The sequence below is a fragment of the Apostichopus japonicus genome, chromosome 9 (assembly GCF_037975245.1).
Source record: "Apostichopus japonicus isolate 1M-3 chromosome 9, ASM3797524v1, whole genome shotgun sequence".
Taxonomy (NCBI): Eukaryota; Metazoa; Echinodermata; class Holothuroidea; order Aspidochirotida; family Stichopodidae; genus Apostichopus; species Apostichopus japonicus.
This window is the reverse complement of record NC_092569.1, coordinates 29,300,651-29,428,324: the sequence shown is the minus strand read 5'-3', so window position 1 is coordinate 29,428,324 and position 127,674 is coordinate 29,300,651. Positions and strand designations below refer to the sequence as shown.

The 127,674-nt window shown below is 36.2% G+C and overlaps 6 protein-coding genes and 1 long non-coding RNA gene across 8 annotated transcripts; 5 read left to right on the top strand and 2 right to left on the bottom strand.

The window, feature by feature from the left end:
* Positions 1–7,065: 7,065 nt before the first annotated feature.
* Positions 7,066–19,817, top strand: LOC139974288 (uncharacterized). The gene is made up of 8 exons (XM_071981315.1): positions 7,066–7,223; positions 14,065–14,095; positions 14,507–14,679; positions 15,117–15,381; positions 15,869–16,080; positions 16,527–16,838; positions 16,941–17,202; positions 19,157–19,817. Exons 1-8 carry the CDS (start codon positions 7,143–7,145, stop codon positions 19,486–19,488), a joined length of 1,668 nt encoding a protein of 555 aa, XP_071837416.1. The 5' UTR covers positions 7,066–7,142; the 3' UTR covers positions 19,489–19,817.
* A 2,825-nt stretch (positions 19,818–22,642) lies between these two features.
* Positions 22,643–35,388, bottom strand: LOC139974293 (uncharacterized). The gene is made up of 4 exons (XR_011795432.1): positions 34,770–35,388; positions 24,330–24,441; positions 23,787–23,860; positions 22,643–22,733 (listed from the first exon to the last, which is right to left on the bottom strand). It is a non-coding gene; the product is annotated as an uncharacterized lncRNA (long non-coding RNA).
* LOC139974286 (uncharacterized) lies at positions 27,602–45,082 on the top strand. The gene is made up of 11 exons (XM_071981313.1): positions 27,602–27,707; positions 35,362–35,392; positions 36,007–36,179; positions 36,540–36,804; positions 37,443–37,654; positions 38,307–38,516; positions 39,883–40,092; positions 40,660–40,869; positions 41,453–41,761; positions 41,895–42,154; positions 43,662–45,082. The coding sequence occupies exons 1-10, from the start codon at positions 27,642–27,644 to the stop codon at positions 41,943–41,945; spliced, it is 1,737 nt and encodes a 578-aa protein (XP_071837414.1). The 5' UTR covers positions 27,602–27,641; the 3' UTR covers positions 41,946–42,154; positions 43,662–45,082.
* Positions 45,083–48,472: 3,390 nt separating this feature from the next.
* On the top strand, positions 48,473–70,400 carry LOC139972935 (uncharacterized). The gene is made up of 19 exons (XM_071979253.1): positions 48,473–48,572; positions 55,233–55,263; positions 55,898–56,070; positions 56,432–56,696; positions 57,279–57,490; positions 57,742–57,951; positions 58,541–58,750; positions 59,315–59,524; positions 60,100–60,309; positions 60,881–61,090; positions 62,436–62,645; positions 63,199–63,408; positions 63,997–64,206; positions 64,778–64,987; positions 65,567–65,776; positions 66,368–66,577; positions 67,154–67,462; positions 67,597–67,858; positions 70,072–70,400. Exons 1-19 carry the CDS (start codon positions 48,507–48,509, stop codon positions 70,398–70,400), a joined length of 3,957 nt encoding a protein of 1,318 aa, XP_071835354.1. The 5' UTR covers positions 48,473–48,506.
* Positions 70,401–74,284: 3,884 nt separating this feature from the next.
* LOC139973064 (1-acyl-sn-glycerol-3-phosphate acyltransferase epsilon-like) lies at positions 74,285–84,764 on the top strand. 2 transcript variants are annotated; one of them, XM_071979431.1, is made up of 8 exons: positions 74,285–74,428; positions 76,578–76,816; positions 77,774–77,965; positions 78,299–78,397; positions 79,278–79,368; positions 80,241–80,414; positions 81,320–81,443; positions 82,918–84,764. In XM_071979431.1, exons 2-8 carry the CDS (start codon positions 76,598–76,600, stop codon positions 83,141–83,143), a joined length of 1,125 nt encoding a protein of 374 aa, XP_071835532.1. In that variant the 5' UTR covers positions 74,285–74,428; positions 76,578–76,597; the 3' UTR covers positions 83,144–84,764. The 2 variants fall into 2 exon arrangements, with proteins under 2 accessions (XP_071835532.1, XP_071835531.1); XM_071979430.1 differs by lacking the exon at positions 74,285–74,428 and adding an exon at positions 74,459–74,616.
* On the bottom strand, positions 84,442–105,044 carry LOC139973063 (trifunctional enzyme subunit alpha, mitochondrial-like). The gene is made up of 21 exons (XM_071979429.1): positions 104,915–105,044; positions 103,353–103,397; positions 102,277–102,353; positions 101,578–101,711; positions 100,848–100,878; positions 99,990–100,097; positions 99,399–99,518; positions 98,560–98,662; positions 97,854–97,923; positions 97,406–97,458; positions 95,974–96,092; positions 95,307–95,426; positions 94,535–94,716; positions 93,221–93,256; positions 92,050–92,185; positions 91,629–91,715; positions 90,300–90,509; positions 89,728–89,923; positions 88,549–88,748; positions 87,983–88,037; positions 84,442–86,053 (listed from the first exon to the last, which is right to left on the bottom strand). The coding sequence occupies exons 1-21, from the start codon at positions 104,994–104,996 to the stop codon at positions 85,905–85,907; spliced, it is 2,313 nt and encodes a 770-aa protein (XP_071835530.1). The 5' UTR covers positions 104,997–105,044; the 3' UTR covers positions 84,442–85,904.
* Positions 105,045–105,906: 862 nt separating this feature from the next.
* Positions 105,907–117,839, top strand: LOC139973061 (trifunctional enzyme subunit beta, mitochondrial-like). Its single transcript, XM_071979428.1, has 13 exons — positions 105,907–106,067; positions 107,770–107,908; positions 108,358–108,402; positions 109,309–109,340; positions 110,099–110,166; positions 111,012–111,099; positions 111,968–112,158; positions 112,796–112,888; positions 113,027–113,239; positions 113,890–114,017; positions 115,250–115,412; positions 115,683–115,847; positions 116,493–117,839. Exons 1-13 carry the CDS (start codon positions 105,992–105,994, stop codon positions 116,526–116,528), a joined length of 1,437 nt encoding a protein of 478 aa, XP_071835529.1. The 5' UTR covers positions 105,907–105,991; the 3' UTR covers positions 116,529–117,839.
* Positions 117,840–127,674: the final 9,835 nt, after the last annotated feature.

Below are 127,674 nucleotides of genomic sequence, written 5' to 3'. Positions count from 1 at the left end.
GAAAGGTACTGGGATATCTTGATGCCGTATTTATGCTTCTTCAGGAGATGTCTCGAACGGAAGAAAACAATGACTTCACAGAAAAACAATTTGACAAGATCGGATTTGATTAGTGATTCGGTATAATTTCTTCTCTGTCGATTCTCTTTACAAATAAAACTAAATTACAATGATTTGACTTGACTTGACTCCGTCAATTACGCAATTAGAGGGAGTGATGAACTTTCGGCGGAGTGATAAATTTGCTGACCAAGTGACGAACTGATCACGGAGCGCTGACGGAGTGATAAAACTTTCGGCCCCCTTTTACTTTTATACCTTACTTCTACAAAATCCCTCTGCGCATAATTAGTAGGCAGCCAATGACCTGACCATCCTGTATTAACTTAACGATATAAAAATAAGTGCGCTGGCACTGATCTGCCCTGATTGGTTGGGAGTTTGGAAGTCCATCCCCTTTCTATGGAAACTTCCATACCACGTGAGAGAACCTTCTCGAATGTTCCACAGACATAATGGAATCTATTTTGGGAAAAGGCCCTGTACCAAGATTCAATAAGATAGTTAAAACTTCTCGTGGGAAAACTGAATCCATGACCTAGATAAATACATAAGAGGCCTGTAAGGTGTCTCGATGGAGTGTTTCGGTAACATCAAAGAGATGGTATTACTATTTCATAACAAAAGCTTAAGTCATTTACATACCATTTTCTTTTTTCCTTTTGTGAGCAAGAATGCGCGTTTACGAGAAAAAGTTTCAGACAAAGTTGGCGCTGCAGGTCAAAGGTCACATTCAGCCTCTTTCAAAGTTATAAAAGATACGAACTTTTAATAAATTCTTAAATATTCGTTCGTAACTTAAGAAGATTAATCGTTCGTAAGATAAGAACTATTTCTTGTTAAAACTTCTTAAGTGACTTACGAAGAATTACTTAAGAAGATTCGTAAGTAATCTTTATGAAATAGGGCCCAGGAATACAATGTAAACTGAGCAAATTACCTGGGCAAATAATTAAGTAACTTTTGAAAGCTGAGAATCAACTGTGTTAAATCCTAATATGGACAGACTTCCTCTTCATTTAAATAATGCATGAAGAAAAGTAAACATCGTATTTAATTTATTAACCCTGGAATCATTCTTGAATCAGCTATTGGAATCATTCCAAAAGGAATATCACAAACATTTATCATTAAGCCCTACAGGAAAGACGTGTCAGGCAAAAACAGTTGATGCTTTTTTTATGGGATATTATTGCTACCTTCCTCTCTTCTCATACATGCTTATAAGTGGAGAAAAACAGCAACACCCAAGTAAGGTAATATTTTTTTTCAAGTTTACCCTTATTATTTGGTTCCCTCTTGATACTAATCAACACGAAAACAACTTTTTCACAACTAAGTGGGCGAAAACCTAGCATTAACCTTATTTGATATAGATTATAGTAAATTAAAAGTAAAATAAAGAGGGAGCCATGATATTTAGTCTATTGGTTATACTGCTAAAGTGTAAAATGTATAGCAAACAGTATGATCAATATAATACGACACGAATAAAACAGCGAAAGATACCACCCGATTCTAAAAATAAATTCAACAAACGCACTAAATACTCTTTACATGGATTTCCACTACATGCTGAACAGTAACGAGGGTATAAGACAACACTTAATCTTATAAACTTATTGGATTTACAGATTAAGCGAAACGACATTTAATTCTTACTACACACCACCGAATTTTAAGCAGTATGAATTTGGGTACGACGTCAGTGTAACACTATTATTATTATTATTATTAGTAGTAGTAGTAGTAGTAGTATTAGTAGTAGTATCATGGTTACTTATATAGCGCACATACTATAATATATATATATATATATATATATATATATATATATATATATATATATATATATATATATTCATTTGCGCTTTACAAAGAAAAAATCAAGTTAAATTAAGTTAATAAAAATAGTGGATACAAAAATATAAGAATAACATGATAAACAGTAAAACAAATATATCGCAAGAAAGCAATTTACGAAATAATAATACATAAAATGAATTCAGATATTATAAGCTTTGCAGCATAAATGAGTCTTAAGTTTGGATTTAAAAAGAGTAAAACTTTCAATTTTTCTTAAAATTTCAGGGAGAGCATTCCATAAAACTGGCAAAGCATAGCTAAAAGATCTCGGTCCAAATTTTGCAGTTCTTATGATAGGGACAGTTAAAAGCAGACGGGATGAGGAACGCAACGGTCTAAAGGGAGTGTCAAGAGAAAAATCACAAGGTACTGCGGTGCAATATTGTAATTAGGGGATAAATACGAGGGGAACCGGTCTTAAATTTGATTTGAGACCGATGATGACGTCATCGAGGAGGCTGAGCGGACCGAGGCGAGGCCCTTCTCGATGACGTCACCAGAGGTCTCAAATCAAATTTAAGACCGGGTACCCTCGTTTTTATCCCCATTCATAAATTACCCTCACAAATGTTAGAAAACGGCATTTTTTCGCTAATTTTTGCTGATCTGTATTTAATTCTCCTTATGCCTCCCTTGATCTTTTTCCTGAATGACGTAATAGTCACCTCATGTAAAACAGCATTTCTTCCGACGAACATTAAGAGTGAAAAATTACGAATGAAGCAGTATCGTTTGGTCTTAAATTTTGGGACTTTAATCAATTCAAGCACTAAAAAATGGAGGGAAATGACAATTAAAAAAGAACAAATGAACAAATTTCTAAAGATAACATTTTAAAACTTTTTTTTGATCTACTGTACCAGGTCAAATTGCGCAATGAACAGATATTGGGTTGTGTGTGTTCTGGAAAGTCCGTAAACGCTACAACAGTTAGGCTAGCAACGTTGCCTGTTGCTAACATTCTTTTTAGTAGAACTCGTCTATCCCTGGTCGGTAGATGAACCGTTCAAATAAACGTTTACTGGGCCTGAGAATGAGCAGTTTTTGAAGAGGTTCCGAGCCCCATTGTATGGTTGTTCGACAGGTTTGGACTTGTAGTAACCGCAGTGTTATTGCGAGTCTGAAAGATCGCTAGGCCTAGTCCCTGGTCAGTCATGTCGTTACTGCTACAACTAGAAGTAGTAGTAGGCCTAGTGCTTACGTTATTGCTAGGCTTAGCGACAAGGTTTCTTCTGTTATAGTGTCAACATTGGACGCTTTACGCTTCGGTTCTTCGTTGAAGCACCTCGATAAGGTTGCTGACATTGACTCTAGCTCAAAATTAAGCTCAAAATTAATCCCTAAGTCATTCATGTTACTCGAAGTATTTAGCTGGATGATTAAAGAAGTACGTACAGTGTGTATTGAGACACGGTGTGTGTGAAAACATATACAGTACTACTGCTGTAACTAATTGCAAGTAGGCTATATATACTGTACAGTATTCTTTTGCAATTTGAAACATTACTTTGCCCATAAACATATTTGCATATACTCATGGCATGTCTTCATTTCTTTTCATTATGACTTCATGATTGCCACGGCATTGTTTGTTCTCTAACTGGAAGCCAATGCAAGCTATGTAGGACGGGTTTGATATCATCATATTTGGAAGTACCCGTTACAAGTTTGGCAGCAGCATTTTTGATTTTCTGAAGTTTATCTATGAGATGTGAAGGTAAGTTACAGTATAATGAATTGCAGTCATCTATGTGTGACGTAACAAATGCATGAACAAGTGATTTACATGAGGTATCATCCAAGTAACTACGAATATGCCAAAGCTTATGAATACTTAAATTTGCTTTTCTACACACATTTGCAACATGTAAGTCAAGTGAAAGATTTTTATTAAAAATAATACCCAAATTACGAACCTTATCAACTGTATGAATTGTTGCCGCCCCCACTTGATAAGAAAAATCAGGAAGTTTAGCCAATTGTTGATTTGAACCTTTGACAATCAAATCAGTTTTTGTATCACTTAGTTTAAGATTATTCTTTAAAAACCAGCGACGTGCTTCAGCCACACAATTTTCCACGCCTATTACATAAATAACTTTGAAACAACTGAAACACCAGGCCTTTGGTATTTATACGATTACCCAGGGAATTGAAAAGAGTATCATAATGAACGGTATCAAAGGCTGCTGACAAATCAAGCATAATGTGAAGAGTTACCATTCCAGTGTCCATGTTTTTCATAATATCAGAATGTACCCTAAGCAAAGTGGTCTCAGTACTGTGATGCTTCCGATAGGCAGAAATGTTTACTGGCAGGAGGTTATTTTTTTAATAAATGACACTCAAATTGATCCATAACAGCGCTTTCCACCAGTTTGAACAGGTAAGCCAAATTACCCACGGGTCGATAATTCCTAAATTCAAGTGAAAGTCCTTGTTTCTCTAAAATGGGAATGACAACAGCACACCTCCAACACTCGGGAAAAACTCCATTCTCCATAGACAAATTGATGATTTTTGTTATCACAGGTAGTAAAATATCAATACAATCTTTAACAATTTTAGATGGAACAGGATCAAGTATGCAATGTTTATTTGTAGACTTATTGATCAGCTTAAGAACCTCCTCAGATGATAACTTGGTAAAGTGTGAATCTGGGATGACTTCACGTGAGTCAACTCTGACTAAACCAGGCGGCAACAAAATTTCCTTTGTACAAGTGTCGCGAATATCTGAAGTAATTCGGTCAACTTTTTGCTGGAAATAATCGCCGAAACTATCAGCCAGACTCTTGTTGTCAATGCTTGGAGGAAACAGACTGGAATCATTTTTAGCAATTAATTTGTTGATGCGTTAAAATAGTTTTCTTTGGTCACCACCACAATCCTGTATTTTACGGGTGTAATACTCCTTCTTCACACCCTCACATGCATTGATGAATTGATTTCTCGCTTTTTTGAAAGAAATGTAATCATCATGACTATTTCAGACTATTTAAATAAACGTATGTAGAGTCATTAAATATATAGTTTTTTTAACTAGTTAAAACGGAGTGTTAGAGAAATCAATCGAGGTATAATGAATTAACTGAGACAAATTTAGCTGCTAAAGCCGGTTAGTAACTACTAGGATGGAAGGCTACAACACACAGAGTAACTTGTTTAATTATTGTATTATTTTGAAATGGCAAAAATAATCTTTGCATTTTTTATTATTTCAAAATCAATAAGTTTGACAAATAGGCATCTGCATAGTGCCCAGAGTTCAAATTTCCCTTTCTCATTACATGTACATGGTATGGATATATGCTTCGGTGAAATGCTGTTTTGCATGTTTATTTTATTTGCGATATATATGAAAACCTCTCAAATTTTCTTTCAAAATGAAACTCGTAACGTTTAGTATAGTTTATATTGTCGGATTGCTGTCATTGGTATTATTTGGTATTATTTCGAATAATGTAGACAAAACCTGCCTTTCACTGTACCACAGCACTCCATCAAGAACCCTGCTTTAATGTGATTTTTGTGATCCAAGATCACATGTTACATGAATTGGTTAAGAATTCACTATTTCCAGTTTAACAAATGGAATGTAATATAGAGGAAACGGAAAAGACAGGACTTTACCTTGTGTGTCCGGAAGACTTGAAATAAAGAAACAGGGTGGATCATTTTTATTTATACCTCAACACGAAATAGTTTAGGTAAATTCATTCTTATAAGACCTGACATACGTAGACAATGTAGAATGAAAAACTGGTTAGCGCAACTGTTAGGAGCTGAAAATGGACAACTCGGATCGACACTATAGACGCTATTGGACAGTATTGTCCAATATGAACACTAACTGGACACTATTCATGTGTTAAATCCTAAACTGGACAGCATCAACTTTCCCTAAATAATGAAGAATAGGAAACATCGTAATCAATTTTCATACCATGGAATCATCCTGGAATCAATCTTTGGAATTATTCTAACAAAAATATTACAATTATTAATCATCAAGCTCAACAGGAAAGACGTAAACAAAAAAGGGCTGATGTTTATGAGATCTCATACTATCGTGTATGAGTTAATAATAAATATTACCCTATATGGGGCTACTAGCTTCCTCTATTCTGCAACACGCCTATTAGCGCACGAGCAATGTTGTATTAATATAGAATTTGAAATCCTGAAGTATATTGAACTTGTTCTCAAGTTGACCCCTACTATAGTGTTTCTCATAGTTCACCCGATACACACAGAGAACACAGAAACTACTACAAATCTTAAAGTTTTGTACCACAGTAAAAACTGGATCGTGATAGAAATCGGTAGCATGTGCTATTAGGATTACAGTAAGAACTGAGGATATGTATCATCCCAACAAATCCAGTTTAATTCATGTTGTGGTATTACACATATCCTCATATCTTACTGTAATCCTAATAGCACATGCTACCGATGTATCAGATTTATCAGCGCGATCCAGTTGTTACTGTGGTACAAAACTGTAAATTTACAATAGTTACTGTAATCTCTGTGTGAATCGGCTCCTTAGTTACCGATAAGCAGAAAAACAGCACCTGAGCGTTAATGATTACCTGATACTAACCTTATTTTATATAGATTGATAGGGATATGTCATTGCATTTGTACCAAACCCAAATTGACCTGTTCATCATAGTTTAGCGCAAGGCTAGGTTGGAAAATATATGGTGACTGAAAGTATATTGGTGTTAGATTACAATTTAGTTCCAAACTTAGTTTATAAAGTCAAATGAAGTAACTGCGAGAAGGGGTAATTAAACTTTTCATATTGACTATACTGCTAAGGTGTGAATAGCAAATAGAATATAACACAATAAAACAGCGACAGAAAACAACCGATTCTAAACTTGGATTGAACAAACGCACTAAATACCCTTTACAGGAATTTTCCACTACTTGTTGAACAGCAACTTGAACGTTATACTTCTTTTCCATTGTCACTTGACACGCCTCGTTAACGGACGCCTACAATGGTCTTATCGACTTTTCCGATTAGATCATGCGCAGTAACAAAGTTCATATTTTTCCTACGATGGTATGGATGAGCATCCGTAGCATTCCTGTCATTTCAGTCGTTTGATGGTCACCCCAAGCTCCTATATCATTACCATCTTACGCTTCAGAGACGATCATTCTCCTAAACTTTTCTTCTTTAGAATTGATTTGCTACAATCATGGCGAAATTTCTTGGGAGACAAGTTTGTCAAAGTTTCTTGACAGTGTTGACGTTATGGAATTCACTTGGATCAGAAATGGTAAGTCTTAAAACTTTGCTTTTCATCTCATATATTTCAACTATTTTTGTCTCTAAATTTTGACGTGTACAGCTATCAAGTTGCTTTCATGTACGACTAATTTATTATGTCCTTCGTAAAGGGAAACGCTTTCAACTTGTGGTCGTATCAAATACTGCTGCAACTACCTCACTGTTTTAGACAAAGCACCTGTTGTGGATCTTCCACAAACTGTATACATGAATTCTCTGATATAGAATTAAATAACAACCTCTATAAAAACGAATACATGTTACTCGTTACAAACTTTGTTATTAGTTATTAAAATAAGGTTAATACACTGCATTTAAGCTGCATTTTAAATTCAAATGTAATTATAGTCTATCTTTCTTTCTTAAGAATCTCTAGTAACCCCCGAATTCCACATGGATGGTTAGCCCATCGGCGAGAGTTAATGTAATTTAACACTTTCTTTTCAAATGTCCATGTCTTCAAAAAATACTGGCAAAGTTTCATTCGTGTTACGGTAATTACCTGATATATGAAATGTGCACGGTATGTCTGAAATAGAACCGATTAACAATTTCTATAAAAAAAAGTACATTTTACTTGTTATAATAATTTGATATTACGCATTAAAATAAGGAACATACAATGTTAGTGTCTTAAACTTCAATTTAATTTCAAAGGCAATTTTGAAGCATTTAACTTGCTGTTATTAGAATCTATCATTCTTTCTTAAGAATCTCTCGTAACACTAAAATTTCACATGTATTTGTATCCCCTCGGCAAGAAATAAGTTATATTAACGGTTCTTGTCCAAATGTGCACGTCCTACAGAAATTTTCGCCTTTTCCCTTCTGTTTTGTGCTAACGGATGGAAACAATTTAGAAATAAACGTGAATTATTTGAAAAGTAATACTCTCTTATTCCAAATATTAAAAATTAAAAAAATTAGGTCGAAACTATTAAACCCAACAAATGTAAACATGAAAGTCTCAATTTAAATCAAACTAACTTAGAGTCCTCAATCTATATTCAATCACCATATTTTTCAAAACTTAAATAAGAATAAAGTTGAAATATTAAATTTGTTCTTATATTTGAAAAGAGTGAACAAATTTAAAATAAGTCTAAAAACGTCACTGCTTGGAACAGTATATGGCCTCGAATAGCTTTTTCAATTTTTTTATCAATGCTTATATTACCTACATCATATTTTGTAAATGCAATGACTTCACAGCTCATATCCTAGTAAATATAATAGTTTATTCATGAAACTCAATAATTTAAATCACTGATCCTATTGATACCTGAAATATTTGAATCACTTTCTCACACAAACGGGTCCTTTAAGAAAATTAAATATCAGGATTTAAAATAGTAAGTTAACGTTTGCAATGCATAAATGCGCATTTCCTGATTAATTTAACCTCCAATCACTATAGATACCTCAGTTATTTTCCATGAATTGTGTATCTCAAATATGTACTAAGATTTCATTCAACAAAGGACGTCTTACCATTTTGCATTAATAAATTTTGAATTCAATAGCAGACTAGTTTGACAAATATTTTACTTGTCTATGACAATTCCTAGCGATTTAAAAGTTTAATTTAGGCAAGTTTAATTGTGTAGCTACAACTTGTAGAGAACTTGACAACTTTCAATGTGACTGGTTGAACCCATAATTCTGGAGCAACTATAGAATTAGTTTTTGTAACTAGGAGAGGACAAAAAGTTAACTTTAGTTTACTTCGCAATATCACAGTACACTTGTTACTGCCTGTGAATAATTGATTGACGCAGTCTTGCTAAGGCAAACTTTATTTCATCGTAGAAAGTATTGTATTTTTTTTTTCTGTATATTTGTTTAGTTGATGTTACATCGTAATGTGACTCTTATCTGTACAAAAGCAATTTTATTTCCCTTTCTGTCCCCTTTAGTTCCCTTTCGGCTGCTTCTCCCGACACAATTTCCAAATTATAAAACAAATATACAACGCTTGCCAAGTTTATGATTTCATATTTATATAGATATTCTCAATACACAGAACGCACAGTGTGTCTCAGATTTTGAATTAATTTTGCTTCGGAGAAAACATCTGTACGGTTCATGTGACATAAATCTGCCAAAAATCCAAACAATTGACCAAGGTACATAAGGAAGTAGTATTCACTTGATATGATATTAAGACGTTTAGAATGGCTTTGTCGACTGTGTTTACACTGTCGACTTTGTTTACATGTAGCTACTCTAATTGAAGAAGTCTCGGAAAAATCACTTATTTGAAAATGTCTTGCAAAAGTAAATCGGCCAAAAGAAATATTTCATAGTTGTTGACAGTTTTGATAATTGTCCCTATTTTTCTTTTTCGTTTCACTCGAAGAGAATATTTCTTATTAAATTACACAAGGAGAATGTTTCATATAATGTTAATTATTTTGAGTAAAAGCACATTTTTGATATTTTGAACACTATTACTATATCTCAGCCAAGTTAAATGGTATGCCTCTTACACCTTTAAATAGATCATGTCAATCCGACATAAACCGATTGTACAGACATATAATCAATTTCGAATTCAAACTCACATCGTTTATATAAATGATGGTGGGATGTAAAGGCTTCAGTGAAATTTTAATCATTTGAAGGACATGCTAAATATATAACTTAGCCGAGCGTAAATTACTTAGTTCTAGATTACAAACGATTCATTTATTGATCATGCTTTGTGTGAATATAAACTTTGAAATGTTCACTATCCACATTTTAAAATTCACCCTACAATCTGTAACGATAATCATAAGAATTCACTGTTTCTCTCTGACTTATGTGAAACAGTTTGCTCGCTTTATTGAGTTAGTATACGAAATGACGTGTTCCTTATTCAGACACTGACATTTATTTTTTAACAGAACACCTAAACAAACCAACTTCAAAGCGTATTTCTATATCAATTCTTAACGTCACGCGAACCCTTCCAAATTGAACGTCATTTCACCATTTCCTTCACTGCGACTTCCCAATAACATATACATATATATACATAGTTTTGCCACGTTTTTGTTTGTACATTTTTCACAAAGCACAGGTTACAAATAACAGAAAAATTATGAAATTTTAGGAAACGATTGTCGGTGTTTTATTTCCCACTGGATGAGAAGGAAAAACTAAATTTATTATTTCTTCTATTTTTCCTGTTTTCATAACCTCATTTCATCATATTTTTTGGGTCAGTTTCTTTTAACAAATACGTATAATGTTCATTTATTTATATTCAAACATATGTTATATGTTCAATTGTCCCAGCCTTTTAATTAAAAATCTTTTTTGTTTCATTTTATATATGTTATATGTTCAATTGTCCAAGCCATTTAATTAAAAATCTTTTTGTTGCATTCTGCTGTTACACTACGCTAGAAATGTAAATGCCACACCATATTTAAATTTATAATCGCTGCCACGCAGAACTATGCCATTAGAAACAGATTTAAAATCCATTTAAAAAAAATAATAACGTATCAAGAGTTTTAACACAAACTGGAGATGTTGTGGGTAAGACTTGTTATGCCTCAACATTGAGATTACGTCTGACAAATTGAAAAAGAACAGATATTTCCTCTCATCTGCTTCGAGAAATCTTCATTATTATAGTTTAAATACTAGAACGTTATTTCCTTGGTCAGGTTATCACACGATTACTGTCAAAACTAAAATTATTTGTTAATGTGTGTCAAGTTACCAGCAAATTTGGCTTGTCCTAGACAACTTTGAAGTCGTTCGAGATTATTCGGAACTAAGGAGGAAATGCATCGACTTCTTCTATTTTCTTTTCATAGAAGAAACGAAAACATTGTCAAGAAACAAAGTTTAGCCAAACTATTAATTTTGTTTCTCAAAATTAATCAAGTACTCAATCTTATTTGAAAATATCTTGCAAAAGTAAATCGGCCAAAAAAATATTTCACAGTTGTTGACAGTTTTGATAATTGTCCCTATTTTTCTTTTTCGTTTCACTCGAAGAGAATATTTCTTATAAAATTACACAAGGAGAATGTTTTATATAATGTTAATTATTTTGAGTAAAAGAACATTTTTGATATTTTGAACACTATTACTATATCTCAGCCAAGTTAAATGGTATGGCTCTTACACCTTAAAATAGATCATGTCAATCCGACAGAAACCGATCGTACAGACAGATAATCAATTTCGAATTCAAACTCACATCGTTTATATAAATGATGGTGGGATGTAAAGGCATATTTTTTGGGTCAGTTTCTTTTAACAAATACGTATAATGTTCATATATTTATACTCAAACATATGTTATATGTTCAATTGTCCCAGCCTTTTAATTATAAATCTTTTTTGTTTGATTTTGAAATCTACTTGTTCAAATACTCTTTTAGCAAAAGTTACCTAATGCAAAAGTATTTCGTCAAAATAAAATAAACATAATGCATTCTGCTGTTACACTACGCTAGAAATGTAAATGCCATACCATATTTAAATTTATAATCACTGCCACGCAGTACTATGCCATTAGAAACAGATTTGAAATCCATTTAAAAAAACAAAACAAATAGCGTCATCAAGAGTTTTAACACAAACTGAAGATGTTGTGGGTAAGACTTATTATGCCTCAACATTGAGATTACGTCTGACAAATTGTAAAAGAACCAAACAGATATTTCCTCTCATCTGCTTCGAGAAATTTTCATTATTATAGTTTAAATACTAGAACGTTATTTCCTTGATCAGATTATCACACGATTACTGTTAAAACAAAAATTATTTGTTAATGTGTGTCAAGTTACCAGCAAATTTGGCTTGTCCTAGACAACTCTGAATGCTATTAGTCGTTCGAGATTATTCGGAACTAAGGAGGAAATGTTTCGACTTCTTCTATTTTCTTTTCATAGTGAAAAACGAAAACATTGTCATGAAACAAAGTTTAGCCAAACTATTAATTTTGTTTCTCAAACTTAATCAAGTAGAGAAAATTATTATATTATTATCTTTTTTTTTTTACCAAAGCGTCATATCTTTAGCAAGGTTATCCCACAAATATGTTAAGTTTACTGTTAACATATAAGCCAGAGAAAAATTAAATGTTGTCTGAAGTTACCAGCAAATTTGGCTTGTCGCAGACGACTGTAAAAGCAATGTATAAATCGAGATCATTTGGAACAAATGAGGAAATCTTTCAAATTCTCCGTAATAACAATAGTTTTATTTTCCCATCGCAAAAGCAGCACATTTTTAAGATACAATATTTTGCCAAGGAATGAGTTTTGTTCATTAAATCAACCTGTTGGAGGCAGGGTCTCCAGCTATATTTTTTCCAGTATAGTATAATGACCAATCTATTTAATTCACTCTCAAATATATACCGAGAAAAATGTTTTGCACTTTGCTAACAAATATAGTATTAAATACACAGTATGGAATATGTTTCCAACCATATGTACGTTATTTTCGTATTCAAGTAATACCTAGTACTTGTGTAACCTCGTTTGCATATTGTACGTTGAATGAATTAAGTTTTTTTAAAGTGTACTCAAATGTGCTGGTTGCCCAATTTATTATTTTCGAAGAATTGTTCTCAGATGACAGCTTCGTAGATTCACTTTTATGATTTTTTTTGGTGAAAAGGTGACCCGCTGTCAGCTAAATAATAATACTAGCTCAATGAAATAACTGTTCCTTACTGGTAACATTATTCATGATTGTCTTCGTAGATTAGTTTGGGGAAAGATCGTTTTATTTTTCAATTGACTTTTTTAGCGTCAAGCAATATACTCAATTGTCAGTAAATAATTACCAAGCAACTTTACTGATTATAGCTTTATAAACAATCCGTTTAACTGAAATCACAAAACCGAGTACAAAATTCATTTCCATTTGCCGAATTTTCACTTTAAAGAAAGTTTCATCTTTGTTTTAATGTTCTTTGAAATCCACCCTACATGAATATTCATTAAAAGAAACAGAAATTGACGCATAAATGTCAATTCACCATCATTTTCATTTCTATAGCAGACCGTTGCTACTTAATAGCTAAGACCACGTACGATACTAACAATGTATTTTATATTTGATATTTTGCTAAACTAATATATTATATATGAAGCTGATTGAAAACAAAGTATACAGCAGAGCGCCGTATTACACTGATCTATCTTAAAATGTTAAACATTCTAAATGTTTGTAATATCTTACCTTAAGTGTAAAATTGCAACAGCTGATCATTTCCGTTCATATTCTTTGAAAACTCTCACACAATCGGAATAAATCCAAAGAAGATTCGATTATAGTTACATACTGTCACCTGTGATACTTCGAACATCTTCTCCATAACAAACGTAACACATACATCCTATACTGTGAGGAGATATATGTCCAACACGTATGACTCGAACAAAGAAAAGGAAATTGTTTACGTTTTGTCTGGTCTTTGTTCTGGTAGTTAGTTGCCAATCATGCATCAAAGTGATTCAGTCTTCCTTGTAAAGGTTTGCAGGTCAAAGTTTGTATCTTAACTTTAGCTGATTAAAAGTCACTCATGTTTTATCTATTTAAATGTAAGGAAGAGGAAATGAAGGGGCTGAACTGCAGTAAAGCTTAAGTCCATTAGATTAGACCTATTCCGTGACTTATGGAAGTAAGCTTGAATTGAAGTTCTAATATGAACATAAGGATCGAGCGGAAGTATATTGCCCCAGCAGACCAAGTTTGCGACATTCTGTAACTCATTTGATATAATTTATAAATCCAATTTCACTAATGTCAATAGATACAGGTAGATAATTGTCCTTTTAATTCGAGTAACATTTATTTTATTTAAAATACAGGTCGTCGCAAGCGTCGGGAAACAATCATCAGGTAGGTCAAATTAATGAAAGTCTTATTTTGAGAATCGGTTACCCTTAACTATTAGTACTGACAAATGGCTGCCGGTCACATTTGTGTTGCTTATTTAATTCAATACACTTTTTTATTTCAAGTGTCCATTGTCATCGCTTGGAATTTAACTGTGTTCTTCATGTTTGCTATTCTTTAAACTTTCTTCTTTTTAAGTTTTCATATCACTCATGATTGCCTTTGTGTATTTTATTTTTCAACTTTGTTATCATCATGAGACTTTTTTAACAAAAAAGCCGAATAAACAGGTTTTGCTTGTTAGATATCGATATGCTTATACTGAAATATTCACACTCTACGAATAACGTGGAACGCGATTTATTAATTTTTTTGTAATTTCATGATATCAAATGATCTTCGTTCTTCACACAGATTCGTCATACTTTGTTTTTCAACAACCTGAATACCCAAGAGATTGCAAGGAAGTATTGAATACCTGCTCCTCTACCCAAAATACATCTGGCGTGTACCTCATCAAACCAGATGGATACCCAGAACCGTTTGAAGCTTACTGTGATAATGAATCCAATAACGGTGGATGGACGGTAAGCCTTACTGTGTTTTATTTCACATTACATGGAATGTTATCGCATTATCTGTTTTGTAGTTTATGATCAATCATATTATTGTTCTAAACACGTTAAATAATGTTGACTTTAGGTAAGCGTAACAGAAACATGTATGGAACAGCAATAGTTGATTTGGCATTTTCAGTACATTCATATAATACACCGATCAGAAACTTACGCGTGCACTTTTGTTGGATTCTTAGGTTACAGAACTAAGGGGTATGACGTTACAGTCAATTTAAAGAGATGCAAATGGTACAATGAAAGTTGTCACAAAATAAAATAAAGCTATAAATTTATACATAGTACTTGTTTTAATAAGCGATCATATTCATAAAAACATTTTTGCTGTTGATTATACCGATACAAATTCGAGATAGTAACTTTCTACTCCGATACGATATCTACTGCAGGTGTTACAGCGGCGACGACTGGATTCTGTAAATTTTAATAGGAATTGGCAAGACTTCAAAAACGGCTTTGGTTTTCTTGGCAGTGAGTTTTGGATTGGAAATGAGAAATTAGCTTTTCTAACGAACCAAAAAGTATACCAACTGAGATTGGAGTTTGAGAATGCTGCGGGACAGTCTTATTACGTAACATATGACCAATTTCGTATCTCAGATGAATGGGGACAATATCAACTCTCAAGCGTAGGAACTCACGGAGGAACAGCAGGTGAGTCAATTTTAAAATTAGCCATGGTGTGACTCAGTAATATAGATAATAACAATCAACTAACCAATATGCAAATATACTTCCCTATCATAAAATATTAGTTACTCACCGTTGTTGGGCTGGGTGGGGGTGCTGAATTGTGTTTTGTGTTTCGGGAGTCATTATGCTTGACGACATCAGAAATCGTCTTTGTGATACAAAAGCTATCCACCCGGATTTTCCTATTCACATTTGTTTTCTGTCAAAGTGATCCCAAACTACATGTCTACTCTGTGGCATCCATATTGTTAAATATAGAAGTGCGTGATCTACCAAGTCATACCAGAACATAGCAATCAGTGCAGTTTGAACTTTCGATACTTTTCCTCAACGCAGTCTCGGGTAAAGGGCAATAGCTTCAAGAACTGTAATTTAACACATTAGTTTAGTACAACGATCACTTCACTAGTGGATCCTCTACTGCATGATTTACAATCTTCCTTCTTAGAATCTCAATTGGAATGGTGTCCAACGAATAAGACATTTTCCAATGAGACATGTGAGAGGACGTGCGATGACCCTGACACATGCATCTCTTCAACCTCTCGCACAGAACTAGAGAAATGTGTTTGTGTTGGTGATTACATGATTCAGGGTGAAGATTGCATTCCTCAGAACCAATGCAGCTGTTTCGCCGCTGACAAGGGGACTGTATTAATGGTCAGTATTGTCACTAGTTATTTTCCCTTTCAATCTTTACATTAAGGATAAAAAATTGAAGTTTTGTGAATAATTTTCGAAAAAAAAGAAATGAAAACGACTTTCATAATTAAAAGCAGAAATTACAACTGCCCAATGTTTGATTGACAGTTTCAAAAAGAAAGAAATGTATGGTAATACTAAATTTTATTGCAAGTTTCTATATTTTCAAATAATTTACGATAACCAATTTACTTGTGGTTTAATTTTTCTTCAGTTTCTATTGCCGGAAACAGAATTAAAATTCTTGTGTCCTTCTTATTCATACTTTAACATATTGTAATTTTTTTTTTCTAAATTAGAATGGTGAATTTGTCCGGTAGTCTGGTGAGTCACAATGGTAAATTCAGAATAACTGATTTAATTTTTCATGACATTCTTTTTTAAATATTTCCCATTAAATTTAGAACGGCGAGTCTTACGTCAATTCAGGATGTACAAGAAGATCAATTTGTAGCAAAAACCAACTAACGATAGAAGAGAGTTACCACTGTAGTGATGACGCGACTTGTGATGTCAGAGATGGTGTTCGTAGATGTTACTGTATAGATGGCTACGAAGGAGACGGTGTTACGTGTACCCGCGAGGTTGTCCCAAAGGATTGCCAAGAGCTTTACGTTGATGGTAGTAGTGATGGAGTTTACACCATTTACCCTGATGGTTGGCCAAGCGGCATTCAGGTTTACTGTGAGATGGAAAGTAACGGGGGAGGATGGACGGTGAGTTTTGCAAGAACATTTGGTACAGTTTAGTGTCTTGTCTCTGAATTCATTTGTTCTCACTTACTCCTGTTACATGTTAATTTATATTTATATTCATAGGTAATTCAGCGACGATCAAGCGCCCCTGTTGATTTCTATCGTACCTGGGCTGAATACAAGACCGGATTTGAACATCCTAGAGGTGATCATTGGCTTGGTAATGATTACATACACGCAATTACCAACCAAAAAACATACAGTCTTCGGATAGACCTCACAGATTCAAGGAGTTCATCGTATTACGCCCTCTATTCCTCCTTCAGCATTAGTGATGATGCGGACAAATATCGACTATCAATTGGATCATATAGTGGAAATACAGGTTAGCATTTCTGTAATTTTAGTATTAATATTTGCAATTTGCTAGTTACAAGCATTCTAAAATATAAAAATGACGTTCTCTACGTTCATCATTGTTTTAAAATGAATGCATATCTGCCTGCTTTTAAATCTGATCTAACAGATGTTTAAAGACACAGGATTGTTTAAAATATTGGAAGGAATATTCACGATAATAGTTTAATAGTTATTAAAAGATTAATACAAATAACTCACGAAACATGGTAATTAAAAGTAAAAGGCCTATAGTTAGCTAAGTACATCCACTAATGAGAGAGCACTTTACTTGTCTCCTTGGCATCTAGTCACTTTTCCATGGAACTTTATATTGAACCTGAAATATATTTAAAATCCTTTTATTCATATGTACACATCCTATCCAATTTCCGTTTCTCTTGTAACGTAGTTTGTATCGTCGGGATACCTACAAATCCGGAATGGCTAGTAAATACGCTATACTGGGCATTTATTTCTTAACTTTTTTTTCACATTGAACATCAATCTTATAGAAAGTAACAAATAATAAAATGAATAACAAATATCATATGTTTATATATGTTTATATATGTATAAATATATATATATATATATATTAATATATATTCATTTGCCTTTGTCGTTTACCTCCATTGCATTAACATAAAGTATGTTCAAAGTATATCTTTCGAGATCCGGCTTTAGAAATCACAACTGCTTTCGAGTTGGTTAGCATCATGTTTGATCTCTAGAGTAAGGCAAAATATGTCACCAAAAACAGAACTAGTATTGTTCAATACAGGTGACAAACGCCTACAGTTGAATTACGACCTTCCTTACCGGTTTCGAACCTCTGGACATGCAATCAATGTCCATAGCTTAGTGGTTAGGGTGTCTGCGAATAGAGCGGGAGGCCCGGGCTCGAGTCCTGGTGGAGGCTGGAAGTAATTTCACTGTTCTTGATTTCCCAACTCATTACGATCTCCATTTATACATACACACACACACACACACACAAATTTCTTGTAAAACATATTGGTTATTCATTTTGGACAAAATAAGTGAGAAAGTGCCTTAATGCAGCCACGTAGTGACGTATTCGAATCATTCAAAACAGTCCTCTGTATTCAGTCAACAATTCCAACAAAAGAGGTCCGTTGCCTCTCTAATCTTGAACTGTTTGGTTTGTGTGGAAAAATACACAATTTGTTGATGATGACACCATTACCAAACACGCATAATACAAGTATATTTTTAGAAACCACATTAGTAAGCATAATATAACAAAACCTAAATATCCCATTACATAACAGGAATATCATGAACCATAACTCGTTGTATGATGGGAGGTTCATAGCTTTCCAAAATATTGATGGACTGTAGCTTTCAAACGTTCTAGGTAGATTCATCGCTTTTGTATGAATAACTTGCTTAACTATTGGCCCCCAAATGTATGAAAGTTTATTAGTAAATGAAAAAATCATAAATAAAAATTATTTTAAGAAACTGGCAATAAACGCTGAATGATGAAATTACTATCTAATTAATGAGCATATGAAAACAATAAGCAAAACAGACAAATCCCAACATGCTGTTTCCATTTCTGAATAAAGGTTTAGAAATTTAGAACAATATTGTGTTTGCTTATGAGTGTCAAATACATCATATGAATTACACCTTACTGCTAGTTATCGGTAATATTCGTTGTAAACAAATGTTTGCAGGGGACAAACTTGAGTAATTCATCAAATACACGTAGAAAAACCTGTTATTAAAAGCCTTACAGAGACTTTGGCAACGTTCACGGTGATTTTTGTCCAGTCTGTGAAATCGTATATAAAAATCTGAAGTAGTATCACCACAGGTTACGAGAATAGTGCTAATATCAAAAATTAATCATATAAATTACGGCGAGGTAAAGTGCACGTATCATTTGAAGTTTTTCTTTCTCGAATCCGTAGGTTATGATGCTATGTCTTGGCACAACAACAAACCATTCAGCACACGTGACCAGGATAATGATGAGTGGAGTTCATATAACTGCGCTGAGAAGCATCAAGGAGCCTGGTGGTTCGGTTACTATTATTATTATAGTCATTCTTACTGCCATTCTCATGAATATTATTGCGATTATTTCCCTCGCGGAAGCAGCAGCAGCTGTGCTAATTGCGCTCATTCTCACCTCAACGGAGACTACGACGGCTCAACTCGAGGAACGAACATTTTCTGGACTAATCTTAGTGGATACGACTGCGGCCTACAATATACGGAGATGAAAATACGGCCGGTGTAGAGATAAGCAATTCTGATTGGTGGAATGATCTTTAGTAACGGTGTGTAGGAAACCAACATTGAGGCATTGCTGCATGTGTCCTAATGTAACATTCTATTATCGAGGTTATTTGGCTCTCATATCTGTCTGGAAGCAACAGAACGTAACGAGGTCAACAGACCTAGGTATACGTGAGATATACGTCAACTTTATTATCTAATTTATGTGACAACGCCATTTAAGATACCATGTCATTAAAATTTACTAAAATGTTGAGAAATTGCGATAATGTGCAACTAATTTCCGAATAAATTATACAAAGTGTACAACCAAATCTCGGTAAAGTTTACGTCTTCTTTTACTTCGTCTTTTTTTTTAAATTACTTTTTATACACATATGGCTATGTTAGCATCTATATGTTTATAGTAAAACTCTGTAAAAGAGGTTTTGTTCCAAAAAGTCTTGATTGATTAATATATTAGAAAAACACTTTTTAAAGTGTATGGCTCCCTCTAACCTTTATAGCTCATTTGAGTACCTTTATATAATATGGGGTGGGGGAGGGGCACGAATCAGAACCCTTACCCGTGTGTATCTTTCAACCTCACACAAAAATTTGAGAGTATTTATTTTACGATTATACCGAATTTGGGACCTGTTATTTGATTTGCAACAGTTTCAACATCTATCTTTGTTGAGGAAGGGGAGTTCTTAGACCCCATAACCCATGGCTTGGAAGTGGCTTTCAATCACCCCCGAGCCACACCTTCTCACCTGCATTCACCACAATGACTTTCCATAAAGGTTTATGCTCCTATCTAACTCAGTCTGAGATTAAGTTGAGGTACTTTTTACAGTGAGTTGGGGTACTTTTATATTCAGTGAGGCTTTGGAGGGTAGGGGAAGAATTAGACCCCTCATCCGTGTGTGTCTTTTCAACCTCTCACAAAAATTCTAGAGCATTCATTACATAACACGATTCTACGGTTAGATCGAATCTGACGGTGTTATTTAAACATTAAATTTACCTGGAGAATGTCAACATCTAATTTTGTTGGGAGGAGGATTTGGTAGACCCTATAACCTCCGACTTAGAAGTAGCTCTCAATCACCCCTGAGCCTCACCTCCTCCTCCTCTTTAACATCTTTCATTCACCGCAATGATCTTCATATCTAACTCAAAGGGAGAAACGTATAGAACCTCCTCCCCGATACCCGACACCTTTAACATATTGTGCACGTCACTGATGCAAATGTTGCTCTACCTTTACGTATAGCACGAACCTCACCTAAGGGAACCTAGGAAGTGGGTGGAATATTTGAAAATCTGTTTTAAAGAAAGGAAAAGTTAAATTCCGTCTTATTGTAATTGGTCCATATATGTGAAAGTTTTTCCACCACCAAAATCTGCAGCTACCATCGGCACGAGTATGGTTTCATCTTGACTTAAGTTTAATGATACGAGCTTATTAGATCATGTTTCAAGAAAAGGTTTTGCACATACGTTAGCAATACATGTTCGAGATTACCAATTTTCACATAATTTTATGATCAGTAAAATATTCGGCGCTAGAAATCCGAGCGAACGTTACTTTTGTGATTATCGACACATATTCCGAAAAAAGTTCACGTTTTAAACATGTGTTCTGACGTGTAAGAAAAGAGGTAAACACTAAACAGCACTAGAGAGCTGTCATAATTTTAAGGACTTATTTTGCTGTGATAACCCGAGGGTGAAGGGCCACTTTGGTCTGTAACAATGCATTTACAAATTGTTTTTCAGTTTTTGAGAAATGACATCGGCAGGTAGTTGTCACATTTGATATCAAGAATCAAGCAGAATATACTTTGCATCCTAAAGTTAGAAAACACTTGAAGCTCTTCTTTCAGTTATTAACATATATTTGCATTTGAAAGACATTTATCTAAATGGATTAGTTACCATCAATACTGTTGCCTGCAAACACAGTATAAGAATATTTGTCAATTCTCCAGATCATTCGATGGGTTTAGTTTCAATAGGTTCATTTTGTGAAGTAATCTGTATCTTCTTCTGTTTTATTTCTTTTCTCTACCCATTACCCCCTCTCTCCTAAAAAATAGCAAACTAAAATACCTTGAGCATCCGCTAATTTTACTTGATTTATCAGCAAACTTGGCAACTTTATTCTAAGCTTCCTTTAATAAACACTCTTTAATAAATCTAGTACTGGACATTCGTGTTGCCATTTTAAGCTGCGAGGTTCTAAAAACAATATACTACACAAATGAATGAAATTATTGATATTGTTACTTATATAATACAAAATCAGTGACTCAACCAAACTAAATATTAAATGAGATTTTAAATATAATATAATATAAATATAATATCTGGTTATCTGGTTATAGTTATCACTATTTAATCACTTAAACCTCTAAATATTAGTAAAATACAGTATTTATTTAGGAAATATGTTCCGATCAAGGTGGATGCTAGGTAATAGCAAACAGTACTAAGATGAGAATAGTACGAATAATAGGGTCGTTATAAGTAGATAAATCATACAAGTTACACACTTATAAAATGGGGAAATTTATTTAACTTGTTTTCTTAGTCAGTAATTTGGTCAATTTGGTCAAAATTGCAAGACTTTTCTCAATATGAAATTTTTGTGATGCATGTGATCAATAACAAATGGGCGCTACAGTCGCAAACAAAATAAACAGAGGGCGTTTTTCGGTTCTATCAAGAAAACTAGATTAACTATTGCTATGAGTTTTAGTACCGTCACCATGGAATCACCAGAAGTAGCATAGCTGTACCACGGGTTGAACGCCATATGTTTTTACGTGATTATTGAAAAATCATCGTTTGAAACATTTCTAGGAATTTGAAAGGCTAAGAAACTGTTTTAAGTTAAGCACCTTAACTTGTTTTTTCTTAAACATGCTTTTCATCATGTGAAACTGCACTTTGAGGCAATCACTCATCCAGCTCCGCCTTCAGACAAATCAACATGACATGTTCGATAGCTTAGTGAGATCCTTTAAGATGGAAAGAAATATCTTTGGATATCAAGGTGACCAATAATGCATACCAGAAGCATTCTGTAGCTAACCAACTTACTAATGTGAGCTGATTTGACTCAGATGGTAATGGTTAGAGATCCAGAAGTCATTTCTGTCTTAATTTTTTTTTATGTCCTCCTTTTAACTCAGTTGGAGTGATTCTTTCTGCCCTTTGCCTCTCACGCTCCAGGACATCTTCTTCCGTTGCTGACGACTGTTTTATGATAAAATGGAATATTTATATGATTACTATCTGAAATATATATCAGAATTTTAAGGAACTTTACATGAATAGCAAACTGCAAAAAGTCGATTTACCTTTCACCTTAATGAGTTTGTTCATTAGACTGATGATGCATCTCTCTTCTTGAATTACGTTTACAGTCACCCCCATTTATAACATAAAGTCATGTCAGCCTCAAACTCGACAAAATATCTGCCCAACCCCTCACCCTCACCCCCACACCTCACCATACTACACAAAGTTGCAATCATTTGCCCTTTGACACTGTCTCTAACAATGTGCACCAGTAATGTTTCGTACTGTCAACTGTATTAATATGAATGTTAAACATCTGTAAACTGGAATGTAGAGGTTCTCAAGACTAACATCCTGTAAAATAACGTATATTTTATATCAAAGATCTCTCAAAGAGTTTCTTACATTTTGTTAAACACAAGTTCCAGTTTTGTTGTAGTAGTGTAACAGCAAAGAATACAGTAGCCTCTGAACTGACATCCAACTAAAACCTGGATAGCTCAGTCAGTAAGGCACAGGACTGTACTCCAAAGGTTACAGGTTCAAGCACCCCTTTCCTTTTTAACGTTTGACACTAGGGTAAAACTCGGTTAGGAAAGGTGCTAACCCCCCTCCCCCCCCCCCAGGTCCTTAAAAGTAAAACAAGTTTAAACAAATAGCAAAAACGTAATAAATAAAGAACAAAGAAACTATAAGATGGAGGGAAAAGTAGCAGAAAAATACAACAACAAATTATTAAATAAAACAAAGCTAATGCTTAATAAAAAAGCTTAAGTTGCAGCAAAAAGTAAATTGAAGAGATGTATGAAAAATAAAAATTACACATCTTTAAAAAAAAAAAGTAATATTTAAAGAAACTCTGAGATGACAAACAAGGCTTTGAAGCTTTTGGCTTTTGGTTTTCTTTCTCAATTATCTTTGTTCCCTGATCCCAGGTCAAACATATGAACAAACTATTGCTATCAGAATCAAAATATTACTTTACTATCATGAAAATTAACAACTCACCATCTCTCGTTGGGAACCATTTCAGAAAGGTTTCAGCATTCTTCAGCTAGGTCACCATATTTCATGTTTTTCTTCTGCAATCAATAATGAAAACATGAAAAAACAATTATGAATAATATATCTTCACAAAAATTTCACTTATTATTTGTACAGTCTTCAGGGTCAACTCTCTAACTATGTGACCAATGTTTAGTAGCTATGAAGCACTCCGGTAAGACTTCAAAAACGCTTTGTTCTTTTGACAGAAGGAAAAGGACATATCCTCTTTGCACCTTTAAAATGTATTTCTGTGAAAATATTGTCTGAAGATAACCTCATTTCAGGATACTATATTCATGATTAAAACAAAATCCCATGCTTTGCTTTTCTATGTTATTCCTCGTTTTGTTTTCCGCTTTGAGTGGGGTTTTTTTGTTGTTTTTTGTGTTTTATAGCATATTTTATATATTTTCTACCAAACTTATAAATATAAACTATTTACAAACTACTAAAATGCTAATTAATTCCTCTTCTTTGATTACATTTGGTTTGCTTAAATTGCACCTTGTTCAGCCTCCTCAGCCACTCGTCTCTCTTTCGCATTCTTGGCTTGTTTTATAGCATCTTGAGCCTTCCTTGCTTCCTCTTCCGCTTCTCTTTCCACATCTGCTGCCCTCTATTAGACACAAATTAAAACAAGAAGTAAATAACAAACAAAGAGTTTGACTACTGAAACGTAAAGATGGATAAGGTAAATCTAACTGCACGTCTATACTATGATGGAAATTGCTGTTTATGATATTAAAGAAAACATAGCAGTGTAACATAGATGATATAGTTCATATCAATATAATCATACCAATGCAAATCCCTCGATTTGTAAATTATTCTGCTTTTTACTGGCTGGGATTTAAACAGTTTCTACCCACAAGTTTTACCTCTTTTAACATTTAATACATTTATATGAAGATGATATAAATTTACATCGCTCTCAAATTATGGATAAAAGATGTGATTGAATATTTATCACTGCATGTGATTTAATGTTAGTTTATTCATGAATTATTTTAATAGTCCTAATGCATCACAACGAATATAAACGTGCTATGTAAGTACAGGGGCGTAAATACTCCCTTTTCAATGGGAATGTAGATCCAATTCGGGCCCGAATAGCCCAGCTGAGATCGACACAATTTCTGACAACTCTGCGATTTCCCAAGGTTGTTAAGTTGCCTTTTTTGTTTTACTTGAAGCAATTGGTTTATTATGTGGGCCATGTTCATCCACAGATATTGCCAAATATATATCAGCTTTTAGGTGTCAAATTCTGATATGGTATTCAAAGTCAAGGCCTTCGAAAATTAATTTATCTAAGAGTAAGTTTTCGTGCAACTATAGTCACCCCGGAATGGCAAGGATTACTTCGAAAGTTTGACGTATTGGATCAAGACTTATCTAAAACTTCAAGTACGTTATTTCATAACTTCCACTGTTTACGCTAAAACCTTAAAGTACGACATTTTATTTCAAAATTTCGACGGTTATAAAAGGTTTCATTTCTTAAACCCAACGTATCCCAAAAGTTCCAATTTTCTACTGACATAATATAAAGAGTTAGCTGAAAGGTTTAGTACTGCCGTGGAATACATCTCTATAGTTGAGAAGTGTATGAATTTTGTTTTTGTATTTGCATGTCTGGCATTGGCAATACAAGTTTCGATTTAACTAATACTGTACTATTTCAGACAGTTCACAGATTGTGCGTGTACTACTGCATAACTACAATACTAAGTTAACTTGCCTCGTGTACTGATATTCATTCGCATGGGAATTAAAAGTCTCTACCCTCTGTTACGAAAATCAATTCAAATGTTAGGTGGAGGGGCCAAAAAATGTGCTGACTTCTGTCCTGTGGAGGGATGTTAGGAGTGGGGTGTGGCCTAAGTTGGAGTGTCCCCTCACCTTTGAGATAATATTGTCTCGGTTACAGTGCTTAGAAGAAAATAATGCCATCATTCCCATTATATTAAGAACATTTAAAGTTGTGTTAATGCGTTATAAAATGCTAACCATTTGCAAGAAAATAAAGGTCAGGTTTGTTTTCCCGTGGTCCCAGTGGCTACGGCCTTGCCTATATTAAATCTAATACAGTTACAAATGCCAAATAGTAAATGAGTGAAAGTATACGAATTTATATACTTTCCAGGTGATCCAAATGGACATGTGTGTTTTTTCTTATTTAAGACAATCCAGTGTCATACGACTCACGGAACTTTGACTAGAAGTATCAATTACTGACTCAACTTGATAAGAGAAACCTCTTTCTGTGCTACGTAGGCCCATAGCTAGAGAGGGAAACCTTCTGAGAAGTACTCCAAGCGTTGCTGTAAAATCAAGTAGCCTCTCCAGTATCATATATGAGTATGAGAGCTATTTATTTCTCTTTTGGCTATTTTCTTTGCCGTCTCAGTTATCGTCCCTAAAAATGTTTTGTGTGTGTGTGTGGGAGTAGAAACTATCCTTCCACATCTGGCTACGCCACTGTCAGCGAAATAGCAAAATTTCGTACGTACGCTGGCACTCTTTCAATAATTCATCCAAAAACCCGACTGGCAGATTCAAACGTTGGCTAAAACTGTTGGGAACCAACGCTCAAGACCCTCTGATAACTGTGGGCAACGGTTAAATGAAAACCGCCTATAGTTCAACTATAACGTAGCTCTACGCTTAAAAAGAAGCTCTAGCTACTCCCCTGCTGATTAATATAAATTAATTTCATTAAAAGAGAGGTTTTTATCTAATATCAAAGTACCTATGCAAAAGTGCTTAAAATCTCTTAGATTCAATATCTTATATATATGACGAAAAGCTTTTCTACACAATTTACAGCCAGTATGGATGTTAATCTTGCCGTCAATAATTGAATCAAAGCCCAGCAAAATAGCTGACATGTTTATTCAATCAGATGTGAGGATGCTCGATTCCGCAAACAGGGTGTGACGTAGGCATCATAGACAAGGAAGTATTGTTTATATAGCTTACCGCTTCAAATCATCGACATTTTCCAAAATGTGTAAATTAGATATTTGTACATATATATTGATAGTATAGAATAGATCATACCGTACATTTCACGGCATATAAGATGTATTGTACTAGTTCATGCATGTTATATAGTGCTGATTAGTAGAATCACTTCCTGTCTTTTTTATTCTTCTTTATTTTTGCCTTCCAACGTAAAAGTGTAGTAACTTAGCTAAGTTAATCACTCATAAAGGGTTCTTAACAAGCAAATCATCATTCCTTCTCTTTTCATCGGCTTGGAATCATTGACGTCATTATTTCGACATTCAACTACAAAAGACTTAACTATATGAACCACACTAGATGTAACATTAAATATAAGTGACCACCGTAATTGATATTCGTTTTAAAAACAAAAGACATTTTACTATTATTGAATTACAATATCATTGCTGTCCTTGGAAATAGATGCACGATAGTCAATAAATATACACTAGGTGTTTTGCTGTATTTATCGGATCAAGGACAATTCAACACCATGCAACCTAAGCTTACTGTACTATATACTGAATGTTCAAGATATAAATAGCTCTGAATAATATTAAGTTTGATTGCGCATGTCGAATAGTCATATTTACATACAAGCCTACGGATACTACAGATGTGCAGTACATTTGTATAAGCTGTTCACCAAATTATATTTCAAATAAAATAATGGCATTAATGGACATCCATACTACTGCGGTCATTCCAATAAGGTGTTGGTAACCCCTGAATAGATACGCTGTGTCATTTGGCATCTTGCACTTCATCGAATATATTTTTGCGTAACATTTATACAAACCCGAAAAAATGGAGAAGTTTGTCAAAGTTTGTTTTACTGTTTTGACGATATGGAACTCGTTTGGAACAGAAATGGTAAGTCTTTCTATTATTAAATATATTTTGTATTTTACCATTGAATATCTTCTGACTGTTTCTAAAGTAACATAACTTGCGTTAGTGTGTTGTTGAGCTTACTCTGTTAATATTAAATGATGTGACAAACTGAAGTGTTAGCATCCTGATTTATTCAATAAGAAGGCCTTCAATTAAATATACTCACATTTTTTAACTTCGCGATAGGACAACAATGTTTCGACTTTTAATTTAACCACACATATTGCGTTAACAAAAAAAAGGCTAAAATAGTTATAACTGGTTTTCCTATGCCTAAATACTGTATTCTCTACACTTTGCTAACGTGTAAAATACTTAAGAAAGCTAACTCAAACATCTCAATCGGTTTTCGCTACACACCAATGTTTAAAAGTAAACCACGTTTCGTGATATGGTAGGGAAAAAGCAGTTTCTTTTCAAACTGTGAGTATATCTTTCTCCACATATCCTTTAAATAACCTCCAATAGCCAACCCTACCTTTCACAGATACATATCAATACGTTACAACACTCCTTCATTTCATATTATGAATTACTGAGTTTAAATTCACATGTGTTATATTCTAGCTCATGAATTCATTCTCCATGATTTTTTTTTGGAAAAAACTTAATACTTAAGTATAGTATTCAGTTATTTCTAGATTCATATGTTAAAATTTGTCTCCCTGATAAAATCCAATAATCAGATTCTCTGTCGATACAGAGCAATACTCGGTACTCTTTGTACGGTAAAAACGTTTCCAATGTTTTTATTTATTTAATGCCTTGCTTCTTTTTTAATATTTGACATACATTACATACGAATAACTTGATATCCATTTGTAAAGAGGCAACTTCTTTTGTCAGGTCTGTTATTTTGATATGATTTCCAAAACGGACACTGTATTGCTTGTTGTTGTTCAAATTATTCTTATGAATACATTAAAGCAAAATTTGCGTTGGCTTATCTAAAAGCAAAACATTTCTATGTAATAATCTAACCACAAAGCTGTTTAATTAACTTCCATTTCAAATAGTCAAACAGTTGGATAACTACTGTGAACAAAATTTTTAACGATAAGGAACATCCTTTTCAAAAAGATATGTATAACTTTAAAAGTGTGGCAAGATCGACTCAGGTTTAATCACATTTAAAGCAATGCTCAGTTTTAAGTGTGATAATATTGCTGTAAACTATCATCCAAACCTAACATTTGCATCTTTACAATTTCTTAAGAGCACCTAAATGTTACTTCCTTTACATGCTTACATCATATTACGTTAATAATATCGTTATTAAAGTAGCATTATGTGACAAATAGTCTACAACAAAAAGTAAACATGTTTTGAAATGTATTTTGAAGACATAAATATTACGATTCCTATTTTGTACATGTACATGTTCAATGAAACAAGGTTGAATAACATTAAAACTAACTGGTAAACACGTCAATCTCATTTAAAACTAATTTATGGAAAATAAAAAAAGGGACATTTAGGAAATTAAATGCTGAAAATAATAAACTAAGCAGAACGAAATATCAAAGAAAAATATACTTCAACAAAGCAAGAAAAGTACACATACAATATTTGTGAGTGCAACGGCTGTTTTCAGATGCTACGTTGTGGCTTTTAATTGCCTTTACGCAAAAATTATATGGTACGCGATCATGAAAAATGTCTACAGCGATTGTAGTGGCTAGCTTCCAATTTTCTCTTTCCGTGTTTCTCTTTTTCCTTCAGGCTTTATATTGTTAGTAATTCCCAGGAAATATTATCCCAATATTCCGCTTTCTTATCTTGATAAATACACTTGTGTTAACCGCAATTTTTAAAAGATTATTGACATAAGAGCAAAAAATGTCAGACATGTTCATTTATTTGACTTGAAACGACAAAGTTAAAAAAAAAAACATCTCTATCGCATGCCTTTTAAATTTCAAAATCGTTGAAGTCTAGTAAGCAGTAGCGATTTGGTGATGGTAATGACAAGTAATATTATTGTAAGAGCATTGTTTTCTTATAGTATTGTTATTACACGATCTGTAATTGAATAAAATAGAATTAAAAAAAACCCACAAAGGCACCTTTTAATGTCATAGGCGTTACTTCTGCGTTTAGAGTTTTTATGAGAGCTTTTAAATTGCCATTTTTGTAACATTTGATTTACCTTTTCGAGTCATTTGAATGATGTAAACTAATCATTAGCTTTGTACATAGTTTAGGTTGTGTCGTTCAAATTATTTAAGTTTCAAACCAATCTTTACAGTGCAATGTGAATTTTAAAGGTGGATAATAGTTATATGTTTAAAGTCATAATCTAAATAAAAATCTTTTTCTTTAGTCTTTGTGCCATCAATACCGACATGAGGTTAGAAAAAGAAAGCTATTTAAAAAGTATGTAAATGCATTATCAAATAAATCAATTTCACGGAAGATTTGTATGTTTTCTTCCATTAAATCCCTTTTGTTACATTATAGTATCAAGAATTAGCCATATTCTAAGACATAGTATAACTACAACTTCAGTCTATTATAAGAAACCACTAAAGGCTATATTACTAGGGAAATAATTCAGTGTACAAGCCGAGAACATTTTAACAGTTTAAAAATAACCCGATTCTTATTCTGGCTGCTTGTACTTAAATAATTGCACTCTTTAATTTTAAATGCAAAGTTATGTCGATCAGAAATTCTTTAAAACATGTTTTTTTGTTCTGTCTTTAGTTTTGTTCTTGTTTTTTTTTTTTTTTTACTTCCAATAAGGATTAATCTATAACAGTTAAAGCAACGTAGAGAATAAGTAGTACAACATAATTGGAGCGAGAGCTTTCTCAACAAAATGTAAATTGCATTTGATTTTTATTGAAAAAAAAAACTTTGGAATCATAGTCAAAATAAAATTTGTAGTAGAATGTTTCTTTATTCTTTGTGCCACCAATCCAGACAAAAAGTAAGAAAAAGAAAACTGTTTAAGAACTATGTAAATGCCTCATCAAATGATTCAATTTCAAGGAAGATTTGTATGTTTCCATCCATTAAATCCCCTTTGTTGCATTATAGTATCAAGAATAAGCCATATTTTAGACTTAGTAAAGCTACAACTTCACTCTATCATAAGGAAACCACTAAAGGCCATATTATTAGGAAATTTATTCATTGTACAAGCCGAAAACATTTTAACACTTTAAAAATAACCTGATTCTTATTCTAGCTGCTTGTACCTAAATAAATATACTCTTCAATCTTAAATGCAAAGTTATGTTGATCAGGAATTCTTTAAAACATTGTTTATTGTTCCGGCTTTAGTTTTGTTATTGCTTTGTTTTTTGTTTTTTACTTCCAATAAGGATTAATCTATAACAGTTAAATCAACGTAGAGAATTAGTAATACAACATAATTGGAGCGAGAGCTTTCTCAACAAAATGTAAATTGCATTTGATTTATATTGAAAAAAATCAGTTTTTGAACCATAGTCAAAATAAAATTTGTAGTAGAATGTTTCTTTATTCTTTGTGCCACCAATCCAGACAAATAGTAAGAAAAAGAAAACTGTTTGAAAACTATGTAATGCCTTATCAAATAAATCAAATTTCACGGAAGATTTGTATGTTTTCTTCCATTTAATCCCTTTTGTTACATTAAAGTGTATAAGCCATATTTAGGACAAAGTAAAACTACAATTTCACCCTATCATAAGAAAATCACTAAAGGCCATATTCCTAGAGGAATAACTCAGTGTAGATGCAGAGAACATTTCTAACACCTTAAAGCTAACATGATTCTTATTCTGGTGGCTTGTACTTAAATAATTATACTCTTCAATTTTAATTGCAAAGTTATGTTGATCAGGAATTCTTTAAAACATGGTTTCTTGTTTTGTCTTTAGTTTTTTGTTTAAGTTCAAGTTAGGATAAATCTGTAAGCTGTAAATTATATTTCATTTTTATAGAAAAAAAAATTGACGTAATCAAATTCACCAACATTTTAATGACAATCCAAAGTGATGTTTTAGTCAAATTTTGGAATATTACAGGATTAAAAAATTGATGCATATATTAACTACAACTGTGAGAAATAGTTCATTTAGTGGCAATGTATAATCTGGAAATAAACTGCTACGAGAAAGACAGATATACATACTCTCCTACTGAAAATGTACTCTATCTCCAAAACATGTATGCGATGGGAGTAGTCACCGATCCCCACCCATACTCTCCCTCTTCGCTGTCTTTTATGACTTCCTCCTTCCCACACGACTCACACCTTCCCTTTATTATACCATGTGGCTAAATAACTTAAAGTTTCGTTTGTCGTTTAACAGTAACATGTAAGTTGTAATGTAGTTCAGTATCCAAAAGTGAACTCTCCCAATACTTAAAATGGACATTGATGATAGATTTGTAAAAATTAAACATTAAATATATCACACTGTATTTAAATGTCTCTTTTCTAACATGTTGCAAAAACTGGAAAGTAATGTCGTAACACTTATAACTACTCCATGTATGGTAGTATGTTAAAAGATATCAAATTGAATTCCTCCAAATGATATGTTCTGGCAATAGTTCGCACCAGCATTTTATAAAGGGAAAATACGGCATGTGATATTTAGCATTCTGTGATTATAAATACAATGTAGTGTACAGAGACAGCAGTAACGTCTCAAACAGTGTAAGGCGTTGCTTCCAGAATAACATATTCGACGATAAAAATATATCTCCCGCCCCCTCCCTCCCCGTTACGCTTCAATCTCTTTGTAGAGATTGTATTATATTGTGTACTTTACTCTTTTGGCAACAGCAAAGTATAAAATGTACTCCTAAATAGCTCAAATCAATCCACGTAATGATTTCGATTATGTAGATTTTATAATTTATAACTTTAGGTAAATGTGATACCATAGTCTTGTATCTAATGGCCATATTCTTCTAGAAGGATACTAAATTGTGCCAAAAGTAACCCTTGACCTGTTCGACGTGTTAAAACTATTGACAAGATGACCCATGTGAAAACATTGTTTTCAAGAATTTTCACAAATTTGATGGAGAAGAAAACATCAGAGAACTGTTAAACTTCCAGGAATGTTTTACAGCTTGTTTTTTTTTCTTCTGGTTATTCAGAGAATTGTCTAGATTCACTTCATGTACTGGAAATGCTATACATTATGTTTTTGTCTTGACAGACATCATCGTCATTTCATAAAATTTGAATTGTAATGTGCTTGGCTGTTCTAACCTGTCTATATTAGTATTATTCGGAGTTACCAAACAAGAAAAAATGTATTTGTTTAAGCTGCTTCCGACCCTTCTCTACTGTTACGAGAGCAATGACACACTATGTAATGTTATCATCATGTTGTAGATGACACAATTTTAACGTTAAATCTTTATTTTTCTTCTATACCAAGTGAATATGTTGATTTAGCTTTTAATGTTGTTGTCTTACATTTCGGAGTTACCATTTCAAGTATTACAAATTTCTAACATTGTAAAAAACTAGGCCTATGTCTGCTAAGAAGGAGCATACGGCATAAGGTACTGACATCGTTATTTAACCTATGACTGATACCTTACGAACAAAAATATGGATAAAACTGCTCAAAATATTTCCAATCAAAACTAGTGTTGCGCCAATAATAGTTTGTGATATCGGCGGCATATCGGCATCATGAAACTAAGGCCCAATGCCGATAACGGCAAACCGATTTTGAACTTTTTTTTCCATAACAAAGCCACTTCTTGTTTTTGCAATGTTCTCAACAATTTTAGCCTCAGTTTCGATTTCGATTCATAGCCAGTGGCCAATATGCCGATCAGCTTGTCAAACAAGCAGTTCTGATTTATATTTATAGATATAAACGGACCAGTCAGGCCACTTAACGCTTCTTATAGCCCGTAAAAAGCAGTCTCTGTCGCGCTTTAAAATAAATTTCACTGTTTTGCCCTTGCAAATATTCTTGGCAAGAGTCCAAGAAACATTTTGCACAAGCAAAGTTGTAAATATGGCATATTCAGACCTACGAAAAATGCACCGGGGTGTAACACAATGTAAGAAGTAACTTATGGAACTATATGTATATGACTTGTAGTAGCCTATCACACTAACTTGCACAGTGCTTCTGAGTCTTAGGCTGAGAATAAAAGTTTTATCACATGGAAACCCCCTACTAACTCATTATGTACCTTTCAAAAGCTGCAAAGAGTATCATGTATGCATTCTGTGAAACAGCAATGGGTAAAGAAAAGATTTTAGTTTGAGAATCAAGTTTGCTTATCACAATTTGTTGTCGACTGGTTTACGAAATATTTCAAACACGAAGCACTTGCTAATTTTGGCTAGGCTTAGCTGTTAGTATAGCCGGCTAATGGAAGGACATAATTGTCTACGGTAATTAGAAAATCGTAGAAAAAGTTAAACACAAGGAGTAGTTAAAGTTCTTAGCCGGGAAATGCTCCTGTCTTTTCTACATTAAATGAGCTTATTCGTGACATGATGTCACTTTTGCTAAGAAATTCGTGGCTCCATTTGAAGGCAGTTTGTATAAGACTTGCAGCCTAAGTGTTGCACATAGTTGGTCAAACAGAGTAACGAATAGTGCAACAGAAGAAACAGGAAGTCTAGGCTTGTGTTTTTACACACACAAAATGATAGCACATAATTCCATGCATATCAACTTGGTGGGAAATGTAATCGTTTATTTAGGATAGGAAACATGTTATAGAATATGCCCTTTTTTCAGCAAATGATAGTTAAATAAGCTGTTACTGCGTTTGAGTTGTGAAAAACGACAATAACTTAAGACAGTCGATTATAATTATGATACTGTATGTATTAAAGCAAGACTTAACGTGTAGTTTGACCATCATTATTGCTGTTTAAAATATCGGAATATGGGCCGATATTGGGATTGTAATATCGGATATCGGCCAAAACCAATATTCAGGATATCTGCACAACACTTGAAACAAACTTATCAAATAGAAGCTTAGCTGAGCTTCTACAGTGCTGCTTCACTTGTTTATTTAGTAAGGTATAATGGTATATGTCTATGCACTTACCTTACAAGTAAAATGGCACCTTTAATTCGCAGTGTTTCATGTGCACGGTAAGTATCAAAAAACAGTAATTGTATTCCAGAAAGAATAGCTTATGATCCATACCCGTTATGATGGACTGTCAAACACAAATGCGTTACAACTCATGTCTGAAATGTTCTTATGTCAAAATATAACATGAACAAAGAACATCTGTCTGCATTAAGCAACAAAGCAGTTTATTCAAGCAGCCGGCTATTGCCTTTGTTCTCTCGCGTTAGCTTGCATATCATGTACGAGAGTGGAAAATGCCAATCTAATGCTTCCTGGAAGAAAGTTGCACTCTGTAAGTAATCATTGACCTGTAAATCAGATATGGAATATAGAAAAAACAAGCAAATCATATAAAGTGGTGATCAGGAGAATTTACCATAGTTCAAATCGACATTACTTGTTTTAATATAACATTTTTTGGGACAAGTTCTCGAAATGCTCTTCCTTTCCCTCGAACTGGTTCATTATACATTAACATTAGATTTAATCTGATCCTGCTTAGTGTTGATTGCAATACTCTGTATGTCTTGTAATGTATTCAGAAATGTCTATTATTACACAGGTAATCGTCAGTGCCGAGGGAAGATCTTCAGGTAGGTGTAATTGTAATGTTATATGATTTACGTTATAATAAGAAGCAACCTCTGTAAGTTATATCACCTATGTATTATAAACGTTAACACATCAGTTGGACAAATTGAAAGGCTTGGAATGTTCAAGGTTATTTAATGGTCGCTCTAGACGTTTTGTTTTTCAATCGTGCCACCATTTCCTAACATATATTATAACATTGATTTCCTCTGAGCCGTATATTTTGATCATGTCATGTTCTACGTGCTACATCTATTTTTTTTCCAGGTAAGTTAAATGGAATTTGACTTTTTTCATGAGTCTTTTGATCAAACTTGGATATGATTGATAACTACGGAAACTTGATGCAAAATCAATTTCCATTGCAGACTGAGAACCAATGCTTCAAAACATATATGAATTAAATGACGATTACTGTATTTGATTTAGTCGCTATATCTTCCCTTTATATGGTAGTTGAGTAATAATTGGTATAAAAACTGACCTATTATCTTACTCTCATAGTAACTAATCCATGTCTATAACAATTGACATATAATCAAAGGCGATATATTCATTAATTGAACTGAATTTTCAATTGCAATAACATTTTTACTTTGTTTTCCTTTCCATAAAGGTATATCATACTTTGTTTTTCAACAACCAGCGTATCCGAGGGATTGCAAAGAAGTATCGAATACCTGTTCCTCTACCCACAATACATCTGGAGTGTTCCTTATTAAACCAGATGGCTATCCGGAACCGTTTGAGGCTTACTGTGATAATGATCTTGATAGTGGTGGATGGACGGTATGGGTGTTTACTTGATTTCTCCTTTTCAACTTTAACTAGTTTTGTACAAATGTATTCAATTTTGCATAGACGAATATGTACCGATTTCATACAAAATGGTTATTTCATAATTTTGATATTTTTTTTCGAAACGAAATATGAATCAATTAATTTATTTATTTTGAAATTAAGTACACTGTGGTTCATCTTCTAAGAAAACTGTAAACCTCCAGCCCACACTACGAAGTAAAATTAGAAATTATAAGTTTTTTTTCTCTGTTGTAACTGTTAGCAACTAATCGCATTGCAGGAAGGAAAGAATAATACATTTTTAATAACGTCCTAGTCAAAGCTTGACTTCTTTGATATTCGTTGTAGGTATTACAGCGACGAAGATCGGATTCTGTCAATTTTAATAGAAATTGGAAAGAATTCAGAAATGGCTTTGGCTTTCTAGGAAGTGAGTTTTGGATCGGAAATGAGAAAATTACCGTCTTAACAAATCAAAAGCGGTACCAACTGCGAATGGACTTTGAGAACGTTGCTGGAGATACTTACTATGTTACATACGACAAGTTTCGAATCTCAGATGAATGGGGGAAATATCATATCTCTAGTTTAGGTACATTCGTAAAATCAGATGGTAAGTGTCTTTTACATTCTTATTAAATTTAAAGCCAAAAATTAAAAATAATTGTGATCGTTTATTAAATTTAAAATGTAAACGTGTTTAAACTTAATTGTTTATTCTGGCCAAAGTGTAATTACACACTTACTGTAAGACTGCTTCGTACTTAACTCTTATCTTGGCTCTGAACAAGAAACAGTATCTAACGTTTGGACAACAGAACGTTTACACTTAAAACAGTTACGTCTCCCAGTTTGATCAGAACAACCAACGCAAATGATTCGATGCTGTTATTAATTATCATTGTTTTCAGAAAGCAGTTAACTAACACCGAGAGAAACTGTGAACAGAAATAGGATATGACTATTTGGTTTCAAACCAGTTGTTCAATAAAGGATGGGTTGTTATCTCGTAATGCTGAATTTATATTAACATTAATGTGACTACGGAACGACCACTAGATGATTTAAAATATTCTAGATTAATTCAAAATGCTTCTGAAGGTATGTTTCTTTTCAGTAACGTTCTGATAGCCATTGTATAGTATTGATAGTATTGAAGGAATGACAAAAACTATTCTTTGCCACGTGTCTTATACTTCGTGTCTGATACCGGTTACTATTATTTACATTTTATTCTGTCCTGTTCTCTAGGAATAATCCCTGAACGGTGTCCGGCTAATGAGATATTTAGCAATGAGATATGTGAGAGGACTTGTGATGACCCTGACACTTGCATCTCGGCTACATCTCGTAGAGAAACAGAGCAATGTGTTTGTGTCGGTGATTATCTGAGACAGGAAGAACAATGCATCCCTCTGAACCAATGCAACTGCTTCGTTGCTGACAAAGGAAGTGTATTAACGGTCAGTATGGTTGTTTCAATTTAAATGATTTACTTTTAATTAATGTTCAATATAAGTAAAAGGAAACCATTTACTATTTAAACTTGTTGATCATTGCATTACATTAACATATAACCGAGAAGTATACGAATCGCGGTTGAGAGGATTGGCCACCCACCGTTGAAATTCCGTACATTTCAATGTTAAAACCGCAAATTCATAATTTATTTATTAGTTTTGTTTTGCTGAATATCTTAAATTAGGAGGGCAGTTTTTACATCAATACAAGATGTGTCGAGGGATGTATTAAACTTAAGCGGGAAGCATAAGACCACTCCTATACGGGTGTGCAACCCCTTTATAAACATTTCAAAAAAAAAGTATACATACTTCCTACCACAGTATCCAAGTTAGAACCAATTGCAAGCCTAATGTATCGAAAATATCGAATAAGTTGTTGAATGCAACATTTAACGGCTATTTGTTTTCAATGCGAATCCCTAGGCCAACTTCTTTGGAGTCGGTATCAAGACCTTATCAAAATTTCTTAAAGTTTCATACCTTTACCTAAATCCATCGAGGGGAATTTTGCATTTGTCATGCGGTACATTACACTCTAACACCTGCAATTCATAATTCATTTATTGGTATTTTCACTAAATATTTAACTTAGGAGGACCAGTTTCACGCTAATTCAGGATGTACACGAAAATCAACTTGTATGAACAACCGTCTTATAGAAGAGAGTTACCAGTGTAGTGAACACGCAACCTGTGATACGAGGACCGGTGTCCGTAAATGTTACTGCAATCAAAACTACCATGGGGACGGAGTGACGTGCACCCACAACTGCTTCGTTGCTGACAAAGGAAGTGTATTAAGGGTCAGTACAATCTGTTATGAAATTTTATAAGATTTGCTTTTAATTAATTTTCCATATAATTAGAAAGAATCCTTTTACTATTTAAACTTGTTGAGTATCGCAATACATTAACAAATATCCAAGTAGCGTTCGCATCGCGATTAACCCAGATTATGGACCCACTCCCGACGCCAGTCCAGACAAAACTGTCAGTCGAGGGATGTACTACATTTAGTCGGGAAGCATAACACTTCTCCTTTACGGGTGTGCAACCCCTTCATAAACCTTACACAAAAATTTATAGATACACCTTACCACAGTCTTGCAGTATGAACTAATTGCAGGCCTAATGTATCGAAAATATCGAAATAAGTTGTTGTATGCATCATTTGACGGCTATTTTTGTTAATGACGAATTCCTACACCCCCTTCCCTACTTTGGATTTGGTATCAAGACCTCATGAAACTTTCTTGAAGGATCATACCCATACCTATATCAGTCATTTTGCATTAGTCATACAACGTTAAAATATTGTACATTTCATTGTGACAACTGCAAATGCGTATATTCACTTTGTTTTTTTTACTGAATATCTAACTTAGGAGGGCCAGTTTCACCCTAATTCAAGATGTACACGAAAATCAACTTGTAGGAACAACCGGCTTATAGATGAGAGTTACCAGTGTAGTGAACACGCAATCTGCGATACGAGGACCGGTGTCCGTAAATGTTACTGCGATCAAAACTACCACGGGGACGGAATGACATGCACCCACAACTGCTTCGTTGCTGACAAAGGAAGTGTATTAAGGGTCAGTAAGGTTCTGTAATGGCATTTTAAATACTTTTCTCATATTTCATCGTCCATATAATTAGAAGGATACTTTTTACTACTTAAACTTGTTGGTTATCGCATTACATTTAGATGTAAATGACTAGCGCTTCCATCGCGGTTGAGCTGGGGTCTGGGACCTCACTTCCGACACCAGTCCAGACAAAACTGTCAGTCGAGGGATGTATTAAATTTAGCCGGGAAACATTAGACCACTCCTACACGGATGTGCAACTACTTGATAAACCTTTCACAAACATTCATGGATACTGCTTATCACAGTCTTGCAGTTAGAAATAGTTATCCTGCTCATGTATAGTCGCAATAAACCCTTGAATGCAACATTTAGCAGCTACCTATTTGAAGGCGAATCCCTATCCCCCCTACTTCGGAGTTGGTATCAAGACCTCATAAAACTTCCATCCAAGTTCATACCTTTACATACATCAGTTGAGGGGAATTTTGTTTGGTCATACAACGTGGAAATCCTGTACATTTCATTGTGACAACAGCAAATTCATAATTCATTTATTTTACTGAATATCTTACATTAGGAGGGCCAGTTTTACGCTAATTCAAGATGTACACGAAAATCAACTTGTAGGAACAACCGGCTTGTAGATAGTAGTTACCAGTGTAGTGAACACGCAACCTGTGATACGAGGAACGGTGTCCGTAAATGTTTCTGCGATCCAAACTACCAAGGGGACGGAGTGACGTGCACCCACAACTGCTTCGTTGCTGACAGAGGAAGTGTATTAACGGTCAGTACGGTTCTGTAATTGCATTTTAAATACTTTTTCTCATAGTTCATGGTCCATATAATGCAAAGGAAACCTATATCTACTTAAACTTGTTGGTTATCGCATTACATTTAGAGATAACTGAATAGCGCTTGCATCGCAGTTGGGCAGAGGTGACCTTACTTCCGAAGCCAGTCCAGACAAATCTGTCAGTCGAAGGATATACTACATAGTCGGAAAGCATAAGACTTCTCCCACGGTTGTGCAACGCCTTTTATCAACCTTTCACAAAAATGCATACATACTTCTTACCACAATTTACAGTTAGAACCAATTGCAAGCCTAATGTATCGAAAATATCAAAATAAGTTGTTGAATGCAACATTTAACGGCTATTTATTTTTCAATGCGAATCCCTAGGCCACCTTTTTGGAGTCGGTATCAAGATCTCATAAAACTTTCTTAAAGCTTCATACCTTTACATAAATCAATCGAGGGGAATTTTGCATTTGTCATGCGGTACATTACACTCTCACACCTGCAATTCATAATTCATTTATTAGTATTTTCACTAAATATCTAACTTAGGAGGGCCAGTTTCAGGCTAATCTAGGATGTTCACGAAAATCAACTTGTAGAAACAACCGTCTTATAGATGAGAGTTACCGGTGTAGTGAACACGCAACCTGTGATACGAGGAACGGTGTCCGTAAATGTTACTGCAATCCAAACTACCAAGGGGACGGAGTGACGTGCACCCACAACTGCTTCGTTGCTGACAAAGGAAGTGTGTTAAGGGTCAGTAAGGTTCTGTTATGAAATTTTATATGATTTGCTTTTAATTCATTTTCCATATAATTAGAAAGAATCCTTTTACTATTTAAACTTGTTGAGTATCGTATTACATTTACAAATAACCAAGTAGCGTTCGCATCGCGGTTAAGCGAGACCATGGACCCACTCCCGACGCCAGTCGAGCCAAACTGTCAGTCGAGGGATGTACTACATTTAGTCGGGAAGCATAACACTTCTCTTATACGGGTGTGCAACCCCTTTTTAAACACAACACAAAAATGTATTGATACACCTTACAACAGTTTTGCAGTATGAACTAATTGCAGGCCTAATGTATCGAAAATATCGAAATAATTTGTTGAATGCAACATTTAAACGGATATTATTCTTAATGACGAATAACTAGGCCCCCTTCTTTGAAGTCGTTATCAATACCTCTTACAACTTTCATCAAGGTTCTTACCTTCCACTATATCAGTCAAGGGGAATTTTGCGTTTGTCATTTACCGTTGAAATCCTGTACATTTCATTGTGACAACAGCAAATTCGTAATTCATTTTTTTCCTCACTGAATATCTTAAATTAGGAGGGCCAGTTTTACGCTAATTCAAGATGTACACGAAAATCAACTTGTAGGAACAACCGGCTTATAGATGAGAGTTACCGGTGCAGTGCTCACGCAACCTGTGATACGAGGAACGGTGACCGTAAATGTTACTGTAATGATGGCTACGAAGGAGACGGAGTGACGTGCACCCGCGTGATTGCAAAAGATTGCTACGAGCTGTATGTGTCCAGTACGCGCAGTGATGGAGTTTACACCATTTACCCTGATGGTTTGCCAAGCGGTATTCAGGTTTACTGTGAGATGGAAAGTAACGGAGGAGGATGGACGGTGAGTTGTGCACGAATATTTAAACCAGTTAAGTGTCTTGTTTCTGAATTCATTTGTTCTGCGAGATTGTGGAAGACACATTACATATTTTCACTTACTCCTGTTACATGTAAATTTCTCTTTATGCTCATAGGTCATTCAGCGACGATCAAGCGCCGCTGTTAATTTCTCGTACCTGGGCTGAATACAAGACCGGATTTGAAGATCCTACTCGTGATCATTGGCTCGGTAATGATTACATACACGCAATTACAAACCAAAAAACGTACAGTCTTCGGATAGACCTCACCGATTCAAGAAGTTCATCGTATTACGCCCTCTATTCCTCCTTTAGCATCAGTGACGATGCGGACAAATACCGACTATCAATTGGATCATATAGTGGAAATGCAGGTAAGCAACTCTGTATTTTATTGGTATCATTATTTGCCATTTACTAATTACATGCATTCTAACAAATAACAATGACATTCTCTACGTTCGTCATTGTTTTACAGTAAAAGCATATCTGCATGTTTTAACACATGATCTAACAGATGTTTGTTGGCAAATAATTCATTAAAATATTGGAAGGTATATCCACATAAATATTTAGTTGTTGTGAAATAATTAATGCAAATAACTCACGAAACATGGTAATTAAGCGTAAAAGGCAGGTAGCTAAATATATCCATGAGTGAGAGAGCATTTATCCTGTTTCCTTAGCATTTAGTCACTTATCAATGAAACTTCATATTGAACCTGAAATGTATTTAATAGCCTAATTTACATATTCACACATCCTATCCAACAACCATTGCTCTCGTAGCGTATGTCTAGGTGCGAAATCTACACATTCTGAAAAAATAGTAAATAACCTATACTGGCCATTTTATTTCTTAACCTTTTCACATTGAACATCAATCATATACAAATTAAAATATGTAACATATTAAATATATATATATATATATATATATATAACATGTCACTGCTTATGTGTATGTATGTATATATATATATATATATATATACACATAAGCAGTGACATATTTAATTTTTCAAATAGTCCTCTGTGATCAGTCTCACTGACAGTGCCAACGAAAGAAGGTCATTGCCTCTCTTAAATTGAACTTCGTGATTTGTGTGGACATTGACATAAATGATGATGCACCGATGACACCATTAACAAATACACATGAAACAATTATGTTATTTTTACACACATTAGTAAGCATGATTTTAGCAAAACAACAAAAACAAAAATAACCGATAACGTAACAGGAGAGTTATAAACCACAACTTAGCCTACTGCGTGATAGTCACATGATCAGTGCAAAAACAGCCACGTAGACAGGAAGAAGTTTCATAGCTTGCACAAATATTGATGGAATGTAGCTTTGAAACAGTCTAGGTAGATTCATCGTTTTGTATGAATAAATTGTTTTAACTTTGCACCCCGAAAGTATCTAATTTTTGAGACATTGGAAAATAATTTTGTAAGAAAGTTTACTATTACTGGCACTAATCGCTGAACAATAAACTTACTATCTAATTAATGAGCAGATGAAAATAATAAGCTAAAAAACAAACAAACAATATGCCGTGTCTATTTTTGAATAAAATTTTGGAAATTTAGAACAATATATTGATTGCTAATGAGTGTCAAATACAATAATATAAATTACACCTTACGGCTAGTTATCGGTAATATTCGTAATAAACAAGTGTTTGCAGGGTACAAACTTGAGAAATTTACCAAACACACGTAGAAAACCTCTGTGAAATTGCATATAATAATCTGAAGTGGTATCACCACAGATTACTAGAAAAGTGCTAATATTAACAATAAGTCATATAAAATACGGCAAGATACAGTGCACGTAACATTTGAAGTTTGTTTTCTTTCTCGAATACGTAGGTTATGATGCTATGTCGTTTAGCAACAACAAACCATTCAGCACACGTGGTGAAGACAATGATGAGTGGAGTGATTTTGACTGCGCTGAGAAGCACCAAGGAGCCTGGTGGTTCGGTTATTATTATTATTATTATTATTATTATAGTTATTCTTATTGCCGCACTAGTGAATATTATTGCGATTATTTCCCTTACGGAAGCAGCAGGTGTGCTATTTGCGCCTATTCTCACCTCAACGGAGACTACGACGGCTCAACTCAAGGAACGAACATATACTGGACTAACCTTAGTGGATACAACTGCGGCCTACAATATGCAGATATGAAAATACGACCAGTGCAGACATAAACAGTTCTGATTACGGAGTGGTCTATATAACAGAGTGTACTAATGTAACATTGTATTATCGAGGAATTTGGCTCTCATCTCTGTTTAGAGCAGCAGGACGTAACTATGAATAGACCCAGATATACGTCTACATTTTGATATCTAATTTATGTGACAATTAATTCATTTATTTATGTTATGGTCATTGAAAATTATAAAAATGTTGAGAAATTGCAATAATGTGGAATTTCCGAATAAACTATAAGAAGTATACAGTACAGTGTCGGTCACGTTGAATTCTTCTTTAATTTATCATTGCGTGAATTAGTTATTAATTAAGATATGGCTATGTCAACGTCACACTACTAAAAAAATCTGGAACATTTATCAAATCTACTCAAAAATTCTGGAACAAAAGAATTTTTACTTTTGAAAATGATTGGCCATTATTGGACCTATATTAATGACAGCAGTAAACTTTTAGATCCATACCTTCGGCAATTAAAACATGTTAAAGAGTGTATGGCCTCCCCTCTTACCTCTATCTTTCCGTTGGGGTACGTTTACATTCAGTGCGGTGGGGAAATGGATAAGAATTATAACCCTTACCCTTGTGTGTCTTTTCAACCTCTCTCAAAAAAGGTAACAGTATTTATTTTACGATTATACCGAATTCGGGCCCAGTTATTTATACACTAAATTTACCTGGAGATTGCACCCGTTTCAACATTTAACTCTTCATGGGGAGGGGGTGGGGGTGTTCTTAATCCCCATAATCCCTTGACTTTGAAGTGGCCTTCAATCACCCCTAAGCTTCACCTCCCCCTTTATAACATCCTTTATTCACCGCAATGACCTTCCATAAAGGACCTTACTCCTATCTAACTCAGTCGGAGAAATGTAGAATTATCTTTTCGATACCACCTCACCTTTGAAATCTTGCGTAAATTGTTCATGCATAGCTTGCTCTACCTTTGCGTATAGCAGATATATCACCTGAGGAAATCTAGAGGGCATTTTGAAAATCTGGTTCTCTTTATATATTCTTGATTAAAACGAAATCCCATACTTTGCTTTTCTATGCTATGCCTCGATTTGTTTTCGCTTTGAGTGGGGTTTGTTTGTAGTTTGGTGTTTTAATAGCCTATTTTAGATATTATTACCAACTAATAAATATAAACTTTTTACAAACTAGTAAAATGCTAATTAATTCCTCTTCTTTGATTACATTTGGTTTGCTTAAATTGTACCCTTTTCAGCCTTCTCAGCCACTCGTCTCTCTTTCGCATTCTTAGCTTGTTTTATAGCCTCTTGGGCCTTCATTGCTTCCTCTTCCGCTTCTCTCCCCCAGCTCTACTGCCCTCTATTAGCCACAAATTAAAATAAGAAGTTCAATAATAAACAAAGAGTGTGACTTCTGAACCCTAAAAGATTGATAAGGTGGATAAGATGGATAATCTAACTCCACGTCTACACAATGATGGAAATTACTGTTTATGATATTAAAGAAAACATAGCAGTGTAACATAAATGATATAGTTCATATCAATATAACCATTCCAATGCAAATCCCTCGATTTGTAAATAAATCTACTTTTTACTGGCTGGGATTTAAAGAGTTTTCTCCACAAGTTTAGCCCCCTTTAACTGTTAGTACATTTATATGAAGATGATAAAAATTTACATCGCTCTCAAATTATGGATATAAAAATTATATATATTGAATGTTTATCACTGCATGTGATTGAATGTAAGTTTGTTCATGCATTATTGAAGATTCAAATAGGCTAAAATGTAAAGTTAACTTATCTAAATTCTTTGGCGCAACTTCCAGTCCTAATGCATAACAACGAATATAAACGTGTAATGTAAGTGCAGGGCGTAAGTTCTCCTTTTCAAGGGGAATGTAGATCCAATTCGGGCCCGAATAGCCTAGCTGAAATCGGCACAATTTCATGGGCCATGTTCATCAACAAAAATTGCCAAATATGTTTCAACTTTTAGGTGTCAAATTCTGATATGGTATCCAAAGTCAAGGCCTTCGAGAACTCATTTTTCTAAGAGTAAGTTTTCGAGCAACTATAGTCATCCCGGAAATGACGAGGAATACTTCGACAGTTTGACGTATTGTATCAAGACTTATCTAAAATTCCAACTACATTATTTCATAATTTCCACTGACTATGCTCAAACCTTAAAGTACGACATTTCATTTTAAAATTTAGACTGGTATCAAAAGTTTTCATTTCTTCACCCGAACGTATCTCAAAAGTTCCACTGTATTTTTGTCTGATATAATACAAAGAGTTAGCTAAAAGATTAAGTACTGCCGTGGAATACATCCCTTTAGTTGAAAAGTGTATGAATTTAATTTTGTTTTTAAATATGTCTGGCATTGGCAATACAAGGTTCGATTAACTAATACTGTACTATTTCAGACAGTTCGCAGATTGTGCGTGTACTTCTGCATAACTACAATACTAAGTTAACTTGCCGCGTGTACTGGTATTTTTTGGATGGGAATTAAACGTCTCTACCCTCTGTTACGAAATTCAATTCAAATGTTAGACGGAGGGGCACAAAATTGTGCTGACTTCTGTCCTGTGGAGGGATCTTAGCAGTGGGGTGTGGCCTAAGGGCATGGGAGTGTCCCCCACCTTTGAGATAATATTGTATCGGTTAGAGTGCTTAGAAGAAATTAATGCCATAATTTCCATTATGTTAAGAACCTTTAAAGTTATGTTAATGCGTTATAAAATATAATAGAGGTCGTGTTTGTTTTTCCGCGGTCCCAGTGGCTACGGCCTTGCATATATTAAATCTAAAACAGTTACAAATACGAATTTATCTACTTTCTCAGTGATCCATATGGACATGTGTTTTTTTCTTATTAAAGACAATCCAGTGTCATACAACTCACGGAACTTTGACTAGATGTAACAATTATCGACTCAACTTGTTAAGAGAAACCTATTTCTGTGCTACGTAGGCCTATAGCTAGAGAGGGAAACCTCCTGCGAAGCCCTTCACGCGGTGAAGTATTATGTATGAGAGATATTTATTTCTCTTTTGGCTATTTTCTTTGCCGTCCCAGTTGTCGTCCCTAAAAAAATGTTTTGTGTGTGTGTGGGAGGGGCAACCATCCTTCTACCTCTGGTTACGCCACTGTCAGCGATATAACAAAATGTCGTAGGCATGCTGGCACTCATTTAATAATACATCCAAAAACCTGACTGGCAGATTTCATCCGTTGGCTAAAACTGTTGGGAACCGACGCTCAGGACCCCCTGATAACTGCGGGCAACTGTTACATGAACCGCTTATAGCTACAACTAAAACGTAGCTCTACGCATAAAAGGAAGCTCTAGATACTCCCCTGCTGACTAATATAAATAACTTTCATTAAAAGAGAGGTTAATAACTGATATAAAAGTACCTATTCAAAATTCGTAACTAGCTTCTTCGATTCAATATCTTATATATATGACGAAAAGCTTTTCTTCATCATTTACAGTCAGTGTAGATGTAAATCTTGCCGTCAATTAAAAAAATTGAGTCAAAGCCCAGCAAAATAGATGACATGTTTATTCAATCAGATGTGAGGACACTCGATTCCGCAAACAGGGTGTGACGTAGGTATCATAAACAAGGAAGTATTGTTCATAGAGCTTACCGCTTCAAATCATCGACCTTTTCCAAAATAAGTTAATTAGATATTTTTACATAAATATCAATAGTGTATAATAGATCAAACTGTACATTTAACGGTATATAACATGTATTGTACTAGTTCATGCATGTTATAAAGTCCTGATTAGTAGTATCACTTCCTGTCCTTTCGATACTGCTTTAATTTTGACTTCCAAGTAAAAGTGAAGTAAATTATTTAAATTAATCACTCATAAAGGGTTCTTAAAAATATCGATAATAGCAGCTTAACCAGAACAAGCAAATTATCATTCCTATTCTTATTATCGACTTGGTAGCATTGACGTCACAACTACAAAAGACTTTAATATGAACCACACTAGATGTAACATAAAATAAAAGTGACCACCGTTATTGATATTCGTTTTAAAAACAAAATACATTTTACTATTATTGAATTACAATATCTTTGCTGTCCTTGGAACTAGAGGCACGATAGTCAATAAGTATACACTAGGTGTTACGCTGTAATTATCGGATCAAGGACAATTGAACATCATACAACCTAAGCTTACTGTACTATATACTGAATGTTCAAGATATAAATAGCCCTGAATAATATTGAGTTGGATTGCGCATGTCGAATAGTCATCTTTACATACAAGCCTACGGATACTACAGATGTGCAGTACATTTGTATAAGCTGTTCACCAAATCATATTTCAAATAAAATGATGGCATTTATAGACATCCATACTACTGCGGTCATTTCAATAGAGAGTTGATCACCCCTATAGAGAGACTCTGTGCCATTTGTCATCTTGCACTGCATCGAATATATTTTCGCGTACATTTATACAAACCCGAAATAATGGAGAAGTTTTTCAAAGTTTGTTTGACTGTTTTGACGATTTGGAACTCGTTTGGAACAGAAAAGGTAAGTTTTTCCATTATTAAATATATTTTGTATTTTACCACTGAATATCTTCTGACTGTTTCTAAAGTTACATAAGTTGCGTTAGTGTGTTGTTGAGCTAACTCTGTTAATATTAAATGATGTGACAAACTGAAGTGTTTACATCTTCCAAGAAGTAGGAAAACTTCGATAAAAATACCTGATAATATTCAATAAGAAGGCCTTCAATTAAATATACTCACATTTTTTAACTTCGCGATAGGACAACAATGTTTCGACTTTTAATTTAACCACACATATTGCGTTAAAAAAAAGGGCTAAAATAGTCATAACTGGTTTTCTTATGCCTAAATACTGTATTCTCTACACTTTGCTTACGTGTAAAATACTTAAGAAAGCTAACTCAAACATCTCAATCGATTTTCGCTACACACCAATTTTTTAAAGTAAATCACGTTTCGTGATATGGTCGGGAAAAAGCAGTCTCTTTTCAAACTGTGAGTATATCTTTCTCCACATATCCTTTAAAAAACCACCAATAGCCAACCCTACCTTTCACAGATACATACCAATACGTTACAACACTCCTTCATTTTATATTATGAATTACTGAGTTTAAATTCACATGTGTATTATTCTAGCTCATTAATTCATGCTCCATATTTTTTTTGGGAAAAACTTAATACTTAAGTATTGTATTCATTTACTTGTAGATTCATATGTTAACATTTTTCTCACTGTTAAAAATCCAATAATCATATTCTCTATCGATACAGTGATACTCGGTACTCTCTGTACGGTAAAAACGTTTCCAATGTTTTTATTTATCAAATGCCTTGCTTCTTTTTTAATATTTGACATAAATTACATACGAATAACTTGATATCCATCTGTAAAGAGGCAACTTCCTTTGTCAGGTCTGTTATTTTGATATGATTTCCAAAACGGACACTGTATTGCTTGTTGTTGTTCAAATTATTCTTATGAATACATTAAAGCAAAATTTGCGTTGGCTAATCTAAAAGCAAAACATTTCTATGTAATAATCTAACCACAAAGCTGTTTAATTAACTTCCATTTCAAATAGTCAAACAGTTGGATAACTACTGTGAACAAAATTTTGAACGATAAGGAACATCCTTTTACAAAAGATATGTATAACTTTAAAAGAGTGGCAAGACCGATTCAGGTTTAATCACATTCAAAGCAATGCTCAGTTTTAAGTGTGATAATATTGCTATAAACTATCATCCAAACCTAACATTTGCAGCTTTACAATTTCTTAAGAGCACCTAAATGTTACTTCCTTTACATGCTTACATCATATTACGTTAATAATATCGTTATTTAAGTAGCATTATGTGACAAATAGTCTACAACAAAAAGTAAAGATGTTTTGAAATGTATTTTAAAGACATAAATTTTACGATCCCTATTTTGTACATGTACATGTTCAATGAAACAAGGTTGAATAACATTAAAACTAACTGGTAAACACGTCAATCTCATTTAAAAGTAATTTATGGAAAATAAAAAAAAGAAAGTGACATTTAGGAAATTAAATGCTGAAAATAATAAACTAAGCAGAACGAAATATCAAAGAAAAATATACTTCAACAAAGCCAGAAAAGTACAAAAACAATTTTTGTGAGTGCAACGGCTGTTTTCAGATGCTACGTTGTGGCTTTCAATTGCCTTCACGCAAAAATTATATGGTACGCGATCATGAAAAATGTCTACAGCGATTGTAGAGACTAGCTTCCAATTTTTCTCTTTCCATGTTTCTCTTTTTCCTTCAGGCTTTATATTGTTAGTAATTCCCAGGAAATATTATCCCAATATTCCGCTTTCTTATCTTGATAAATACACTTGTGTTAACCGCACTTTTTAAAAGATTATTGACATAAGAGCAAAAAAATGTAAGACATGTTCATTTATTTGACTTGAAACGACAAAGTTTAAAAAAAAAAACATCTCTATCGCATGCCTTTTAAATTTCAAAAACGTTGAAGTTTAGTAAGCAGTAGCGATTTGGTGATGGTAATGACAACTAATAGTATTGTAACAGCATTGTTTTCTTATAGTATTGTTATTACACGATCTGTAATTGAATAAAATAGAATTAAAAAAAAACCCACAAAGGCGCTTTTTAATGTCATAGGCGTTACTTCTGCGTTTAGGGTTTTTATGAGAGCTTTTAAATTGCCATTTTTGTAACATTTGATTTACCTTTTCGAGTCATTTGAATGATGAAAACTAATCATTAGCTTTGTACATTTAGTTTAGGTTGTGTCGTTTAAATTATTTAAGTTTCAAACCAATCTTTACAGTGCAATGTGAATTTTAAAGGTGGATAATAGTTATATGTTTAAAGTCATAGTCTAAATACAAATCGTTTTCTTTAGTCTTTGTGCCGTCAATACCGACATGAGGTTAGAAAAAGAAAACTGTTTAAAAACTATGTAAATTTCTTTTCAAATAAATCAATATCACGGCATATTTGTATGTTTTCTTCCATTAAATCCCTTTTGTTACATTATAGTATCAAGAATAAGCCATATTCTAAGACATAGTACAACTACAACTTCAGTCTATCATAAGAAACCACTAAAGGCTAAATTAATAGGGAAATAATTCAGTGTACAAGCCGAGAACATTTTAACAGTTTAAAAATAACCTGATTCTTATTCTGGCTGTTTGTACTTAAATAATTGCACTCTTTAATTTTAAATGCAAAGTTATGTTGATCAGGAATTCTTTAAAACATCGTTTATTGTTCTGTCTTTAGTTTTGTTATTGTTTTTTGTTTTGTTTTTTTACTTCCAATAAGGATTAATCTATAACAGTTAAAGCAACGTAGAGAATTAGTAATACAACATAACTGGAGCGAGAGCTTTCTCAACAAAATGTAAATTGCATTTCATTTTTACTGATAAAAACAATTTTTCAATCATAGTCAAAATAAAATTTGTAGTAGAATGTTTCTTTATCCTTTGTGCCACCAATCCAGACAAATAGTAAGAAAAAGAAAACTGTTTGAAAAATTTGAAATGCCTTATCAAATTAATCAAATTTCACGGAAGATTTGTATGTTTTCTTCCATTAAATCCCTTTTGTTACATTATAGTGTCAGGTATAAGCCATATTTAGGACAAAGTAAAACTACAATTTCACCCTATCATAAGAAAATCACTAAAGGCCATATTCCTAGGGGAATAACTCAGTGTAGATGCAGAGAACATTTCTAACACCTTAAAGCTAACATGATTCTTATGCTGGTTGTTTGTACTTACATAATTATATTCTTCAATTTTAATTTCAAAGTAATGTTGATCAGTAACTCTTTAAAACATAGTTCCTTGTTTTGTCTTTAGTAGTTTTTTTTTGAAGTTCAAGTTAGGATAAATCTCTAAACTGTAAATTATATTTCATTTTTATATATATATATTTTTTTACATAATCCAATTTACCAACATTTTAATGACAATTCAAAGTGATGTTTTTGTCAAATTTTGGAATATTACAGGCTATTCATCGTCTAAAGGATTAATAATTGATGCATATATAAACTACAACTGTGCGAAATAGTTCATTTAGTGGCAATGTATAATCTGGAAATAAACTGATACGAGAAAGACAGATATTCATGGTCCTCTATTTAAACCTCTCATATCACGGGTAGTTTACTTGATTTTCACATAAAATGCTCCATAAAGTCGTTCCAATCATGTAAATTTCCTTGTGAGTGTCAAACTAGGTAACGTTTCATAGCCTCAATTTGAATACAGAAATTAAATGTAAAACTAACGCGAAGATATTCTCATGTATTTCGTCGTTCATAGTTAATGACCAGATATACTACTGAAAATGTACTCTATCTCTATAACATGTATACGATGGGAGTAGTCACTGATCCCCACCCACGCTCTCCCTCTTCGCTGTCCTCCATCACGCCCTCCTTCCCACACGACTCACACCTTCCCTCTATGTGGCTGGTCGGTGTAGTAAAGAACTTAATTTTTCGTTTGTCGTTTAACAGTAACATGTAAGTTGTAATGTAGTTCAGTATGCAAAAGTGAACTCTCCCAATACTTAAAATAGACATTGATGATAGACTTGTAAAAATTATACATCAAATATATCACACTGTATTTAAATGTCTCTTTTCTAACATGTTGCAAAAACTGGAAAGTATTGTCGAAATACCTTTAACTTCTCCATGTATGGTAATAAGTTGAGAGATATCAAAATTAATCCCTCCAAATGATATGTTCTGGCAATAGTTCGCACGAGCATTTTATACAGGGAAAATACGGCATGTGATATTTAGCAATCTGTGATAATAAATACAATGTTGTGTAAAGATACAGCAGTAACGTCTCAAACAGTGTAAGTCGTTGCTTCCTGAATAACATATTCGACGATAACAATATATCTCACCGGCCCAACCCCCACCCCTCCCCTTTAAGCGTCAATATCTTTGTAGAGATTGTATGATATCGTGTACTTTACTCCTTTTGGCAACAGCAAAGTATAATATGTACTTCTAAATAGCTCATATCAATCCACGTAATGATTTCGATTATGTAGATTTGATAATTTATAACTTTAGGTAAATGTGATACCATAGACTTGTATCTGAGGGCCATATTCTTCTAGAAGGATACTAAATTGTGCCAAAAAGTAACCCTTGACCTGTTCGACGTGTTAAAATTATTGACAAGATGACCCATGTGAAAACATTGTTTTCAAGAATTTTCACAAATTTGATGGAGAAGAAAACATCAGAGAACTGTTAAATTTCAGAAATTATTTACAGCTTGTTTTATTCTGGTTATTCAGAGAATTGTCTAAATTCACTTCATGTACTGGAAATGCTATACATTATGTTTTTGTTTTGACAGATAACATCGTCATTTCATAAAATTTGAATTGTAATATGCTCAGCTGTTCTAACCTGTCTATATTAGTATAATTCGGAATTAGCAAACAAGAAAAATGTATTGTTTAAGCTGCTTCCGACCCTTCTCTACTGTTACAAGAGCAATGTCACACTATGTAATATTATCATCATGTTATAGACGATACCATTTTAATGTTAAATCTTTATTCTTCTTTCTATACCACGTGGATTTGTTGAGTTAGCTTTTAATATTGTTGTCTTACATTTCTAGTTAGTTTGTGAAAGTGTTACCATTTGAGGAATTACAAATTTCTAACATTGTAACAAACTAGGCCTATGTCTGCTAAGAAGGAGCATAAGGCATAAGGGATTGACATCGTTATTTTGCCTATGACTTATACCTTACGAACAAAAATATGGATAAAACTGCTCAACATATTTCCAATCAAAACTAGTGTTGCGCCGATAATAGTTTGTGATATCGGCGGCATATCGGTATCGGTAAAATTAAGGCCCAATGCCGATAATGGCAAACCGATATTGTTCTTAGCCGATAAGTTCTTAGCCGGGATATGATCGTGTCTTTTCTACATTAAATGAGCTTATTCATCACACGATGTCACTTTTGCTAAGAAATTCGTGGCTCCATTTGAAGGCAGTTTGTATAAGACTTGCAGCCTAAGTGTTGAACATAGTTGGTCAAACAGAGTAACGAATAGTGCAACAGAAGAAACAGGAAGGATAGGCTTCTGTTTTTACACACAACAAATGATAGCACACAATTTCATGCATATCAACTTGGTGGGAAATATAATCGTTTATTTAGGATAGGAAACATGTTATAAAATATGCCTTTTTTTCTGCAAATGAGAGGTAAACAAGCTGTTACTGCGTTTGAGTTGTGAAAACGACAATAACTTACGACAGTCGATTATAATTATGATACTGTATGTATTGAAGCAAGACTTAACGTGTATTTTGACCATCATTATTGCTGTTTAAAATATCGGCATATGGGCCGATATTGGGATTGTAATATCGGATATCGGCCAAAACCGATATTCAGGATATCTGCACAACACTAGAAACAAACTTATCAAATAGAAGCTTAGCTGAGCTTCTACATCGCTGCTTCACTTGTTTATTTAGTAAGATATACTAGTATATATCTTTGCACTTACCTTACAAGTAAAATGACACTTTTTAAATCTCAGTGTTTCATGTGCACGGTAAGTATCAAGAAACAGTAATTGTATTCCAGAAAGAATAGCTTATGATCCATACCCGTTACGATGGACTGTCAAACACAAATGAGTTACAACTCATGTCTGGAATGTTCTTATGTCAAAATATATTATGAACAAAGAACATCTGTCTGCATTGAGCAACAAAGCATTTTATTCAAGCAGCCGGCTATTGCCTTTGTTCTCTCGCGTTAGCTTGCATATCATGTACGAGAGTGGCTGTAAAAAGCGGAAAATGCCAATCTAATGCTTCCTGGAAGAAAGTTGTACTCTGTAAGTGATCATTGACCTGTAAATCAGATATGGAATATAGAAAAAACAAACAAATCATATAAATTGGTGATCAGGAGAATTTACCAAAGTTTAAATCGACTTTACTTGTTTAAATGTAACATTTTTTGGGACAAGTTCTCGAAATGCTCCTCCTTTCCCTCGAACTGGTTCATTATACATTTTAATCTGATCCTGCTTAGTGTTGACTGCAACACTCTGTATGTCTTGTAATGTATTCAGAAAATGTCTATTATTACACAGGTAATCGTCAGTGCCGAGGGAAGATCTTCAGGTAGGTGTAATTGTAATGTTATATGATTTATGTTATAATAAGAAGCAACCTCTGTAAGTTATATCACCTATGTATTATAAACGTTAACACATCAGTTGGACAAATTGAAAGGCTGAGAATTTTCAAGGTTATTTAATGGTCGCTCTATACTTTTTGTTTTCAATCGTGCCACCATTTCCTAACATATATTAAAACATTGATTTCCTCTGAGTCGTATATTTTGATCAAGTCCTACGTGCTACATCTATTTTTTTTCAGGTAAGTTAAATCGAATTTGACTTTTTTTCATGAGTCTTTTGATCAAACTTGGATATGATCGATAACTACGGAAACTTGATGAAATATAAATTCAATTAACATGGTCTCTAAATTTCCATTGCAGACTGAGAACCAATGCTTCAAAACAGTTACATGTATAAATTAAGTAACGTTTACTGTACTTAATTTAGTCGCTATATCTTCATCTATATGGTAGTTGAGTAATAATTGGCATAAAGACTGACCTATTATCTTACTCTCATAGTAAATAATCCATTTCTATAACAATTGACGTATAATCAAAGGCGATATTTTCATTAATTGAACTGATTTTCAATTGCATTAACATTTTTACTTTGTTTTTCTTTCCATAAAGGTATATCATACTTTGTTTTTCAACAACCAGCGTATCCGAGGGATTGCAAAGAAGTTTCGAATACATGTTCCTCTATCCACAATACATCTGGAGTGTACCTTATTAAACCAGATGGCTATCCGGAATCGTTTGAGGCTTACTGTAATAATGATCTTGATGCTGGTGGATGGACGGTATGGCTGATTACATGATGTCTCCTTTTCAACTTTCACTAGTTTTGTACAAATTTACTCAAGTTTGCATAAACGAATATATAGCGATGTAATACAAAATCGTTTTTTTCTTAATATTTGATATTTTTTATCGAAACGAGATTTGAATCAATTATTTTATATATTTTGAAATTAAATACAGTGTTGTCCATCTTCTAAGAAAATTGTAGACCTCTAGCCCACACTACAATTAAAGTTAGATATAAAAGTTCTTATTTCTCTGTTATAACTGTTAGCAACAAATCGCATTGCAGAAGGGAACGAATAATAAATATTTATTAACTTCCTAGTTAAAGCTTGTCTTCTTTGATATTCGTTGTAGGTATTACAGCGACGAAGATTAGATTCTGTAAAGTTTAATAGAAGTTGGAAAGACTTCAGAAATGGCTTTGGCTTTCTAGGAAGTGAGTTTTGGATCGGAAATGAGAAAATTGCCGTCTTAACAAATCAAAAGCGGTACCAACTGCGAATGGACTTTGAGAACGTTGCTGGGGACACTTATTATGTAACATACGACGAGTTTCGCATCTCAGATGAATGGGGGAAATATTATATCTCTAGTTTAGGTACATTTGCAATATCAGATGGTAAGTGTCTTTTACATTCTTATTCAATTGAAATCCAGTATCACAAAAAAGGTGATCGTTTATTAAATGTCAAATGTAAACGTGTGTCAACTGAAAGATTTATTCTGAGAACGAATGGATCTTTTGGAAGTAAATTTGTCAAGCATGTTTTCTTAGCTTGAAAAAACTGCTACAATACATAAACAACGCGTAAACATATGGTATACCAGCAAGACAACGGAGCTACACTATAATATTGTCAATGTTGTCATAAAGTAGTATACTAACACCGAGGGAAACTGTGAAACAGAAATGAGCTATGACTCTCTGGTATCAGACCAGTTGTACAACAAATAATGGGGTGAAATCTCTTAATGTTGAATAGATATGATCATTAATTTGACTACGGAACGACCACTACCTGATTTGAAATATTCTAGATTAATTCGAACTGATTCTGAAGGTGTTTTTCTTTTCTGTAACGTGCTAATAGCCACGTATTGAAGGAATGGCCAAAACTAGACTTTGTATGATATCATATTCTTCGTGTCTGTATCAGGTTACTATTATTTACATTGTCTTTCTTTCTTTCCTGTTCTCTAGAATTAAACCCTGAATGGTGTCCAGCTAATGAGATTTTTAGCAATGAGACATGTGAGAGGACTTGTGAAGACCCCGATACTTGCATCTCGGCTACCTCTCGCACAGAAACAGAGCAATGTGTTTGTGTTGGCGATTATCTGAGACAGCAAGAACAATGCATCCCTCGGAACCATTGCAACTGCTTCGTTGCTGACAAAGGAAGTGTATTAACGGTCAGTACGGTTCCTTCAATTTAAATGATTTCCTTTTAATTAATTTTTAATATAATTGAAGGAAACCTCTTGTTATTTAAGCTTCTTGATCTTCGCATTACATTTACACTTAACCGAGTAGTATGCGCATCGCGGTTTGGGAAGAATATTGGCCACCCACAGTTGAAATCCCGTACATTTTACTGTGACACCCGTAAATTCATAGTTTATTTATTAGTTTTTTTTTATATCTTTGAAATATCTTAAATTAGGAGGGCGAGTTTTACGCTAATTCAGGATGTACACGAAAATCAACTTGTAGGGACTACCGACTTATAGATGAGAGTTACCAGTGTAGTGAACACGCAACCTGTGATACAAGGACCGGTGTCCGTAAATGTTACTGCAATCCAAACTACCATGGAGACGGAATGACGTGCACCCACAACTGCTTCGTTGCTGACAAAGGAAGTGTAATAAGGGTCAGTAAGGTTCTTTCAGGTCTCTTTTAATTATTCGCTTTTAATTCATTGTACATATAATAAGAAGGAAACATTTTACTATATAAGCTTGTTGAGTATTGAGTTACATTTGTAAATATCCAAGTAGTGTCGCATCGCGTTTGAACAGGTCCATGGACCCCACCTTCGACGCCATTTCTGACAAAATTGTCCGTCGAGGGATGCACTTCATTTATTTGGGAAGCATAAGACCCCTCCTCCGGCTGTGCTACCACTTTTTAATTCTTAGACGAAAATCATAGAAACTTTGTGCAACATTCTTGGGGATAAAACTAATTGTAGGCCAAGTGATCGAAAAATATCGAAATAATTTGTTGAATGCAACATTCGACTTCTATTTTGTATTAACGACGAATACCTATCCCGTTTAGTTTAATGTCCGTTTCAAAAACCTTATACAACTTTCTTAAAGTTTAATACCTTTACCTAGATCAACCGAAGGGAATTTTGCATTGGTCACCTATCGTTGAAATCTCATCCATTTCACTTTGACACCGATTTATTAATAATTTATTTATTAGTATATTTTTTGCTGAATATCTTATAATAGGAGGGCCAGTTTTACGCTAATTCAAGATGTACACGAAAATCAACTTGTAGGAACAACCGACTTATAGATGAGAGTTACCAGTGTAGTGAACACGCAACATGTGATAAGAGGACAGGTGTCCGTAAATGTTACTGCAATCCAAACTACCATGGAGACGGAGTGACGTGCATTCATAACTGTTTCGTTGCTGACAAAGGAAGTGTATTAAGGGTCAGTACTGTTCTGTTATGGCATTTTTAGATACTTTTCTCTTACTTTATTGTCCATATTATAAAAAGGAAACCTTTAACTATTTAAATTTATTGATTATCGCATAACCGAATAGCGCTCGTATTGCAGTTGGGCAGGGGACATGGACCGCCCTTCGGTCGCCTCTCAAGACAAAACTGTGTCGATGGATGTATTGCATTTAGCTGGGAACCATAATACCACTCCTATACGGGTGTACATTCCCTTATGAAAATTACACACAATTTCATATATACTTCTTATCACAGTCCTGCATTTAGAACTAATTATCAGGCTCATGTATACTCGCAATAAACCGTAGCATGCAGCATTTGGCAGCTACCTATTTATTGCGTCCCTGGGCTCCGTTCTTTGAAGTTGGTATCAAGACCTCATGAAACTGTCATAAATTTTCATACCCATAACTAAATAAAGTCAAGGGGAATTTTGAATTGGTAACACACCGTTGAAATTCTGTACAATTCACTGTACCAACAGCAAATTCATAACTCAATGGTTAGTATGTTTTGCTAAATATCTTTATAGAATGGCGAGTTTTACGCTAATTCAAGATGTACACGAAAATCAACTTGTAGAAACAACCGTCTTATAGATAGGAGTTACCGGTGTAGTGATCACGCATCCTGTGATACGAGGAACGGTGTCCGTAAATGTTACTGCGATCCAAACTACGAAGGGGACGGAGTGACGTGCACCCACAACTGTTTCGTTGCTGACAAAGGAAGTGTGTTAAGGGTCAGTACGGTTCTTTCATGTCATGTTTATATAGTTTTCTCATACTTAATTGTCCATATAATAAGAAGGAAACCTTTGCTATTTGGACTTGTTGATTGTTACATTATATTAAGAGAATAGCGCAAGCATCGCGGTTGGGCAGGTGACATGGACTGCCTTTCGGTCGCCAGTCAAGACAAAACTGTCGGTCGAGAGATGTATTAAACTTAGCTGGGAAGCATAAGATCCCTCCTATACGGGTGTACATTCCCTTATATAAATTTCACCAAATGTTATAGATACTTCTTACCACAGCCCTGCATTTAAAACTAATTATCGGGCTCATGTATAGTCGCAATAAACCAGTTTAATGCAACATTTGGCACCTACCGTTTTATTTCGAATCCTTAGGCTCCCTACTTCGAAGTTGGTAGCAATACCTCATGGAACTGTCTTAAATGATCATACCAATACCTATATTAATTTGAGGGGAATTTGAAATTGGCAAAATACCATTGAAATCCCGTACAGACCATTGTAACAACCGCAAATTCACAATTCATTTAATAGTTTTGTCACTGAATGTCTTAAAATAGGATGGCGAGTTTTACGCTAATTCAAGATGTACAAGGAAATCAACTTGTAGAAACAACCGTCTAATAGATGAGAGTTACCAGTGTAATATTCACGCAACCTGTGATACGAGGAACGGTGTCCGTAAATGTTACTGCAATCAAAACTACAATGGGGACGGAATGACGTGCACCCACAACTGCTTCGTTGCTGACAAAGGAAGTTTATTAAGGGTCAGTGCGGTTCTGTTATGGCATTTCAAATACTTTTCTCATACTTCATTGTTCATATACTTAGAGGGACACATTTAACAACTTAAACTTGTTGGTTATCGCAATACATTTGTATATATAACCGAATAGCGCTCGTATTGCGGTTGGGCAGGGGACATGGACCGCCCTTCGCACGCCAGTCAAGACAAAACTGTCAGTCGATGGATGTATTGCACTTAGCTGGGAAGCATAAGAGTACTCCCATACGGGTGTACATTCCCTTATCAAAGAAACATAATTTCATGGATACTACTTATCACAGTCTTTCAGTTAGAATCAATTATCGGGCTCATGTATAGTCTCAATAAACCCTTGAATGCAATATTTGGCAGCTACCTTTATTGGGAAGAGTTAGGCCTGTACTTCGGAGTTGGTATCAAGACCTCTTTAAACTGTCATAAAGGTTTATACCTTTACCAGTCAAAGGGAATTTTGCATTAGTCACCCAACCGTTGAAATCCTATACATTTCATAGTGACAACTGTAAATTCATAACTCATTTATTAGTATTTTCATTCAATATCTTACTTAGGAGGGCGAGCTTTACGCTAATTTAGGATGTACACGAAAATCAACTTGTAGAAACAACCGTCTTACAGATGAGAGTTATCGGTGTAGTGAACACGCAACCTGTGATACGAGGAACGGTGTCCGTAAATGTTACTGCAATCAAAACTATCAAGGGGACGGAGTGACGTGCACCCACAACTGCTTCGTTGCTGACAAAGGAAGTGTATTAAGGGTCAGTACGGTTCTGTTATGGCAGTTTCTCATACTTCATTGTTCATATACTTAGAGGGACACATTTAACTGCTTAAACTTGTTGGTTATCGAATTACATTTGTATATATAACCGAATAGCGCTCGTATTGCGGTTGGGCAGGGGACATGGACCGCCCTTCGCACGCCAGTCAAGGCAAAACTGTCAGTCTATGGATGTATTGCACTTAGCTGGGAAGCATAAGACCACTCCCATACGGGTGTACATTCCCTTATCAACGATACATAACTGCATTGATACTACTTATCACACTCTTGCAGTTAGAAACAATGATCGGGCTCATGTATAGTCGCAATAAACCTTTGAATGCAACATTTGGCAGCTACCTTTATTGGGAAGAGCTAGGCCCTATACTTCGGCGTTGGTATCAAGACCTCATTAAACTTTCATAAAGGTTTATACCTTTACCAGTCAAGGGGAATTTTGCATTGGTCACCCATCGGTTGAAACCCTATACATTTCATAGTGACAACTGCAAATTCATAATTCATTTATTAGTATTTTCATTCAATATCTAACTTAGGAGGGCGAGTTTTACGCTAATTCAGGATGTACACGAAAATCAACTTGTAGAAACAATCGTCTAGTAGATGAGAGTTACCGGTGTAGTACACACGCAACCTGTGATACGAGGAATGGTGTCCGTAAATGTTACTGCAATCAAAACTACAATGGGGACGGAGTGACGTGCACCCACAACTGTTTCGTTGCTGACAAAGGAAGTGTATTATCGGTCAGTTCGGTTCTGTAATGGCATTTTAAATACTTTTCTCATACTTCATTGTCCATGTACTTAAGAGGAAACTTTTCACTATTTAAACTTGTTGATTATCGCATTATATTTAAAGATCAATGAATAGCGCTGGCATCGCGGTTGGGCAGGGGCCATCGACCTCACTTCGGTCGCCAGTCCAGACAAAACTGTCAGTCCATGGATGTATTACACTTGACTGGGGAAGCATAATACCACTCCTATACGGGTGTACTTTCCCTATCAACGATACATACATTTCACGGATACTTCTTACCATAGTCTTGCAGTTAAAAATATTTATCCGGTTCATGAACAGTCGCAATAAATCCTCGAATACATCTTTTGTCAGCCACCTTTTTATGGCGAATAACTAGGCCCCCTACTTTGATGTTGGTATCAAGACCTCATAAAACTTTCATCAAGGTTCATACCTTTACCTATATCACTCAGGGTGAATTTTGCATTGATCACCCAAGCGTTGAAATCCTGTACAATCCATGGGGACAACTGCAAATTCATAATTTTTTTCTCCCGCTGAATATCATAAATTAGGAAGGCCAGTTTTACGCTAATTCAAGATGTACACGAAAATCAACTTGTAGGAACAGCCGGCTTGTAGATGAGAGTTACCAGTGTAGTATTTACGCAACCTGTGATACGAGAAACGATGGCCGTAAATGTTACTGCAATCAAAACTACAATGGGGACGGAGTGACGTGCACCCACAACTGCTTCGTTGCTGACAAAGGAAGTGCATTAAGGGTCAGTTCGGTTCTGTAATGGCATTTTGAATACTTTTCTCATACTTCATTGTCCATTTTACTGTAAAAACTTGTTGATTATTGCATTACATATATATTTAAATGAATAGCGCTCGTATCGCGGTTGGGCAGGGGCCATGTACCTCACTTTGGTCGCCAGTCTAGACATAACTGTCAGTCGATGGATGTATTGCACTTAGCTGGGAAGCATAAGAGTACTCCCATACGGGTGTACATTCCCTTATCAACGATACATAATTTCATGGATACTACTTATCACAGTCTTGCAGTTAGAAACAATTATCGGGCTCATGTATAGTCTCAATGAACCCTTGAATGCAATATTTGGCAGCTACCTTTATTGGGAAGAGCTAGGTCCCATACTTCGGAGTTGGTATCAAGACCACATTAAACTGTCATAAAGGTTTATACCTTTACCAGTCAAGGGGGAATTTTGCATTGGTCACAAAACCGTTGAAACCCTACACATTTCATTGTGATAACTGCAAATTCATAATTCATTTATTAGTATTTTCATCCAATATCTAACTTAGGAGGGCGAGTTTTACGCTAATTCAGGATGTACACGGAAATCAACTTGTAGAAACAATCGTCTAGCAGATGAGAGTTACCGGTGTAGTACACACGCAACCTGTGATACGAGGAACGGTGTCCGTAAATGTTACTGCGATCAAAACTACAATGGGGACGGAGCGACGTGCACCCACAACTGCTTCGTTGCTGATAAGGGAAGTGTTTTATCGGTCAGTACGGTTCTGTAATGGCATTTTTACTTCTTTTATCATACTCCATTGTCCATATAATTACAGGGAATCATATGACTATTTAAACATGTTGATTATCGCATTACATTTAGAGATCAATAATCGAGCTCGCATTGCGGTAGGGTAGGTGCCATGGACCTCAGTTCGGTCTCCAGTCCAGACAAACCTGTCAGGCGAGGGATGTATTACACTTAGCTGGGAACCACAAGAACACGCCTTTACGGGTGTGCAACCTCTTCATAAACCTTTCACATAAAGTCATATATAGTTCTTACTACAGTCTTGCAGTAAGAAATCATTGCAGGAATAATGCATGAAAAATATCTAAATAAGTTGTTGAATGCTACATTTGACGGTTATTTTAATTAATGGCGAATCCCTATCCCCCTACTTTGGAGTCAGCATATAGGCCTTGTAAAACTGTTTTAAAGTTTGATACCTTTACTTAGATCAATGAAGGGTAATTTTGCATTGGTCATGCACCGTTGAAAATCACTTACATTCCACTTTGACACCTGCAAATTCATCACTAATTTATTAGTGTTTCCACTGAATATCTTAAATCAGGAGGGCCAGTTCCACGCTAATTCAGGATGTACACGAAAGTCAACCTGTAGAAACAACCGTCTAATATATGAGAGTTACCAGTGTAGTACACACGCAACCTGTGATACGAGGAGCGGTGTTCGTAAATGTTACTGCAATCAAAACTACAATGGGGACGGAGTGACGTGCACCCACAACTGCTTCGTTGCTGAAAAAGGAAGTGTATTAAGGGTCAGTACGGTTTTGTAATGGCATTTTAAATACTTTTCTCATACTTCATTGTCCATATACTTAGAAGGAACCTTTTATTATTTAAACTTGTTGATTATCGCATTATATTTAAAGATAAATGAATAGCGCTTGCATCGCGGTTGGGCAGGGGCCATCGACCTCACTTCGGTCGCCAGTCCAGACAAAACTGTCAGTCGATGGATCTATTACACTTGGATGGGAAAGCATAATACCACTCCTATACGGCTGTACTTTCCCTATCAACGATATATATATTTCATGGTTACTTCTTACCACAGTCTTGCAGTTAAAAATTATTATCGGGTTCATGTACATGCGCAATGAATCCTCGAATGCATCATTTGTCAGCCACCTTTCTATGGCGAATAACTAGGCCCCCTACTTTAGTGTTGGTATCAAGCCCTAATAAAACTTTCATCAAGGTTCATACCTGTACCAATATCAGTCAAAGGGAATTTTGCAATGGTCATCCAAGCGTTAAAATCCTGTACAATTCATGGGGACAACTGCAAATTCATAATTTTTTCTCCCGCTTAATATCATAAATTAGGAAGGCCAGTTTTACGCTAATTCAAGATGTACACGAAAATCAACTTGTAGGAACAGCCGGCTTGTAGATGAGAGTTACCAGTGTAGTATTTACGCAACCTGTGATACGAGAAACGATGGCCGTAAATGTTACTGCAATCAAAACTACAATGGGGACGGAGTGACGTGCACCCACAACTGCTTCGTTGCTGACAAAGGAAGTGCATTAAGGGTCAGTTCGGTTCTGTAATGGCATTTTGAATATTTTTTTGAAACTTCATTGTCCATATACTTAGAAGGAAACCTTTTACTGTAAAAACTTGTTGATTATTGCATTACATATATATTTAAATGAATAGCGCGCGTATCTCGGTTGGGCAGGGACCATCGACCTCACTTCGGTCGCCAGTCTAGACAAAACTGTCAGTCGATGGGTGTATATCACTTAGTGGGGAGGCATAATACGACTCCTATACGGGTTTATGTTACTTTATCAACGATACACAAACTTACATGGATAGTTCTTATCACAGTCTTGCAGTAAAAAATATTTTTCGGCTCATGCATAGTTGCCATAAACCCTTGAATGCATTATTTGGCAGCTACCTATTTTATGGCGAATAAATAGGCACCCTACTTCAGAGTTGGTATCAAGACATCATAAAACTTTCATCCAAGTTCATACCTTTACCTATATCAGTCGAGGGGAATTTTGCATCAGTCACAAAACGTTGAAACCCTTTTCATTAAATTGTGACAACTGCAAATTCATAATTCATTTATTAGTATTTTCATCCAATATCTAACTTAGGAGGGCCAGTTTCACGCTAATTCAGGATGTACTCGAAAATCAACTTGTAGAAACAACCGTCTTACAGATGAGAGTTACCGGTGTAGTACACACGCAACCTGTGATACGCGGAGCGGTGTTCGTAAATGTTACTGCAATCAAAACTACCAAGGAGACGGAGCGACGTGCACCCACAACTGCTTCGTTGCTGACAAAGGAAGTGTATTAAGGGTCAGAACGGTTCTGTAATGACATTTTAAATACTTTCTCATACTTCATTATCCATATAATTAGTGGAAAATATTTTACTATTTAAAACTTGTTGAGTATCGCATAATATTTAGAGATACATTAAAGGCGCTCGCATCGCAGTTGGGCAGGTGCCATGGACCTCAATTCGGTCGCCAGTCCAGACAAAACTGTCAGTCGGGTGATGTATTAAATTTAGTCGGGAAGCATAGAACCACTCCTATTTACGGGTGTGCAACCCCTTTATAAACCTTTTACAAAAAAAATCATACATAATTCTTACCACCGTTTAGCAGTTAGAACTAATTACAGGCGTATGGTGTCCCAAATATCGTAATCAGTTGTTGAATGGAATCTTTGAGGGCTATTTTTATTAATGGCGAAACCATATGCCCCCTACTTTGGGGTCGGTATCAAGACCTAATAAAACTTTCTTAAAGTTTATTTTTTTAACTTAGTTCAATCGAGGGGAACTTTGCATTGGTCATGCACCGATGAAATCCCTTATATTTCACTTTCACACCTGCAATTTATGATTACTTTATTAGTATTTTCACTAAATACTTAACTTAGGAGGGCCAGTTCCACGCTAATTCAGGATGTACTCGAAAATCAACTTGTAGAAACAACCACCTTACAGATGAGAGTTATCGGTGTAGTGAACACGCAACCTGTGATACGAGGAGCGGTGTCCGTAAATGTTACTGCAATCAAAACTACAATGGGGACGGAGCGACGTGCACCCACAACTGCTTCGTTGCTGACAAAGGAAGTGTATTAAGGGTCAGTACGGCTCTGTAATGGCATTTCAAATACTTTTATAATACTCCATTGTCCATATACTTAAAAGGAAACCTTTTATTATTCAAACTTGTTGATTATCGCATTATATTTAAAGATAAATGAATAGCGCTTGCATCGCGGTTGAGCAGGGGCCATCGACCTCACTTCGGTCGCCAGTCCAGACAAAACTGTCAGTCGATGGATGTATTACACTTAGCTTGAACGCATAAGACCACTCCTATACAGGTGAACATTCCCTTATCAACGATACATACATTTCATGGATACTTCTTACCATAGTCTTGCAGTTAAAAATTATCGGGTTCATGTACAGTTGCAATAAATCCTTGAATGCATCATATGTCAGCCACCTTTTTATGGCGAATAACTAGGCCCCCTACTTTAGTGTTGGTATCAAGTCCTAATAAAACCTTCATCAAGGTTCATAGCTTTACCTATATCACTCAGGGTGAATTTTGCATTGGTCACCCAAGCGTTGAAGTCCTGTACACATCATTGTGACAACTGCAAATTCATATTTCATTTTTGTTTTTCCCGCTGAATATCATAAATTAGGAGGGCCAGTTTTACGCTAATGCAAGATGTACACGAAAATCAACTTGTAGGAACAACCGTCTTATAGATGAGACTTACCAGTGTAGTGCTCACGCAACCTGTGATACGAGGAACAATGACCGTAAATGTTACTGCAATGATGGCTACGAAGGAAACGGAGTGACGTGCACCAGCGCAATTCCAAAAGATTGCTACGAGCTTTATGTTTCCGGTACACGCAGTGATGGAGTTTACACCATTTACCCTGATACTTGGCCACACGGCATTCAGGTTTACTGTGAGATGGAAAGTAACGGAGGAGGATGGACGGTGAGTTGTGCACGAATATTTAAAACAGTGCAGTGCCTTGCAACTGAATACATTTGTTCTGCGAAAGTGTGGAAGACACATTACATATTTCTCACTTACTCCTGTCACATGTACATTTCTCTTTATACTCATAGGTCATTCAGCGACGATCAAGTGCCTCTGTTGATTTCTATCGTATTTGGGCTGAATACAAGAACGGATTTGGACATCCTAGTCGTGATCATTGGCTAGGTAATGGTTACATACACTCAATTACCAACCAAAAAACATACAGTCTCCGGATAGACCTCACCGATTCAAGAGGGTCGTCGTATTACGCCCTCTATTCCTCATTTAGCATAAGTGACGAGGCGGACAAATATCGACTATCAATTGGATCATATAGTGGAAATGCAGGTAAGCTACTCTGTATTTTATTGGTATCATTATTTGCCATTTACTAATTACATGCATTCTAACAAATAACAATGACATTCTCTACGTTCGTCATTGTTTTACAGTAAAAGCATATCTGCATGTTTTAACACCTGATCTAACAGATGTTTGTTGACAAACAATTCATTAAAATATGGGAAGGAATATCCACGTATACATGGTAGTTAAACGTTATAGGTAGGTAGCTAAATATAGCCATGAGTGAGAGAGCATTTCTCCTGTCTCCTTAGCATCTAGTCACCTATCAATGGAACTTCATAATGAACCTGAAATATGTTTAATATTCTAATCTACATATTTACACATCCTATCCAATAACCGTTTCTCTCGTAACGTATGTCTAGCAGCAATACCCACACATTCTGAACAAAAATAGTAAATACACTATGCTGGGCATTTTATTTCTTAACTTTTCACATTGAACATCAATCATATACAAATTAAAAATTTAAAAAAATAAGTAATATATTAAATATATATATATATATTTATTTATTTATTGTTTAAGAATTTCAATTAACTTTCTATATTTACATATTTGGCAAAGTAAGTGAGAAAGCGCCTTAATGTAGCTACGCAGTGACATATTAATATCTTTAAACAGTCCTTTGTGATCAGTCTGACTGACAGTGCCAACAAATGAAAGTCATTGCATCTCTAAAATTTGAACTTTGATTTGTGTGGACGTAGACACAATATGATGAAATACGGATGACATCATTATCAAATATACACAAAATGCAAGAATGTTATTTTTAATAGTTTAATTATTAAATGATTAATGCAAATAACTCACGAAACATGAGTGTAAAAGCATTACACTTGTGTCCTTAGCATCTGATCACTAATCCATGAAACTTCATATTGAACCTGAAATATACTTCATATCTTAATCTACATATTTACACATCCTTTCCAACAACCATGTTTCTCGTAACTTATGTCTAGCTGTGATACCTACAAATCATGACAAACTAGTAAATACGCTATACTGAGCAATTTCTGTCTTAACTTTTACGCATTGAACATCAATCGTATCAAAAATGTTAAAATAAGAAGCATATTAAATATATATATATATATACATATTGTTTAAAAATTTCGATTAACTTTTTTTGTTTAAATTTTTGACAAAGTAAGTGAGAAATTGCCTTAACGTAGCCACGCAGTGACATATTTATATCTTTAAACAGTCATTTGTGATCAGTCTGACTGACAGGGCTAACAAAAGAAGGTCATTGCCTCTCTAAAATGTGAACTTCATGATTTATGTGGACATAGACACAATATGATGAAATACTGATGACATCATTATCAAATACACATGATACAAGTATGTTATTTTTACACACATTAGTAAGCATAATTTCAACAAAACAAAATGAACATAAATAGCCAATAGCGTAACAAGAAGGTTACAAACCACAACTTAGCCTACTGTGTGATAGCCAAATGATCAATGCGAAAACAACTACGTAGACAGAAAGAAGTTTAATAGCTTGCACAAATATTGATCTAATGTAGCTTTAAAACATTCTACGTAGATTCATCGCTTTTGTATGAATAAATTGTTTAAAATTTTCACCCCGAATGTATACTACCATTAGTCCGTTGTCTCAAGTTTGAGACATTGGAAATTAATTTGTAAGAAAGTTTACTATTTCTGGCACTAACCGCTGAATGATGAAATTACTATCAAATTAATGAACAGATGATAACAATAAGCAAATGAAATAAAAAATCCTAATATGCCGTTTCTATTTCTGATTTAAGTTTTAGAAATTTAGAACGATATAGTGATTGCTAATGAGTGTCAAATACAATAATATACATTACACCCTACTGCTAGTTATCTGCTAGTTATCGGTTATATATTCGTAATAAATAAATGTTTGCAGAAGACAAACTTGAGGAATTTACTAAAAACACGTAGACAAACCTGTTAGTAAAGCCTTACGAAGACGCCGGCAACGCAACTTCACGGTTAGTTTTTGCTCTGTGAAATCGTGTATAATATACTGATGTGGTTTTTCCTTTCAGTAAATACAGTTTGTATTGCTTTAAGAAATAACAGTTCACTAGAGAAGCACTAATACTAACATTAAGTCATATAAAATACGGCAAGATAAAGTGCACGTAACATTTGAAGTTTGTTTTCTTTCTCGAATCCGTAGGTTCTGATGCTATGTCGTATGGCAACAACAAACCATTCAGCACACGTGATCGGGATAACGATGAGTCGAGTTCCTATGACTGCGCCGAGAAGCATCAAGGAGCCTGGTGGTTCGACGATCATTACAATTATAGTTATTATTATTCTTGCCGTTCTCATGAATTTTATTGCGGTAGTTTCCCTGTCGGACGTACCTGTGCCTATTGTGCGTATTCTCACCTCAACGGAGACTACGTCGGCTCAACTCGAGGAACGAACATATACTGGAGTTTTCTTGATGGATACGACTGCGGCCTAAAATACACAGAGATGAAATTACGACCAGTGTAGAGATAAGCAATTCTCTTTGCAGAGTGGTCTATGTAACAGAGTGTAGAAAAACAACATTGAGACATTTCAAAACAACTGAACTTCTCTCCACCAAATGTTTCACGGGTCCTAATGTAATATTTCTTTAATCGAGGAATATGGCTTTCAACTCTGTCCAAAATGAACAGAACGGACAGAACTGATTCGACCTAGTTATACGACAACATTAAGATATCTCTATGTGACAACCCCATTTAAATGTGTCATGTCATTAACAGTAATGATGAAATTACAATAATGTGAAACTAATTTCCGAATAAAATGAACAAAAACTACAATAAAGTGTCGGTAACGATGACTTCTTCTTTTTATTTGTCATTTCGTTCATTGCTTAAGAATTAAAATAATACCGTAATAATATCTCACCACAATAAAACTCTTATGAAAGTCTGTCGCTCTAATATTCTATCCTGAACTAAATTCACTTTAGATACTTATTGGCCAATATTTGACTGCAATTCCTGACGGCAAGGCAATTTGTAGTCCAATAACTTTTGCGTTCGCAAGAGAACACCCCCTTTCAACTCTCTCGCTCCATCGGGGGTGGGGGAGCTAGCTCAATCGCATGATTGTTTTTGGTTTACTTTCATTGGTGAAAGAATGAGACCACTCATCTAAATGTGCACACTCCTTTTCAACCGCACACAAGAGTTTTAATTAGCAAGACCCTAGAATCCCCAACGTGGTAGTCGCCTTTGACCAAATCTCAGGGTCTTATACTCCATTGTGTACAATTTGCTTTGTTCAACTACAGTGACCATAAAGTTCCAGTTCCCTATCTAAGTCAGTCAAAGAAATGTAAAATTCTCCAGAACCCTCACCTTTGATATCTGTGTACTCCACTGATCCATCACTTGATTTACATTTTAAGTTATGCATACAGATATCCAACCTTATAGGGAACCCAAAGGAATTTGTCATGAATCTGTTTCGAAAATAAAGAATTTATTTATTATATTCCACCCGATTGTAAGTAGTCCTTATCTGTAAGTATATCCTCCTCCAAACTCGCACCCACTGATTGCACCACCACCTCCCCCCCCCCCTCGACTTCATCGCATCACTTAAACGATTACCTTCCAATCCAATGATTATATAACCTGTAGTCGAATGAGGTTTCATCCTGACTGACTGACACTAGAATACTGATAAAGTCGAAAACTCCCACACAATAACACATTAATGAAATTTCATAAATAGTAAAATACTTGGACACTAGAAATCACGTGTGGTTGAGGCGAACGTTTTTCAGGAGAGAATTTTTTGTTGTACTTTATCGGGAAGAAAACTAACTCGATATGTTCAGAAATAAGACGGTTCAAGTTTCTCTTCGTACTTATCAGAAGTAGCGTGCTGACATAGCGCAAGAACCGAAAACTTCGTACAACAAGTGCGACAAGTTTTGCTTCAATTTAGCCATCACTCCGAAAACATCTTAATCTTCCCCTATGCTGTCAGCAATTATCTTACCAATTGGCTGGCCATGGGGTTGTTTTGATAACCGTAAGGTTACAGCTCACCAACGTGCAACATCAGTCAGTTATATGAGTTTACGAATAACCTGCCAAGGATCACGAATTGAAGAAAAAGAAGTCATAATTTGGTAATAATATGTCTTTCTCTTCATTCTAAGACCTAAGCGAGGGCTGTGGAGAGCGTAGTTCGTTACTTACGATAGGCATAACATATCAAACTAAAGTGATGTTCAGATGGTGGCGCTCCGCTTAGATACTGTCACAAAAATATCACCCTCCACCGGAAAATATCTTGCCACCCTCTCAATTCTTAGTCTGGCTACGGGCCTGATTGAGCCTCCTCTTTTACTAAAAACCTCGATTTGCCACCAAGGGCGTAAGAATCGGGGGGCTGGGGGGCGCCAGCCCCCCCAGTGAAAAATATGGAGGGGCGGAAGTATCATTCCGCCCGCCCCGCTTCGCAAGTCAGAAAACCCCTTTTTTCATTTCCAAATGAGAAAAAAAATCTCATTTGGTGCACCAAATTGCATCTAAGGCCAGGTGAAAATGCAAAATTATTTACAAAATGGAGTGGGTGTTGAAGTGTGCTATATTGCACCAAATTGCATCTGAGGCCACCTGGAAATGCAAAAAAATCCAAAGGGGAGGGGGACACCCCCTCCCTTAGACCCCTCCCCCAGGCCGGCCATCAGTCTTCAGCCCCCCCCCCCCCTCCACTCAAAAGTACCTTCCTACGCCACTGTTCGCCACTGTATGCTTAGAGAGAAATAAAAGTTAGACGTATGTATTTGTTGTGTGTAAGAACAGATGAAAAACTATCACAGTTGTAGGGACCTGAATTGAGGTAATGGTCTGAGGGTGAATGGACACATTGATCCACTCACAAATTTTGAAACATTCTTAGCACACTTTATTCCACCTCAAGAGACAACTAGGCGAAAACATATAAGCGTATAACCTGCCAAATATTTTTCTTGTATGGGGTCTTTGTGTGAACACTTTATGATTAACTACCCTGTAGACATGAACATATTTCCACACATTGTTTATGCAAAGGGCTCAATGGTGTTAAGATTACGTAATCACCTAACTTTCCTAGCAATAGCGTGCTGAAATTTGAGCCAATAAACAGATCTTTAAGCAATTAACAATGAAAAGAATAGTCCAGATCAAAATTTCTTTTGATATGTTAAAGAGGAACATAATTTAAGCATTCTGGTGAAATTTGCATTCAATTCTTATGTACCGTTTTTGAGATATTGACAGTTGTACATATTTCGTACCAAAAGTGAACTTAGAGCAAACAGGTGTGACGTCATTGTTGCACACTGAAAAATAATGTTCATTTTTCCTTTAAAATTTACGTAAGTATAAGTTTATACTGCACCATTGGATGCATCCATAATATGAATGTACCATAGGTATTGGTATTTTATAAACTTCACATCCCCATTAGACAGTTACTCCCTATAATTCCCTATCCAATCCAATCCAATGTCAAATCAATAGACTGAAAAATAAAGAAAAAACAAAACTGTATATTTGTCAGTGTGCAACTATTACATCACACCTTTGTTCACATTTGGTAGTATATTAGATAAACTTCAACGGTCAATATATCTCCAAAACGGTGTATAGGAATTGAATACAACTTTCACTAGAATGCTTAGATTATGTTCCACTGTAACATATCAAAAAGAAATTTTCTTTTAGCTGATATAGTTAATCAGGATTTGCTAGAAAGTAATACGTACTTTTGTAATAATTATTTTTGTATTGTCTTAAGCGATGTCCAAGTAGTAATAAATCTCAGTGTAACAGTTCTAACACTAACAGAAGTTCACCCCTGGACAAAAGTAGGTCAAAAAACTTTCAGAGGGGCACTTGAATATTATTTATTTCTTGTTTTGTGTGGGGGGGGGGGGTGAGGTGGGAGGGGCGGAGTGTTAGAGAAGCAAGTTTGGGGTAAAATTTGACCTTTACATGTGGAAACTGATCATGGATTCAAATTGCTATTCACATCTTTGGAAACCAACGAGAAGAGTTAAATGTCTGCTGTACAACCAGGGAGCTGCTACTCTAACAGCTCCCTGGTACAACTATGGCACGCTAGCTATGCAGCTTATTGACCTTATGTAAAGCCTGAAGTCGATTTACGACCGTTGCAGGTCGAATACGTAATCTCAATAAAACTTTTCTAGCAATAGCGTGCTATAGTTGGAGCCAATAAAGCAGATCATTGGATTATCCTAGTAATTTATTGGAACGCATCCCTTCCCTAGCTTTTCACATCTAGAATTGCCGACGGTTTTACCTGCCGGAAGGGGGGGGGGGGGGGTGTATAGCGGGGGTTGACTGATGGAATACTTCCACATATAAACTTACTTCCTGTTTTACTTCCTCGGCGAATTGTGTTTACTTCGCCTGGTCCATCGATTGCCTGGTTCTTTGCTATTATAATGAACGATACATTTAGTACAGAGCACCAGTTTTGCGATATTCATGTCGCACGTGGTACGAACAATAACAATGTGTTGGTAAAAATACTCTTTCTCACCTGAGTCTGACCCCGAGGCTCACCGTGCATGCAAGCTACAGTACTTTATGTGTGATGATTCTTGGGTTTTGATCAAGCAGGCCTTTCAGATGGTGACTTTGCTTCTGGAATACAATTAAAGTCACGTTTTTAGAAGCTTAATCTGGTTTGTAGAGTAACCTAAGTTGTATTTTGTAATTAAACAGGTTAACCTAGGCCCCCCTAGTTTTAACTTACTCAGACCCACAGTAGTAATACAGTAGCCTAGGCTAGTATAGTGGTACGGGTAGGCTATTCGAAAATTTGGACCGTACATATGCGCAGGCCCATTTTGGTCATGAAATTAACACTAGGAATGGATGGTTAAACGTGAAAAAACCTGTTTGTGTGACTGTGAGCCTTTGGTCAAACATGAACTGATTTTCTCTTCTTAATTATCCTTAATTGTTTGGCCTACGAATTAAGGACTATGGAATGAGGTGACTTAAGAGTTTGTGTCACTATGAGTAAAATTGATTTACAACCTGGTTGTCACTTGGGGCCTAATGGTAGACATAGTCACATACTGACAAACATAATTTTGCTACAGTCTATAACCAGTGTGAACCCTGCAGCCGGATGGATTCAAAATGTAACCTTGGCTATACTGTAGTAATATAGTTTTCTGTGCATTCAAATCTTTGTTTTGTCTGGTTTTACCTTTTAAGTCTGGCAGAAGTGGAATCAGGGTAATGCAGCTCCATATTCATTCACTGGCATATGGACCCTACAAAGATAGGATTACATGGCTAGTTAATTTATAGTACGTAGTCACAGAATGGTTCACTAGTTCATTCATACTTGTTAAACATTCTCGAATCTGTTCAGTGTGTTGTCGTCAGCTAACCCATGCAATAACCTTTGAATAATGCTCGGTAAACTCACACAGATAAATAGTATTCAAAAAATGGAAAGAAAATGAAGTCCCTCTGCAAGCTGAATCCCGATCCCCACTACCTGCCTCAGCTTACTACAGCTCAAGTAAATCTCAGAACTTTTTTGAACAAATTAGATCTAGTATGGAATGAAATCTAGCCCCTCAGTGTAAACCTTGACCAAATGATGACCAGAATTTCCGAGAAAGTTTGCTTTCAGCCTGAAGTACACTAACCATAGGCCTAGGGTGCAGGCAACAATGATAACCTCATTGAGCAATGCTGGCATTAAGCTTATTAATATTATGGCATTAAGCAGTCATGAATACAAAAGTAGGCCTAGCGTATGTAATAATATCAGAAATTATTGGAGGCTTCGAATAAAATGAGGCAACGTTAAAATTACCTGAGAGCAGTGATGCATGGAATCAAACCGAATTAACTGTTGTATGAACAGCGGGACAATAGTCACAACGCATTATTGTTCTCCTAACTGCAGTGCAGATATAATAACATTTTTCTCCAGATGCATAATTAACCAGAAGAAAATCTTCTCTGCAATTAATTAAATTATCTTTTGATGATATTTAAGACTAAAGGAAACCTCTAAGCCAGCTTTTTGTCACAACTATACCCAATTACACACATGTACAGTACTCCCATGACAACCCTATTCTAGTACAGTACCTTTAACAAAATTTGTCGCATAGGCTGAGTTTACAGTATATATACATCATACAATATGCTTGGCTAGGTCGTACAAGAAGCACATCACCCTGGGCTGCATTGTCATGTCGTACTCACTGACTCAGAAAAGCTTGTGGTAGTGTAGCCTATTCTGCAACAAGGCTGTTTGAAATTGCTTTCATGAATGTAACTTATAAAAGCAGAATGACAGCCTTCTGTGTTATCAACAGTTCCTTCAACTTCCTTGAGAACACAACAAAGTAGTCTTCACTGAACTTCTAAGAGCTCATCAAGCAATGCGATCTTCTTTTGTTTTTTGCCGAAGATTATTATTTATAGTCCCTCTATACAGAGTGTAGGCTAAAAAATGCATGGTTTCTATTAAAATAATGACATCTTGTGATGCACAGGTACAGTAGCATCTTTTTTTGCCTTGTTTTAACAGGATTGTACTTGAGGTATTCCAAGTTGAGACTGTCAACACATTAAGGTGTTTCATAGGATTCATTTTTCTGTTTACTTTCAGAATAACTAATAGTTATAGAAATGGTGTTGAGTGTACTTGTGCACCTGAATTCACTCAAGTCTGCAGTGCCCGCTGCGTTTATGCTTGGCCTTGCACCGCAGTACTTCACTGGGATAGTAGGATGGAGGGCAGTGTCGGCAGTTTTCCCCGAAAGATGGTTCAGAGTGGTTGACGATAGAATATGGGGAACATTTCAAAGGGTAGTGGAGTTCTTCTTTGAAAGTTTAACCGGCACAGAGGTGAGTGGTTCCGTGAGTTGTCTCAGCTCGATATGTAATCTAGTTCCTATCCGTCACGCAATGAACTGAGAATGTTGCAGGACTAAGCTAAATGTGACCCAAGGAATCATCTCTAATCAGAGAGAGAAAGTTAACCCTCCCCCCTGCCCAATCCACAGTTATGTCAAATACCTCATGCTTAACAGTGTATTTCAAGCCAATAATGGAATGCATTGTAGAAATATTGGCGACAAATTCTTCAACCCTGACATTGTAATGTTTTTTTAGCGGCCGTTAGTTTCATAAACTTGCAATGCCTTACATTGCTCATTTTCCTCACTGGAATTTACAATGAAATGTACAGTACAGTACTTAGCGACAATTGTTAGTAACCCTGGTTATGACCAATTGGATACAAGTATAATTGAGTCATTTTGAAAGGGTGTGGAAGAGGGGGGTTGGGATGGAGGGGGGGCAAAGGAAAGGATTTGGCATGAACCTTTATAATCCCATGCAAGTTTTGTAAGATGCAGGTTATATGTCATGGGCAGTTCAGTTTAACCTTACATTTCAAGGAAACAGTACTAGATGAAAGAGTCTTTATTTGAAGAAACTGGATGTGTTTGAAAGACGTTGTGTCCATTTCACACTTTATTACCACTTCATGCAGCAAATTTCATAGCAAATTACAAGTAACCTTTTAGAAGTAAATAAGACTTTATAACAGTAGCATTGAGCGTCCCCCTCCCCCCTTACCCCACTGGCCCCCACTGCCCTCCCTCTGCACGTTACTGTAGCCATAGGCATAGGAGCCCAATTTGATTGGGGGGGGGGGGCTGTAACAACTTGCCCGAAAAATATAAGCAAGAAAATTTTGGTTGGGGGGAGACTGCAGCCCTGCAGCCCCCCCCCCCCCCCCCCCCTCCAACGCCTATGACTGTAGCTGTCTTTAATGCCCAGCTGTTATTTTATGTCTAGATAATCTTGTACGGAGATTACGATGCTTTGGAGGCCAAGGAAAACGTAATATACCTGTGCAATCATCAAAGTACCATGGATTGGATTGTAGTTGATATGATGGCCATCAGAGCAGGGTGTCTTGGCAGATGCAGGTTCATTCTCAAAGATGGACTTAAATATTTCCCCTTATTTGGGTATTATTTTAATCTGGTGAGTGAAGACAACAAAACATGCATTTTTTATTTATTTTGTTTTTTGTGTGTAATTATTGGTCCATGTGGAGAAAGAGAGGTAAAGAGAGGGCGACCAAAAACAACATGGCGCAGGGCAGTAGATAAAGAGAGAGAGGGCTGGTTGGCGATCCTGGAATGAGGCCAGAAATGCAGCTGCCGACCGAGATAAATGGAGACACTCTGTTGAGGCCTTATTTGCCTCTAGGCAAGAAGAAGACAGATGAGATGATAAGATTGGTCCATGTATGGTAACATTTTAATCCAATTTAATCTTTTAATTTAATTGACAACTCTTCTCTCCGGTAAATAGCACGGTGGAATATACGTCAAGAGAGGGCGCAACTTCGACGAGAGCAATAAACAGAGGATCATGAGGAGATTGAGCAACTTTCGGGAGAAGAAACTACCGGTAAGTCTGTTTTGAGAGAGAGCCCAGTAATTTCTTTGTTTTGCTAGAACAGGATTTGAACCAGGATTCTGTTATTACCCAAATAAAACTTATTGCTGTAGAAATTGGAGAAACTAACTTAATTACAATGATAGTTTTAAGGTGTTCAGCATGGCTTATTTTCAAAAGTCTTAATGAATTTTAGTTATGATCTTACGTAACTGGATAGTCCATCCATGTTTTGTCTTTGTATAGTTCATGCTTTAATTTGTAAAAAATAAAAAAATCAATTCAGTAGTGTAACCTAAACTCACAAGCTGCAAGCAATAACAAAGTAGCACCCATCTTGTTAGTTCATAAATCAAGTTAAAAGGTTGCTCAACACAAGAGAGGGTGAAAAACTAGGGAAACAAAACCCAGCTCTACAACAAGAGTTGTAGTGAGTCAATGAGTTCATTATTTGATGGTTCACAACTTTGATCAAGGCTATGGTGCCTAGTTAAAATCAAAACTGAAAATTTGTCAGTTCAGGGACTTGTCAGTACAAATAATTCTGATATATATGTATACACTAACATGCCTTGAAAGTATGTGTGGTAAGCAAAACTTGTTCTCTTTGGTAATTTCACCTGAAAATTAATGAGATGTTATGTATGCATTCGTTTGACTGCCATAATTGATTTAGTTGTAATTTACTAAATTTAGCCAAATTTGTTCTCTTTGGTATTTTCATCTCAATATTTATGAGATGTTACCGATACATTCGTTTGACAGCCATAATTGATTTTGTTGTAATTTACCAAATTTAGCAAAATTTGTTTTCTGTGGTATTTTCATCTGAATATTCATGAGATGTTACCATAGCAACTAATGACACCATTGTCAACCTTCGTCCTTCCAGATTTGGATGATTGTGTACCCAGAAGGCACCAGATTTAAACCCAAAGAACCCGGTTTACTACTAGCCAGTAGACAGTTTGCAGAAAACCAAGGTAAGATTGTTAAATAAAATCCTAGTGAATTTCTACAAAATAAGTCTGCATTTTATGTTGTCCAAGCTCGTCTTACATTGCTCATCAGTTGTTCGTGAGTGAATGTATCCTTTGACCAAGTTATCAACGAGTTGTAATGCATTTTACAAACCAAGAGGAACATGCAAGGAAGATGTTTCACTTTGTCCCGACTGCCCAAATTATTTCGAGGGCATTTTATTTGTCAATTTGTTTCGTTTTCGGTGGTACAAGTTTATGGTTATGAAATTAGGTTTATGGCTGTTTAGGATAATTTCGCTTATTTCTCACTATTTCTATGTTCGGCTGTTATTAATCAGATGGTAGGTCTCTGCTTCTGGCTGGTTCTTCTTCTGGCCTGGTATGTTATTGCAACCTGAAACTATCCCCTTGGGTTCTGAATTGTAACTTTTGTTGAGTTCAGTTGCCACAGCCATCCCTTTGATTACTGTTCCCCAAACTGATGCAACAAGCCTTTAACAATAGACGTCACAGTCGTTGTTCAGTCCGTAAGAATTCCAACAGTGTGAACATTACAGCGACAAATATATTCCAACTCCAAAAATACAAAACTTAGATCAAGGTCATAGTAAGTATTGTTAGAAAAGAAAGACAGACATGTGATAGTAGGGTAGGTTTTAGTGATGTAATGTTGATGAACAAAAAGTAATATTTGATTGTTTTCACTTTTCCAGGTATATACATCATACTTCTTTATTTGGTTGAACATTTAACGTCAGAATATGACCCCAATTTGAGGATTTAAAGACTTCCTCATCATAGTTTTATTGTGTGTTTTATTTGTGTGTTTTATTGTGTGTTTTGTACTTTTACCTTCTAAACTTCTCCACCAGGGCTACCGGTTTTACATCAGGTGCTTTCACCCCGTTATAAGGCCACCTACCTCATGGTGCAGGGACTGAAGGGTCATGCACAGGCCATCTACGATGTCACCATCGCCTACTCTGGTGACCTCTTCCGAATGCCAGATGGAACAATACTAAGGGAAACGGCGCCCTCTATGGGAGGTGAGTCCCTGTTTCGAGTCTTCATTGCAGGAGAGAGATATATCAGTTACCATCGTTCGGAGTGCTTAATGTAAACTACTGTTACGGGAAGAAAATTAATATTAACAAACTGTGGTTTCCCTAAAAGAAAGTAAGTGTGTACATAATGCTGAATTGAAATCACAGGTCAGAGATTTGAACGTTTACATGGCTTATGATGGCTAGAAGATATCAATAAAGTGAACAGGAAATGGGACTAAATGACAAATGTTCATGTTTGAAAAGAGCATTATGGTCAAGTGGTTAAGGCAGTGGACTTGTGATCTAAGGATTACAGGTTCGAGTCCTGGCCAGATCATTGCATTGTGTCCTTGGGCAAGGCACTTTATCTCCATTGCCGCTCTTCACCCAGGTGTATAAATGGGGACTTGTGAGGTAACTTGTAAATATTGTAGCGTGTGCCTGTTTGAGGCTACATTCTATGGGAATTCCCCTAGAAGCCACGTAGATGTGGTGCACTGTAGTGCCCCAGGAAGCATTGCTTGAATTGTGCACACTTTGGTATGTGGGTGTGACAAGTAACCAATGAGTCTGTGTGAGGAGGCCTTTGGTCTCAAACAAGACTGTAAACCCCCAACTTTTAAAGCACATTAGCTATTATACAGAACTGATACAGTTAATCAACAAAGACACTTTTTTGCAGCAATTAAGTTTACTCTATGGAAAACCTGCTGATGTCAATGCAAGTGAGTGGCTCGGAAATGAGAAAGGACATTATTTCATATCTTCAAGTTTTTTAAACCGAAATGTGGAAATATGATGAGTCTTTTTTTTCCATCTGTGTGAGAAACATACCTGTCATTTAATATTGAATATAAAAAAAAATTTAAACACTTCTGTCCTTTAATTGTTCCTTAAAAAAACAGATTTTCTGTCAGGAAAGTGTAAGCAGGTTCACATTCATCTAAGACGAATACCGATGGATGGTATTCCCGATGACGAGAATGAATTTCAACGATGGTTGCACGGCGTCTTTCAAGATAAAGATAAGTAAGTCATATACAAGGAGAAGTGGAATAGGGAATGTGGTAAGGTGAGGGATTTTTTATTACAAACTGCTCTTGGGTATATTTAAAGGGATACTTTGTTGACATAAAATGTAACATCTATCTTCAAGGGGGAAATTACTCCTCTCTTGTTGTAGCTTGACCCTATATCCAAGATAGGGTTGATTGAATGTTACCTGTTTTGAGTGCTTAAACCCTCTCTTACTCAAGGAAGTAGATTACAACATTACTCCTCTCTTGTTGTAATTTGACCATAAATCCAAGATATGGTTGGTTGAATATATCCTGATTTGACTGGTTAAACCCTCTCTTACTCAAGGAAGCAGATTCCAACATTACTCCTCCTCACTGGTCATAACTTGACCATTAAATCCAAGATAGGGTTGGTTGAATATAACCTGATTTGACTGGTTAAACCCTCTCTTACTCAAGGAAGCAGATTCCAACATTACTCCTCCTCACTGGTCATAACTTGACCATTAAATCCAAGACATGGTTGGTTGAATATAACCTGATTTGACTGGTTAAACCCTCTCTTACTCAAGGAAGCAGATTCCAACATTACTCCTCCTCACTGGTTGGTCATAACTTGACCATTAAATCCAAGACATGGTTGGTTGAATATAACCTGATTTGACTGGTTAAACCCTCTCTTACTCAAGGAAGCAGATTCCAACATTACTCCTCTTCACTGGTCATAACTTGACCATTAAATCCAAGACATGGTTGGTTGAATATAACCTGATTTGACCGGTTAAACCCTCTCTTACTCAAGGAAGTAGATTACAACATTACACCTCACTGGTCATAACTTGACCATTAAATCCAAGATAGGGTTGGTTGAATATAACCTGCATTGACTGGTTAAACCCTCTCTTACTCAAGGAAGTAGATTAAAACATTAATCCTTACTTGTTGTAACTTGACCATAAATCCAAGATATGGTAGGTTGAATATAACCTGATTTGACTGGTTAAACCCTCTCTTACTCAAGGAAGTAGATTAAAACATTAATCCTTACTTGTTGTAACTTGACCATTAAATCCAAGATATGGTTGGTTGAATATAACCTGATTTGACCGGTTAAACCCTCTCTTACTCATGGAAGTAGATTACAACATGTGGTCTGTTGTGTTATATCATGGGAGCTTTGCTCAAAATTAGTTTACTTTCCTTTTATAATATTCTTGCTGGTTCACCCATTTGATATAAAGATGCAGCAATTTTTGTTAGGCAACTAAATTGAGCTACTCGAATATCACCTTCATATCTCCTTAAACATAACTTTTACCAGGTGTTTCAATTCCATGACACACCCTTCCTTCCCCTCACCGAATGAACACATGCTGCTTGTAATGTACATCTCAAATGTAAATTGTTGTTTATATGATTTGAAAGTTAAGTGATCTTGGGTTTTCCTTTTCTCATACATTGTTTTTCATATACATTTATCATAGGATGCTGCTAGACTTCTACTCAGCCTCGCCTGAAAAGCAAGGTCGTCTCCATGGTGAGGGTCATAGTTCACCGCTAAGTATCATGTCAACTCTTCCCGCATTCTTATTTTCTTGTGGTCTGATGGTTCCTGTCTTTGGTACAACTCTCGGGAGGCAGTACTACTGGAGAACATGGATCGCCGGTAGTTTACTGTGTTGCTTTTGGATGAAGTTTGTGACCAGATGATGCTTTGATAGCGAGAGGAGGTGAAGAGTAGAACTAAATGTCAGGTGCTACCAGTGCATTATAACTGAAGCGACAGTCTCTTGTAGAATTGGTTTCTCACTCAAGCTGAATCTTGTCCCAGAATGACTTAGTTTTGTTGAAATAATGAATAAATTCACTTTATGATTGCTCAGCAAGGACGAAAATAATCGAGGTTAACTTTACAGTGACACATGTTGCGAAACGAGTCATTTGATTATCGTGTGCGAGTTTGTGGCACATGTTGAGCCATGTTGGTAAAGAGGTTGAATTACACGATGACCTTGATTGGTAGATTTACCCGACAATATTATTCATTGGACTATCTCCATAGTAACGCAGTGATTTCACTGAGTTAACTGACAATGTTAATGTTTGCATTTTGAAATGCGATTTAGAACACTATATATGAAAATATGTCTGGGCGACAATATGTTAAGAACTTAACAGTCATGAATTTGAACAGAATCATGACTTAAATGTTCAATATTCATTGTTTGGTCAATGAATTTTACTTAGAAGCCTGTGTTCCTAAGTTCATCAATTTCAAAATGATTTAGCTTTGGTGAAATTGTCGAACTATGTCAAACGTCCGATGCAATGAAGTCCTTTGGAATTTGAAGACTAATACTTGCTCACCTCTACCTTATCCATGTATGGTGTACAACTTAAGAGGGAGAGTGTTGTTGTCTAGATTCCATTTTATAATTTAATTTAAGCATTCATTTTGTTGGATGGAAAGGGCTGGTGGGGTGGTTGGTTACAATGCTTGTATCAGATTAAAACGTAATAGTTTCAACTTTCCAATACTTACTCCAGTGTTGAATTGCCCAATTAGAAAAGTGCATATCAGAGGTTAAAATGATCTTCTTGTGTAATAAGACATGTTAGATTATCAGGAGAACAATGGATTTGGATTTTTTTTTTTTGGGGGGGGGGAGGGTAGGGGAGGAGGAGTGCCTTTAATTTTAATATGATTATAAAATAGTATACTGAAATATCCTTGAATGGGAGAAAATCTGCATTTGTTTCACATGAGAATAAATTTACTAATGCATGAATGGCATTATTACAGTGGCATGTCATAAATCAATGTATGTGTCTTGATTTGCAAATTTCAGATTTAGTATAAACTAACCCTCTGTGCAAAATGTACACTGATTATCTAGCACCCATGGAGTAATGCAACTGCAATTGGTTCTGTCACTATTCATGGGTCAGTTTCGACTGCAGCCAACAGCTTAAGTAAGGAAATGAGAAGTAGAAATGAAGACCAAACATTGTAAGGATGAGGCAAATTTCATATTCAGAGTCACTTGAACCAAAATGTTGATAAACAATCCCATTCTTCATATTGTCCAAATTAAACAATTTACTTTCAGTTCAAAAGCTGTTCTATATAATGAGAAAGGTGAATTAATATTAAATACTCTCACCTTCAAATTATTTCAGAATGAATGGCAAACATCTGTCACTTGCAATTTCAACAAAAGTGAAAAAATGGGAACAATAAGCTAAGCACAAATGATGGTGCATTTAGAATATCATTGATCAGACACATCATATTATCAAAACTCCAATGTTAAATATGAGATTTTTTTTTTTTTTTGTCCAGTTTTTTTGTCAGTTTGAACAGTATCCACAGTTCAGACTTGTAAAGACAATAAAGTGTAAAAGATGAATAAAAAATGAAAATTCTCAAAAATTAAACTCCTTTGCCATATCACTATAATATTAGATCACTTTTAATAACGAAATATTCTAGAAATGATTTTCCACAAGTTGCGGCTTGTCATGTGACAGACCTCTAAGTGTATCCATAGCAACACTTTGATATTATGGCATTTTCTATACATTCTGACACATTGTCTTTGAACTGAAACACATCTCTGTTTTATGTAAAGATCTGATGTCCATGGCTAAATAGCACATCGTTAAAATCTAACAGATTCTTCTCTTTGTGAGAAGTGTGGCTGAAATCTGAACATTTTCAACGATAGAAATCTTATGAACACAGACTGTATCACCCTTCTGATTAAAGTTTTGTTAACTGCACCAAAACCACTTTCAAGAAGATAATATGTATTGTTTGAGCTATAACAGTAGAACGCTGTAGCATTTCATTGTTTTGAAAACACAACTTGACCAAAGAATCTTTTCTTGCATTGAATTGTCTTTGCTCCCTCCCTCCACTTTCATCCTTCCTTCAATAATTCTCTCCATAAAAATTTGATGTTTTTGCTTTTTTCAAGAAATTGAATACATTGGCAGACTATATGAATGATCTTGACTATTCTGTACAATTTTGGCGGACGGTTTCCTCGGTTTTCGGGGGAGGGAGAGGATACTGGGATCTATTCAGCATTAATGATAAATGAAGTTATCAATGTAATTAGTTGTAGCAGCTTCTGATCACATCAAGAGACCTACATACGATAAATACCCTGTTCGACTGCCTCTTAGAAAACGTCACAACCTGTCAACCTTTTGGTCTGTGTTGCTTACAGCAAACAAACCAGCTGGTTCCCTGCGGCTCGGTTTATTTCACTCGTACCATAACTGCAGAACTTCCTGCATATTGTATATTTCAATACATGCAGAAAAATCAATACCTCCAAATATTTCACTTTGTCCTTTGTTTGCCCCATCTCAAAACTGTCAATGTATAACACTGGAAAATAAATTTCAATATTTTATTCTTGAAAAAGTCAATGGTAGTAATAATATTCCACCTAAAATTGCTCTAGTTTGGATGAAATTTTTTGGTTTTATCGGCAGCGTGGTCCTTGAGTAGTTGGCATGGAGTGAAAGCGATACCGTAAAGTTGTTCATATTGCTGCATTTTTGCGACCAGTTTGTCCGCCCCGTAAGTATCTGTGAATCTGAAAGGTCCTGTAATTAAAACCAGATGAAGAAGATTAATTGTATTTTATCTTAAGAAAGAGTACGAGGCTTTCACAAACTTTTACTTCCATTTTACAAAACTCCTGCATTGCCTGTAAATCATAGCACATGTCAAGTGGCCAGTTGTATTTTTCGTAAGCACTTTTCTACTATAAAAAATGGTTTGTTCAAGCTACAAATTTAAAAAAAAAAAAAAAAGTGTTTACATCATACATGAAGAAAATGGGGCTGGAGACAGCTAAGAGATCAAAAAAGTTTAAGTGACAAACTAAAAATTGGTCATTCTTTTCAAAAAGGGAAAACAATTGATGCCTTTTATTTTGATTGTGATTGAAGGCAACCTGTCAAAAATTGAAAGCGAAGATTTAGGATGTCACGATATAAGAGATTATACAACACCTAATAATATTCCGGCCATTTGATTGGTCAATTGCTCGTCGATTGCATGCAAAATCCGCTCTATTGCACTCTATGAAATAGAACCATGTGTTATACTTTTTTGATAGCACTTTTTTCAATGGTAAGAGAGCAGAGAAACCTGTCTGTTCAAAACAATCTGTTGCATGAGTGCATTTTACATCCAATTAGATCCAAATTTGAAGGTGTTGTATAAAACAAATAATGAATGGTTTCCCTTCGTGCAATAGTGCATATATTTCATTCGTTGAAAGATGTAATTTGTTCCATTCAACGAGGCGCAACATTCCATCTTTCAACTCATGAAATATTTGCACAATTGCACTCATAACCATTTGATATTTGTATACTAATTAACCCTGTATTTAATCACAAAATGCCATGCAAAATGGTCAGATGTTGCTTAACAAGAGCAACGAATAACAGAATTTGTACGTAGAACCGTAGTATTTTATACGACACAAAATTTGAACACTAGACTATTCCCTGCATATGCATCAGTTTGTGCATATTTATATCCCAATGCAGAATGTGGCTTTGAGTTCTTCCCTAGATGCGTTTTGACTGCAATTGGCAACTGATTATGTATACTAGTCATAAAAATGGGCAACTGATTATGTATACTAGTCATAAAAATGTTGTGGTTTTGTATCTAGAATTTTGTTCCTGTAAAACTGAATACAAAGTGAGTCCATTGCTATTGATTACAACAATGTTTTCACATCTCGAAAAAGCACTGTTTCAACTAATATCTGAAAGACTGACTTTTTGAAACAAATCTTATCACTTGTCAATCATCAGTTAAGACAGCTGATGTATCAATGTCCAGCCTGATTTGTAACTATGAGGTAATTGGAAGTCGGTGGCGTAGCGTCCATACAGTCAGGGGGGCTGGCGCCCTTTGCTGCTTTTTACCACAATTTTTACTCATTGCGATATTGCGATTATTGACTTTGTTATTGCGCTCTTATCTACCTATTAACGTTTGTCACATTTTGTTTGGTGTAATTTGGCGATGACACCTATTGATTCTTTGTTTATCTGCAAATTAGCCAGGCCTGGAAAGGGACATTTCTGGCGATCTAGGGAGTATCTTTACTCAAAAAGTTTCTGTACGCTACGCGCCAACCTATGGTGGCGTTCCGCTTAGATAGTGTTGAAAGCGCCCCTACAGACCATTCTCGCCCCTCCTGACCAATACCCCTAGCTCCACCACTTTTGGACGTAACTGTTCGTATCTGGTTAGGCAGTCTACCTGTCTTTTAATTGTATCTAGTTATTTGGGAAAGAATCAGTAGATTTAGCTTCTTTGTTAAGAAGTTTTTCACTTTCTTCTTAGAAAACACACGAAACAAATTAAAAAAGTAAGTAGGACTTTAGAACCAAATGCACTTGAGTTTTTGCATTTCATTTCTTGTGATTGATTTTGATTTAACGGATTGTGAAAAGGTTCTTCATTTTTAAACTAACTAACAATATTGACATTAAGTATTTCCATACCTCCATGGAAAGGTGGGAAGCCAAGGCCAAATACTGCACCAATGTCTCCCTCAACCTATAAGCAAAATAAAATACAAACACATAAACATATGTTTACTAAAGCATATTATTTCAAGAAATAATAAACATATCTGTTTACACATAAACATATCTGTTTACTGAAGCATATTATTACAAGAAATTTGTTTTAATTGTACTGCATGAGTGGTAGTTTGAAAGATATCATGAAGAACGTATAGTATGATTATTAACATTGGTACGACAACAAAGAGGAGGGAAGGGGAGGTGGGAGCATATAAGGTAGAAGGGAACTGCTAAAGTAGTTTAACTTACAGGATTTGCCAGGATGCCTTCTTGCAGACACATGACTGTTTTAACTTACAGGATTAGCCAGGATGCCTTCTTGCAGACACATAACTGTTCTAGGAACAGAAACCACAGAGCATAGAAGGGTACTGCTAAATAGTTTAACTTATAGGATTAGCCAGGATGCCTTCTTGCAGACACATGTTCCAGGAACAGAAACCACAGAGCATAGAAGGGTACTGGTAAATAGTTTAACTTACAGGATTAGCCAGGATGCCTTCTTGCAGACACATGACTGCTTCGTTGATCATCCTGCTTGCTAGCCTCATCTGGAGATCTTCTGTGGTGTCTGCTCCTTTCTTAGCTAGCGTGAATTTCTTAAGGATTTCTACTGCTTCGCTGTTCACCTCTCGTGTTTTGCCACTGCCATAAACATAACAGCCCTTTCCAGACTTGCGGCCTGTAAACGAGAGAAAATACCAAATGAAGTTGACTGCAAGTGACTGCAATTGCTTGAGACTGTCCCCCGACTCCGCCCAACCAACTGGGTATCTTTTTGCATTTAGTCTCATAATTATAAATATGGCACTTATGTAAGAATTTTTTTTTTTTTTGAAATGCAGATACTTTTATCAATAATTTTGCACATAAAAGTTGGTATGAACATTACAGTGTCAACAAGTAAAGTTCTATTAGTTGAGCACACCAGATGCGGCTTAAAGGTCTGGTGACACTTAAAAATAAAACACTAGTCATACTTTAAACACCTAAGGTCAATCCTGACTTGTTCATGAAGATTTCCGTTGCTAAAATCCATCAATTAAATTTCGCGGTATTTGAAGACAATTTTTGTGTAATTGAACTCACTGTCCCGTTCGTATGCAAATTTGAAGACGCACAGTTTTGCAGCGCAGATAAGTCCAAAACATAACACTTCTGCGTAACCTTGAAACACAACACAAAATTAGACAGCCATGACAGCCAAATTTGACAGCCAAATAAAAATTAGACAGCCAAATTAGACAGCCAAATTAGACAGCCATGGCAGTGCCCTATCTTCCTTTCGAGATGGAGACAGAGGGCTCAGAATCTGATGAAAATTCCTTCACTCCGTACATGTCCTGTAATTTGCATATTAGTGAAAAACCAGTCGTTTCCTATGTGAAAATACACATTGATTTTAGCTAATTAGTACGTAATCAATTAACTGTTTGTGTTCAACCTTTCTGAGTATATTTTGTTATATCCCAAGAATCATTCTGCAGAGTATGAGAGGAATTCATCGCATGTCCCCCCGCCCCCCCCCCCCCATCTTTAAGGCTTCAGCCTTCTTCTAAGCAAGCACTGTCAATGCCATTTTGATAACTATTCCAGCTCATTAGCTGCGCTCAATAAGAGAGTTCATTCTACATCAGATACCTGCTTCATGATCAACTTACCTAGGAAGCCTGCTTGTACTAATTCCTTCAGGACGTTGATGTCTCCACCAGCAAACCTTTCCCCAAATGCTGTCTTGAAGTATTCTGCCACATGTGCAGCTACATCTATGCCAACCTCATCGGCCAATGTGGCGGTGCCCACTGGGAAACCAAAGTCTGTGGACATCTTGTCGAGTTCCTTGGGTCCAACACCCTCCTAGAATTGGTAAAGGTTAGACACAAAGAAAAATTAAAACAGTTCCTAACACACACACACACACATGTGATGGTTTTGACCGTCTCAAGCAAGGAATTTATTATTCTCAATAAAAGTTATCGAGACACCCTCCTAGAAATTGTCACCAAATGAATTCTGACTTGATGAATAGAAGAAATATTTTCACGATTTAATTGTTCATTTTATTCTCACATCAAGTCATTTTCATAATTTCAGACTATTTTCCTAATTCTTTGAAGACTTCTATCCATTTAATTTTAAAGGAAACTTTCACATGTTGAAACGTTTAACACTGTTAAACACAAAGAACAAAATGCTTTCATATCCAGAGGTGAACGTGAGGATGTTTTCTCACCTGGAACATCCTGACAACTTCCGACAGCATGGGTCCCAAGATGCGAGTAGTGTAGAATCCTGGCCCATCTTTCACCACAATGACCACTTTACCTTGCCTCAGGCCCACCTGGACAGCAGATGCTGCTGTATCTTTGGACGTCTTATCTGTGGTGATGATTTCCAAGAGCTGCATCTTCTCCACAGGTGAGAAATAATGCATTCCTACCACCTGATAATAATATCAAAAAAATGATTTATTCCCATAAACTAAATGTCCTATAAATTCCAACTAAAATATCCATTAAATTATCAATCACAGCTAAGGCATGCAAACTGTCCAGCACGATGGACATATGGGTTTAAAAAAAAAAACTGTTGGATCGTGGAACTTTTCCAGACATCGGAAAGCTATCTACAATTTTTGTAGCTTGCCAATGAGCATAAATTCCATTGTCCAGACTAGCTTTTACGCCTTCTGAGCATGGGGGAGGGGGAGGGTGGGGGGGAGGGTATAATGGGTAGTGGCTCAGTCCTCATGGAAGTCGTGGGCCTAAGGGGCCACTAGATAAAAGCTTTCATAAGGCATTTCTCAGTTAGGGTTTAATAATTTTTTTTGTATAAGTGTATGTTGCATTGGGTCGTAGCTTTCTATTTCACAAAGCTATGTAATTTTCACAATCACTAAGAGATCTAAGATCTATCAACAACTATGCAACTGATTCTAGCTGGTTACTTAGTTACTGTATATCCAATACAAAAGTAGTCATTGTTGAACACTTTTAATGTATAAATCATGTCTTACTTGATCAATTTAAAATTCATAAGAGTAAGAACTTACTTTATTACATAATTTAGTAATAATATATTCCTTTATAGGTTAACTACATTCCCTTTTAATTGTGGGTAATTTATACTGCAATCTACCTTGAATAATGTAGATCACACCTCATCACTTCAACCATAACAAACCAGCAGCAATTGGATTGACATATAGAAACAGTCTATGAGAATTACAGGTCTATCTAGGGTTAATCATGCACTCTGTATTAGAGTTCAAGATATATAGGAAACACAATGGTATTACATGCGTTACCTTGGTATTACACAGGTCTATGTTAATAATAATATAATTATAATTTATTCTTATATAGCCCTTTACATCAAACAGTGATCTCAAAGCACTTCACAAAATCGCATAAAATATTACAACTTAAAATTATTACAGCTTAAAAATATTACAGCCTAAAAATGTTATAGGGACGGTACTGAATATCACATGAAGAATTAACTGTATACTTTCCACTGAGAAATATACTGACTACAACTATAGTAATTCATGTGAACATACCTTTTCTGGTCTTTTACTAGCCTCGGCAATCTTCGCAATTGGTAAAGCTGAAGTGTTGGAGGCAAACACACAGTGTTCTGGAATATGCTGTGAAAGAAGAAAATAAATAAAGTGATTACTATGTCTGTACTAGAAATGTCCAGCAGTTGAATATACTTCATAGCATTACATCTTTAGTTAGAGATTATATGAAGATTTTGACTTGTAGGCCTAAGGGTTTGCGGAATGCTGATTTAACATACTGTGAAAAGGAATAGATTACTTTTATTTAAGAACTACCCTCATCACAACCAATTAAGCTTTCCCTTAATGAGATAATTTGTCTGTAATGACACAGAATAATGCAAGCAGGAATCATCCTTGGTATAGATGAAATAATCCTGGGATAATCCCCAGATAACCTTAGACAATATTCCTTTACCTGTTCGACTTCCTTCAGGACCTTGTGCTTGATGCCGATATCCTCAAACACAGCTTCTATCACCATATCCACCTTGTCGAATCCCTCGTAGGATATCTGGGGGCTCAGGTTTGACAAGATAGTGTCCCTTTCAAAGCTGCAATCGAAACAGAACAAGAGGAAGGTTTTCACAATGAATAGAGGGATATGGCACAACAGGAAAGTAGGGGTAAGGCAGGTGCAGCAGTTTAGTACAGTACAAACCTGCTGATGTGTCATTAACTGTTGGATCTAGTTGTGAATCACTTACAAAGCTCATTTGACCAAAGGCAAATAAATAGACTCTTGTTACAGTTTTCTTTGTTTCAACGTTCTTTAGCAAAAGGATGTTACATGCTTCCATTCGAGGCCTGTACTTGCAAGATTTCTGTGTCATGTCAAGTGATGCGCACTAGAGCGCTTAGCATTTGTACAAAACATCGCAGCATAACATGGGACATGAACTAAGATGACTTACACCAGAATTTCCTTGTTTCCGACCTGTGCTTGATTAGACTTTATATCGTAAAGGGTAACATGTTAAATATGCCTTAAATATGTTATGACTTAAAACTTTTTAAGTTACTTGCATTGTACCTGATGTAAAAATCACTTGGGAAGCTCTGTACAAAGATAGGTATAGGATAGTTTCACTCCCTCGCACAGCCGTTTGCCTGAGAAAGTTGTACTTGCAAGTAGTGTGAATGAGTTTAAGAACGCTTTGGACAAGCACTTTAAGCATTGTAATCGGGCCTGAGTGTTTGTGTCTTCGGTATTTTTTTTTTTTCTCTCCTATAGGGTCCTTGATGGGGACTTGAGTGTCCCTCCTGATCCTTTTCTTCTACTAAACTAAACTAACAGCTTTACTTTGTGCATATGGAATCCTCAAATGCCTACATTTGTGAGGCACCATACCGCAGAAAGCTTCAACAAGCAGCACATTTAACATCAGGTATGGGCCTGGGGTAAAAAAAAAATCACGGAACTTTGCAAGACTTGCGGTATAGGCTCCAGTTTGCGTATGCTACAGTGTGTTAGGATAATAGTTTTTGTCCCTGAGGTAGAAAAGAAATCACAGATATTCAGCGCATTCACAGGAAAAGCTCATGCTTGTAACATGAACTTCCTGCCTGTTACAGTAAAATGGCCTTACCTCGATATCCTCTTCTTCCTCGCCTTTCCATCCAATCTGTTGATAACAAGGAAAGAGTGTTTTCATTTGATTGTTGTCATGCAACAAAATACAACATAGTCCACAGGATATGTCGCTATTGTCAGGAGGTCTTATAATGATTTTCTGGCAAACAACATGACACATACATTGAAGAGAATTTGACACTGCTAATTGAACAACCCATCCCAATATCTTGCCCCTAACTTAAGATATGTTTGATTGAATGTAACGTATTTTGTCTGGCTAAACCTTCAACTACTCCAGGAAGTTGGATCATAGTTGTGGGGGGGGGGGGGTCTGTGATGTCATCTGGGCAAATTATCTTCAAAAGCTTTACTTGCTCTTCTTGTTGATTTATCTCTGATCAAATTGGTTTCTTTGACTAAAAAACACATCACATGCCCCCTCCCCCCCAAGTATTTCATATTTTGTCCATCAACATTTCTATTTTATACCTTTATAAAAGCTAAACTATTTGAGAAACAAAATGAAAAGGTCAAGATAATCACACTATATTGGTAATATATACACATTGCTACAGATGGCTGCACCATATGAAGCTGTCTCTAAATCTAGCTGGCATATAGGCTAGATATGTGTAAGCAGCTCGCTGGGTTTGCAGATTAATTTTCCTTGTCAATACCCTTAAACAGAAGCTACTTTGTTTGTTGGATTATTATTACAAGTTCTTATGTTTTCCAACTTAATCCAGACCTAAACAGTCAGGCTTGCCATTCATAAATGTGAAGTCATTAATGTTATACAATGTTCAGGATAAATGCCAGCTAATTAAGTCCAAAACTTGTCTAAAACTTCACAGACCTCCCAGAGAACATCGAGCAACTTTGCAAAAATATTTGGTGTGAAGAAGAAGAAGGGTGGGTATGCAGTGCAACCAGCGTCTTCAACTTCACAAGCTTGCTAAGATAACCATTTATGTTACCATACATACGTATGCAATGCTAAGCTTTCCATAAGCACAAGATCCATTTATGTCACCATACTTGAGTGTGCCCTGCTGAACTTGCCAAGCCTACAAGATAATTAAATGCATCACAAGACTTGAGCGCGCCCTGCTAAAAACTTGCCACGCCTCCAAGATAATTAATTAAGTCACGATACTTGAGCGCACCCTGCTAAACTTGCCAAGCCCACAGTTAATTAATTACGTCACAATACTTGAGTGCATCCTGTAAAACTTGCCAAGCCTATAAGATAATTGATTGTGTCACAATACTTGAGCATGCGATGCTAAGCGTGCCATAATAAGGACGGACTCAGACCCAGACTTACTGTTTATAGACATGTTGTTCACCCTTGCCTACAGCTGGTAGTGTAACATCCTTCAGTATTGTGTGCATACCCTTATCAATGCTGACAGAGGCTATACCAGCACCCATCAGTCCTGCTCCTAACACAGCAATTGTCTCTGCTTCCTTCTGAGGTTTACCAAAACTATTCTTCTTGCAGGCAACCTAGTACAAACAAACAAAACAAGGATGAGATGTAGAGATGCCAACCTCTTGACACAAAAAACAGACTGAATATCCTAATAAATCAGATTTTGGAGAGAAAACTCAGATTTTCACGAAAACTTGACACTACCACTGGCCTGTTGGCCCCAGGCCAGTAAAATGTCAGAAAAATGTTTGACTGGTAAGAACGGGCAAGTAAAATGTTTGCTTTTTCATTAACATTTAATGAGAAAATTGTAAAGCTGCCGATTCCGCGTATTTCCCCCCATGAAGGCTCGCTGTTCAACGTGTTTGTCAGGGTTTGGGGGGTTACTTGTACATGTTTCTATGAGATTCCACTTCCTTTAAAAAAAAATATATATATATATATATATAATTTTTTTTTTGGAAAGATGAAAAATCGTATTTTCAAGAGGCAATATTGTATTATCGTATTTCACTTGTTTTATAGTACTAAATACGATAAAACCGTACCGGTTGGCATCTCTGGAGTTCTGAAGCAACCCTCTGCTAACTGCCAGACCGGATCAGATCAGAAAAAAATACTAATATTAACATAATTCTACCGAAAGGCTGCAGCTAAGACTCACCTGGCCGTGATACAGGCCCATCAGAGAACGGCAGTGGGGTGTCATGGCCAGTTCCCCAAATCCCTGAGCTTCGGCCAAGTATCCAGCTTCCAGTCCCTTCTCTAGACCGGTCCTTACGACCTGTAATTGATCATACAAAATCAAGGTACACTCAACATCGTAACATTATGTACAATACTAACTGGGTTGTAAGATCATAAGATCATTCACTGAGTTTTAACACAACAGTAGAACAAAACAAAAAAACTTGAAGTGGGTTCTTACCATTCATACATAGAAAAATAAAACAACCTAGCAAAATAAAATCGCCCCCCCCGCCTAAAAAAAAAAAGAAGTAAAAAGTAAAAAATTAAACTAAAAAAAAAACGTCATTGAGATCGGCTTGATACTCTCCAATAACATTTCAAGGTTAGTAAATGGCATTTCTGTGATCTTTACCAATTAGATCCCAACAGAGTTATTTATATTCACTTGCAAACCTTCTTATATTTCATTTGATCAACTACCTAGTTCAATTGATGCTGCCATGGCTTTGTTAGGGGTTATACTGAACTACCTGGTGCTGGTGCATTTCTCTGTAAGCTATCTTCCATCAATAAAAAAACAAACAAACACTCGCGGAATAACGATTTTGTTTAGCGATTCGATGGAGGGTGAAAAGGCTTACATCAATAATTTTGAGAGGAGCAGGATACAGTCCCTTTGAGTTCTTCATGACCATAGCATGGACTCTCTTGTAGATCTGGTTCTGGACAAACGTGGTCCCCATGACAGCATCCTGAAGCTCTGGAAATTATATGGATGAAAGAAATATATATTGGATCAGGAATCAAATGATGTTACTTCTCCTAAATGTAATGCAATGAATTAAAGGTGCATAATTTAAGGGAATTTAAAGGTTGCATATTATATTAAGCTTGCCAGAGCCTCCTTGGGTGGTACCACTGTAAATAATCTTTGGATTATATTTAATTATAACCACTTTAAAACTTCTTATTTTTACGTTATAAACATTAAGCTTGGTGTCTGAAACATCGTCACCCACAGCTACACAATGTAGTGGCATAGAGCGAGTGGAGGGCAACATTTGTCAAACTCCCGCTACAGTCAGTCGTTGGTCATAATTCTAAATGTGATTCATTCTTAAATAGTAATACCGAACGAAAGATTCTCGACGTTAGTTTAAATGGAATGACAGAAATTTATGAAAGTGTTTCCTTCATTTTTTTGACTTTCTTCCTTTCCTTTCTTACTGATGTAATCTTATTGAGAAATTGAAGTCATCTTTTTCAGAAAATTTTGTGGTAATATTTTCATTATTTTGTGCTGTTCAGATGTATTGATACAGATGTATTGACACAGATATACTGTTGCAGATGTATTGATTCAAAAGATTTGTTTTGTCTTCGTTAATTTGTAAAGTATTCTTCAGTCATTTGGTAATTAAGCAGGAACAGTACTTTGTTATTATTTACTTCTATATCAAGAGATCTAGTGTCTAATACAGTTTTCAAGTATACACATTTGCATAGATTCGTTTCTCATACCCGGTTCTTTGTTATACCTACTTTGCTACAGCCCTGAGATCTTCAAATCTTTGTTTCTGTCACATAACGACATTGTACAATACTAATATATGCTTTTGTGCATAATCTTTTAGATCCACTGTTAATCTTAATCGTCGATGCCAGTCCAAACTCTTTTTCAGTGACCTGTGAAACTACTTTACCTCACCATCATAATAATATTAAAATAATATTTGATTTCTATATAGCGCTTTATACCAGTGATAGGTCTCAAAGCACTTGACAGACATTATATTACCCCTGGTCAATGATAACCTGTCCCAGAGACAATCCCTCCAGTCGGCAGCAGTTATATACTGCGCCCAATGACGAGTTACATCAAAGGTACCCATTTAACCCCTAGGTGGAGAAAGGCAAGTGAGATAAAGCATCTTGCCCAAGGACACAACATAATGAACTAGGCAGGAATCGAACCAGCAATCATTGGATCACGAGTCCGACGCCTTAGCCAATTGGCCACCAGGCTCTCAATGAGATCACAGTTGAACAAATTAACCCACAGAAGTGACTTACTCTGCATCATCCCTTTTTCTTTGGTGGTCTTGATCTTCTTGGCAACCAAGTCCCTAAAAATTCAATAAAGAATATAAATAAAAAATAAATAAAATAAAAATGTGCACACTTCCATACTTTCTCTTTATATTATGTGTAAAAGTAAGTTGGCCTGACGTTTCGATCCTAGCAGGATCTTCTTCAAATGCTAAATGACAAGTGCATTGTCATAAGTTTGCTAACAGTTCTCTTTATATTATATCATTTTCTCTCTATTTATAATGAAAATGTGGTCAAATAGGGTAAAAGAGAGGGGGACAGGGGGTAAGAGAGGGACAGAATACATCAAATACTGGTAGAGCTTCCATAGATTTAAAGGTAGTCTATCTAAACCATGGTCTTATAATATTTTATTTTTATGTATAATTACATCATAAAAGCCAAAAACTGCAATGGAAAATGATCTTACTTGGCGGCTTGCACTGCAACCTTCTCCAGATATGCCAATGATCCCTCTTGTGGATCATGTAACCCTGGTCCTGAAAAAGGGGGGGGGAAAAGAGGTAACCTTCAGTAAAAATGATTTTCCATTTCTTCAAATGGGTCTTTACTTTCTTTTGTATTTCCATGCTTAAAACACAGTTGAAATAAAATTGTTAAAAATGCAATATATTTAATTGGCTTTAATTAGCTTAATATTTAATTGGCTTAATTTCCTTGGCCTTCTGAGCAGGGATATTTAATTAGGTAAATAGTATGATAGAATTTAGTAGCCTACCTAGTGGGTCTACCAACTAATGAACCAAACCCATGCTCTTAAACTTCTGAGCAGGGATATTTAATAAGGTAAATAGTATGATGGATTATAGTAGCCTACAGTACCTAGTGGGTCTACCAACTAATGAACCAAACTCATGCTCTTAGCCTTCTGAGCAGGGATATTTAATTAGGTAAATAGTACGATGGATTCTAGTAGCCTACCTAGTGGGTCTACCAACTAATAAACCAACCATCCTCTTGGACTTCTGAGCAGGGATATTTAATTAGGTAAATAGTATGATGGATTCTAGTAGCCTACCTAGTGGGTCTAACAACTAATAAACTAACCATCCTCTTGGACTTCTGAGCAGGGATATTTAATTAGGTAAATAGTACGATGGATTCTAGTAGCCTACCTAGTGGGTCTACCAACTGATGAACCAAACCCATGCTCTTAGCCTTCTGAGCCGGGATATTTTTGCCTGTCAACATCATATCCAATGCATTTGGAAGCCCAATCTACAAATAATAAAAGCAAACAACACAAACAGGAATTAAACAAACAAAGATTGATGAAAACAAATAGATTTCATGAGAAGAAACAGTTGATTTATACTTAAATTCAAAGAATGACTTCCTTTAAATATCATCTTAGTTTTATCTTAAATTTCCTTAAAATACACAGACCTTAGAGCACTCAAGGATGACAGGCTAAATCAATCCTTTCATTCCAGCCAACTTGTTATTATTATTTTTTTTATTTGGCATAGAAATAACTTATTATGACTGTGTGATTATTAACTACACAATAAATGTAAAGAGCAAAAATAAGAAAAGAACAAAATCTTTAGACTGTGAAGTGTTAGCTCAGTGGTTAACCAGTGGTTAGCCATAAGGTCCCGAGTTCGAGTCACTCCAAGATTAATGTATGTTGTCCAGTTACAGAGTTGTTGACAATTGACAATTCATAATCATGGACGTTAAATATGAGTCTAAGAGACTGACTTCGGTCAGCTTGCGGCTTGGATAAGCCAATGATGGCTTCTTAGCGAGTTCCTGCTTGCAGGATGATCTAACATACATATACGTACATACATACAAGATCAAATACAAAATGGGGCTTTAAATTGTATTGCTTGAGGAAGAGGCAGTTGATGGCTAGTACACTGCATTACAAAGATGTTTGCAAAATGTGGGGAAAATGGATATTAATCTCATCCTTCTACTATTGACAAGTTATCTGTCAATCACCTACCAGTCTAGGTAACCTTTGAGTTCCTCCTGCTCCAGGGAGTAGTCCCAGCATGACTTCTGGTGCTGAGAGGATAGTAGACTTATCTTTCATAGCGATTCTGTAATGACAGCTGAGAGCAACCTTTGAAAAAATGTAAAAACGTTTATACGTACGATCGCACAGAAAAGCTGTGCAGCAGATGATTGACCGTGGAAAATGAAGATGCAAACTACATTGCAAAAATGGCCATCAATTCTGGTGGATGCTAAGGCTGAACAGAATACATCAATTTACTCCTAAGCAGAGCAAGCATTTGAAACGTTAGTGGTATATTATTATTATTTAAATTCCTTCTACTGAAGTCTAAAGCCCTGATGTATCATCACATCAGTTTTTTTTTTTACCTAGATGCAAACACATGGCACTTTAAACAAGGGTAAGTTGTCAGCTCTGTAATGCATGCCAACAACATTTTGTCATGGGGATGGTGGCTGAAGGTTTTATTATCTAACTATTGATGAAGTGTACCATATTTAGAATATGATTTCTTGACAGATAGCCTGGCATGAATGAGGTGCAACATGATGGGGGAGGGGGGGGGACAGTGCCTACCTCAAGTCCACCTCCCAAGCAAGTCCCGCTTATGGCCGCCACTACTGGTTTTGGATTCTTTTCAACTCTTTCAAAGACGATTTGTCCGTTTCTTGACACCTCTCGAACCTATCAAACAGAGGAAAGAAAGATGGAAATATATCCAAGATATAAAGTTTGGGCCCAGCTGTCAAGTTTGGGCCCAGCTGTAAAGATTTGGGCCCAGCTGTGTACACTTTTGATACTGTGATTACTAGAGGGAATTTCATAAACCCTTTTTATACAACGTTAAAAACAGATTACGTTCAGCTCCAGTAGTAGGATAACAACATAGTAATAACAACAGAAATGGAAAGTAAACAAGCAAAAAAATGTGCAACTTGGAATATCACATAAAATACACTACTATGCATAGCACAAATGACATTTGTTTGGCACGCTAACAGTACTTTCATGACCAGCTTCAAAGCATTGGTACTGACAGTATTAGCACTATGAATATCCTATTTAGCAATAAGCTACAAATACCACAGGAGAATTTTATGTATTAATCAGACCTTTCAAAGAAAGATGTGAAAATACTTGAAAAACTATTAAACACCAATTAATTGTTAATGATATTAGGTTACAATTTGTACCCCAAATAATGTACATACTGTAGGGCAGAAATGTACATGGTTATAAGCAGCAGGATTGTATAAACCTTCCCATATTATCTAGTGTTTAAGTTAACATGGGCTCTTCAAAACCAGTAAATGAATAAATGAAACTGCTGTATATGTGTCTGCAAAAGTCTAACAATAATCAAATCTGGAACAGAGCAAAGGATAATTAATGACTAGAACCAAAAATGGGTGAGGGGGGGGGGGCTGTTCTTACCTCTTCGGCTGTTTTGAAGCTACCCAACATGCTGTAAAAATAAGGCAATAAAACAAAAAGAATAAAAACTCATTTAAAATTTGGAATAAGGAGTGAGAATAACATCTTTGCCTGTATAGCAAGTAACACTGCAGAGGGGTGAAAAGAAACCTTGCATAGTTTATACAGTATAAACATTGCATTAAGTTACTTCAGAGAATAAGAAAGTGGAATTATGTCTTTAAGGACAAGAAATACACCCTGCTGCCCTTGAGCTGGGACATTGCCAGCCAGGATCACTGGCCCCCCTCCTTTCGAAGTCTTTAATTTATCCTAAAATATTATACACTATGAAAAATTATATTTGTTTTATAATTATAATTTACACTATTCATATTATAATAATTCTTCATCACATATTTCCCCCGCTCTGTAATTGACTCAGGCACCAGTGCTGTAGCTTCCCCCTCCCCATCCCCCTCACTCTTTAAGTATGCATGTTATTATGGACACAACCAGAACTAAATATTCGTTCTTGCTATGCTTTTACCTTTCCCAAGATTATTTAGGTTTTATGTATATACTATGTTTACTACGCAGTACTATTTGGTGTAAACCAAGTATTAATTATTGTTTCTATTTTCTAGTTGTGGTGGTTCCTGATTCAACATCTCTCCAATTGGGAGAACGGGTGACTGTACATCATCAACTGATTCCACACTTGAAATATATTGCGATGAAAGAGACTTACTTTATGTCTGCTCCAGCTATGAAACATCCTGGCTTTTTTGAGATGAGGACGACACCCTGAACCGCATCATCTCCGATGAGAGTATCTAGCGTTGCTTCCATCTCATTGCCAAAAGTTTCTGACAGGACATTCACCTAGAAGTGAGTAAAAGTTATTCTCATTGTAAAATGAAAACTGCTTTTATTTTATAGCAATGATCCAACGCTACTCTTAAATTTGACGTGTAAGATACTTTTCAATTATCAACATATATGGGGAATTAAGAGCCAAAGCTACACATCGCTGCCATTACTTTTTAAAATAAAATAAAACTGATAGCAAACTGCTTATCCACTAGAGAGCCTGTGTAAGAGAATGTGTAAAAGTAAGTTTGCCTGACGTTTCGATCCTAGCAGAATCTTCTTCAAAGGCTAAATGACACTTTTTAAAGGCAGTTATCTATCGTTTCTGGTGCTTTTTGGATCATACCTCTCATTAGAAGTTATAGATATGTTTACTTTTAAGTTTTTATAGAGAAATAAGACAGATTCTAAAAGGATACTCCTAAGGATACTGTAATGAGATCAACAGTTAGTGAAAATTTGGAAATACCTTTGAATGGAACTGACAGATATTAATATGATTTTGTTTGTTTCGGACACCTCCTTTTCCATCGTCAAAACTCTTAAATGTTTAACTCGGATCTCCCGTTCCACTTACCTTAGAGTTAGGTGTGTCCATCTTCACCACTGCAATGCCATCTGTGACCTCATAACTGATGTGCTCACCAGCTGAAACTAAAAGTGAAAAGTAAACCTTATCAATTTAACAGAGCATATTGACAAAGAGCAACACTTTCATTTCCCACATTTTGAATATATTTCAATCAATAACTTATTCTGATTAAATGGAAGAAAGCATTTTGAAAGACCAGTAGTCGCCCCCAGCTGTAGGATGTGCAATTCCATTTGTCATGCAAAAATACAGGAACACAACAAGTTTGAAAGTAGAAAAACATGTAAACGAGAACTGTTTTCTAATTCTTCAGCAGGCCTACAGGCAAACTATTTTGTCACCCTTAAATATATACAACTGTCCAACCTTTTCAAAAACAGTCAACATTTTTCAGATTATACAAGGAATCATAATTAGTGTTTAAACTTTATCTGACATTTAAGATACTATTGTTCAGGTGTACTAAAGACTGTTATAATATATAAATCTTTGCATTTGTATACAGTAGCAATCTGACCAGTTTGCATAGCACTTTGTGATGGGATACCAGATCACGTTTTCCCTGCTACATGCATTAGGGAAGTTCCCAAATCATTCTCCTTGTTCAGGTACTGCATTACAATCATAACAATCGCTTACTTGAATGTTCAAACAAAAAACAACCCACCCCCTGAGGTCCCTATGAACCTGCAGGCTACACAGTATTCAGTTCAATTAAAGGTGTGCCTTTTGCAAAGTTTCAAAGTACAGTAACAAAAAGGCTGTGCTTTCAAATAAGAGAGAACAGGTTCACTGCGGACAAACTGAAATCCCCTTCCTCGATTTACAACCATGATAGAGCAAAATCACTACAAATCAGAGACGTATTGGAACCTGGATATTCTGGAATTACAGCAATTAACATCAATGAACTTGTAATGTAAGGTTGTCTAAGAGCCAATATGACAAGAATCAGATCAACATGATATTACACTTGTTACACACAATAGGAGCAATGCACACTGTACAGTACTGTATTTATCAATTTGTGGCTGCTTAGTACATAACCACCCATACTGTACCTCCAGCTGCAGATGTTACAGAAAAATGCCTCTTCACAGCAGTCCCTGAGAAGAGAAAGAAAATATCCTGTTATGGTACATGTATAAACCTTTCTTTTGAATGAAATAGAAAAGATACAGCAACAAATATTATGGTTATGATTCACACACCTTTACTTTCCAACTCCAGTTGGTGGTTTAATCGTTTCACATGTGTACGATCATTTTAAGGCAATTATTGGGAAACCAGACATTTCAGTTCTACATCTGTCTTGCGAAGTGAAATAAAAGCCTTAATGGATATTGGCACATTATTATTATTATTATTATATTTCTTTCCCATAATGCTGACTGATGAAAACCATTGCTGGCAATTCATCAACTACACCAAACCCTTTCTTACTTTATTTTATTTTTAAGACCTGCTGTTCTCCAAATAACAGGCCTTTACACACCAGAGGTGCATCTTAATTGCATATATATATATATCACTTTTCTAGGTTTATATTGCTTTATACTTTGAGGAAGGTTACAGAGAAAGTACTGAAGGATGTGTTAAGACAGATGGCAGCAACCGTCTATTAAAGTAAGTGCAAGCTTCAAGGACCAGATGAGTGGGTGGACAGAAACAACACAGCGTGTTAAATACTGTAGATAGAGAGACTAAAAGCTGCCTAGAGAACACTCGGCATCAAACTCAGCAGAAAAAAATGACAAGTCTGGTTGAACTAGTAAAGGTGGAAGATAAAGTACAGATACTGTACCTCACCCCTTATCAAACCTGAGGTGGCTACTGTATGTATTTTCAGCAAAATTTCTCCAAATTGCTTTAGGTATTTGATAACCAGTTAGCAACCATTATAGTTGGCATCCTCTAAAAAGTTTAGCCCTAAGCCTGTACTATGTAGGCTGAGTATCATGTTGCAAACAATATGTTTTGCATTCCTACTCTGTCATGTATTTTGAAAATTGTAGGAAATGTTTAAATTTCATATATATTTCTTTGGACTAGGCTAAGCCTATCTCTTATCCATTGTGGTAATGGTATCTACAGTTTGTCCTGCTTCCATGAGAGTTTGATGGAAAAAGCTATAAACATTTCACTTAGTACTACTACTAGTACTAGCCCCCAAACCGTGAACTGTAGAAAACATCTCTCACTTTGATAAAACTTTACAAGCTTTAGCTTTCAGTATTTAATTTGATAATAACATAGGCTAGGCTCAGTCTGAGTCAAATATGTAAATTTGGAGAATTTGATAATCCGATGAGAGAAGTGAGGTTCAGCTCGGTAATCGAGGTCGGTCTAAAGCTAGTCGGCTAACCCTACACACCATTGCGCGCCTGAAGTTATTCAAGCTATATTTAGCCTGACTGTAGTGTAGGAACACTCTGATTATGAAAGTCACCGTGACCTCCATAGCGGAATTGGATCCTGTACGAAAGTCATAACTGTAATTTCAAGGGCGATGAGTAGCCTAACCCGTATCTTCTTTCCTTAACTACGTATACATAAGAGGGGGGAAACAACAGGAATTAAAGAAAAATTAGTACGTTACAATAAGCAAAACATAAATCTTTACCACTTTGCATTGTCAGAACCTTCCGCAGGCTGATTGCATGAAGTTTCCCTAGATATTTGAGAGACGCCATGGTGTTGAGCATGCAGAATGACCAAGTGAACAACTGTGTTGAAGATAGCAATACAAGTGAATACCAAAAACGTTCTTCAAAATCCATACAGATTGAAAGTTACAGTAATGCTGTCATATGTGTGTTCATGGCTCGATTTTTCATTGAATACACTGATAAGGGGCGATCTTCACAAAAGGATTTGGGTCTTAGAGGAGAGTGGTTATTTTTTCCATATTAATTATTGGCATATCCTATATAGGAGGAACTGCCCCATCCCTCAAACTTGTAAAAACTTGAAAGTGTCCCTTTTCATATCTCAAGTGCCATTTTGGGCAAAGAGTGCCATTTTTTCATTTATTAATTTAACAGTACCATTTTTTATCCTACGTTTAAATATGCTGTATGTTCCATACACCAATCAGTAAATTTCACTGGGGACTAGGATGGGATAACCTAGTCAAATTAAATCAAAATCACATGTCACACTGCCTTTTGCTGCTTTTGGTCGATGTGACCCCCGCCAGGCATGCCGTCCTCCCCTCCGGTGAGATTGCATGTTTTCCGTCGCTATTTCATAAAGGTGAGGTATGTCTGATCGTCATTTGGTGATATTTGATTCCTTCGAGTAGTCTAGCCTCTCAATTTTGCAGATAGGAGTTATGTGGGACACTAATAATCCAAGGAGGGAAACCGGAAACGATTTTGTGTACTAGTGAATATTTTGTAAACATGGTGGTGGCACAAATGTGGGGCACAATAGTCCCAGTATTGCCCCCCCCACCCCCCTCCATTCCAGTCTGGGTTTACCGTTATACAGGTCCCTGTGAAATAAGGGCCAATAACGGATGTTGTGTGTACCGCTATCATCAAGTCGATGAGAGATTTCCATATATTGGAACACATTAGTACAGTTAGACAAAAACTAACTTGTATCTCTCTATACATGTTCTGCATGCAGTGTCTGGCATTACGGTGACAGAGGTCAAGACGATATTCGAATAGTTATTGAAGACTTCAGAACTACCATGGCATCGCGTATTCTCTTTCCGGCAAAGTGTTCCTTGACGATCTCAAGTTCTGCTCAGAAGTGTATCACTAACGGTGAATACATTTGTGAAACTCTCATAACCCTCTGGCTTATAATTTGTTGTGCAATTTATGTTTAGGCTAAATGTGGTTAGAACTTTATATTGGTTAGGCCCAGGCTAGTTACTCCACTGTAGGCTACAGTACACGCTAGGCCTAACTTACAGTTGGTTCATTCTAACCTACAGTAGGCCTAAACGTTAGCTTATATTGTAACGGAAGGGTCATTCAACGTGCTTACTCAATTAATTCACTTGCATTAAAACAATTCAAGAAGCAACTGTCAGGATATGCAATATTCTGCAGGTGCCATTGCACATTATTATTTGTTTCTGGTTAGTGAGAGAGAAGGTCACTTTGTAACTTTGAGTGTTTATCCCAATGATGCAAGGTGAATATATATCTAATTGATGCACAATAAGTTAAAGTCCTAACTTACAGTAGGCCTACCAGTATATGTTATAAAGACCTAAATTTGAATGAAAATAGTTTTGTTTTAATCATCTTTCATAACATTTGGTGGAGTCATTGTTTCTGAGAGCAACTTTTCTCAGAGAGTTTTGAATGAATGCAGCAATTTGACTGAGCCCCGGTTATGCTAAATTGACAATCTTGTCTAACGGTACACCGTACAGTAACGCGAATGCTAGATAACTTTAGGTTTCTTGAAACCTTTGAGCTATTTTTGGTTTATTCCTCGATAGGGACTCTGCCCCCCCGTCCATACCCTGTCATTTTGTTTACCAGTCAAAACGTCCCTTTACCAAAACGTCCCCGTACCAAAACGTCCCCGCTTTTGGTCAAAACGTCCCCGTTGGTCAAAACGTCCCCGTTGGTTAAAACGTCCCCGTAAGTCAAAACGTCCCCGTCTAATACATTCATTCACAGTTGTTAATTTATATTAATGTTAAGTTATTATTTGGCTAAGTTATCGGCATGCAAGTTGGATTACAGGATTACAGCCGCTAAATAAATCATGAAGGATATATCGTTTAGGGCAGAGACGGGAAAGGTAGCTGGGGGCTTTAGCCGTAGTCCCCCTTCTATACCATCAAAAAATAAGAAGGCAGAATAAATTCTGGAAAAGGGTAGCAAAATAGGCAAACAATCACGAAACTCAAAAATATAAAGTGTCTTCAGAAAAAATATATAAACTTATGTGCTGTAGGAATATATATATCACTTTCATGCAGTCCGTCTCGCATATTCCAAAAGTAACTTGATGTACGTAAACAAAACAAAAATTCTTTTATATTCCCTTCCCTCAATATCGTATATATTCATTCAGAAACCAACTCGTGTTTAAAATAAAACCTATTACCCTACACTGCCTACAGCCCTCTTGCATTCTAGTATCTTACCTCAGAAAATTATACTCAAAAATGTTTCCGCCCTCATACCCGGCGTGCACTTCCCACTCCTAAAAACTGTGTTTTCAACCTAAACTATTTATCCTTACTCTTTGATTTGAACTAAAAACATCCACACATGCATTCCAATTGATTATAAAAGCGGGAACGTTTTGACTCACGGGGACGTTTTGACTGCGGGACGTTTTGGTAAAAAGCGGGGACGTTTTGGTCTTAAAAAAGCGGGGACGTTTTGGTAAAGGGACGTTTTGACTGGATACCTTCATTTTCCTCCATGACACTAAGCATATACTTCTAAATAACAATACATTTACTGTACATGTCTTTAATGAATACTATCTCTTCAGTTGGTGTGCGGTCATTAAGTACCAGTCTACCTTACCATGCCACTGCAGCCAAGAGCAAGAAGACACTGGCTAAGCCAGGGGTAAAGAATATTGTTCTGGTGGAGGGTGTCCGTACCCCCTTTCTGATGTCAGGAACAGAGTAAGTCAGCTTCAAAATGTTAATTTTTTTGGAGAAGGGGGAGGGCGGGGGGAATGCATGGAACCTTTTTTAGAACTCTTTTGTTGTTTGTCAATTTGCAGTGAAGCCTGCATTTTACTGATATCTGAAATAGAAAAAAAATAATGCAGGGAAGAGGGTAATCTGTGTGGTTCATACAGTACTTAAAAACGTGAATTTCGTCTTACGAATAAAACTATCATATATTGTGAGAACATCATCTGGCTATGGGCAACCTGAACTGAACTCAACTGCAGTACAGATGCACTATAACTTATTCTACAGTACTAAGGTTTAGTTTGCAGGTACAGTACTCTACTAATTACATAGCTCTCATAGTCCATTAAAGAAAATGATTATAAGAATTATTTAAGTTAAATTTAGAGCTTGTTTATGTCTTTGATTAAGTTAATAACTCTGTCATTCAACAGATATGCTGACTTGATGCCTCACGATTTAGCCAGGGGGGCCCTCCAGTAAGTCAACTTTTTGTTACATCTTTGTGTCTTTATGTTAAAATCCTTCACATTGATGAAAATAAAAAGTAAAAAATTCAAGCTTACTTATTTGATATTTGAAATTTCAGTACTTTTATCTACAAATATTTTGTGCTTTGCAATTTATGGTTCCAAAATTCTCTGCATGAAAGGTATATATATATTCCGCCACTCCTTGTGCCTTCAAAATTGTAGTATTTTCTTAACAAAGTGATAAAGTACACAATCTGATTATAATGTAGGAGAACATACAAAGAAAAATTAAAAATATATTCTGATATTCCTGCAATGATTGTCATCCTTGAGATATTTTCTTGTAGAGTTTATTTCATGCCATACATGTTCAATTTCTGTTTGTCTTATGGGAAATGATTAGTAACTTGAGTCACATTTAAGAGGACATAATCTTACTGTACAATAGCACTTCCTGTACTGTAAAGGGGGCATACAAATATCCATAACTTAATTCGATTTGGATAAATTGTGAAATTATTCAATACTTTTCAGGTATTGATAATATTAGCTGTTCGGAAAAAATTGACACATTTTATCAATTTAGTTTGTAGAGACTATATATATCAGATGGACTGGATCAACCATAAAATAATTTGCCATTACCTATGTGAATACTGACATACTAGACCTACTGTATGCAACATTTAAATTGATCTAGCTCCATAAATCCAGTTAGACCTACTGTACTACCATACATACCCTAAATACAGATTTCTGTAGAGTTAGCAGACTCAAAAGGAATGCACAGATTAAAGAAAGTGGATAACTTCATTAAATATTTGTCAATACGTTACATTTACAATTTATCGTACTTCTATTGATAATGCTTTGAGCCTCTTTCTTACATTTTTTTTATTTTTTCACTTTCAGGGGTCTCTTACAGAAAACTAAAATACCAACTGGTAAGAGATTAAAATTAAAAGGATGTGTCATGACTCGAGTCACTTAGTTTATAAGGAAAAAGGTCACAACTCTTTTTTTTTTTTCACGACATTTTTTCCAAATAGAGATTTAATACGGTGACTCAAGTCATTGACTTGATTCGTGTCAGGAAATCGCACCGGAAACCTTTTGCAGCTCATTTACTTGGTAGTGCTCAAATCCCACCCCCCCCAACCCCCCAAAAAAGGCCAAAGATGATTTTAAGCTCCAATTTGGTATGAGTTTCCACACGATCTTGTAGTATCTTATACAAGATTAAAGACAGTATGAGTTGTACAGTCATCAATCACAAAGTAATGAAATTAGGCAAAAAGTATCGAAATGTTTCCAATAAAAATTGATCAGATTACATTAACTCTGTGAGACACAAAATCTTCTCTATTAGACTTTAAGCAGAACTTTTGTAACATAAATCTCTAGTGTGGAATCCAGTTTTTCTGAATATTACATGGCTAAATCAGACTTTTAGAAGCTGAGAACCAAAAGAAAATTAGAGCTTCCTAAAGGTCAAATGTTTGGATAGACTTCTGCATCATTCGAAGTGGAATCTTGGTTGTCGAGTACTCGAGTTTTGAAATGCCTGACACATATATGCGATACAAAGTTATCATAAACGAAAACCCCCAAAATAGCCATAACATTTAAATAATATTCTTAGCAAATGCATCAATTATCTTTATCAGAAAAATATGAATCTACTCTCCCATATTTCTTTCAGAAATGGTAGATCAGATAATATTTGGCACCGTTATCCAAGAGGTGAAAACCGCCAACATTGCCAGGGAGGTGAGTCTAATAGCCAGCACTGATTTCTGGCAGGATTTTCAGCTTTGAAGAACGTTTTACTTCCAGGAAATGTCTGTCTGTGACTCACTAGTATTGCTGTTTGCAGATCAATATTAAACTTTATGTATTATTTGAGTATTTTTAACTTGCTCCAAATCATATCGACATGCAGAAAGAATGATTCTGACTTTCAGGATTCAGGGATGAGCCTGGGGTAAAAAATAAATTGCGGAACTTTGAAAAAATTGCGGTATAGGCTCCAGTTTGCGTATGCTACAGTGTGTTAGGATAATAGTGTTTTTCCCCGAGGTAGAAAAGAAATCATGGATATTCCACGAATTAGCGGAAAAAGCTCATGCGTGAGGATTAAAGACACAATATGGAGACGCTGGTGTAAACGAAAGCAGTCGATTGACATATATACGAAGAGGGGATATTAGTATAAACACAAGCAACCAAAGGAGTAGTAAATATTAGCCTACGTCTGTAGTACATTTTCGTAGTCTCTGTTTTTGCTTACTTAAGTTGAATTTCAATTTAAACAAGCTCACACAGTTAAAAGGTGAAAAGGACTGAGAACAACAGAAGGCAGATCTGTACATCAATGCAGGTTTGTTAACATGGGTCTTCCTTCTGCACACAAATCAACAGCCTGCCAGGTGTGGGAATGGGCAGTTTTAGTCAAGAAAGTAACATCTTTACTCGTTTGGTAGAGCATCATGTTATTATGTTTGACAGAAAGTTGTAAAGAAATGGAATAAATTGAGATTACTTCAGATACATATATTATTTTGTGAAGTATGGTTGTAATCGTCTCATTGTTCCTTTCAAATCTCTCTTTTCAGGCGGCCCTTGGTGCTGGTTTTGCCAAGAGCGTACCAGCACATTCTGTGACCATGGCCTGCATTTCATCAAATCAAGCTATTTCTACAGGTAGGTACACATTTGTAGCCTGTTGGCAGGACAATGTCTCGTAATCTGTTATCAGCGTATAGAGTGTACATTACTGTGTGCAAGTAAGGTTTATAGATGCACATTTGAAGCCTGTTGCAGGACAGTGTCTTGTAATCTGTTATCAGCATATAGAGTGTACAGTACTGTGTGCAAGTAAGGTTTATAGATGCACATTTGAAGCCTGTTGCAGGACAGTGTCTTGTAATCTGTTATCAGCATATAGAGTGTACAGTACTGTGTGCAAGTAAGGTGTTTAGGTGCACATTTGTAGCCTCTCGCAGAACAATGTCTCGTAATCTGTTATCAGCATATAGAGTGTACAGTACTGTGTGCAAGTATGGTTTATAGATGCACATTTGAAGCCTGTTGCAGGACAGTGTCTTGTAATCTGTTATCAGCGTATAGAGTGTACAGTACTGTGTGCAAGTAAGGTTTATAGATGCACATTTGCAGCCTGTTGCAGGACAGTGTCTCGTAATCTGTTATCAGCTTATAGCGTGTAGGGTACTCTGTGCAGGAAAGGCTAACGGACAGTGTACAGGACAAAGAACACTGCAAGGCTCTGTACTCTGCTCTGAGTACTTTGCAGGGTGTAGTAAGGGGTACAGACATGGTGTGTGCTTTACTAGCTACAGTAATGCATGTAGGACAGCTTGCCTAACACAGTACTTTAAGGGAAAATAGTACGGTGTGCTTATAGCATGCCTTTTGTGGTGCAGTACTGGTTACTTTGAAGCAAATGGGACAGAATGCAGCACAGTGTCTTTAACAACATTACTGATACAGCATGTATGTTTATATAGACTTCATTTAATAATTTGTTTTTGTTTTTGGTCAAATTTTCTAGGAATTGGTTACATTGCATCTGGTAATGCTGATATCGTTGTCGCTGGCGGGGTTGACTTCATGTCAGATGTACCAATCAGGCACAGTCGACAGATGAGGAAGTTTATGCTGAACCTCGGCAAGGCAAAGACTGCTGGTGCTAAACTGGGTCTTGCATCCAAATACCTCAGTTTGAAGGCTCTGTCACCAGAGGTATATGTTTGCGAGTTTAGTGCAACTGAAGTACCCCTTTCCCAATTCCCTTAACTATATGTATGGGAAATGAAGTTGTTTCTAGTAAAGTCATTAGTTATCCGTCTCTATTCTCTTTCAGTGGTAGAGTACTTATATATTGGGAGACTTATAGACACTGAAATTACTGAGCATCATGATGGTGGCTGTGAAATTGGGCAAGGGACCTTTCTTTGAGGAGACGGTTAGACACAGCTGCACAGTGCAGAATGCATTATTGTTGAATGGGTTGCCTTTCCTTCCGGCAGTATTGAGAAAGTGGTCAAATGCTGAGGTCCACTCTCATTCTCCTTATGGGGTGGGGGGGGCGTTAAGTGGTTAGCCTAAAATCAGGAATTGTTTGCCTGCATTACTATTCTCTGAACACTCATTGAATACAGACGGACGATAATTCAAAGAGCCAGTGTCTAAACTCTCATCATGTGGAGATAATGTTTCAATGAGCTACTGTACTGTTTGGCTTCCTTAAGTTTGGGTTGACTAGGCTAACTTAGAATAAACTATTTGCATACCTTGTGACCTGTACCTGCTAAGTTAGTATTAACACTTGTTTCCACCTTGTATTAGATTGTGTTTTGTTATTTTCATACTGCTTTAGCTTCCAGGTATTGCTGAGTTCTCCACTGGTGAAATCATGGGTCATTCTGCAGACCGACTGGCTGCTGCGTTTGGTGTCTCTAGAAAAGAACAGGTTAGTAGAATATGTGCCTGGTTGTGCCTAGGTTAGGCTTTAGTGCTCACATTACCCTTCAGTGCTCATTCAGAATTACCCTTTAGTGCTCAGGGTGAGTACAGTAATAGCTTCCAACCTTCTTCTATCCCTGTATAGGATGAGTACAGTATCAGATCCCACACCTTTGCTGACAATGCCACAAAAAATGGAAACCTTTCCGACAGATTGACGTACATCGTACCAAAGACTGGAAAAGTGGTGGAGAGGGACAACGGCATCCGAGTCTCAAGCATGGAGAAGATGTCCAAGTTGAAGCCAGCATTCATTAAACCCCACGGCAGCATCACAGCAGCTAATTCATCGTTTGTGGTAAGCTGTCTCGGAGCCATATTAAACCAAAACATGTAACTAGCTTTCCTATTGAAAGTACATTTGATGATGATCAAGAAAATGTATGTTTAACAATGCTAGATCTAAAACACATATAACTGAAGGGCATCAAAAGTACGTTTTCAGAGTAGAATGAAATGGAGAATTTGTTTTGGTTATACTTGAGACCGATATTGCACACCCTGGGCATTCAAAGTGATTTAAGCTTCCTTGCAGAGTTATGAACAAGTCCATTTTAGTTTAAGGTCAAGTGAAGTCATTACTGGCATTGTTCCTGGATAGAATCAAAATCATTCACTCAAGCCATGTTACTTTCTCTGTCCAGAAAATCTCATCAAATATGTTCGAGTGGTCTTGCATTGGGAATTTAGTGACTTGTTACAAACACTGCATCCTTGCACATTCATGAAGGTATCTTTGTGGCTTGCTTCAAGCATGCTTCCATTTGTTCCTATCATTGCAGTTAAATACCATCTTCAGAAGGTACTTTTTCACCATTCCGTGGATTTGTATCTGTACGTCCATGTCGCAGTGCTCTGCCTAGCTTGTTTTACAAAAATGCTATGGTAGCCTCATTTTGCAGCATACCAAAGTAAAAGTTTGTTGCTATGACATATCTTCTTCATCAGAGTGATGGTGCATCAGCCTGTTTGATCATGACAGAGGAGAAGGCCCTGGAGATGGGATACAAGCCCAAGGCCTATCTGAGAGATTTTGTATTTGTTGCCATAGATCCCAAGGACCAGCTTCTTCTGGGGTAAGCCCTCCCACCCCTTCCCCCCACCCTCATTTAACCCGATCTAGCAATGTTGTTAAAAGAAAATATACAGTGACTGTTACCATATGTAGACACACAAATGTTATAGATGTGATCAGATCACGTAACTTACTTACTCATTATTGTTTTTTGATATTTTTTGTTATGCTCTCTTGGGAGTTTAAAAAAAATATATATATATCTTGGGAGTTTGATAGATACAAATGGACAACTGCATTAAAACCACGAGACTCTGTCTTAAAGGTTGAATAGGTTTATTCCTGCTACTACCTGTCATACTTTCATTCTTTTTTACTTTTCTGTCACCTTGAACACATTAACAGACAGCTGAAGTATACAGAACCATGCTGTCATTAGATGTTTGTCTTCAGGTGCATAGCCAGGATTTGTTCATGGGGGTGTTTTGCTGGAGACTGACATGGGGGAGGGGTCTAAGGGGAGGGGGTGTCTTTGGCAAAAAATGGAATTTTAAGGCGTCTAGATGCAAAATGGTGCAATGTTTGAGCTCAAATCATGCAAAAGAATATTGCTAATTATTTTGTGGAATAATTCTATTCACATCAGAAAAATGTAATCCTATATAGATTCAATTATTGATGCAAGGAAAATGACCTATATATATACAGTACAAAGTGCATCGTTGTAAGGAGGATTGGAAGAGACTCGAGTGAGGCCCGGAGGAGGGTGCGATAATTATCACTAGCGTATCTCTCCAAGTCACTGGTGTTTTCTGCATATATTTTTTGGGGGCACTTGGGCCATGGGGGGTGTTTGAACACCCAAAACACCCCCCTTGGCTACGCGCCTGTTTGTCTTCAAGGATCTTCTGACATAAGAGGTTGTTTAGTGACATCTGGTACGATAACGTGTATGTTGTTGACAACATGTTAATATATAGCATCATAGAGACACTACCTGGTAGAGCCTTACTTAAATAAACCTTTGGACACAACCCACAAATGTCAGGCACAGTCTTGGTGAAGAATGGTGAATTTATTTATTATTGATGTGGTTTTGGATTGGAAGTTTAATTCCTTTGATCTGTGGTATCTTAGAGTCTATGTCAGTAAATATTTACGTGTTATATTAACTTTATGAAACTTACCACAAACATATTTGGCAGATTTCTATATAATGAGAATTAAACATTGTTTTGTGTGACCATAATCTTTCATTTCTTGTTTTTTTAATTTTTTTTTTAACCCCTGCAGTCCTGCTTATGCCACACCACAAGTCTTGGACAAAGCTGGTCTTAAATTGTCTGACATTGATGTTTTTGAGTACCACGAAGCTTTCGCAGGTCAGATCCTGTCAAACCTGAAAGCAATGAACAGTGACCACTTTGCTAAGAAGTACCAGCACAGAAAGGGCAAGGTCAGTTAAAGCTTAGTTGTAGCTTTGATTCAACTGTAATTCTGTACGTTACTATTAATGACAAAATATCACATGATCAGACAGTAAGAATGAGTACCACTTAGCAGTAAAAGTATGACATAATCCCATCCAGCGCCGTTTTGGCAGTTTGGCTCGAAAGGAACTCAAGGAAAGGGACTCGAAAGGAAGTTTTCCTCTGTAATTTGATATCAAATTTACATGGAATGGTTTAAAACATGTTATGTATATACCTGTGCATTCTATTTCCAGCTTGGAGAGATTCCAATGGATAAATTCAACCTCTGGGGCGGGTCCTTGTCCATCGGCCATCCCTTTGGTGCCACAGGGGTCCGACTGGTAACCACAGTAGCCAACAGATTGGAAAAGGAGGATGGACAATTTGGAGTCTTGGCAGCCTGTGCAGCCGGAGGACATGTGAGTAGGATGAAAAATATATTCTGTTTTGGTTCCTTTATATTTCAGTAATCATAGATGGAAATATGGATAAACCAGATTGTAATATGTTGGTTGACGAGGTAAAATTATTCTCTTAAAGGTTGACAAGTTGATTGTGACAGAGCTTACGGCCTCTAAGTTTGTTCATATGATATCACCTTGATAGTTGTGTTTTGTTGTTTACTCAACACCGGCTTCCTTTGCCCGTGCCTGCTAAATTCTGGACCTATGATTTTGTTAAGCTGGACCTTCCTTCATTTGTTATGTAATCAATAAAGTGGACATCACTGTTTTGTTAAGAGTTGAAAAAATGAGATGGATACGAAAAAAAACAGTGATAATCTAAATATTAAAAAAAAAGTATTTACAAGAATTACTTTGTCACTTTCTTTCATTTATTTGTGCAAATTTAAAGAAATATTCTGGTTCTGTCAGGTCATTTTTTTTTTATAGATAATTTATCATTCTTACATTTTAATCATTCTTAATAATAATATTTTATGTATAATTTATTTATAATAATTTTATTTTTCTAATTTTATTTTTTTCTAATTGATTTATAATAATAATTTATAATTATTAATTAATAATAATTTATAATAATTTATCATTCTTACATTGCAGGGTCATGCCATGGTTATAGAGAGGTACCCATCCTAAGAAGCTCCTCCACCTTTGAGATGAAGCAGGGTATAAAACAAACACCTCCAATAGGAGCAGAACAAATTAAACTACAAAAACTGTGACAGTTTTAAAATAAATTGTACAGCTGAACATAATCCAACAAAAGACAGATAATGAACACTCTGAAATAACAACCTATTAACTTATTGGTTCTTATGAGTTACTTGGACAAGGTCATTCTCTTTTTAAGTTTCTATCGATCTTCAAACATAGACATTTTTTGTATCAGAAATACTACAATTAATAGAAACAATCCAACTGTCATTGACAGAGATGAATTCTGGAATTATTGGTAAAATTTCATTACAAGACAATCTGAAAGTATATGTCGTTCAACTCCAGCTTACTCGAGTACCTTGCTCAGACTTATTCTGGGACCAGATCAAGTTAATTCGTTTTGGATAGATTTCAGAGTGAAGTCAGTAAAGGACTTATGTTTTGTATGCACAGAAAATTTACCGATCATATTTCGAAGAAAAGTTTAAAAATTATCAATTTTGAAGGGCAGGAACAAAAGAAGCAGATGTTAAAAAGGGTTTTGTGACCTAGTCTGCTTGATGAATAACCTTTTGATTTAAGTCTAATATTATTTGCATTCTTGGGAAAAAGTTTTACTGTTCTGTTGGATATTCTAGAGTGGTTAGCTTTTCAAACTACAGATTAATAAAAAAATAAATAAATAAAAACATTTCTCCATGGCAGGAATCAGTTTTTGAGCCAGCTGTAGGAATCACTAAAGTCTAAACAACAATGACAGTGTTCAAATAAAAACATGTTTCGCATGAAATGATGTACAAGTTGTGATATTTGATATATGTCAGTGGACATTACAGTGTGTGACTTAAAAAACTGAGCTTAAGTTATTCAGTTTTCACATAAAGCAACTTTTGCTTAATACGTTGAATAAGTAAATTAACATAAACCATTATTGCTGTTTTTCGTTAATTTTTTCTTTTGTTTTACTCTCAATTTTTCAAATGATGCAAAAATATTGCCACATCACCAGAGAATGTGGATCAAAACCCTGAATTCTGTTTTGAAATCTCATCCTGTCTGGAACTGTTTACAATTCTCCTGACTAAATATTGGAATGAGTCTAGTCTAAGACTGATCTTTAAGGGTGTAACTAACTGTTGGGTACAATTGTAGAATTTGGTCCTTATTGTAGATATTAGTTGTTTATCTTAATGGCTAAATTATGCAATGTTTCATGTTCAGATGATACTTAATACAAGGCATCATTGTACAAAATAATCGTTAAATAAATGCCTTGATGAAAAAAATTAATGAATTGAGTTATATTTATTTCAAGTGTCTTCTTTGTTCTGATTTTTGCTTGTTATAAATTTGATCTAAATGTCAAATCTAATTGTGTTTTAAATAAAAAAAATGTCATGTAACATTTTAGCCATGAGTCGAGTCATTGCTAGTTTCTTTCCTGACGTCATGTTTGTATTAATAAATAATAATAATAACAAATTTATACAGCGCTTTAATCAATCGAGAGATGTTGTGTCACAAATGTTTTGTGGAACAGGGTTCCACAATTTTTCAGCTGCCACACTGAAACCCCGGCCGCCATAATAAAATGTCCAACTCACAGGTACATCAAGCAGGTATTTGTTGAAGGATCTAAGATTGAGTTTTGGGCTTGCTTCTTGATCATTTCAAGTATGTACTCCGGAGCCTAACGGCGGAATGCCATGTTTGTAAGGACCATGTATATTATCGCTGTGGGGAAATACTTCATGAACCTATTGGACTCCTTTAAATTAATTGAGTGACCTGGTACAACACTGCTTGCATCACAAAATATTCCTAATTATATGTTTTTAGGGTTATTACACATTCTTACTTCCACAGGCATATTTTTGTTTGGAAATCTTTACGATGGAATCTGGGTGAATTTATAATATTTGAAAATGTGTCTGACAAGTTTAGGTAGTTCCAACAGAGTTTTAATAAACATTCTGGACACTGATTTTGCCGGCTGGATTGTCCAATTTCAGCACTAAACAATAATTGTCAATAGTATGTGTAATTCAGTTTATACATTGAGAGCCTTTATAGCTTCAAACATGATCCCATTGGTTTCCATGAAACATAGGGCCCCTCCACCTGGGCCCTGTCCCGGGCCATGAATATTAGTCCTCCTTTTGCAGATAATGAGATTTGCCCACTCTGTGATTGCATCACTTCACTACAACAGTGGGATAATAATTCTATAAGTCTCTGGGGAACAGCTCTGAGGTAAATGCAATGCCAAGATTCATGCATCCAACCCTTCTGGGGACTGGGGGTGGTACTTGATATGACTTTTGGATGGACCAAACTAATTCACAATCATTTTCATCAGTGTCTGGAAGCTTTTGTATACAGTACAAATTTTAAATGTGGTATTATTCCTAGCACCAACAACACACTAAACAACTTGGGAGTCATTTTTACTGGTCTTGATTTAGTTTGTGCTCCACAAAATCTTGCAAAACCTGTGCAAGCCAGACTTTACATTAGATAAGGAGCTATAAATATGTATGTCTCTGTTAAGACTTTGCAATTTGTAAATTAAATGTAAACATCTAACTCAAATAGTTTCTGATTGGACTTTATGATTTGTAAATGAAATGTAAACATTTAACTCAAATAGCAAGTACGATAAAGTTCATATTGTAAACTGATATTCTTTATTCAGTTCTTAGAGATAACATGGAATAAACAAGATTGTAACCACTTGATCCTATATTTAGCCTTGTTTGATACATCATTATGTGAGGATACGCAGGAATAAATAGGCAGGAGAGAGTGCTGATTTCTACCACCGCTTGTTCTGGTGGCTGAGGGGTTTATTACTTTTGCTCTCACATAGCATGGTCGAGATTATATTATATTACGTAACAAAAAAAAAGGACGGTGCAGCACCTTCAGGTAACTTTCCTCAATTACTTCTTAAAAAGCGACATCTTCAGCAATAAAACTCTACATTTCTAAAGAGCGTAATATTTGTTTCGTGTTCGTTGTAATGATAATGTGACAATGGGTACAGCAACGAACGCCGAAAGGGACAGATGTGCAACCAACACAAGGCTCCCTGTGGGATGCACTACACTCCCCTGCTGAACTAAGTTTGTCCCCAAACTACTTAGGAATTAAACCTTCAACAACAATGAAAAACAAGATAGTAAATATTGAAACTGATCGTCAACCCTTATGGAAAACGAGAATATCGAGCACTGTATCACAACGAATGCCATAAAACAACTGTACTAAGCTACCAACTAGTGAGCTTAACTTGTAAGTATAAAACTCAAGTTTGAATTGCCACAGTACACAACAATATAATAGGCAGTTCAATACGATGCAAGGTGAAATTATCAACATGAAATAAAAGTATTGATAATACAGATGATAAATAATGCTGCCAAAATGCAACACAACTTACGACTTCAAAAACAATAGGATATCTTGTCAGCAAAGCCAAAAACAATAAGGAAACTCTGACTAGAACTATGTTTACTTAACACTTTTTGGGACGTTGTATGGATTTGTATGTTGGCCCCGGTTCACTCTACAGCTACGACGCAGTCGTGGTTGCTCGTCATCGGATGAATAAGGAGAAGAATCGTCAGAACTGTCACTTAGGTATGATGTTGGAACCCTCAGTCGAGGCAAGGACATATCTCTAGTGTCGGTGTTGTTAGGAAGATTTCCATGGAGTAGTGGAACTGGTAGACTGGGTGATGGACAAGGACGTATTTCCCTCCTGTGAACCATTTTGTTTGGACCAGAGCCATCGGCGAGCTGAATTTCGTACACAGAGTTGTCGTTTGGACGGGATAGAACCTTATAGACATCAGCTCCCCACTCATCTGCAATCTTGTGTCTTCCCCGGGGGTGGCTTTTGGTGTATACGTTGGTACCCACTTCCAGTGGCTTGTCCTCAGCACGTTTGTCAAAGAGTCGTTTACGTGCTGCAGCCTGATGTTTTAGAGTCTCCCCTGCTTTCTTGTGGGCCATCTGGAGAGCTTCATTATGTTTGAAAATCCACTCATCTACTGAATCTGAGGTTTGTGAGTGGGGTTGACTCAACAAGAAATCTACAGGTAAAATAGGTTCCCTGCCATACATGAGATAAAACGGTGAAAACCCAGTTGAGGCATGAGGGGTACAGTTGTAAGCGTACAGTACTTCTGGTAAATACTCAGACCAGCGTCTTTTCTCGGAGGGTGGAAGTGTTTTTAGCAGATTATGTAGAGTTCTGTTAAACCTTTCTGCTTGGCCATTACCCTCTGGGTAATAAGGGGTAGTTCTTGTTTTGGTTATGTTATGAATCTGACATAACTGTTGAATTAATGCCGATTCAAAATTCCTTCCTTGGTCAGAGTGCAATCGACGAGGGGCCCCGAATAGTAAAAACCAATGTTGGGCGAGCTTCTTAGCGGTGGTCTGTGCAGTTTGGTCTTTTGTTGGTATTGCCTGCGTGAATTTGGAAAATATATCCGTGATGATGAGTACATTTTCCTTACCCGCTGTATCCCGCTCCAGGAGAGTAAAATCAACTGCCACTATGTCATTTGGTTTGTTGGCCACAATACTTCTTAACGGTTCTCGGATCTTTGGTTGGTTCTTAGCACGAACACACCGATCGCATTCTTCGCAGTATGCTACTACATCACTGGATAGCTTTGGCCAGTAACAGCGCTGTTTTACCAGCAACGTCGTCCTCTTACCACCTTGGTGACCACACTGATCGTGACAAGCTTTCAGCACCTCTTCCCGTAAGACTTTAGGAAGCAACAGTTGGTTGGTGTTGTTTTCAGGACAAGTCCTATACAGTAAACCATCCATCTCGTGTAACTTATCCCATTGTTTGACCAGGAGAGACAATTCCTTATTCTGTCTCCGGTCAGTCATCGAAGGTTTGGTATTTGATAACCAACTTTCGTAGAATCGACTGATGGTGGGGTCTTTCTGCTGGAATTCTCTGAGTTGTTCTCTAGAATATGAAGGAAATACTAGTGGTGACGTCACCGGGCAGTTGATTTCTTTCTTCGAACCAGAAATTGCTGCAACTGTGGCCATTTGTAGATCCTCAGGGACAATTGTGCACATGGGGGTACATTCAGCAGATGGAGCAATATCCAGGGTGTCGGACAAGTGCGGTATTCGGGAAAGGGCATCTGCTACGGTGTTAGATTTTCCAGGCTTGTAAAACGTCTTAAAGTCAAATGCAGCAAGGGCACCCACCCAGCGTTGAGAAACTGCATCCAGCTTAGCATTTCCCAGATGAGCTAGAGGATTACTATCTGTATATACAACAAACTTGTGTCCCAGTAGGTACTCCCGAAATTTCTCGGTGACTGCCCACTTTAATCCAAGCAGCTCTAGCTTGAAACTGGAGTATTTATCCATGGTCTTTTCTGATCCACGGAGAGTTCTACTGGCAAAGGCAAGTACTCGCCGCTTTCCATCCTGCACTTGGTACAACACAGCTCCCAATCCGCATAGTGACGCATCTACTTCCAGTTCGAATGGCAAGGTGTAGTTTGGGTATGCCAACACAACATTCTCACATAATTTCTGCTTCAGAATTTTGAAAGCCTCTTGGTGTTCGTCGGACCACGTAAAAGGAACAGTCTTAGTACTCTTCTGTTGATGCAGGCAGGTAGAGACCAAAGTGTGAAGTGGTTTGGCCGTTTGTGAGAAATTATACACAAACCTCCTGTAAAAAGAACAGAATCCTAAAAAGGACCGAAGCTCTTTAACATTCCGCGGTGCAGGCCAGTCTTTAACTGCCTGGATCTTGTCTGGACTTGGCATCACCCCAGCACGGGTTACTTTGTGACCAAGATAGGTCACTTCACTCTGGAAAAATGTACATTTGGACGGCTTGATCTTCAGACCTTGTTGTTTCAATCTATCAAACACCCGCTGCAGATTGGTCAAGTGATCTTCAAAGGTCTTGGAATACACTAATATGTCATCCAGATAACATAATACAGACTGGAAAAACTGGTCATGAAGGCAAGTCTGCATAAGGCGTTGAAACGTACCTGGGGCATTTGATAATCCAAACGGCATGCGGTTGAATTCATATAAGCCGAACGGCGTAATGAAACCTGTCTTATGTCTGTCTGTCTCTGCCATGGCAACTTGATGGTACCCGGAAAGGAGGTCAATAGCAGAAAACCACTGAGAACCATGCAGTGCGTCGATTGAATCCTCTATCCTTGGGATGGGGTAGGCGTCTTTAATTGTTTTCTGATTGAGTTTCCGGTAGTCAACACACATTCGAAGGCTACCATCTGTTTTCCGTACTAGAACAATCGGAGAGGCATAAGGGCTGGTACTTGGTCTAATTACTCCCTTGTCTAGCAATTTCCGAATGTGTTCCCTTACTTCTTCCCATTGGGACGGTGGAATACGACGGAATGGTTGTCTGACAGGTACTTCATCGGTGAGAGGTATCTTGTGGGAGACACCTTCTGCATTGCCCAGGTCATCATCTGATGAAGCAAAAATCTCAGCATTTCTCCGTAGAAGGTCAACAGCTTTGTTTCTTTGATCTTCTGTCAGGCTATCAGGGAGAGGAACTTTCCAGCAGGGCTCTCTCTGTGCAGTATCAACTGAAACATGTACATGCTGCACACTCGACTTTACTTTTGTGACAGATAGTGAGTCATCATGAATAACATATGGGACTTCCAGCTTTCCCAGAGGCGTTCGTGGCTGTAAAACAACATTCTCTTTAGTGAGATTCAGTACCTGCAGGTTCAATTTCCTACCAGTCCGGTTTAACGTTGATCCAACAAATATACCCTTAGGCAAATGGGTTAGTGGCTCCACCACAACCTCATCAGAACCATGCACAAAAGGACAGGAGACTGATATAACTTTAACAGACTCAGGTGGCACGATAACTCTAGTCCCACAGACTCTCACCAGTCCTTGAATATTTGGTTGGGGTTTGGCTTTTGGTGTATCTGTCGAGAGACCTAACTCCTGAACAAGGTAAGCTGGGTCCATATCCTTGATGACATTTAGTCCAACCAGCATGGGCGGGTCTCTGTCCGCTGCCAAAACCAGAATTCCCCTGCCAACTATGATTTCTTTCCCAAGCTGAATGTCAGCTTCAAAATAGCCTAAGTAGGGCATTTCGACGTCATCGGCAGAGCTGATCTTGAGCCAATTGATGTGTTCTAAGGGTGTATCGCCAAACAGATCATAAAAACACCTCTTTGATAGGATGGTAACCTCAGAACCTGTATCCAGAACTGCTTTGACCGTCTTTCCATTTACAAACACCGTCGTGGTTTGGCATGCACTTACAATCTCCACTCCCTGTGAGCCCTGTTGCTCTTTAACTGGACCACCCAGTACCTGGCTCACGGAACTGGGCGAGCTTAGTTTCCCGATGGCACATTAATTGGAGTTGGGCTCTGGCATTCTGATGCATAATGCCCCATCTGGTGACAACGTCTGCATTCTATGTCTTTCCTGTCAGGTCTGGGCCGCCCCCTACCTTTATACCGTTGACCCTCTCTCTCCAGTCTTTCTAGTCGGGAAACGATCTCTCCTTGCTGCACCCTAATAGCTTCCATGATATCAGCCTGGGTCTGGACAGTGCTGGCAAGTTTCTCTACCACAGCAGAAAGTTGGTGAGTAGCAGCTTCCGTACTATTAACAGCTGCTCGTCGAGTACGCCTCGGTACGAAATCGCTTTCCTCTTCCGCCAAATCAAGTGCCCAGTCCCTTAATTTAATGAAGGTTATTCCTTTATCTTCTTTCATGAGCCTCTTCAACTCCCGTCGCAGCACTCCATCTAACAATCCGTCCCGAAACTGTTCTTTGATGGCAGTTTCAGGTTTGGGGGCGCCAGGGATCTTTGCAAATTCATCTGCGAGAGCCATCAATCTGAAAGCAAACTCAGATACAGTTTCACCATCTTTCTGCACACTACTACAGATTTCCCGCATCACCGAACCTTGACTCCTCCGTTCTCCAAAGGTCTCACAGAGTGTACGGAGGATGGCATCTGCATCGGAGGACACTTTATCTGGCTGGTGCCTAATTTCTTGCCTGGCAGCTCCGGCTAGGTACGTCATGACAAATTCAGTTGCATCGGTTCCTTGCAACCTTCTCAACTTCAATGCTGTACGGATGTCCTCCACAAAGGTCATCACTGGTAGGCCATCGGTCCCGGTGAAAGTACGCAGCTTCCTTTCACTGGGCAAAACGTATACCGTATTAGGTTGCGCATCTGGTTTTCCCACCTTTGCTCTAGCCAGTTCCGCCGCCAGCCCATCCAACTGCTTCTGGAGGTCCTTAAGTGCCCTGGACGACATACTGCCACCGCCCTTTATCTCGTTGATGCCTTATTTGTTCTGCATGTATCCCACTTCTGACACCATTTGTGAGGATACGCAGGAATAAATAGGCAGGAGAGAGTGCTGATTTCTACCACCGCTTGTTCTGGTGGCTGAGGGGTTTATTACTTTTGCTCTCACATAGCATGGTCGAGATTATATTATATTACGTAACAAAAAAAAAGGACGGTGCAGCACCTTCAGGTAACTTTCCTCAATTACTTCTTAAAAAGCGACATCTTCAGCAATAAAACTCTACATTTCTAAAGAGCGTAATATTTGTTTCGTGTTCGTTGTAATGATAATGTGACAATGGGTACAGCAACGAACGCCGAAAGGGACAGATGTGCAACCAACACAAGGCTCCCTGTGGGATGCACTACAATTAGTTAGAAGGCTGCAATATTATTATATGCAGACCATGTAGGCTGATTGTATGTCCAGAGGTTTGAAACCAGTAAGGAAGGGCGCCATTCCACCATAGGCTATTGCCACCTTTATCAAATAATGCTACTGTAGTTGTTTTGGTGACAAATTTTGCCTTACATAGTGTATGTATGTATCTATATATATGTATATATATATATATATATGTATACATATATATATATATGTATATATATATAAATATAGATATATATATATAGATATATATATAGATATATATATAGATATATATATAGATATATGTGTGTGTGTGTGTGTATTTGTTCTCTGGAAATATCTGTATTTCTTCGTTACTATGGTTACCTGCTTGATTAAGGGTATTTGTTTGGGTTTTTTGTAAGGTGAGGTGATTATCTAGTTTACAAGTTTATAAGTTTAGCCTAAACTGTTGCACGAGTCTCTTGCCATCCATGTTGGCAAATCAAAATGCAAATAATCCCCTTTAAGTTTGAAGCATAAAACATGTTTTTTTTTTGTGTATTTGAATGTAAATGTAGCCCAGTCGTGATTGATGGAAAGACAGCATATCTTTCTGGACAGTTGGGATAGGATCCTGACAATAACTTCAAGTTAGTACCAGGAGGCATTGAAGCTGAGACTAGGCAAGTAAGTGCACAGTACAGGCTCACTTCATGACTCTCTGTATTAAATTAATTAATGCTATTAATTTGTTCTACACAATAAACTTTCATAAATTTGAGAAGCCTTTGACTAAAGAAGAATTTTTAAGATTCCAGCAATGTAGGCCAGGGCCTAATATTCAAACTTTCAAAACAAATTGTTCTTGCACAAAAAAGGAACCAAGATTTACGATAATTTAATTGCTGAGAGAGTTTATTGTTGTTGTTTGTGCATGTACAACTGGTAGATTAGAATTCTGCTCTATCAACAACGGTGGCAGAAGTTAAGTCATTACTGTGAAAGTTGATATGAAGGAAACCGATTCACAAAGTTATGTGTACGGAGCAAATTGTCATTAGGGTACTAACTTTAAAGTTAAGTTGTCTAAGAATGACAGTGTTTTATTTTGTGACCTGAATAACTAATAACAGGCGCGTATCCAGGATTTTCAAACCCGGGGGGCGCGAATTACTATCTAAGCGGAGCGCCACCATCGGTTGGCGCGCAGCGTACAAGAAAATTTCTTATTTTGATACCCCCCAGATCACCGGAAACGGCACTTCTCGGGCTTGAAATGACCAACCAGATGTACACATTTTGCCTGAGAACCAAGTATTTCCTAATAGTTTTTTTTTTCCATCCATAACCTTTTTGAAGATTGTCAACCCGGCACACATCATGTTCGACCTGATCGCATCTCCTGTGGGTCTTTGCTTTTGTAGGTGATTCTACGTCGCGGCCCACAATACCCGTCAGCCCCACTTTTCAAGGTTTTAAGCCCCATATTTGTTCAGAATTTGAAAATTCACATTTCTTGTGAATAAACTCACTTCAAAACATACCCATAATGTTGTACAAAATTTCATCTATGGACAACCAATATAGAAAAAAAAAACTTCAACCCCTAACAGACCGGTCAAAATTGCACGAGTAGAGGGAAGTGTGATGAAGAATGTTGGTCAAGGAATTTTCGAAAATTCAGACACAGTTAATTTCTTGGTGTACAAATGTTAAAACCTCTTATAACGGCTACTATAAAACTATAACCCCCCCCCCCCTTGGCTACGCGCCTGCGGTTAGAAATCTTGTAGGAAACAGGCCAAATGGAAACCCAGTGATCCCATATCGATGTGGATCATATATATGATTGTACGTACTTACACTCATACACAAGAGATGTACAGACATTATGATAATAATCATGAGTGACAACATGCTATACGGTAACAGGTCACAGAAACGACCACAAAGAGTCATTTACCTCATGTAGCATGTGTTGGATGAAGTTTTAGTCACCCGCCAAATATGATTTTGATAAATAATCTCACGCATTATTTTCTATTTATATATAGCCACACACAAAAATTATGCCACCAAATATTGGGGGGGGGGGGATACTAGTTACTATTAGATACTACCGTATATCCCCAACCTAAAATATTGGGGGGACATGTCCAAGAACAGTGAAAAAAACTTCCAGCCTCCACCGGGATTCGAACCCGGGTCTCCCGCTCTGTACGCGGACACCCTAACCAACTTGGCTATGGACGCTGATTGTATGTCCAGAGGTTCGAAACCGGTAAGGAAGGTCGTAATTTAGGCGTTTGTCACCTGTATCGTTTGTCACCTGGTTGCTACAGCCCTATTTTCCTTTTTCATCGGCAAACCAAATTTCATTACGGAAGCGGTCC

What these genes read in the sequence shown, in the direction of transcription:
- LOC139972935 (XM_071979253.1), top strand. Translation starts at nt 48,507, where the DNA reads ATGGAGAAGTTTTTCAAAGTTTGTTTGACTGTTTTGACGATTTGGAAC. An exon ending in TACATTTGCAATATCAGATG is followed by an intron (nt 56,697 to 57,278) that starts GTAAGTGTCTTT and finishes CCTGTTCTCTAG; the next exon opens with AATTAAACCCTGAATGGTGT. An exon ending in ACAAAGGAAGTTTATTAAGG is followed by an intron (nt 60,310 to 60,880) that starts GTCAGTGCGGTT and finishes TATCTTACTTAG; the next exon opens with GAGGGCGAGCTTTACGCTAA.
- LOC139974288 (XM_071981315.1), top strand. Translation starts at nt 7,143, where the DNA reads ATGGCGAAATTTCTTGGGAGACAAGTTTGTCAAAGTTTCTTGACAGTG. An exon ending in CCAATAACGGTGGATGGACG is followed by an intron (nt 14,680 to 15,116) that starts GTAAGCCTTACT and finishes TATCTACTGCAG; the next exon opens with GTGTTACAGCGGCGACGACT. An exon ending in ATCATATAGTGGAAATACAG is followed by an intron (nt 17,203 to 19,156) that starts GTTAGCATTTCT and finishes TCGAATCCGTAG; the next exon opens with GTTATGATGCTATGTCTTGG.
- LOC139973061 (XM_071979428.1), top strand. Translation starts at nt 105,992, where the DNA reads ATGGCATCGCGTATTCTCTTTCCGGCAAAGTGTTCCTTGACGATCTCA. An exon ending in GTGTCTCTAGAAAAGAACAG is followed by an intron (nt 112,889 to 113,026) that starts GTTAGTAGAATA and finishes ATCCCTGTATAG; the next exon opens with GATGAGTACAGTATCAGATC. An exon ending in CCTGTGCAGCCGGAGGACAT is followed by an intron (nt 115,848 to 116,492) that starts GTGAGTAGGATG and finishes CTTACATTGCAG; the next exon opens with GGTCATGCCATGGTTATAGA.
- LOC139973063 (XM_071979429.1), bottom strand. Translation starts at nt 104,996, where the DNA reads ATGCTCAACACCATGGCGTCTCTCAAATATCTAGGGAAACTTCATGCA. An exon ending in GCTTCAAAACAGCCGAAGAG is followed by an intron (nt 100,098 to 100,847) that starts GTAAGAACAGCC and finishes TCTGTTTGATAG; the next exon opens with GTTCGAGAGGTGTCAAGAAA. An exon ending in GAACAACATGTCTATAAACA is followed by an intron (nt 93,257 to 94,534) that starts GTAAGTCTGGGT and finishes TGTTATCAACAG; the next exon opens with ATTGGATGGAAAGGCGAGGA.
- LOC139974286 (XM_071981313.1), top strand. Translation starts at nt 27,642, where the DNA reads ATGGAGAAGTTTGTCAAAGTTTGTTTTACTGTTTTGACGATATGGAAC. An exon ending in TTGATAGTGGTGGATGGACG is followed by an intron (nt 36,180 to 36,539) that starts GTATGGGTGTTT and finishes TATTCGTTGTAG; the next exon opens with GTATTACAGCGACGAAGATC. An exon ending in ACAAAGGAAGTGTGTTAAGG is followed by an intron (nt 40,870 to 41,452) that starts GTCAGTAAGGTT and finishes ATCTTAAATTAG; the next exon opens with GAGGGCCAGTTTTACGCTAA.
- LOC139973064 (XM_071979431.1), top strand. Translation starts at nt 76,598, where the DNA reads ATGGTGTTGAGTGTACTTGTGCACCTGAATTCACTCAAGTCTGCAGTG. An exon ending in TTGGGTATTATTTTAATCTG is followed by an intron (nt 77,966 to 78,298) that starts GTGAGTGAAGAC and finishes TCCGGTAAATAG; the next exon opens with CACGGTGGAATATACGTCAA. An exon ending in GTCTTTCAAGATAAAGATAA is followed by an intron (nt 81,444 to 82,917) that starts GTAAGTCATATA and finishes CATTTATCATAG; the next exon opens with GATGCTGCTAGACTTCTACT.